This window comes from Salvia hispanica, chromosome 4, assembly GCF_023119035.1.
Source record: "Salvia hispanica cultivar TCC Black 2014 chromosome 4, UniMelb_Shisp_WGS_1.0, whole genome shotgun sequence".
Lineage (NCBI taxonomy): Eukaryota > Viridiplantae > Streptophyta > Magnoliopsida > Lamiales > Lamiaceae > Salvia > Salvia hispanica.
The window spans coordinates 4239292-4370225 of NC_062968.1; the positions used below are offsets into that span (position 1 = coordinate 4239292).

A 130934-nucleotide genomic window follows, 5' to 3' on the forward strand; every position below is an offset into this window, starting at 1 on the left:
AAGCAGTGTGGATTTGTAGTATCCACATTATTAGTAGAGTTTAGTTTTGTCCAAAAGTTTTCTTATTTAGAATTACTCTAATTTCATTGTATACTACCAAAGTGTCATTGGTCGCCGAGTAGGGGCGTTCGCCCCCTCTTGCCCCATGGATCCACCAGTGCTCCCAACCCAATAATCATCTTTTGTTAGCCATTCATCAACACTATGTTCCTCATCTGCAAATGTCTCAGTATACATGGTCAACTTATCATTGAAAATTTTTCAAGTTTTCATTGCAAATGTTGGTGACCTAAAAAAATATCAGATGTTAGCATGTGGTTGCTATGAAATACAAATCATGCAGTGCAAGAGAAGTATACCACTTCGTGGAATGTCTATTTGTACATGCCCAGTGTCACGATCGCACTTTGCTAAGGATAGCGAAAGCGGGTAAATTGCGACTAATGAGAGGGATTAAAGAAACGGGGAAAGAAAAGGGAAAAGAACTTGTGAATATGCCCAAAGGCCAAGTCGATCATATCATAGAATAGAAGTCAAATGTACCATTACATGGTCTTAGAACTAGAATAAACATTACATCAATAAATCAGAGTTCGAAGGTGAGATTCTAAGATGTCTCACTTCACAAAAGAGCAGCGGAATAAGTCCATACTAGACGACTTCGTGTATGAAGACACGAATCGTGAAAAGATCCACTGGATTATTTAGTAGCATCGACTCCGATCATTTCTCCATCCTCTTGACGTTCAACCTGCACATTTATAAATACATGCAGGGCTGAGTACAGGAGTACTCAGTGGACACATGCCGAAAACAAAACATACAATATATAGTTGTCATCCATCCACAGTATCGCACGAGAGTTTTTCTTAAAAGGCCCGAGCATACTAAATTCTTTTGTGAGCTAAAAGTTCGATTGATCAATCTAAGTTCTTTGGATCCTCGCCTTATCTGAGAATCGTGTACCGTGAAGGTGGCCACCTTCAGCGGACACATCGCCGGCCAACCGCTGATGGCTCACGGCTCTCGTGCACGTTATTCCGAACAGGATTTGCGGTTCTATTGGGAACCGAATTCGTTAAACTCGGGCTGGCATCGCCAAAACCCGCGGGTTACAACCCCAATAGATAGGCCTCAAAACAAACATTTTATGGCATGACAACAACTTTAAAATAAATCACTGCTCCATTTTGAGAAAAGATGATTTTTCATAATTTCACAAGTATTTGCTTTATATCCATACTATAGTGCTGGATATTAAAAGAAAGCCCACTTGATATGCTTATGTCTCAACTCAATTACTCGCTTTGGCCTCACTCGCTTGATCCAACTTCTCATAATTAAATCTTGGTCCAAACAATAAATCTCTTGGCCCTCTAATTAAATGGAAATATCTCATCACCTCATTTAACTCATATGGCCCAAGCTAAAATAGCCCATCACAAAATATACTCTTTAATTAATTCCTATGGGGCTCGGCCCAATTCCCTCTCAATTCATTAGGCCCAACAGTTAATTAAATTGGGAGTCAATCCAATTATATTCTCCCCTTCCAATTATATTCTCCCCTTCCACCGTGACTTCTCCCTTCTCACATTCCCAAAAGTCGATTCCCAACTTAGAACATGCAGCAGCGGTTTTCTACTCCCTTCCTTGGCAAAATCGCCGTCTCTCCGGCGAATCGAGGCCTCTCTGCGTCGCCGGAGCGTCGCCGGCTCCGTCTCTTCTCCCAATTTTGCACATTTACCCCAATTTAGTCCAAAACTAAAAAATCCCTAAATTAGAAGAACAGAGAAGCAGCGACGGTTCCTCTCCTCAGCTCGTCGCCGCCTCTGTAGAGCTCTCTCTCTCCTTCAATTTGCCACCGCCGTTCTTTCCTCCGGCGAGCTCTCTCTCTCCTTCAAGTTCTCTCTCTTCATCGAGCCCTCACTGTCGGGCTCTCTCTCTTTCTCCGAAGATCGCAGCGCCGCCGCCGCCGAGCAAGTGTCGGGGAGCTCCTAGCGCTGCGCGTACTCTCCCCGGCTCGCGTGTTGGAGCTCCGAGGTCCGCCGTCGCACCTACGCCTCCAGCTCCGTGGAGCAGGGCCGCTGCCTTCGTCGCCTTCTCGGCGAATCCAGCGGCGGAGAGGAGGGCCTTGTCTCCCTCTTCCTCTCTCAGCTGCCTCTGTAGCCGTTCCGCGGAAATTTTCGGACTCCGTCGACGCTCGCTCGTTGCCCGGCAGCCCCTCCGCCTAAGCTAAGTCACCTCCCATTTTCTCCTTTACTCAATTTCTTTAAATTCTAGTAGATTGGAGATTGATGGTATTTCGTATGATCTTGTTGGAGTATTTAAATTCCATGATCCAATCTTTTGAGTGCTTACTGGAATGATCTTTGGCTATGGTATTAAAGTTCTAATTTTTCATTTGGGGCCTTTAGCTCATTGTGTAAAGACTTGATTGTGACATCCCTAACTTGAAACATGCATCATTTTGCATATTGACATATTTTTATTTATCTTTGCATATGTATATTATTTTTATTATAGAGATATTTAAGTATGCCATCAAATATATATTTGATTTTACGATCTGACTTCTAATATATAAATAGTCTTGATTCACTAGAGTTTTTAAAATAAATTCATTCATACAGTATAAATTATATTATATTATATATATGTCAATTTTATTTTATATATGTGTGATTGTGTACCATATAGTACTAGTTATGTACTCCCACATTATTATGTGTACAAATATAATACTTATGCGTGTATTGGGATAAATTAAAGTTACATGCAATGTAGGGGAAGAATTGATATATGTGCGTGACTTATCAAGTAAGCATTTATATATGTATTATTTTGCAGCTCAAGTTTTTTTTATAAAACTACACGTTTTCAGTTTTACTAATTACGTGTTTTCCTTTTAAAATGGGTAAAGTGACTCAACAAAGTTTTAGCCGACATATATATAATTTGAGATACGGAGTACATTTTGGGCATTGGAAAAATTATAGAGAAAAGGAAAAACAGAGCTTGAGACGTGTATGTTGAAGAATAAAATTTTACATCGAACACTGAAATAAAATCACTCTTTCGGACACAAGTAGAAGCGAAAGTGGCAGATTAGAAGACAAAATTGGGAGTTTGGCTAGATTATCTATCATATCGTATTCAGGTGTGTATAAATCACACTTTTAATTTTACATATTTTATATGATTGATTGCTACGTGTTAAATTAGAGTGAATATTTGAATTATATGATGTGAGCTTGAAATGGTTATGTGTAATTGATATTGATGTTGTAAATTATGTAAATATGTGATTTGTGCAATGAATATGTTTATCTATAGTATTGGAGTTAATTGATGGAATATATGGGTATGTAATTGGTGCAATAGATATGATTGATGCATGGTATTAGAATTACTTGAACCATGGAATTAAAGAGGATATGTGACAGTCGGACAAATTTTTCATTGGGCACGCATTTATTTTTATTTATATTTATCAACCGTCTTCGTTTGAGTTTCGGAGTTGAAGAAACAAAAAAGAGTTTTCGAGAAATGTATTCAATGTTTTACCTTGAAGAGCCCAATTTTTTTTGAAGAAGAAAGAATACCGCGACATTATATATACTATTGGAAGTAATCGAGTGACAATGAAGAATAAATATCTAACCCAGAATAGAAGACTTTGATCAATTTCAAGGATGCAACTGTTTTGAAACGATTTTGATCAAAATATCATCCTTGAAGATAGCTAAAGAGAATATTGCGAGACACCATTTTGAACTCGGGGGACCATTTGAGTTTTGGTTATGCCTTTCAATAAACTATTGCACCTACTTTTTTATGGATTGATGAACAAATTCTCTAAATATTCCTGATCCGTTAGTGATTATTTCTATTGATTTACTATTATATTCATGAGGTGCGATGGGCATTTAACATTTGGCAATATTACAAGTTATGCGAGATAAAGGTTATTGCAAAGGGTTTAGTAACGGAGTTTTTTCTAGAACATGTGGTTTTTTGGGACACGTGGGTCGGGGCATGGAATTGTGGATCTACAAAAAATGAGCGGAGCCGGAAAAGTTTTATTATTATTCAATTGATAATGAAGTTAGTACCCCTTTAAAAATTTTCTCTTAATGAGTGAAGCATGTCAAAACAGTTTTTATTAGGAATCATCTTGACTATATCACCATATTGACGATTTCCACGGGGACATAAGTTATATTATCTTTGTGAGCTTTTCTGAATTTGGATCTTTGGATCAAATGGAATTTTACTATTTAGCGTAGACAACAATACGAAGTTTCTTATTATGTTCATGATTTGAAATTAGTAGCATTATTTTTTTGAAGATTTGACATCCATTCCAAAAGGAGAGACTTTTTTTAACTTCCCGATCATGAGAGATTGAAATATTTGATCAAATTGATGGAGCAAAGATTATGATTTTGTGACATCCCTAACTTGAAACATGCATCATTTTGCATATTGACATATTTTTATTTATCTTTGCATATGTATATTATTTTTATTATAGAGATATTTAAGTATGCCATCAAATATATATTTGATTTTACGATCTGACTTCTAATATATAAATAGTCTTGATTCACTAGAGTTTTTAAAATAAATTCATTCATACAGTATAAATTATATTATATTATATATATGTCAATTTTATTTTATATATGTGTGATTGTGTACCATATAGTACTAGTTATGTACTCCCACATTATTATGTGTACAAATATAATACTTATGCGTGTATTGGGATAAATTAAAGTTACATGCAATGTAGGGGAAGAATTGATATATGTGCGTGACTTATCAAGTAAGCATTTATATATGTATTATTTTGCAGCTCAAGTTTTTTTTATAAAACTACACGTTTTCAGTTTTACTAATTACGTGTTTTCCTTTTAAAATGGGTAAAGTGACTCAACAAAGTTTTAGCCGACATATATATAATTTGAGATACGGAGTACATTTTGGGCATTGGAAAAATTATAGAGAAAAGGAAAAACAGAGCTTGAGACGTGTATGTTGAAGAATAAAATTTTACATCGAACACTGAAATAAAATCACTCTTTCGGACACAAGTAGAAGCGAAAGTGGCAGATTAGAAGACAAAATTGGGAGTTTGGCTAGATTATCTATCATATCGTATTCAGGTGTGTATAAATCACACTTTTAATTTTACATATTTTATATGATTGATTGCTACGTGTTAAATTAGAGTGAATATTTGAATTATATGATGTGAGCTTGAAATGGTTATGTGTAATTGATATTGATGTTGTAAATTATGTAAATATGTGATTTGTGCAATGAATATGTTTATCTATAGTATTGGAGTTAATTGATGGAATATATGGGTATGTAATTGGTGCAATAGATATGATTGATGCATGGTATTAGAATTACTTGAACCATGGAATTAAAGAGGATATGTGACAGTCTTGCTCTAGATCTGATATACAATGGAAAAAGACCTATGGGTCATATTCAATGATAATGGACCTACGGGTCAAAGAATATATGCAAAGAGGGACCTTCGTGGAAAGGTCAAATCAAAGAGGGGCCTTCGTGGAAAGGTCAATATGCAAAGAGGGGCCTTCGTGGAAAGGTCAAATAATGAAAAGGGACCTACAGGTCGTATACAATGGAAATCCCGGGCAGATATCAGGCTTGATGTGTCACAGAATAATAAAAAGAATGTAGAGACATATGCATATGAATATTAAATTGTTTATGATATTTATTACTTCCGGTGATATATGTTGGTAAATGAATGTATTTGATATTTGTATGTGGAATTAAAGGTAAGGTTTATATGCACTGAGTTGTGGCTCATATAAACCACTAATATTTTTCAGGAATAAGATATGAGTGAAGTTTTTGGTTGAGATGAGTCGTGGGAATTGCACATGTTATCAGGGTCGGCGGCTGACACGTTTTGACAACCTTCTCCTCTCATCATTTTTGCATGTTGATAAATGTATAGTATATAGAGTGGTGAGAGGGTCCCACTACTGTTAGAATGTTTTGAAATATGTACTTGATAGCTGTTGATTTCTAAAATTATATATAATATGTGTGCTTTTGAAAAATTTGAATTTATTTGTAGTAAGTGCATAAGTCATAAGGGTTGAGGTGTGACAGTTTAGGTGGTATCAGAGCGGGGATAGAATCCCGCTGGGACATAGCATTCGTACATATCGTATGATACATTTTGGTCATAAGTTTCATTTGTATTTTTATTATCATGAACATGTGTCACCGAGGAGAGAAGGGTCAGCCGCCCTGCATCATCAATTAATTATAGAGTGCATTTCATATATATGTTGCATCATATGGGGATTACCCAGGCTTTTAGAACAAAGAGTGCATGGACTAGTGATGAGGTAAAGAGGTAGAAAATTTAAAGAGCTCGAGTAGAAGTTGTTGATTTTATGAGACTAATCTGACTGAGACTGGGATATAGTTAAAAGTGATAGAACCGGTGTTCAATCAAATGAGTTGTATGTCAGAAGAAGGTTTTGATTATAGGGTATCTCTTATTTGAAGCAATACTTACTCTTGGTGGGAAACAGTCCCACAAGCTATGATACAACCTCTGGTATTCTGGTATTCAGTTAAGACGATTTTTCTAGGGAACTCAATGCTAAATATATGCGAAGAAGTGTATTGTGATAAGAAGCAGAGAAGGTTTTATGTTTGTTGATTATGAGCTGACATTATTTCAATATACACGGTTTTCTAAAGAGTGTATTGCGAGTTAATTCGATTGATCTGTCGGTGGATATTGATTCTCTTATTCATAAACAAGTTTTGACATTATTATGTGTATAGATTGGTTTTCACTTCATCGAACCAAGGTAGCTTGTCAAGCAAAAGAAATGGTAATATAATCATCGAGACGGGATCAAGTGATATATTGTTCCAGGTTTTCTTATATTATCTAGATCGGCTTTTTGATTTATTGGAAGTGCAGATTTATCTGGATTTTCACCTTATCAGGAGACATATTTCTCTATTGGGCACTGCATTTATTTTTATTTATATTTATCAACCGTCTTCGTTAGAGTTTCGAGAGTTGAAGAAACAGTTACAAGAGTTTTCAGAGAAATGTATTACTTAATGTTTTACCTTGAAGAGCACCAATATTATTTTTGAAGAAGAAAGATGATACACTGCGACATTATATATACTATTGGAAGTCGAATCGAGTGACAATGAAGAATAAATATCTATTACCGAGAATAGAAGACTTATTTGATCAATTTCAAGGTATGCAACTGTTTTCGAGTACTGATTTTCGATCAAGATATCATCAGTTGAAGATAGCTAAAGAGAATATTGCAGAGACACCATTTTGAACTCAGTACGACCATTATGAGTTTTGGTTATGCCTTTCGAATAAACTATTGCACCTACAATTATTTATGGCATTGATGAACAAATTCTCTAAACTATTCCTAGATCCGTTAGTGATTATTTCTATTGATTTACTATTATATTCATGAGGTGCAGATGGGCATGTTAATCACTTGCAGTCAATATTACAAGTTATGCGAGATAAACAGATTATTGCAAGGTTGAGTAACTGTGAGTTTTTGCTAGAACATGTGGTATTGTTGGGACACGTGGTGTCAGGTCATGGAATATAAGTGGATCTACAAAAGATTGAGCTGGTTTTCAGCCGGAAATGTTTCTCGATTATTATTCAATTGATAATGAAGTTAGTACGACAGAATTATTCTCTTATATGGAGTGAAGCATGTCAAAACAGTTTTGATTAGTTGAATCATCGGTTGACTATATCACCTATATTGACGATTTCCACGGGTACATAATGTTATATTATCTATAGTGATGCTTTGCAACAGGAATTTGGTTATCTTTGGATGCAAAATGGAATTTTACTATTTATGCGTCATGACAATCACGAGTACATGAAGTTTCTTATTATGTTCATGATTTGAAATTAGTAGCATTATTTTGCTTTGAAGATTTGACATCCTATCTGCATGGAGAGACTTTTTGAACTTCAGCCGATCATGAGAGATTGAAATATTTGATCAGTTACATTGGATGGAGTTTCTTAAAGATTATGATTACACTATCGAAATACCATCTTAAGAAGGCTAATGTTGTTACAGATGCTTTGAGTTACAAGTCAGGCATAGTGATTATAGGGCCATCGATCACACAAAAGAGGAAATGATATTATTCGGATGATTGTAGACATAACTGACCAAGTTAGCACATTTCTTACCTATACGTTGGATTTCTTTGTTATATCACTTAGCTGAAAAGTACGCGAAAGATGCAGCACGATTTTATGGTATTCTATCTTTTATGTCTAGCAGAAGTCCGCAATTTACTATCTATGGAGACATGATTATATTTTAGTAATGTTTTTCACCATCAGAAAGATGGTAAGTCAGAGACAGATGTTAGGAAGAAATGAATTTTGCGGACAAAATTCTTAAAGAGGAGAAGATTTGTGACATCCCTAACTTGAAACATGCATCATTTTGCATATTGACATATTTTTATTTATCTTTGCATATGTATATTGTTATTTTTATTATAGAGATATTTAAGTATGCCATCAAATATATATTTGATTTTACGATCTGACTTCTAATATATAAATAGTCTTGATTCACTAGAGTTTTTAAAATAAATTCATTCATACAGTATAAATTATATTATATTATATATATGTGCAATTTTATTTTATATATGTGTGATTGTGTACCATATAGTACTAGTTATGTACTCCCACATTATTATGTGTACAAATATAATACTTATGCGTGTATTGGGATAAATTAAAGTTACATGCAATGTAGTGGAAGAAGCGTGACTTATCAAGTAAGCATTTATATATGTATTATTTTGCAGCTCAAGTTTTTTTTATAAAACTACACGTTTTCAGTTTTACTAATTACGTGTTTTCCTTTTAAAATGGGTAAAGTGACTCAACAAAGTTTTAGCCGACATATATATAATTTGAGATACGGAGTACATTTTGGGCATTGGAAAAATTATAGAGAAAAGGAAAAACAGAGCTTGAGACGTGTATGTTGAAGAATAAAATTTTACATCGAACACTGAAATAAAATCACTCTTTCGGACACAAGTAGAAGCGTAAGTGGCAGATTAGAAGACAAAATTGGGAGTTTGGCTAGATTATCTATCATATCGTATTCAGGTGTGTATAAATCACACTTTTAATTTTACATATTTTATATGATTGATTGCTACATGTTAAATTAGAGTGAATATTTGAATTATATGATGTGAGCTTGAAATGGTTATGTGTAATTGATATTGATGTTGTAAATTATGTGGATATGTGATTTGTGCAATGGATATGTTTATCTATAGTATTGGAGTTAATTGATGGAATATATGGGTATGTAATTGGTGCAATAGATATGATTGATGCATGGTATTAGAATTACTTGAACCATGGAATTAAAGAGGATATGTGACAGTCTTGCTCTAGATCTGATATACAATGGAAAAAGACCTATGGGTCATATTCAATGATAATGGACCTACGGGTCAAAGAATATATGCAAAGAGGGACCTTCGTGGAAAGGTCAAATCAAAGAGGGGCCTTCGTGGAAAGGTCAATATGCAAAGAGAGGCCTTCGTGGAAAGGTCAAATAATGAAAAGGGACCTACAGGTCGTATACAATGGAAATCCCGGGCAGATATCAGGCTTGATGTGTCACAGAATAATAAAAAGAATGTAGAGACATATGCATATGAATATTAAATTGTTTATGATATTTATTACTTCCGGTGATATATGTTGGTAAATGAATGTATTTGATATTTGTATGTGGAATTAAAGGTAAGGTTTATATGCACTAAGTTGTGGCTCATATAAACCACTAATATTTTTCAGGAATAAGATATGAGTGAAGTTTTTGGTTGAGATGAGTCGTGGGAATTGCACATGTTATCAGGGTCGGCGGCTGACACGTTTTGACAACCTTCTCCTCTCATCATTTTTGCATGTTGATAAATGTATAGAATATAGAGTGGTGAGAGGGTCCCACTACTGTTAGAATGTTTTGAAATATGTACTTGATAGCTGTTGATTTCTAAAATTATATATAATATGTGTGCTTTTGAAAAATTTGAATTTATTTGTAGTAAGTGCATAAGTCATAAGGGTTGAGGTGTGACATTGATGGCTCTTGCTACTGATCCATACTTGATTGTGAGGGTCCTATGGAAGTTCTAAGTTCTTGTGCTATCTATTTGTTGTTCTACAAGATGCAAAGTTTTTGGTTGTGGTCTTACCTAAGTTTGATGAATCCTCTTGGGTGGGACTGATGTCCTGCCTCAAACTCTCTTCCTTGCTCCTCCTCCCTTCCTTGCTATATTCCTTGACTTATTTGGTGAAATTATAGTGTTGAGAATGAGGGGAGGAGAAGGATATTGGGGCTGCTTATATAGGCTTCCATTTTGGCAGTTTGTGCTTGAGACTTGGAGGCAAAGGCTCCTATTTTGGGGCTGCCAGCTCTACCTCTTTTGAGCTTCATGTTCATGTTATTCTTACTACTTTGGTGTATGTGTGGCTGTCTCTCTCTTGGCTGTTTCCTCAGCCTTGATCGCTGGGAAAACTAGAATCTTGCTCATGTCTATATTGGGCTTGTGTAGAGCCTTATTCTACTAAGCTCTCTTGTCTTGGTTCCTCTTTGATGCTAGTCGAGAATGTGCCAAAAATGGCTAACCTCAGGCTCTATACTGCAGCCTCTACCTTGCCTACTACTTCCCTTTCTTAATTAAGCTTGTGTCTCCCTTCTTTTTTTATTTGTGAGTCATCTTCTAACCCCATTTTTTGTGCGAATTTGCAGGTACAAGGCTGGAACCTTGGAGTCTTATGGGCTGAAGAAATCGAGAAGGATGGGGGAAAGAAGAAGAGAGAATCTTATCCCCACTATGTTTGCATTCTCATTCTTACTCCTAGCTTGGAGCCAAAGTCTTAGGTCTTGAGACCATTAGGATAGTAGTAGCTGTCACTATTCATTCTTGTACCAAATAAAGATGTATGTACTTAAATACTTTATTCTCAATTACATCCCATGCATTTCTATTTCTCCAAGCATTTTCACATTTATCTAATAAAAGTATTTTCTCCACTTTTATTCTTGAAACTAAATTTTCTTGCACTTTATTTTATCCAACGAGAATACTTAAATTACCCCAAAGTCGAATTACAACGAGGAAATGTACGATTACACATCTTCTAAACGAAATTAATTAAGCTAATAAATCCGATTTATCTCGAAAGAAGGGAACGAAATTCTGGGGCGTCACACCCAGCCTTGGAGGGAAGGTCTATATGTACGTGCTCGTGCTCGTGCTCGGGTGAAGTATACCACACTCATCTACTTCCTCAATTGCCTCAACTACCTCTTTTGCCTCAATTGCCTATTTTTCCTCAACTGCCTCTCTTAGCATTCTCTTTCCCTCAGCTCTCTCTGCAACCTTTCTCCATGTTTGTAAGCTTCAACATTGTATTGAAAAACTTGAATCAAAGGTGTAACACCATCTAAATAACAATTATAGATTAGAATTTTTTTTTTAAAGTAAAAAACACCCTCTAAATAACAATTATAGATTAGAAGCTTTTTTTTTAAAGTCAAAAACACCCTCTAAATAACAATTATAGATTAGAAGCTTTTTTTTAAGTCAAAAACACAATTTATATATATGAAACACTCACCTCAAGACATGTTAAAGACACTTTTACGTTTTCTTTTTGAGAAAAGGATATTAGAGTATAAGCCATAAAGTGGACAATATTTTTTTTCTCCTTAAATCAAAGAAAAGGGTATCAATGTATAAGCACCAAACTCAATTTGAATGGAACAAATAGACCATGGTAGGTGACCTTAAAGGCATCCGCAACCAAATAATATTGTATAAGCACACTCAATTTTAATAAACCAAATAGACCATAAAATCAATGGAAGTTGTAGGCGATGATAGTTGCAGTTGAAGGATGCCTCAAACACACAACACAGAGAAGCAGTAGAAAAGGCTACACGTTGTATATTGGTGATTCACACCAACCTTTTAATAACACAATCGAACAAATAATCTTTTATGGGATAACATCTTGCACACAAAAAGGAAGTTATAGTTTAAGTACAGAGACATAAATAGCTACTAGCTCCTTTAAGTGGCTTGGTCCGACCTCTTGGCAGCACTAAAAGACAAGTGGTCTCCAGCAGTTAGCAGTACATAATTCATATAGACGTGATTTTACCGATACATTTTGAGTAAGATTGTAACAGGATCAGAAGTAGAACTTTATAGTCTCACAATATCCGTAATCCAAGTATTGGTGTATAAGCACCAAAATAACTTTAATAGACCAAATAGACAATAAAACCAGTGAAGGTTGTATAAGCACCAAACTCAAATTTAATGGAACAAATAGACCATAAAACCGGTGGAAGATGTAGGTGACCTTAAAAGGCATCCACAATCCAAATATTAGTGTATAAGCACCAAACTCAATTTTAATAGTCCACATAGACCATAAAACCGGTGAAAGCTGTAGGTGACGTAAAATGCATTCGTAATCCAAACATTAGTTTATAAGCATTAAACTTAATTTTAATAGACCATAAAATTGGTGAAAGTTGTAGGTAACTTAAAAGTCTTCCGCAATCCAAAGTCTTCATAATTTTTAGCCAAAATTTTTGTTCCCCTCAAGTAGAGAGGAAATTTTCGAAAATTCAGGGTTCATGTCTTCAATTCTTGTCTAGGCTTTGAGGTTTTGACGTGTTTTGCCACACTAAGGTCAATTCTGAATTAAGGGAATAAATCAGAAGATCCGTGGTTGAAATCAAAGTTGAAAAAGTGATTGAATTCAATTGCTTGAATTCGTATAGTACAATTTATCGTTTAATTGCATATATTCAGCATGACTGTAATTATATGTTTACAAACGTGATTTCTAGCATGCACTCTAATACAAAGTAAGCTTAGGTGTAATTTTTTCAATCAAATTAAATAGAGCTTGTTTAAGTTTAATCAAAACTGCATAACCTATACTATTATTTTATTATACGAGATTTGATATGCTGCGCGTGTAGAGTGAGCGTCACATGTGAGCGCCTATTTCCACATCATCAATATCTTTTTTTTTTATTTTCTTTCTTTCCTTTTTATTCTCTAATTTTCTTTCTCTTCGTCTTCTTCCCAAGCGTTTTCTCTATAATCCTTTCTCCTTCCACAAGTTTTTGGAATTTCTCTTCCATTGAAGCAAGAATTGAATGCATAACTGCAACTTGAAACTTTCCCCTTGAGCAATTGCAATAAAAAGGGATTGTCCTCCTTCTCCTAAAGCAATTTAGATAACATCAATGCTGGAAATAGATCTAAGTCGTCTTCTCCCCAATTCCCAAACATATCTTGTTTCCAAAACAATCGCAGAATAACTGCAACAAAATTCCCTGTAAAATTTATAATTTGTTAGAACTTAGAAGCGGCAAATGGATGCAATTAACAACTATCCCTTGCCCAATTACAAAAAATAGGGGTTGCTCCTTCTTGAACTAAAGCGATTCAGATATCTATAATGCCGGAAATCTATCTAATTGCGTCGGGGTCGTGTGTGTTACGGTCACAAATTAAGAGGGAAAAAGAAGCTCAGCTCAATTGACTTAATTGATATGTCAGTTGGAGGGCCACCTCAGCCAAAACAGAAAATGAGAGAAAAGGAAAGTTGAGAGGTCTAAATGCAAAGTAGAGAAGGAAACAAAGTGGGTATAAATGCATATACTCTCTTCTTCAACAGAGTCATGAAAATGGTGTGAATATGGGTGTGAGCACCTAGGGCGGAGGATCGTGGATCCGAAGCATTCTATCAGTTCTTGTTATTGTGTTGTTCTTGTTATCGTTCCATTATTACCTTGCTGTTGTGATTCTCTTATTAATCTACGATCGGTGGTTATCCTGTTCATTGTGGTGTTTAATTGTTGATTGATTTACTGTGTTGATTGGTTGCGGATTGTGTTTGTATTACGATCTTAGCTGAGTTGAGCTTGAATCGCAACAAATGTATCTAGAGCCAATGTTCCTCGAAAAATGACGTCGGCGACGCGATTGACGGAGGCGGAGAAGATAGAGTTGGAGTGGGAGAGTGTATGGGAGAGGATTGGGGCATCTTTCTGCAAAATCCAGCAAGAACAAGAGGCGAAATTAGATAAGATACTGAGGTGATTGCAAGCCTGCGCTCGACGATGGAGACAAAGGATGTGAGTTCCGGCAGCGATAAGTCACAATTGGAGCTTCCTAAATTCTCCGACGATCTGGATTTTCATAAATCAATTGATGTTGATCGAGCAATTGCTGATGAAGATCCAATGGAGCACCATAGCAGTGGGACATATGAAGAAATGGATATAGATTTGAAGATCAGAGTGGAGGATTGTGCAAGAGTGTCGAAGGAAATTGAGGATATGGAAATTTCGGAGGTAGCGCTGACTCCATGGCACAACTGTAATTTGGAGAAGGTGAACGATATTGATTCAGAGCCTTATGTTTTGAGCTCATCGCTAGAATTAAAGGACTACCTAAGGGTGGAAAACTCTAGGAAGGAATCGGTGGAATTTGGAGCACAGAATCAAGGAATCCTCATTCTACCACCTGCTCGAGAAAATGCTCAACTGGAATAGCTTGTTGTAAGTTTGCCTACACCAGTTTATTGTAATGTTGCTTCGAAGTGGCTGTTGGAATGTGATGATAAGCCCAAGGTGAAGATGAAGTGTAGCGTTGATTGTGTTGAGTTCTACTCTAAATTCAGTCACCATTGTAATAGTGTCAGCCTGGGATTGTTGTGGAGATGTGCAAGCAAGTTGGAAGTAATTATTTCATTGGTGACATCAATTTTCAGTCAGGATTATTTCTCTGAGATATGTGATACTGGTTCTTCTAGACATGGAATGGATTCCATAGGTGGTGTAGTTGAGCAACTTAGTGGTGTTGTGGAGGGAGAATCGATGATGTTAAGGAAGTATGCTATTAGTAATTTTGAAGAGTTCGGGAAATATAGCAATTTTTCATTGTAATTTTGTTTTGATGCAAAGGCTGGTGGAAAAATTGACCATGGACAGGTGAAGAAGGGCATGGAATTAGAGCAGAATCAACTCCAAATAATTGAACGCCTATCTCATGCTCGAAAAAATGCCCCAGTGAGGGAGCTACTGTGGTTTTACCTATCTCAGCCAGTTATAGTTTGTCACTATCGTGGCTGCTCAATTGGTTTCCGAGGCCTAAGGTGAAGATGAAAACGAAGGAAGTGGAACTAGGAGACCTAATTTCTACCCTTACACAAGAGTTGGGAGAAGGGATACAGTTTGTAGATGATGCATCAAGATTATGAGTGACAAGATCACTAGAGCAATAGTAAAAGTTCCCGACTCTCGAAAGACTTCCACAGAGGATGTTAGTTCATTGTCCTATGGTTTTGAAAGAAAAACTTTTACACCGAAGGATGTGCAGGTGCCGGAGCAAGATGGGAAAGATAATAAGGATATTTTCATCTTAGAAATTGGAATTTTAGTAGGCAAGAAACATGGTGGTAAAAGAGAGGAAGATCCATTACATGGAGATATGTCATTTGATAGATGTTTCTATATTGATGAAGGTATAGAACAGTTGGAGCAATTGTGATCATTGTGCAATCACTATGTGTGTCAAGGGAGATTTTATATTGATGAAGGACTTGAACGAGTGGAGAAATTGGAGACACTATTTGTTGAAGTTGATCACTTGTTTTGTTACAATTTTCAGCTCAAGCCCTTGTGGATTTTGGTCCGTATCAGATTCTGGACGAAGACGGGACCATGGCTTGAGAGCTCCCTTATTCGTACCTTCCATTTAAGATGCTTACATTTCACTTTATTCTTGTTGACAATGACTTGTTTCCTTCCTTCCTTGAGGACAAGGAAGCTCACTGGGGGGAGTGTTGATACGATCACAATTGCATGGCTTATGGGGGAAGATGAAGCTTACAGAGAATGTTGGCAAAGCTTGGCTAAAGAGCTGGAGACGGGTGAATCTCCATGGAGACTGACACACCAATGCTTGCTGATAATAACATTTGATGTATTGATGATAGTGTTAAGATGGATATGAGAGAGATCAGTGGCTCATTTGCTGGAGGCTTCAGTTAGGAGCAATGGGCTGATATGAGAGCGAGGCAGCTGGTGAGAGGGGACGAGTCTTGTGCTTGAAGAGGTTGTTGGTTGTGCAAGGTCATTACCTTTTGTGGGAGTGGTTGTTCGCTTGGTTCCCTAGACCAATAGTAAAGAAGGTCAAGAGGCTTGTCTCCGTGATTCCTTGCGGACAAGGAATCTTTAGGGGGGTGGATTGTTACGGTCACAAATTAAGAGGGGAAAAGAAGCTAAGCTCAATTAAGTATATGCCAGCTGGAGGGCCACCCCAGCCAAAATAGAAAATGAGAGAGAATGAAAGTTGAGGAGTCTAAATGCAAAGTAGAGAATGAAACAAAGTGGGTATCAATGCAGAGACTCTCTTCTTCAACAGAGTCATGAAAATGGTGTGAATATGGGTGTGAGCACCTAGGGCGGAGGATCGTGGATCCGAAGCATTCTATCAGTTCTTATTATCGTGTTATCGTTCCATTATTACCTTGTTATTGTGATTCTCTTATTAATCTATGATCGGTGGTTATCTTGTTCACTGTGGTGTTTAATTGTTGCTTGATTTACTGTGTTGATTGGTTGTGGATTGTGTTTGTGTTGCGATCTTAGCTGAGTTGAGCTTGAATCGCAACAGTGTGATTGAGCTATAACCGAGCCGATTTGAACAATTCGATGAAAATCACGACCCAGCAGTTGGCAAAAACGATCAGGGAGACGCGGCAAACTCCCGACTCGAAAAATGAGCATTTAAATAGAGGAGGTTGATTGAGGAACTGATATTCCCCTCTTTCGCAAAAACTCTGGCAGCGGACTAGTCATGATCGGAGAGGAGCCTAATCAATTAAGTGAGAGAAATTAAATTGGAATTCAAGGCCAACAATTAGGAGCTTGTTGAAGAGGTCGCAGACAACAAAGACACAAGTAAAGAACTCGTGAAGAGACGCAGAGAAGAAGAGAGAATTGACGAAGAATTGCAAGATGAAATTTATTACTCTGTGAAAATAGGCGCTCATTGGGCGCTCATTTTGAGCGCTCAGCATATCAAATATCTTTATTATACTCCATCTGTCCTATTAAAAATGAAACGTTTTCCTTTTTGGATTGTCCCATTAAAAATGAAACATTTTTTAAAATGGAAACCACATTTCTATTTTTTCCTCTCTCTTCATTAACTCACAAATATTACTGTATAAAATCTCGTGCCGGAAACTAAATGTTTCATATTTATTGGGACATAAGGAGTATTTTAATTTTCAAATGGATATAATAAATAAATTAAATTCCAAAATATCGAATCGTATCTTTTCTGATTACTTTATATAAAACAAAATTTTCTAATTTAAGAATGTGCAATACAACCAATACGTTTAATACTACTTCCGTCCTATAATAATTGTCACATTTTGCCATTTTTGGTTCGTCCCATAATAAGAGTCACACTTCACTTTTACCATAAATGGTAAGTAGACCCCACATTTCACCAACCAATTAATTATACTCACATTTTAATATAACACTAATATATATAAGCGGAACTCATAATCCACTATCTTATTCAACCCACTTTTCTTTGCATTTTTTAAACTTAACGTGGGACGTAGGTAGTATTAAAAACTTAAGCAAACTTTCCTTTACGTTAGAAACGCTTTTATAATGAGTTATTCTTTATTTTTAGAAAAAAAAAATCAACTTTCCTTTACGTTAGAAACACTTTTATAATGAGTTATTCTTTATTTTTAGAAAAAAAATCAATATGTGGTGACTATAAGGTGATAGAGTTCTTAATTAGTTATTCTTTATTAAAAAAAAAAAAAAATCAATATGTGGTGACTATAAGGTGCTAGAGTTCTAAATCTCTGCAACTGTATGCATCTCATGGTTTACCCTTATCTGTACAATGTTTGTGTGATTCTTCGATGCATTATAGTTTGACTGGGGTACTATTTTTAATTAATTATATTTTGTGGACTACACTTTTATAATTTTTCAAAAATTGTTGATCGTGGAACATGTACTCCCTCCGTCCCATTAAAAATGCAACGTTTACTTTTACGCACTTGTTTTGGAAAAATTATAATAAATAACTAAAGTGGTGAAAAAATAAAGTAAGAGATGGAATAATGTAGAAGAGAGTCCCCTTTATATTATTCTCTTTTTTACTTTATTTTTTCTCCACTTTAACTATTTATTATTATTTTTTTAAAACATGTCTGAAAAAACAAACGTTTCATTTCTAATGGGATAGAGGGAGTATAAATCAATCTTTTTCTCAAATTAATATCAATCTCCCCTACTTGGCTTATACAGTACATCCTTAATCAAAGGTGAATGGATAGATTCTTGATTTAAGTACTAGCAAATTTAAATTATTAGACCACTTATCTTTATTTTAAATGTTTTAGTTAGTTGTCCTAGTACTCCTGAGATTTCTAAAAAAAAAATTAATTAGTCGCTGAAATGGCCGGTGAATATGCGGATTGTAAAAAGAATTACATGCACTATTAGACGTTATAGATATTAATTAAGTACTATCTTTATAGCTATACAAGAAGTCAAATTAAAATAAGATATTGTCTCTTTCTTAGAAAAATAAAGGAGAATGACTAATATGTTGAGTTTGGTTTAATCTTACAAGTAACCATTTTCTAATAGTGATTTTGTTCGATTTAATGTAGTTGGCACTATTGTTTTTTTATCCTTAGTATCATTGTGGAGTGGATCTCCTATTCTATTTTTCCTACTTCATTCCTAATTCACATTCACAACTTAATAAAATAATCACACTATCACTTAATCATCACTTACATGTATAAGATTATTTTATTAAGTTGTGAGTGAATAAAGTAGAAAAAATGGATTAGGAGATCCGCTCCGGTATCATTGTATCCTCTCTTTTTTTTTGTATGATTACTACTTTAGTAGGATTTAAATTATTTTGAAAATTCCAAATCTAAATTTTATAGTAGTTGATTTTTCCCTACCTACATATCCGTATAAACCGATGATGACTGGGCTGAGATAATCATTTCTCCACAGTCTTCGTTCGCCTTTTTCCCATTACAATATCACAAATTCACGCGTTTCTATCTCCCTCTGCCTCTCTCACACTCGCAATCGCTCTCAATGATTCTCTCTATACCTATAGTGAAGCTCTACGCCTGCTCAACTGCACCTAGGGTTTCTGCTTCCCATTCCTCTTCCAGGATCTCATACTTCGTTAAATCTCTCGGCTGCGGCGAACCTCGCAGGCCGACTCGCTCTTCATGTCTTCTCTTCTGTGCGCCGAATCCCCGGGAAACGGCGGAGATGCTCTACGAGAGGAACAGCTCCTCGAATGTTGCGGCGGTCGCTTCCAGCCCCGCTGTCGATCACCATCACGTATCTCCGCCTCCTCGATCATTCCTTGACGCGCGTAGTGAACAAGGTTCCTCTTAATTTAATTTACTAATTGAAGTAGCACTCGTTCTGTATTTTTCATGTTTTCATGTGATATCTTGTTGAAATTTGGATGTTTTATCCTTTTTAGCGAGTTAAACTAAATGCGTCTAAAGTTTGACCTCAGTTCCAATTGCGTGATTGGATATAGAATTATAACTTTTATGCGTGTTATCTATTAGAATGTCAATTGATTAGTTTTTTTGTTTTTGTTTTATGTCAAGTGCGTGTATCAGCAGCCATGAGTTAATTTTCTATATCCTGTTTGAGCATGGGAAGAAACACATAATCACTTCTTATGGCAACGCATGCATAAGTTTTTCTACTCCTAGCATGTGTGGCATATTTAGGGCTCGAACTTATTCCATTCAACACATTGTCGCCTTTTTCTTTAGCTTGTTATAAACCATTCATATGTGCACGAACAGTGATCCAGTACTTCTATGTTATAAGATGCTTGACTGATTTACTGTCAAAGTAGTGACCATAATATCAGTCAGCTTCATGTACCAATTGTTGCTGAAATCATAACCAATTAAGCTTGTCTAAAACAAATAATTTGACGACACCATGTCTTTTTTAAGACTATCTGTTTAGATTTAACCAATTGGAAGACTAAAACAGAGTCATTTCTGAACCTCAATACTATGCTTTCATGTGCCATTGGCCTGCTGAAAGCCTGAAGCATATCTTGAAGTTAGCACAGACGGTCCACCAATAAGTTTATTCCAAGCGTTGGACTTTAGTCTTAGTATGAGTCACAATATTAGTTACGAAATATGGAATTGGGAGAACCAAGGAATTGTAGAAAGGAACATAGAGGAGAGGTAGAATATGGAAGTATTTAACATTAATTATGTAGCCACCTCAACCTCCCTATTACAAGTGGAACCTGCTCAAGTAAGTTACATTCTGTTCCATCAATGGACATCTGAAAGGACCATGATTAAATTCACTAATTCAGAAGTTTTGCTATATTATGAGAAAAAGTCCGTAGATAACTTTTCCGTATAACAATTAAATGAAATATGCATAATGTTGGGTTTGTTGTCATGAAAGGTCTTCTTTTGTTCAAGCTACTTTTATCTACTGATGATGGTATGCTTGGGAAGTTTTATATGGAGTTGGAGGATTCAAATGAAAATCATTTTAAACAAGTTTCGGCTAACTGTGGTCTTCCTATAATTCTAAGCTTCCTTAGTTAGGATGATATTTGTATGAGGTGATTTACACATTATCTATTGTAACCATCAACTTGTTACAGCTTCCTTACATTAGGGTAATGTAGCCTGACACAATGTTCCTCTTTGCCTCAGGACCCTGTCATGTAACGCTTCATGTATACAGCCAGTTTAATAAGCATAAATTTTAAGATTTCAGTTGATCTGGCATTCTTATATGAATTTTATATTTCAGACCTACTTATGATGATCCAAAAAGAAGCTGAAGCTGGAAGATTGCCAATTAATATAGCTCAGGGGATGACAGAATTGTATCACAATTACCGAGATGCAGTAAAATAATCTTATCCTGTTCATGGTGAAAATATGTAGTTATCAATTACTGGGAATTTGCGATGAAAAGTTATTGATTATGTCATTCTTGACATCCTCATGATTTTGTAATAACGTGTGGTTGAAAACTATGGTATCATACTGCAGTGTGTGTGTGTGTATGACATTTTGCTTGTAATTTGGTGTCAGAGCTTTATGATAAAGATTGATTATCTTATCCATAATCAAGCTTTATCACTTTAAATTGTAGATATGCTGAAAACCTCACTCTAGTATCAACAAATTTGTGTATTTTCCTTTTTTAAGGCTGAGATATTTAATGCTGCTACTCTCTGTGTAAACTGGAGTTGATTTGTTGTAACTGTTTGTTCTCAAAGTGAGTAATTGATTTGAACAAAATGTTCAAAAGGATATAAAACTATAGAGATGTTGTGTTTACCAAAGTTTTCCATGACTGTATTTGGGAAGAGAGATTCTTTCCTTTTCGATCATTTTGACATTTGTCAGTGACCAAACATTTGAAAAGATCCCCTGAGGACATGTGAGAATGTGTTTGCATGATTGAGATGTGAAGGGTTTGAATTACCGATATAGCTGATAGGTTGTTTTTCAAATTTAACTTCTGTTAAACATTTTTATTATTTTTTCTTTTCTGAAAACACGATCCAGGAATACATGTCTATGAATTTGGATTTGGATTAATGACACGTCCTGCCTATTAAGCTGACAGGCTGGTTTCACTTTCTTTAGTTTCGGTAAACATTTATTTTGGTGACTGTTTCTGACTAAAGAATTAAACAGTGTTCCTTTTCTTTGGGAGAGTAGACCCCTAAAGAATAAATTTAGGCTTTTCAAACAGGATCACAATTTACAGTGAACAAAGATGAGATTAGTTTCTAAATATTTTCATTACCATTTCATAAACAAAATGATATTTTCATTCACTGTGTTATTCTATAACCTATGAATGTTGAAAATGTGAAACTGATTTCAATTACTTTAGCACTTCAGATTCTGTGAATACCATATGGATATAAAGTATCTCCAATTGCATTTCTTTTGAGCATCTATAAATTCACGTGGTCCCTGAATTTTGAGTCCTGGCTGTCTTCATACACATTTGTTCACATTTGTTTTTGGAAAGTTCCTTTAAGTTATCAGTGATATGTTTTAAGAATCTTAGCATGATAGTTACATGAAAACACTCGGTACCTTTTGCTCTATATTTTCAGATGGATTGCTCTACATGATGGAAACGAAACATAACTTATTTTTTTAATGCTATTCTCAATTCTCTGCGACTTCATACATGCTCTAGCTATTTCCACTTTTGTTATTGTTTGTGTTAAGATGCAATGCGTAACATGTTTATGGAGTCCCACTTTTTCCTCACTCTTTGGGTTCATGGGTTGCACTTAGAATGACTATTTTTTAGTTGAGTGGCAAGATAGGCCATTAAGTTCTCTTGTTTTTTTTTTTTTTAATGTCTTCTAAGATCCAGATCCCTGAGCTGTGTATATCTTTTTAAATCCTTTGTTGGATTCTCAAAATTCAGGTATCGAGAAGTGGACATCCCAAAGCTGATGAGATTGTAATGTCTAATATGGCTATTGTCTTGGACCGTGTTTTCTCTGATGTGCAGGTAGTTATCTGCTATCTTTTATCATCTAGATTTTACACATGAGACTTCTCTAACCTCTGCTTTGTTATTGAATCGGAAACCAATTTCATAGGATCCATTTCAGTTCTCACCATATCACACTGCCATTCGGGAGCCATTTGATTATTACACGTTAGGTCAGAAATATATCCGACCTTTGGTTGATTTCAGGTCAGTCAACTTGACGTTTGATTTTTATTATAATATACACTCATTGTATGGTTTACAATTTACATGAATACTGTTCTTGCTAAACCCTGGCAAATGCCAATCTCAAATCAGTGTATGATAAATTTTCAATCAACTTGCCTTCTGGGGAATGAATTTATAAGAATTGTATAAATCTACTCTAGTTTTCCTGCTGCATACTGAACAATATTAATGTGGTAAACATAAGTAGAGTATTGTTACTGTAAGTGAAAGATGGCCAGAAAAGTTTGGTAGATAGAGCTCTTTAATGGAAAAATTAGTCCAAGTTTCTAGTTTGATTTACTAAGAGGTCCATTTGTGGTTATTGTATGCTTTTTAAAAAAAATAATTTTACTTATATATAGAACTGCATGCTCTTATTTGTGCAGTAATAACCAGTGACTGAGTAATATTCAAAATTTCAAATGCGATGAATTAGTTCCTAGTCATTCTGCAGTTCTGCTGTTATATATTTCGAATAACACAAACGAATATTAGGGGACTTGCTTACTACACGAAGCATAATTATGTGTTTTCAGAGGGTATTTTAGGACTTCTATAAAATTTTGTTAGGATTGAGGTGATGCTGAAAGACTGAACTTGAATTAGACAGAAAATCACTTAAAAAATACGAGGCTCACAGGCGATGTCTGCCTCAGCCAAATCACTGATCCAAATTTGAAGACTAAATTTTCTGCTCCTTGCATGACTAAACTCTACTACTTAATAACAGTAGGAACTAGGGCTCCAGAAACAAAAGTTCGGTCCATCCCTTTATTCTAAAACCCTAACTAGCTGAATAGATTAAGGAAAGAAAAGATTACCATGAAAATAAGATAAATAGAGATAGTATCATATTAGGAACCATACCAAATTGTGGATTTTCGACATTAATTTGGGTGTAGCCCCAAATAAATTTTCTTTACCCTTCTGTTTTACAGTTTACTGTCTATAAATGTATCTTGTGCTTTGGAGACTTTCTAGCTGCATCTAACAGTAATTTACTACAAATTTTCAGAAATTCATTTCTTGGGAACAGCTCCATATTCTATGAAATTGAAAAGAAGCTTGAGCAGGTGCATTCTTTTCGTGCTTCATTTTTAAAATGTCTTCATATTTGGCTCCAGTGTTCGCTGAATCAATGCTGTACATCAACAGAAATCCAATTACCCTAAGCCTAACGTATCTTGCCTCTGTGTTGCGTAGTACTTGCCTCTTTGTTGTGTAGTGGGCATGGGATAAGAAAATGAGGTTTATAGAGTTAAGTGGAGAGAATAAAGTAGAGACGTGAAGAGAGAATAAAGTAGGAGAGAATAAAGTAAGAGAGAGTAACGGTACAGTTAGGTTGGACACCCCAAAAAGGAATACTACAAATCACTTATGGTGGGACGGAGGGAGTACTAGTTCTATGTATCAGCATCTAACTGTGTTCTTGCTACTAATGTTTGGAATACTTTGAGTGGAGCTGCTCTCTTTCCTTTTACTGAGTTGATGTCAATCAATGTAATAATGGATCTTTATGCCATTATTGATATGCTTGTAATACTTATACTGGCAGCAATGTTATGGATGGCATATGGTGTCTTACGGCGGTAAGGCAAAAAACCACCACAGGCATATGGCATAGCAGTATGGCGGGATATGGTGTTGATAAATTAATTAATAAAATATTAGTAATATATGTATAGATAAATTCAAAAAATTAAAAAATAATAAAAAATGTAAATATCAACTACTAAAACATTTAATAAAGCATAAAGTCATAAGCAATTATATATTATGCCTATAATAATAAGTCTTAGTTCAACTATTAAAATATAAAGTCATCATCATAATATATACTCCCTCCGTCCCCCGAATGTTGACACGGGTTTTAAGAAATGTAATGGAAATTGAGTTGAAAAAGTTGGTGGGATATGGGTCCTACTTTTAAAGTATTAGTTTTATAATAAAATGTGAGTATGAATGAGTTATTGGGTTTAGGGTTTTTTGGAGGTCGGCGCAACTAGGGTTTATTTGGGAGAGAATCTGATTCTAAGAACAAAAACACTAGTTTTTTATTAATTGGGTCGGGTTTGAGGGTAAAATAAATTTGGGCCGTCTTATTTGCTAATTGGGCTGAGGATTGGGGGCAGCCCAATCAAAACTGACGCCATACCTGCCATGGCACCGCCATGGCGCCTCATTCGTGGCGGCAAATGGCAGTCGCCATTAAAAAGTTTCATGGCAGCGCATTGCTATGACGTTTTTCTTGAAACCCGCCGTGCAATGGCGCCACGGCGGCGCCATAGCCGATATTTAGTAACAGGGTTACAAGAAAAATGCCATAGCGATGCGCTGCCATGAAACTCTTTAATGGCGACCGCCATTTGCCGCCACGAATGAGGTGCCATGGCAGGTATGGCGTCAGTTTTTATTGGGCTGCCCCCAATCCTCAGCCCAATTAGCAAATAAGACTGCCCAAATTTATTTTACCCTCAAACCTGACCAAATTAATAAAAAACTAGGGTTTTGTTCTTAGAATCAGATTCTCTCCCAAATAAACCCTAGCTGCGAACCTCCAAAAAAATCCTAGCTACACCAAACGACGCCACCCCCTCGTCGCGGGGATGACGACTTTATATTTTAATGGTTGAACTAAGACTCATTATTATAGGCATAATATATAATTGCTTATGGCTTTATGCTTTATTAACTGTTTTAGTAGTTCATATTTACATTTTTTGAATTTATCTATTCATATATAACTAATATTTTATTAATTAATTTATCGACCGCTACGCCATATCCCTGTGGCGGTGTTTTGGCTTACCGCCGTAAGCCGCCATAAGCCATCCATAACATTGTTTTGTTGCCACCTTCTGTTTCTACTGTGTAAATGTCCATATACATAGTTGTTGCCAACCCAATTATTAGAAACTTTCTTAAGCAGCTTCTGATTAGCATATATGTCAAAATACACCCAGCTAAAACTTCCCTGTTGATATTTGCCATTTCGCCTTTTCTTTGTTTGGTTGATTGCTCTATATTAGAATTTGGCTTCTATTTGATAAGCACTTCATTACAATAAATTTCAGGGTGAGAATATTATTTTAATGTCCAACCACCAGACTGAAGCAGATCCAGCTGTTATAGCTTTGTTGCTTGAATCCACTAGCTCATTCATTGCTGAGAATCTGGTAACTATTATAATAAAGAACACTATAATTACTATAATGCCATACTGATAAATATTCGGAATAGTAATTTTGTCTTATGTATTTTAACTGTAATACAGATATATGTGGCTGGAGACAGGGTTATTACAGATCCTTTAAGTAAACCCTTTAGTATGGGCAGGTGATAGATATACTGCTCACAACTATATTGTTTGACGTAAGCCTTGCATTGCTAAGTTATTAATTTTGCTGAACTTCTAATTAGTCAGGAATCTTCTATGTGTGTATTCCAAAAAACACATGAACGATGATCCTAAGCTCATTGATATGAAGAGAAGAGCAAACACAAAAAGCTTAAAAGAAATGGCGCTGCTTCTGAGGTACATTTGATCCTTCCTATAGTTTAAAAAGACATTGCGTAGTTCATTTTTGTATCTGTTCTGGGTTATTCTTTATCTTATTATTGTACTTATTGGTATTATTTAAAGATATGTAGGAAACATGTGCTTAGCTCATCAAGCGTATGATCAAAAGAGTCCTTGGCGTGACTACCTTAACCATACTATGAATATATAGTTATACATGTTAGCTTAATCCAACAGCAAAGGGGGCTTTTTCAATGAAACGTCTCCTCATGATATAGGAGGTTTCAGGCACATTGTGAGCCCTTGAGGAGTCTATTTGCATATCTGAGTACTTTTTTTTAATGCATATCTGAGTACTTTTTTTAATGCATATCTGAGTACTTGATTATTGATGAGTAAAGCTGTTTGGGGCAAATACAACTGATCGGTCTGTTTTTAAACTAGCAGCAGTTTTTGATATGATGAACAACAATTACTGTGAGGAACTAATGAAACCATTGCACAGTGCACACCCATATGGTCATGTTTATGGCATATTATTACATGTATGGGTTGACTATAGTAGTAGCAATAGTTATGGTCAGTTGCTTCTGAACACCAGATAATCAATGTTTTATCATGAGAATGAGACTCTTATGAGCTACATTACTTACATGTGTTCTCCAATTATCTTATGCATCGGTCTGTCCCATTGTTAGTGATACTTTCGGAAAAGGAAATTTGATGACTTGTTCCAACTCAGCTATTTGTCAACTTCGCTTAATAACGAAATGATGAAAGCTTCCTTAACACTCATAAAATCAATTTTCCCAACAGTAGAATGAAAATAGTGTGGATTCTTAGTTATAATATCAATATTGTGGGAACATATTTATCTTTAGCTTCAAACTACCAATTTTTAAAGGATTCATTCTTTTGCTGTCTATGCTCTAGGACGGGAGCGAAAATAATATGGATAGCCCCAAGTGGTGGAAGGGACCGCCCAGATCCTGTTACAAAAGAATGGCATCCAGTACGTTTCCTTTCCATATTCACATAGTATGCCTCATTTGTTAAAATTGGTGCGGGATCCAAATATGATAATGATGGATTAAAAAAGGTGTTGCATTGGTTTTACCCTGTCAAAATTTGGATATCTTACTTCCCTTATTGCTAATATGCTGCTATTATCATAATATTGCTCTTTTGCAGCATCATGAACTCAATTTCTTTAGCTTCTCCTTTCTATGTATTTTTTTAAATTAATTTTTTTTATTTGAGTTTAATAGGTTTGGACACTCTTGAAAACTTCCTTTTATTCTTAATGCACCTGTGATCATTGATTACTAAACAATCATGATATGTATGTGGTTCTAGAGCGCCATCGTCTGCTGCCACTCACCATTTATACCACTAGGAAGTAAATTTTGCTTGATGGTTGTGAAAGATGTTCATAATTCTCATCTTTCCCTGTCCACTATTCTTAGTATGCTAGTTTGACTACTCATGCTGGCCCAGGCACCTTTTGATTCATCCTCGGTGGACAACATGAGAAGGCTTGTCGAACATGCTGGAGTTCCTGGTCATATATACCCCTTGGCGATAATGTGCCATGAAATTATGCCCCCTCCGTTGGAGGTACATTTTTAGTAGTTGTTCTTGTCATCTATCCATAATGGTAAATTCATCTGTAATAACTCGGATTCCTTTTAGGTGGAGAAAGAGATTGGTGAGCGACGAGAAATATCATTTCATGGAGTTGGGGTATCAGTTGGACCAGCAAGTGATTATCACAAAATTTATTCTGCTTTGGATGATCCGGATGAGGTTACTTCTTTACATATTTTGGCTATATTTACATTTTGGCCATATTATATAAAGCTTTGGATTTCGGGCTCCCCAAAAGTTCTCTTTTTGAGTTTGGGCTTCTTTGCAGGCAAAGTCCATGTACTCGGAGTTGCTGTATTCATCTATTTGCCAGCAGTACGATGTCCTCAAATCTGCAATATATGGCAAACAAGGTCTGAAGGCATCAAGCTCTTCTGTCTCTCTTACGCAACCATGGCTGTAGTTCACTTTTGAGCCGTTTTTGCTTTTCCAAAGGTATTATTCTTGAGAAATAATGAAATCTATTCTATGATACACACACTCATTGCCGATAAAGTTCCATGATGCATTGCAGGTGAGAGATGTTTTGACTCGGCCACTGACACCATAAGCCGAAGCATGGTCTTAGTTGAATGTAAGAACGCCTTGGCCCCGAGTTGAGCTGGAAGAGAACAATCGTATCTCCACTCTCGTTGACGCGGTAAGAAATAAGATTGAGATTAGATATGTAAACAAATGCCTCACAACTTGAGCTTTGTATAGTCTGTGGAATACGTGTATACGCTGCATTTTTCATATGATCCATTTTTCCGTGCGCTTACTAAAAGTTAGGATTATGTAGGTTACGGGCCTAAGGTTTTTTTTTTTTTTAATTATAAGGGAGATTAGCCACGCTCTTACTAATTACAATTATCATGTCTTCAAACTTATTTATTTATATTTTAATTTTGTATTGAAATGAGCTCATTACCTTATTATAAGGACATATGCCTGCCAGTTTGGGAATACTTCTTTATCCCATAAGATTGTTGATGATGAAGATAGAACAATCTTGAGAAGGTAAGGCCTTTTGTTAATTATACATGGCACTGCATAATCTATATTTTCTCTAAAGACAAATATTTACAAATTAATTAGACCCACAAAATCAATTTTGTTAGAAAAGGTAAACGCACACGCAGCCTATTCTAGCCTAAGTTAAAGTCAGCGAGCAGATTGATGCTTGGGGACCTTGCTCCGCCGCTCACCACCCTTCCCACGGCGGCCGTTAACCTTTCCGTCAGCCCGCCTGCCACCATTGCTAAGCATCTCCCTCTCCAAGGGTACATCCACGCACTCAGGTGGGGGCACTGGGTACCGTACATTATCATAGCAATAGGAATAGTACATATACTTCCGCCGAAACCACTGCATGGATTTGCGACGGTTGGCGGTGATGGTGGAGTAGTCCAACGCCGTCAAGGCTGCAATCTCGGCGGTGCAATTGCTGGATGGTAATTGGTCGATGGGGTCGACCACACAACCTTGGAGGACTAGGTCACGAAACTCGGCAATGAAAGGTTCGTGCCTGTAGTCCACTTTCCTCTTGCCGCCGTTCGTCGCCCATGACGACGCGTCCCATATGGTCGCGTACACGGACATTGGCTTCGACGGGTAGTCCCCCCGCATGCCTGCGTGTCGCCCCACTTGGCGTATTGGGATCTCATCCACATAGAATCTGTATTCATATAATATGACAAGTTCATTTTTATCGATAAAATAAATTACGAGCTCTAACTTCTACTGATAAGAATCACCGGCTCATTTTATACATGGAGGAAACAATTGAGAATATAAATTGAAACTTTATAAATCAATTTTTAGTTTCAGACTTATAAAAATTTGACCAAATTTTGTGATATAAATGGCACTATCATACGTAAAATAAACATAGTTTTAGAATGTGTAGGGAATCACATGATATTAAGAGGGGTCCAGAGAATGCTGTAGCGATGGAAAACCTTGCTGGGGTCGAACCACAAGCGGTATCTCTCCTCTCTACCCCTCGAAACGCTGCCGTTTCCATAGACATTGGTCTGAAATCTCCATGCATGGCCTTGCACATTTCCTAGAAACTCGATGTCTAATTCGTCGTGGTTCTTTTCAAAAGTATCCACATTCGACGTCTGCATAATTACAAACATAGATAAAAAAAAATTCACAATTCATGCATAAAAAAATCACATTAATTGATATCGAAACCTACGTAGAATGCAACGACAATGCCGGCCGTGTATTTGGAGGGCATCTTAATGCTGGCGCTGAAGAATCCATAGTTGTAATAATCAGACGAAATAATTCCGGATCCTGCAATTAATTAATTAGATTTATAAAATGGAAAATGAAAGGACGAATAATATTTATTATTACCGGAGAGGCGGTTGAGAAGGAGGCTGACGGCTTTGTCGTCGGCGGATGTCTTGATGTTGAAATCGCTGAAGAGGGGAGAGTAGGATTGGGAGAAGGTGAGGGTGGTGAGGTTGAACGCCGTTGATGAGAGGAAGCCAGGGATGAATATGAGGAAAAGGAAAAGGAAGAGGAGACAACTAGGCATGTTTGTAGAGGACTAAGTGTTGGATATTCCATTTCATTTCTTTTCCTTATTTTCTCTTCCATTTATCTCGCTCCATAGTAATAATTAATATGCCTATATTTATCTTTTTTATTGGGAAAATGGATTTCTATAAAGCTTAGTAGGTCCCATAATTTGGTAGGTATGCACGCAATATTGTATGACAAGAGAATCAGTGTATTATAGTTTAATTAGCATCCAACTTAATACCTACAAATTATGCACTGGATCAAATTCTTATTTAAATAAACTAGATTAGGTACTCAAATTTTATTTTATAAATGTAAATGGTGGTATAAAAACAAAACGTTGGTATTCACTAGCCATACATTATTGTACATTTTCTGATTGTTTGCAAAATACTTTAATAATCTATGTGTGTGTGGCTTGTAGCAATTATACAAAAATAGAATGTTGGTTGGGAAATACCTGGCAGAGCTGTTAAGGATTCATGAGAGGAAATTAAGATGCTTTATAGCACAGTTAAGAGATTAGGTGAGCATATGAGTCATGACAAATTAAAATGATTCTGCTGAAAGCAAAGTAGACATATTTTTGCTGCATCCAGCATTTTATTTCTTATCAATATCTCTGAATCAAGATATATATAGTTTAGTGACTAAGCCAGGATTTTAAAGTTGGGGACTCAAATCACTCTTAAAAATTGTGGAATATTTTCTGGCATCAATATTGTCAAAAGCAATTGAGTAAGTAAGTAACAAGAAACAAATAATAATGTACTCCCTCCGTCCCACAAAAGATGACACACTTTCCTTTTTAGTTTGTCCCACAAAAGATATCACATTTTCCTTTTTGGAAAAAGTTCTCTCTCACATGAATATAAAAACTATATTTTCTCTCTCCATGTAACATACAAAACAAAACCTCCTAAAATCCCGTGCCATTTTCAAAGTATGTCAACTTCTTTGGGACGGAGGGAGTAATCAATATTTTCTGGTATGAGTAATAGATGAATGCAAGAGAATAAAAGAGTATCAAGAAACAAATAATAATGTAATCACAGATGAAAATAATATGATGGTTATCATTAAAATTGCACGTTTAAAAGTTTTAATCAAAGTGTGTAAAAAGTGTGCGTGAAACAGAAAATAAAAAATAAAAAGATTAAAAATCACGTATATAAATAAAAATGGAACTAAAATAGATAAATAAAAGAGAAATTTGTGTGTCTAATTAAAATTAAAGTGAGTGTAAGTAAGTAAAGATAAATCGAGAGTAAATTACATAGTAATAGTAAAAACTATGTGAATTTAAATAAAATTAAAGAGGAGAGTGATCAATTGCTAACTTTCTTAAGTTGCTAACTCATCAATGCAGTGTATTAAAAATGTCAACACGATGATATTAAAATGTCAACACATAATTTTGTTGAACTTCAATATAATGTGTTGATATTTTGATATCACCGAATTGACATTTTTAATACGTTGTATTGATGAGTTAGCAGAGTTAGCAACTTAAATAGTTAGCAATATAACGCACCCCAATTAAAGAAGATGTGCAAGTAAATTTGAAAAAGACTGAAGTCCAATTTTGGTTCCTTACATTTGCCCTAAAATTCTTTTTGGTCCCATACATTAATTTTGTGACCTTTTGGTCCCTAATATATTATTTTGATACATTTTGGTCCCAAACAAGGTCACAAACTTAATGTATAGGACCTGAAAAGAATTTTATGGAAAATTTATGAGACCAAAATTGGACTTTAGTCCTATATTATAATTAAGTTATTAAATTGAACAAACATTTTAACTGTTAATTTTAACAGAAAATGGTTATTTTGGACCAAAACAATATGTTTGGAACCAAAAAATCACAAACTTAATGTATGAGACTAAAAAGAATTTTAGGGAAAATGTAAGGGACCAAAATTGAACTTTAGTCACTAACGCTAACCATCTCTGCCACTAATTAACTTAGTCAATTTTTATTGGATATATTCTCTCCATCCTTAAAAAATAGACAAACTTGTAAATGACATGATTTTAATACACAATTAGTAAAATAATAGCGAGATGAGAAAAAGTAAGATAAAGAAGGGTAAAAGGTAGTGGAATGAGATTGTGGGGTCTGCGTCCCTAAAACATTTGTTTTTCTGTACAAGATTTTATGTAGTGTTGTTTTATTCCAAAAATAAGTAAAATAATCTAAATTAAAAAAGAGAGTAAAGTAAGATAGATGAAAAAGTAGAGATAAAATTATTTCTATTCCAAAAATTGTTTTATTTTTAAAGGGACAATTTAAAAAGGAAAATGTTTCAATTTTAAATGGTAAAGGCTTCTCTATTGCTACAGCTTATAACATACCCACATGTCCAACAGTAAATTCTCCCCTTTCATTTTCAACTCAGACATTTTTGTAACATGTTCATTACAAATAAGTAAAGTAACCGTTGTAACATGAAAACATAAAAAAAAATCCATTTAAATGCTATCTATAGAATGGAGTTTCATAAATAAAAGACGTGATGGAGATGGATTCCCTAATCAATCTTGAACTACTTAATTATTTACACTAACTACCTAGTTTCAGTAGTGATGACAAATATATAGCATATGATTATATCCAAACTTAAATCTAACTCTTGAAATCCATTATTCATTTCTGAACCGTGGGGCTATTTATTTTGTACTTTTCACATGATTATTTGTTTTGCAGTAGTAAAATTTAAGCTTTCCATCCTGAAATTTCTTGCAAGCCCACAACCTGTCTATCTCACTCTCACTCTTTGTGCAGTTATAATCATTCGTTTTCTCTCTCTATCATTCAAATACAAATACATGTGACCCATTTATCCATCTTTAATGGATATGATTTGATGATATTAATTAAGTTGTTGAGGCCAACTAAACTGCTTTTCTCTCACACGTACTTATTTATTAGTGTGATAAATTTACATCTTATAACTTGTTTTTGGTTCAAAACTCTTTCCAACTTTGTCTACTTATTGTTTTCCTACATGTTTTTTGTTTAGGTAGCTTTACACAACCATTCCTAATTGGCCTTAGTGCCTGCAAACTGTTAGAGAGAGAGGAATGGATTCAATCAGTGCCCCTCAGAAGGCTTCCAACTATGATGAAATTTTTATGCAGAGTAGTTTGCAATTTGCAGAAAGCTTGAAGGTTTTTCCTATTTATATATGTTTCTGTAATAGCAAATACTACCATTTTGAGGCGTTTTGTTTAGTCATTCTGATTTCTTATTGGGAAATTTCAGGATCTGAGAACTTTAAAGAAACAGTTGTATTCAGCAGCAGAGTATTTTGAGTCTTCTTATGATAAAGATGATCGCCAAATACTGTATGCTATTCTCTGGTTTGCATAAGTTTGTAACATTTTATTGGTTTCTAAATTTATACTAGTATATGTAGTGAGAAACAGAATTATGTGTCACATGTGTGTGTGCAGTGTGATGGAATCGTCGAAAGATTATGTTACGAAAGCTGTGGTGAGCACTGTCGACCATTTGGGGTCGGTAGCTGATAAGCTCAGTAAATTCTTGGATGAAAAGGCTAATGAGTTCTCCGCAACAGATATTAGAATTTCTTGCATTCAACAGGTGCTATTGTTATAACTACTTTGATTAGATTATTCAATCCTATATAAGAATGAAAGGTTCTTATATTTTTGGGTGTGGATGTGTTGTAGAAACTAAGCAAATTTCAAGGATTCATCGACTTGAGAGGCGTATCACGACACACGTTAATGGTAGAAGCTCCCAAGCACCATAAGCAGTACATTGTTGCAGGTATTTATGTTATTCTGTTTTCTGATTTCTAATTGGCAGTAAACTGACTTGGATGTATCCAGATAATCCATCTGCTAAAGCCTTTCAAGCAGCACGACTAAAGCCTCAACCACCGTTATCAAGGTACAAGCTGACACGAAGAACACATTGCATTTCTCACCTCTGATTCATCATGCCAATTTAACTTGTGCAGAAAAGGACACCCGATGGTTCCTTCAGATGAACCATCTCAAAATCATTCCCACTTTCCCTTCACGCGAGCCATGTCTAAGAAAGATACAGGTTAGTGTTACGTGGCTAAACAGCAACTCATCCCTGATGTTAGTGCATTACTATACTAGAAGTGGTAAGAGGATGAGACTAAGATCTTAACAATTCTGAGAATTGACCTAACCATTTTGCATATTGGCATCCCCCTATTTCTGGTCTCTTTCTTTGATTAGTTCAAGATTTCAATATTGGTAGTTCGTTTGAATTGCACAACACAAGCATTTTAACAATGGAGGCGAGTCTTATGAGGTTCGTCCTTTTCATGTAAATCAGGGAAGCGTTCAGTTTCACCACTTAGTTTTCCGCTCAAGAGGTCTGGATCGTCTGCATACAGATCAGTCTCTCCTACCCCTTTGTACAGTAATCAACAGGTAAGCCACTAATAACTGGAGTAGTATCACAACATTATGTATTTTCTGGTTAGTAACGTAAGGGAGCTTTGGTAGATGCAATGGCAGAGTCCATCAGAGCCACGAAGAGCTATGTCAGTGTGCAGAATAGGGGGCGTGAAGAGGGAAGGACAGATTGTAGAGTCATATACCAAAAGAAGTAAGAATCTGTTCCGAGCTTTGCTTAATGCTCACCGGGCAAGAAAGGAGAATCATAAGCTGCAAATGATGTATAGATAGATAGAATTCCCTTTGGCTGCTGTACATTTCTTTTCAAGTAATAAAGGGTTCCTAGCTTGTGCTATACTTGCAGCTGTTGCTAGTTGATAGCATGCCACTTGAGGCCTAAAAACTCATGAGTGAATAGGTTTAGCATTGAAACAGAAGAGTGGAGTTTTTCCTTCAATGTTTGAACAAGTGAATTTCTTAGCATAGCATACATACACGACTTTTGGCAAAATAGCTAATTTGCAGCTTCAAGGCCAAATATCAGTATGCTTCATCAGTAACGATTGTATAGAGGATTATGATGATAAGATATCAAGCTCTATGGAACACAATTCTGTCAAGGTTCCTCTCAAAATCCAAGATCAAAACTTGGGATCTCATCCATATCCTTTGTCTCGAGACTTGTCTCTTTGAGATCATTATTGCATCTAGAACTGCTTCCCTTCTTGTCTTCCTGCAACTAGGCAACCAGAAACATCTTTATTAACCATAAAGGAAAGAAGAATTACATATTCAAGTTAATTAAGCCAGCCATTTCATATGATTAAAAAAACTAGTTAGCAGGTTAGTAATTTAACCACCAAAGAATTGAAGTTTTAGTCAATTAAACTTAAAATCAATATGTTTCAAAATTTCACCTCAGGTGATTTACTGGAGCTCGAACCATTTTCTTGTGCAGCATTTGATCCAGTTACAACCTCTGCAAGATAAAAATGCAATCACTCATCAGGAATAGTTACTCCAATGATGGGGAATGTATAGCAGTAACTCACCTTCACATGGAAATATGATTTCCAGTTCTTGATTATTATATGTTCTGGTGAGAGATTCATATTCGACTTCCTTTTGGCTAGCAGTATTCACTGCAGCAGCTTCTTCCGCATGAGACTCCATAGATGAAGAATGTACATCATGGATAGGAGATTTAAAGTTTTCTGTTCGTGGTCTGTAATAAAGAATGCTTCTTTAGTAAAGTGTAACGGGTATGCTGAGGTCAAGAGGAAACATGTTTGCATCATCTGAGAAAAAGAAGTCTTGGGTGTTTTCAGCCATCAGAGATTCAGTATTTACTTGGATATAACAAACAAAAAGCATCTCCAGAATTATTTCATATGTATATCAATACTAATTTGATATCTGAACTCTTCACCTTAGAGAAAGCTACATGAATTACTTTATTTTGAGAAGAAAGTGAATTTACTTTGGAGTTAGTGTAGATGAGACTCGTCTACATATTACATAAACATCTTAAAACTAGTATGCAGGAACTCTTCATATGTCCATGAAATTTTGTTCTTGGTTCCTAGAAAGTAGTGCCCGAGTTAAAGATGCTACGGAAACCAGAAGCAAAATGCATTTTGTTCAACCAATAAGACTATTCCTCTTTTTACCAGATAAACAGCAGAATGAATGCATATTCATACCTGAGATGAAAGTTAGAAGATCTAGCTTGAGGTACTATTCCATCTTCTGGAATTTCACACTCTTCATTTTTTATTACTTCAACAGCTTCAGATTTTATAACCTTATTAATCATGCTATCATGCTCTGATCCTTTTTGTCTCAATTCCTCTCTTTCCGTTCCACTATGATTATTGGTACAGACAGAAACTCCGGAGAATCTGACACAGTTCTCCTCAGTGAAAGGCTTATTCACAGAGACAGCCGTCTGCTTACTTGGTTGTCTGAGACTGGACAATATATCATGGACTGTCATAGAAAAAAAAATATTACTAATACTTTTCAGTCTCCAATTATAGGATAGCAGAAAGATAAACAAGATGAAATGAAAATGGTGTAAAATGGAATTAATAAAATCCGAGTATTTCTTTGTTGTAAATCTGATATCAAGACTAATAAGAACTTTTCATAATTTCATGTCTGTCGACGGAGAAGTAAACAAAAGGAGAAACCAATATCCATGACATGGGTTATTAGACATATTTTCTGCAATCAGAACCTAGAATGAATGGTTCATCTAGAAGGTAGATTAGCTATGGTTTCCAGCACACTATTATAACATCTGGGAGCATGTTTATGTCATGTCAGTCCCATTCAAGATGGCCACATTCTTGAATGGCATGGGAATTTAGGTTGAGTAATTGAGTGTGATAAAAGGAGAGTGGAAAAAAGTGATTGAATATTTTAATGAGGAAAAAGGAGAGAAACTTATTTCCAATTCCAAATATAGAAAGTGGACATCTTGGGTGGGACAAACCAAAAAGGAAAGGTGACCATCTTTAATGTGATGGAGGGAATATTTAATTTATTGCCTTCGCTTGAAATCCTTGGCACCAATCTCATTATCTCAGTGACTCGGAAAGGATTGCTAAAAGACTTATCAAACTACTATATTATTGGCTTATGGCACTTAATGATTAAATGCAAATGTTCTTTCCCAAAAAGCACTATTATTGCTATGCTGAATGCAACAAATATTGATTTCTTTGGAGTGGCATTGCCCTCAGCTGAAAGAACAACAATCACAATCAAGGAGAAATATAAAATATACTAGCATGTAGGTAAGTCTTCAGTTCAAGATGAATAGCAAAACAGTAAAATTGTGGCATGCGGAGTTAGAAAACAGAGCTTAGTTTTGCTTTTTACGAATCAAGTTTCTATGATCTAAGAAAGGTTTGTGAGAAATTAATAGCTCTTAACATATCAAAATCAGAAATTAGCTTATTGCTCAACATGTACACAAAGGCATACTACTATTTGCAATCGGCTTAGATAAATTGCTGAAAGCAAACTCAATCTCACATAGCACCTTTAGCATCTACCGTCTAGTATCAATAACCAAATTCATATAAAACAAAAAGGCAGACTAAATGTTAGTATAATGTTAATCTCATTACTTTTCTCAATTACTGGACTTAACACGAGTAAGCTCAAATCTGGAAACAACAACAGTATCTTCAGATGGAATGTACACTTTCAGGAAAGAGTATGAGCTCCTATGGTTGTGCTTTCAAATAAATAGACCTCTTACCAGAACGTTTAGGTTCAGCTTCTCCCCCACTTAATTTGGCATTTTCAGACTTGTAGCTTGGATCACTTAATTTAGTAAGTTCCCCTTGAGAGTTACCACCTGCTTTTTTAACTTAATACGCAAGAAAATGAGTTGAAATAAAAGCTACAATAAATCGGATTAGATTTGGAGAATGAAGACAGCAAATTTCCAAGTGACACTGATTATACAGGATGAGTGGGCTGTAATTAAGTGTTATATCAGTTGTAAAATGCATTTGAACTGCTTGCACAAAATAAATAAAAAGATAATGATTCAGCATGCCGCAGTTAATGACAAGAAAATCTTTAGAACACTGTTTGAGATTTGCGTAGTAGACCCTTATAAGTTCGGCAAAGATATCCAACTTAAAAGCCAATGTGGTATATGGTAGACAAGACGAAATTCAGCTAAGGACACCTTGTAGTGACTGGTTCTATTTGTTCATCCTCGACTAAAGTACCTAGTTTTGGCATGTAAACAGTGTAGGGATTTTACTAAATTGAAATGAGCCAAGATCCAATGCCAACAACTATTGAATAACAATGAAGATTGAAAAAGAAGGGATACCACTTTCTACTTCACCCAAAAGCAGGGCTATAACATGGAATTGTGGGAAGAGGGAAAATACCAGCATGAAATTTCGTAATAGTTGGGATTTTGGTTCGGCAATCAACGACATCCCTTTTTCCAGCTACTCCGCAGCTTTTTCCTAGGATGTTTAAGTCAGTTGGAGGCTTTTGATCTTCTTCCTGCTCTCCTATCTCTACTAAATGACCATCCAAAACTAGTGATTCACCAGAACAAATTTTTTCATCCTTTTTCAGAAATCTGCCATCTAAGTGTCTTCTGTTTGTATCATACAACTTAACCTGAAGTAATTACTTTAGAATCACAATACGGTTGGTTTAAATAGAAGTTGGTGACAATAAACTGCAAGAAAGATACAAGAGAAATCAAAAATGCAACTAAGTTATATTTCATCAAGATAAAAGCTCAACTCATTGGTGACTTCATAATATCCTGGATAACTAATTTGGTCTATACTGGATAACAGTCTCAATCAGAAGCATAGGCTAAAGAAATATCTTTTGATTTCATGTGATGTAGTTGTGTTGTTCCGTATGGTATTACCTTGCCAAAGATCATTTTATTGTTGGTGTAGTCTTATTAAAACGTAGAGTACTTATAAGGTGTAAAGTTGTAAACTAAACAAATGTCCTATTTCTTTGTGCACAAAGCATATGAAGAACTAATTTTTTCCAAAGAATAAACACTGGAAGCTAAGAGAAACAAGAAAATACATAAAATCACTGAAAGGAATCGTGGAACAATTGATTTATAGTTGCATAATATATGTATTGATTATCTGATGCAATCTACCATTCACAGAAGTGTGTGCCTGATCACAGATGAGGTTATGTACAAAAGAAAGGAACATTAGCTAGTTATATTAGTTTGTACCTGCCTCCCTTGTGATCCACGAATTATAAGTTGAAGAAAGCCATCATGAAATTTCTTTGCCTTTTGTGTTATTTGTGTTGTGTACAAGACCTGCCAGTCTTAGCAGGAGAAATGAAACCATTAATTTTCTTTCATTTTAAGGGCACCAGAAACTCACGGACTTCTCAACGAATTAAAAGAAAAACTATATAACTCCAAATGAATAAATGGACCATATAGTACTAGTGCATGGTAAGCTACCAACCCACCTTTTGTACTCAGTTTTGTCATATCTGTACAATTTGGCGACGAACCAAACTTATTCACTTCACTTTTCTTGAAATCTGAAATAAAACCAGTTTTAAGTCCGATTAGTAATCGAGAAAAGACCGGGATGGAATCATATATAAGCCCAAATGCACTATAAGTAAGGACAGCATTTATTCATCAAAGGCATTACAAACCTTAGCTCCTCCCACTACCACCAAGCTATACTGATTTTTAACTTGATATATTCAATGCGAAAATGGGTGGATAAATTTAAGATAGTAGCTAAATTTGGAAATGAAATGATGGAGATATATAAGCTAACCTCTAATCATTTTCTGTGATGGGCTTATGTTAACTACTGGTCCTTTTCTTTTCCCCGCCATAGGCTTCCTATCTTTTCCAGAAGCAAAAAAGTCAGCAATTATTTGGCATACAGCAAATGGAGTGCAAAATATAGATTTTTTTTTTTATTTCGACAAAGTCATGGAAAACCAACAATTATAAAAAAAAAAGAAGACGAACCAAAACATTAAGGTATAAAGTCTATATATTACTTTGGGAATTGTAGCTGTAATATGAATTAGATGTTTCTGCAACTTTCTCATCCTGATCTTGATGGTTCAAAATAGATGTAGGTCGATGGCCTTGACATAGCTCACCAAGGTCGACAAGGTAAGAACCAAATGTGATAGTTTCACCAGATGTGATGAGATCATCTTTCTTCACAAACTTAGTTTCCAATAGCTTGTCCCATTCATCATACAGCATGAACTGATCATGATGTCATAAAACATAGAATTCCTTATTGTGAACTAAACAGAGATGAAACTAATGGCTGAAACAGTTCACTGAAAAGCCTGGAACTGAGATTATAATTTGATAAAAATATCTTCAGTAATCTCACATCTGTCATCTAGAAAAGGCAAATAACTAGCTAACTCAAAAGACAACCCTAGTTGAAAATGTTACATCTGGAGGAAATCTGGTTCTCGTCGTCTTTCAATTGTTGAGATGAATTAAACAAGTTAACACCAGGACTTCAATTACAAGTGGCTACTAAAATGTCTGCAATAACATTAACAATTCAACTTGAATACTCAAAGATTGCATTTAAATTTTCCATATTGCTAATGCCTAATAGGCTATTTCCCTGTCCTCTTTGACAAATACTATGAGAGGAGAGTAATTATGAAGATAATAACTGATCGAATTTTGTGGATAACCCTCCCCTTATGAGGCCTTTGAAGAGGTGAGTGGCCCTTTTCTAATACTTAAATCACGAAATAATACGTGAACTTAGACGAAATCATACATAGACTAAAGAAATAGAAAAATGCGGCAAAACCTTTTTGTGCGATAATTGAAGCACTAGAAAACCGTCGCGATAAAGTTTCCGCTTCTGCTTAACGTGGTTGGTGTACGTTACGGTCCAGCGCTGAGCTTCCTCCATTGCAACACTGATTTAGTGATTGCTCCAATCGATTAGCAGAAACTTAGAACACGGAATTAGGGGAATGAATGTTTGTTTTGGAAAAGGCGTCACAACACATAAACTTGTTGGTAGTGGCGGGAACTCATATATTTAGATTAGGTCTGGGGAATTATACCGAAATACCGAAATACCGGACTTACCGTACCGAAAAAATACCGAAAATACCGTTTTTTCGGTATACCGTAGTTTTCGGTACGGTATGATACCGTACCAATAGAGATCGGTACGATAACGGTATTAGATTTCTCATACCGCGGTATACCGAAGTTTCGGTATGCCGGTATATACCGGTATACCGAAGTTTCGGTATATACCGATGTTTCGGTATACCGTGGTATACCGGTATACCGATTGATATATATATATATATATAAATATATATTTATATATTTATATTTAAACTTAAATTTAAAAAATTAAGAATTTTAAATATACAAAAATAAAAGAAATAAAATTGGGAACCCTATTTTCTGAAATCTCAAAAGTCTCTCTGTCTCAAACCTCAATCCCGCCCGCGCCGCTCAAAGTCTCAACTCTCAACTCTCAAACCCTCACGAGGTCACCGTCTTGCTCCGCCGATTCAGCCGGCCCAACCTCTGCTCCGCAGCGCCACCACGAGGTCGCTGTCTTGCTCGCCATTTCAGCCGGTGTCCACAAGCTCGCCGCTCAGTTCCACCATAAGCTCGTCGCTCACCTCAAAGCTGCTTCATCAGGTAATCTTAATTTATTCATTACTTCATTTATAGTCATTATTAGATACTACATACTCAAATGGAAAGGGATTTGTTACTTTCTTTGGTGTTGCTATTTTGGAGATTATGAATTTAAAATTCTAGTATTAAGTATTAACTACCATATTAGTCAATTTACCTTGAAAATGCCTCTCAATTCGATCACCAGCTGGCCCTTTAATTGAATGTGCTCTTGAGCAGCTCACAGATTTTGCTAAGTATCAATTAATTAATTAATGGAAGAGCTTAATTTTTAAACAGAGTTTATACGTGCTAGTGACTACTGAGTGCTCCTATTGTATCAAGAAGTTTTTGTTTACCGGCAGTGATATCATATCCGACAGTATTACAGTAATCTGAAAATTCTCAAGACACAGTAGTGAGGTGAATTTTTGAGACTAGATCTAACTGTTAGTGCAAACTGAATTAAGTAAAATGGGGCATAAATAGACTAGAAATAATAATTTGTGTGATGAAATGATAGAATGGTGAAGAGGGCAATGAGCAGAGTGGAACAGTGCAACAATGCAGCTTCAGATTGCTTGACTGTTGGCAGTAGATGGGATCATGGGAGTCATGGGACAGAGAGTCTGAGAGCCAAAATGATTCATGCTCATGAAGCTTATTGCAAAAGATATGTGTAATGCATGTATTTGATTAAAATATATAACTGTAATGGCAGTAACTGGAATTTAAGGTGTTGCACTACTAGTTAATAATCTGAAATAGCAATTCTTGTATTCTACTTGATTCTCAAGTATTCATTTATCCTATGGTAGTTGTTTTCTAGATATTCATAGGTACACGTATTATACTAATCATCTACTAGTATAAATTGTGTTGTATAATAATCAAATACTCCATTTATTACGGATATGTATCAAATTATGTTTATGGTCCCTCCTCAACCCAAAACCATTTATTTCAGTATTTAATTAACTATATGAAAACACCATTTCATACTTGTTAATGAGTTCTTTTCCGTATTTTGATTATGTGACATAATTAATCTCTATTTCTTGTTTCTAAATAGCAGGTTGGATCCATTTTCAGTCCTGTCTACAAGTGATGTCTTTTGACAAACTCACCAACGAGGTTGCAAGAAATGAAGATGATGTTGCTCTTGATTTTATAATTTGTTAGAATGATGTATGAACAAGATTTGATTGTGATGAGTTTGATTATTTTGGACTTTTTGAAGTAGTTGAAAACTAGATTATTTATTTTGGATATAATAGATTTTTTCACGGTATAACGGTATGCCGTACCGCAAAACACGGTATAACGGTATATCGGAATACCATATCGCAGTTCGGTATACCGCAAAAGTACGGTATACCGAAATGCGGTACGGTATACCGATAACACGGTATGGTAACGGTATGGAAAACTGCCATACCGAATTTCCGGTATACCGAACTCCGGTATACCGAAACTTACGGTACGGTATCGGTATGGTTTTTGTCATACCGTTACTTTCGGTACGGTATACGGTATGGCACTCCGGGTACGGTATACCGTACCGAACCACCCCTAATTTAGATCGTATAATAATTATTCAATCCAATATTATTTCTCTTTTTACTACTAGTACTATTTTTTCCATTTTATTTTAATATTTTGGTGAAAAGATTCAAAAAAAATAATAAACAAAAGATTAATTGTATTCTCTCCGTCCCACTTATGGTCACATTCTTAAGTGACACGTGATTTTAGGAAGTGTTGTCAGGTGGAATAAAGTAGAGAGAAAAAAAGTAGTTGAATATTTTAATGAGGAGAGAAGAGAGGGGAGGTTATTTTCAAAATATAAAAGTAATTATTTTGATTGAGACAAATAAAAAAGAAAAAATGACCATTTTAAATGGGACGGAGGGAGTATTCTGTATCAAAAATTTTGAGCTTAACAAAGTAGTGTAATTTTAGAGAGCAGAAATTCTTGCAAGATAGATGCACAAGCCCACTTACAAATTAAAGGCCCATTTGCGCAGTAGCTGCAGATTAATGCTTCCAAATCATCCAATTAATAGATTGGGGATTTTTTTTTTTCCCACTGTAAAATGAGTCATTTAATTAATAGATTAGGAATTGACTTTTAACATGCAATTGGGTGAAAATAGAACTGAGAGTGGAGGGGGAGGAGTATCTCATTCAAAGAGTGGAATTAGAGAAATCCAAGTAATGAGGATAAAATTTTCAATCCAATTTTATGAGAAATAAACGGCATAGACAAGATTTATTAATGTGAAACATCTCACAAGTTGGTTAAAAAGCCTAGTCATCTAAATTGGTCATTAATTTATTGTTCACTCACTTTGACAATTCTAATAGTTTTATTACAGACCTGAAATTGAATTTCCAATTGAGTTTGGCAAACAATATGTCAAACTTGAAGTTAAATGCGAAATAATAAACAGGTCAATATCAATTCATTTTAATTAAGTATAAACGATATACATACAAAATCTGTTGACCTTGATTGTTTAATGGATCATATTACAAGTAGTAAATATTGTATTGTTATTTATGTGGGCAAGCACAAGTGGATGCTGGCATTTGAATCAACTGACTTTAGTTACTTTGTTTCTCTACTACTATATAAATAAATCTTTCTAAGATGTAGAATTCACCCCTCAGCAATTTCAAACAACCATGCGCAATATACTTATTTTAATTATTTTCTCACCGCATAGGGCACATTAGCGTAAAGTAGTAATGAGAATGAATATTTTCATGAGGACTAATGAAGTGAATATCAAATTTATGTATTTTATAAATATAAACATTAATCGAAAGATAAATAATACCAGTACTAAAGCAAAGCAAAGAGGACTACTGTATTGACTATCAAAGTTATCTGTATCAATTTTTTTTAGCATTCATCAAACGATAAATATAATTACTTATGATTTTATTTAATTAAGACAATATATAAATAAATAAAGCAAGCAATTAAAGAAGACAATAGAAATTTTAAAGTTAATTTTCTTAATAGGAATAACATAGGATTCGTGAATTCACCATAAAAATCCCTACCTGATTTGTTCAAACTTCAATATATGTCATCGAATATTAGTTTGATCCTCTAGTGATATTCGCATCAAAAGTCGAAAAAATAAGGATCAAAGATGAACCTTTTAAATTGGTTGGTAACCCTGATTTTGCAACATTTTATGTGGTCTATGATCACTAGATCTCTGCATATGATCATTTGGAAAATTTTCTTGCTGATCTTTGCGCAATATATTCTATAAATATTTAGACTGGTTTCAATTATTTAATTAGTTAGAGGATTGAGTTCTAGAGTTTTGAGTTATTATTTTCACTGTTATTGTTTCCTGTATCTTTTCATCATTTGTTTTGATGATTTTGTGAGGTATTTCCGGTAGATTTTTAAGTTATCTACTTGTCAATGCAAAAAGGTTCCTAAAAATCAAATCTTATAATGATTCTATCTTTTCATATAGCCAAGAAATATGCATACATAACATACTCGATAATGATTTGAAATATGGGATATCGATATAATATAAAAGTATAATAGGCAAATCAAATTGTTAGATTTTGAGAGCACTAAGTTAGTGTACGGCACATAAAGTATTTCCATTAGCAAAGTGAGTAGGAAAACAATTTTGATCACCTTTTTGCATGACATTTGATTTCATACAATAGATTTGCGAAATTACGTTCTTGTCCCTAAAAGACTTGCTATTTATGATCAAAATTTCTCCACGATTTCTATAATATTTATTGGTTAAGAGACAGTCGAATGCTGGTCCTGTTCCACCTCATTGCTTATATTCCTGGAAGATTTTAGAGCACAATGTCCTTTTGTTTCGTATTTTTATTCGATTTATCATAGGTTGGAACATTATTTATTCAATGAGGACCAACTTGTGTTTAATTTGTGAATAGCCCCCACCCATCAACAACCAGCTGACACGTGTTCATATGTATACTAAATTTGTACTATGAAATTAATACTATCAATATTAATAAATTAATAAATTAGTAAGATATGAGAAAAAAGACGAATAGGAGTAATATAATAATTGATTGGTTGATAAATTAGATAAGTCCAATCCCAACCATGGAATCTCCAAAACAAGAGGGCAAGTTGATGTGTAGAAGAGGTGTGAGACGAGTGGAACGTTTATTCAGTCACTATCATTACATGGACCATAATATCTTAAAAAATATTTCCATTTGATTCTATCTATCTATGTTTATACATAACTTAATTACGGTTTATAGCGACATAAATACGCATGGTTAACTAATTAATCTCTTATTTAGTTTCAAACGTCAATCCTCTAGATATTTCTTATTGATGATTTGGCCATTTGGGCACCTCATTAATCTTAATAGTTATCCCGAGAAAGGGTTTTATTCTTTTATTACCTCTTTGAAACATTCTCTTATTTAGGAGAAAATCATATGACGTTAGTGGGAACCTCGTATCTTCCTTTAGAAGTTTAGTACGTAGGTCTAAATTTTATATCGAGCTAAATCAATTTCATTTTTACTACTGTATATTATTTCTTGCTAAATTATCTCTGTTTGTATTTTCAAATAAATCACTAACATCAGTTTTATTTGAAAATTTAGGATAAATTACACATGATTTCCAGTTTAATTTTCGTACAACTAATAATTAGGATGAATGCTAAAGTAGAACCACAGACAAAGAAACATCTTTATCCCATAAGGTATGAATTCGGGACATCGAAAGGAAAGGTTGTCTTACTATTTAAAGAATTTTTTCGAACTCTTTTTTATCAATATTGTCAAATTGGGACATCGAAAACGAGATATCGATGCAGTGAATTTTTATTGGATCACTGAATCACTCATTCAATCGACTCATAATATAATAGTAGTATTAAAAGTTTTATATATGATGTCTATATATACCAAAACATACAAATATTCGAATTAACTACCAGCACACAAATTAAATCAAAATTGAGAAAGTTTATAAATTCATTCAACCAAAAGTACGCGAAATTTTCACCGATATTTGTTTGTGTACGCTAGAAATTATTCAAGTATATATGCCTACATGAAAAAAAAAAAAGTTTTAAAATAACATATAAAACTGATTAAATATTTATTAATCAATAACATCTCGTCTTATTTTATATCATAATCTTTATATAATAAAATCTTAATTGCAAGTAAAAATAATTATGATTATTTTATATTAATCTATCGAAGCATCAAAAGTAAACTCATTTGGTATTGATGGGTATAGCTTAGCGATAGTCTACCCTCTACCGCATTAAAACATTGTTTCTTATATCACAAGATAAGGTTCATTTTTTAAGATAAGATAATACTTCCTTCATTCTTGAAAATTTGTAACCTATTTTTTTTTTCGTCCATCACTAAAAATTTATCACTTTTCACTTTTATCATTCTTGGCAGTGGACCTCATATTCCACTAACTCATTCTCACTCATATTTTATTATAAAACTAATATAAAAAAGTAGGATCCACGTACCACAAACTTTTTCAACCCACTTCTATTACATTTCTTAAAACTCGTGTCGGGTTAAATGGTGACAAATAAGTTAGTTTTAGCGGTAAAGATTAAATAAATAATCATAAAACAATATAGTCTTGACATTGTAGAAACTGGTCAAGATACATTATATATCACGTATCAAAGTTGTATAAAAAACGTAACCAAACAAAAAATAAGCTAAGACATGACCTATACACGCATTGATGCATCAATGAAAACTTAGCTAAACCAAACTCAACTAAGAGCAAGTTGAATACACACCCCTCTCCTTCGCTATGAAGGTGCGGGCACGTGGCGAGCTGACTCGCTGCACGACGAGACCCATTGCTGATGTCACGTAGCCAGCTCCTCCCAAAATAAAAAAATTTATGAACTATATGACCTATACCTCCGTCAAATTCCACTGAGTAGTGGTTGGAATTGGAAGTTTGAAAGCTGCCCAAATGCTTTATCATTTTATTTATTTACTATTTTAATTTTTTTGAAAGCGGCCGACGTTGGATTCGTTTCGTCGCTTCACAGTTAAACAATAAAATTCCAAATAATATCTCATATATTTAATGGTAAATGCAGTTTCTCTTGTATAGCAATATTATTTTAATACTACTATTTGCGTTGGCAATACACAATTTGCAGTGATAATTGTGAGCACCAGGTTGCCACAGGGTTATCAATGTCTTTTGAAGGGGTCCATGTGTATTTATTAGCGCACAAATCACCATCAATTTGTGTAAATTAATGGGCATGATTAAAGTAGGTTTAAGCTTTAATTTATTTAATAATTTTGTCAAGCACACGAAGTTTCCTATACACATTAACAAAAAACTAACATAATAAAGCTCTTATAATTTTTCGCTTTATCAAGCCACTTGCTATAGTATATGTAAATGTACAGTGGATTTAATTATTACTCAGATAAAAACAAGGAAGCAAAGCACAGACTCACCTACGCAGCCTCCCACTAAGAATAATACCACGGTCATTTATTTTTTAGTAAATGAAGTAATCCATTTTCCGAATAAAATAGTCTCTTTGATTCACATTTGAATCTTGACATTCTATATTTTTCAGAGCATACAACTTGCGACAATTTTAGAAATATTAAATGTCAAATTTATTTATAGAATACATCGTATGCTTTATCACTATAACCTCACAAGAAAAAAGTAATTATAAAAAGACCAAATTATAAGATAGAATACGAATATTTTGAAAAGTTAGATATACTTTTTGTTCTTTATTGCTCGTCATTCATTGCTTTGTTTCTGAAGCAACTGTGCCTTGATTGATTTTTTAAGTTACAATTTACGTATGCTTTCACACATTGGAGAGATCTGTTGAGAGAGAAATATTTATAAAGGTAGGGGATTTAATAATAATAATAATGGAAAAACTGTTTTTGCAAAATGTAAAATGCAATACAAATCATTAATTTATATATATTTATGTTATGGTTATATTGAAATGACGCATTAGTATTGAGTCATTATTATATATGGCTCGAACTATAAATGACTTTAAACCCGAATTAAAAAACGTGATTCGAGATTTTGACAAACTTTGATCCATGCCATTTTAGGTGGTCAAAATATTTGACACTAATTACTGAGCAAACAATATACTCCTATTGCATGCTATACAAGATGTACAGTGAATTTTAAAATTGGTCCCTAAAAAATTGAGGTTCACACGTTCTAAGTTTCCTGAATAGGAGAAAATATCATTATCGATTTCTGCAAAATTATTAATCACATTTAAAAAAAATAAATTCCACTTATTTTCTATTTTGCCCCTGAACTCATCTAGTTTTCATATCATTAGTAAATGTTCTATCTCATTACTCATCTCCCAGCAACTTTATAATGTCATAATTTTCAGTAACACTAGTAAAAAAACACCATAGAATTGGACCCCCGGCGTCAAAATAATGTGTCCACCATTGTTTTTTTAGGATTGATTATATAATTTCTATACACACTTTTTGTGCCCTATTAAAAATTATCAAACCTTTCAAAAGTATTAAAAAGATAGGAAGTGGTGAAAAGTACTCTTGTATATAAAAAAAATACTATACTAGTTCTTTTGGTTTCACAATTACAAGTGTGAAGGGGACACGAAAATAACTTAATTTTGCTGTATTACCCACGTAATTTTACAAAATCATACGAATAGACAAGCCAGATTTCGTGTCATTGGAATTTTTCTATATGTTCATGTCATATTTACGAGGGTTTTTGGCTTTAAAAAACAATTTTTTTTTCCGAATTTTGGTTTTTCCCACGAAATAAGAGATTTGTTTTTAAAATCACAAACTTTCAATTCGTCTGCTATTTCCCCCGGCGGGTCAACGGCCAAATCCGGTTGTCTAAGTGTCAATTTTAATCCTATTTGTCATTAAAGTTATTACATAGATGATGGATCCTATTTGGTAATATACTACATACAGTCACAATTACAATTTATATACGGTCACAATTACAATTTATATATTACGCAAAATACAACAACTTAAATAAAATACAATATTTGGGGCTTTTCTACATGTACAATATTAGGCAAAATACAACAATAATTAAATAAAAGAGCACAAAAAACATCGTAAAGTTAGGGCTTTTCACTCATCGTTCTTCTTCATTTCTCTCTCGCATATTTGGAGATTTTCAACTGCCAAAGCTTCGATTCTGCGCCTTCCAAGACGGACAACGATAAAATCGTCTTCTCGGATTATTATTAGTCCTCGACGTTCCAATCTCAGCCAGAACTCCATGGTTACAGATTACGAATTCACCTTCAGGCCAACCGAGGTTGAAGCTTGAGGATGAAATTCAACCTGCACGCAAGAAAATCAATTAAAATCTGCACGACATTTGAGAACGAACGATTTGTGCGGATGATTTTTGACGACGATTTGTGAGGATGATTTTGAAGATGTGAGGATGATTCTGAAGATGGAACCCTAACACACAAAATTGATTCGCCTACCTGAGGCACGACTGAATTCGAAATGAAATGGAACAAAATCTGGCTGAACTCGAACTGAATTCGAATCTGAAGATTTCATTTAGGGTTTACGAGATTTTGATTGATTTTGATCATTTAAGTATTTTAATTGTGATTGAGGGTAAAACGACGTCATTTAAGGGTCATAAACCGGCGTCCACGTCATTTTTGCGGCTGTCCACGCTGGACAACTTCTGCACTGGAAATGTGTTATTCGGGCCGAGTTGGGAAATAGCAGACGAATTGAAAGTTTGTGATTTTAAAAACAAATCTCATAGTTCATGGGAAAAACTAAAATTCGGAGAAAATTTTTGATTTTTAAAGCCAAAAACCCTATTTATAAATTTTTAAAGATTATAGCAGTAATTGTTTTATGCATATTTCACAGAACAAGCTATATTTACAACTAGGTCCAAATATGAAATATCTAATTATAAAGGTTAATTATATTTTATGACTTGACCTTGACCTTCAATATTCACAAAATATAAAAATCTTACAAAAGAAGTACTCCGCGATAGTGTAGGCATTTCTTTTTGACACATTATTTAAGGAAAAATTATGTTAAGTAAGTTAAGTAAATGAAGAATAAAGTAGAGAGATGAATAGAGAATTAAGTAAAAGAGAGTAAAGTAAGTGAGAAAAAATGTGTTGACTTTTACTAAAAAGGAAAATGACTCTACTATCAAAATACTCCATTTGTCCCATTAAAAATGAAACTTTTTTCCTTTTTAGATTGTCCCATTAAAAATGAAACGTTTCCTAAAATGGAAACAACATAATCTCTACTTTTTCCTCTTTCTTACTCTACACTACATAAAATCTCATGCCGAAAACAAAATAGTATTTCATATTTATTGGGACAAAGGGAATAACAAAATAACCCTACTATTATGGAAGGGAAAGAGTAAATAGTTACAAAAGTGGGATTAGATTTCAAGATGAAAGTGAATGGTTGAAATCGCGTGCACCTAAGAGCATCCATAATGGATGCCCTAGTGAGAGCTCTAGTGGTTACCACATCGGCATGCCCTATTTTTCTGCAATGGTGGAGCCCTAGTGGATGGATGCCCTATCTCTTATCAATTTTTCATTTCAATTTTAATGTTATTTTTTTTTATATTTTCACATATTATAAGCAGAAAAGTTAAATACTAAATTAAACGAAAATCATGCATTACTTAATTTTTAAAAAAGAATTTATAAATTTCATATTTAATTTTAATCAAATAAAAAATAGCAAAATATAAATACACTATGAGATAAGTATAATAAAGGTCAAAATAAAAAAATATGTTGAGTTTGGGCTTGAACACACAATCTCTATAATTTTCCAAGATACATTTACCATTAGGCTAAATATAAATTATGTATTGAAATCAAACAAATTTTTACATAAAGCAACAAAAAACTCTCTTTTAAGTGTAAATTAATAGTCTCACATCGAAATCACAAAGAAATTTGGAGTTGAAAACCTATCTATAAAAGCTCATTTAGTGTAAAGGATTATATTCTACAAAATATATTCTTTCACTAATTCATGGATCCGTCTTTTAGTATGGATCGTTGTGAAATTATAGTTTTTTATTTCAAGTTAAAAAATAATTTAATTTAAAAATCAACTTTTTTTTTAATAAATTTTTTTCGAGATCGGGCTCGGGTGTTATGTCACAATGGGCGTCCGATCTCATGCCCGATGGATCGGGCGAGAGATCGGTCGCGACCGAACATTTGGTCGTTCTCGGGCGCGCCCAACGTCTACAATGAATGCCTGACGATGCCCGTACCCGATTGGATGCCTGACGATGCTCGTGCCCGATCTCGGGCAAATCCATTGTGGATGCTCTAAGCGGCTGAGCCTGAGTGTATCTTCTGATTTGAATTGTAACTTAGATCATTAAATACTTAATCTAGAAAAATATAAGGAAATGTACAATGAAAAGCACTAAAAATGACAATTAAGGGAAAAAGACAAAAGGAAGAGTGGGGGCGTGGAACAGAGGAACAATTCCCTATTGTTTATCCTTGAATTCATCACCAAGTAGACAAACTGTATTTACTACTACTATTAGATTCCACCAATTCTTGTAAAATGGAGCTGGAAATCACCATTTCACCATCATCCCCTTCTTTCTCTCTCCTCCACTCATCTCTCCCACCCACGAAATGCCCGAAGACGACACCCCCCGCCGCCCCCCGGACCTCCTCATGGACTTGGATCTCGATCTCGACTCCTCCTGGCCCTTGGATCAGATCTTCGCTGCTGCCGCCAACTCCGACCAGCCCTGCTCCCCGCTTTGGGCCTTTCCTGATGATAATCTCGTCGCCGGCGCCGGTTTCCGCTTCTCCGACTCCTCCAAGATCTTCTCCTGTACGAATTTCGATCCGCCTCTTTCGTTTTTCTCATAATTCTCTATTGGAGGAAGTTTTTGTTTCAATTCAACTCCACGTTGCTGAATCCTTTCTTCTTCTATTTTTTCAATAATTTTGTAATTTCTCAGGGTTGTTTATTTATGTAGTAGTAGTTGAATTGAATCTATGCTGTGTTGCACCGAAAATTCCTTTTTCTTCTTGGATTTGACTTGCTGTGACATGTGATGTAGATGATTAAGTTCTAGTCATAGGTTTATGAATGGAGAAAGTGAGTTCAAATTGGATTCTAAAGTTTTGTTTTTGACATCTTTTCTGCTTGGAGCTTCACTCTAACTTATTCCAACTTTTTGGGAAGCCAATAATAGTTCAAAAACTGATGCAGAGGCTGTTTCATTTCATATATAGAGAAATATTAAATGATTACTGTATCAGTCTGCAGTCTCAATTTCCGTCTCTGTATATTTTGAGTTAGAGTAGTATTGCTTGACTTACCAGGTGTTTTATGTTGGGAAATGCTTGATTTATTGAGTTTCTTTGTATATGCGAGTGACTGGGGCGTTACTGTGCAGATTCTGGTAATCCTGTGGCAGCAACTGAAGGTGCACTTGATAATCATGACAAGAAAAAGCTGACTACTCCATTGGTGGGGTTGATGCCTATTGACAATCAGGATGGATCTTGCATAATAAAGCAAAGAATGACTCAGGCTCTTCGGTATTTCAAAGATTTGACTGAGCAGCATGTTTTGGCTCAGGTATGGGCGCCGGTGAAGAATGGTAGCCGATATGTTCTAACTACTTCAGGGCAGCCTTTTGTACTTGACCCCAATAGTAATGGACTCCATCAGTATAGGTTGGTTTCTCTGTCGTATATGTTCTCTGTGGATGGAGATACTGATGGAGACCTCGGACTTCCCGGACGTGTGTTTCGGCAGAAGTTGCCGGAATGGACACCGAATGTTCAGTATTACACTAGCAAAGAATTTCCCCGCCTTAGCCATGCTTTAAATTACAATGTCCGAGGAACTTTAGCTTTACCTGTATTTGAGCCTTCTGGGCAGTCTTGTGTTGGTGTTCTTGAACTTATAATGACATCTCAGAAGATCAACTATGCTCCAGAGGTTGATAAAGTCTGCAAGGCACTTGAGGTTAGTCTGCGTCCCCTCCCTTAGTGAATGTACTTTTCGAAGCTCCCTTTGTTGTCACCATGATTATCATTTTGATCCCTGAGATTTGGCATATTTTTGCTCTTTTGGTTGATATTGCTTGCTGTAAGTTGCTTCCATTTCATTGTTGTTATTTATGGTAGGGGCTCCCATCCGGTGCAATCATGTGAGTGCTATACTAAATCTGCAAGAGACCAGAACAGAACCTCTTTAGCGCTTCTATATGAACACTGGAGATGATTCCTGTGGTTTCTCCCCCCCTCCACCCCCCCTCCCCTCTGCATAATACATGACCCTCTTATATGTTTTGAAAAATCTAGTGATCCAGATCTACCAATTCTACATGTATGATGACCATTCTATTAACTATTCAAATAGAAGATCCACCTGCTCTTGAATATGATAACATGTTCCAACAGTCATGGGCCGTAAGAGTGACAGTCGGTAGTTCATCTTTCAAGTTTGTTAACTGTTTATTAGGCTATTAGCTAACCTAGGCTCTTTTGTGATTCATGATGTAAACTGTTGTTAAGGCAATGCATGTTGAAGATCTTAGACATCATTTCTGCGACAAGATTCTGGAAGTTATTTTGCTTCTTGGTTTCGTTAATCTTCAGTGTGTTACCCTATGTTTCCTGAGTTAATGGATTCCTTCATAACGCAAAATAAGTTCTTCTGCAGGCAGTAAATTTAAAAAGCTCGGAGATATTGGATCATCAAAGTACACAGGTAAATCAGGCTATTGTTTTGATGATTACATGTAATTCCTTATCTTAACACCTGTGTTCTTGTGTAGCAGATATGTAATGAAGGTCGGCAGAATGCATTAGCAGAAATACTGGAGATAATTACAGTTGTATGTGAAACCCACACACTACCACTAGCTCAAACTTGGGTTCCATGCAGACATCGTAGCATACTAGCAAATGGTGGTGGGTTTAAGAAAAGTTGCAGTAGCTTTGATGGGAGCTGCATGGGACAGGTTTGCATGTCAACAACGGATGTAGCATTCTATGTGGTGGATGCTAATATGTGGGGTTTCCGTGACGCTTGTGCTGAGCATCACTTGCAAAAGGGGCAGGGTGTTGCTGGGAGGGCATTTGAATCCCTTAACTCATGTTTTTGTCATGATATTACAGAGTTTTGCAAGACAGAGTACCCGCTAGTTCATTATGCACGCATGTTTGGCTTGAAAAGCAGCTTTGCAATTTGTCTACGCAGCAACCATACTGGAAATGACGACTATGTTCTAGAATTTTTCCTCCCCCCTAATGTTGAAAGCTATGAGGATCAACAGTCCTTGTTGAATTCCCTTTTAGTGACAGTGAAACAGCATTTTGGGAGCCTGAGGGTTGCCTCTGGAAAAGACCTTGACCATGAGTGGAGGTCCATTGAGATCATCAAGGCTTCCATGGATGAAAAGCTTAATATGAGGCCTGATTTTGCTGCCACATCACCACCTAGGCCTCCTGTACAGAACGGGGAAAGCAGACATCTTGATGCTTTCAAAGGGCAGTTATTGATGGGTGAATTCTGTGGCGTAAATGGTAAAGGAAATATCAGTAGTCCTACTGGACTTCAGAATGGTGCATCTGGTGCTGAAGCAAAAGTTGTAGGCAAGAAGCCCGAGAGAAAGCGGGGGAAGGCAGAGAAATCAATTAGCTTAGAAGTTCTGCAGCAATATTTTGCTGGTAGTCTTAAGGATGCTGCAAAGAGTCTCGGTGGTATGCACATTCTCTCTAAAACACATTTCTTTGAGCTTTTCTATCTTTGATACATATTGTGTACCTTGTATGTTTGTAATTGTACTGATCGAAATTCAACAAACCTTATGATTTACACATTGTTTCTCTACAGTTTGCCCTACTACAATGAAGCGTATCTGTAGGCAGCATGGAATCTCTCGCTGGCCTTCCCGCAAGATAAATAAGGTTAATCGTTCTCTTTCAAAGCTAAAGCGTGTAATTGAATCCGTTCAAGGTGGTGAAGGAACATTCAGTTTGACTTCTTTGGCTACAAGTTCTAGTCCTGTTACGGCTGGTCCAATTTCTTGGGCACCTAATATGAATGGAACCAACCAGCAAAGCTCACCTGGCTCTGGACCATGTGAATTTCAGGAAGAGAAGAAAGAGGTTGCTACTAAGTCCCATGGAGCTGATGAACAGGCAGAGGCCTCAAATCATTTTGTCGGAGATAGGAGCACAAAATACGAGAAACTCACTCCTAATGGAGGTGGGTTTGTGGCAGAAGGCTCACACCGATCAAGAGATGGGAGTGGATCGAGAGAAGAGAGCACAGGAACACCTACTTCCCAAGGTTCATGTCAAGGTAGCCCTTCTCTCAGAAATGAGACCTCCCCCCAAAATGATCCAGTTGTTTCACCTATGGATGAACACCGCATGAAACTGGGAGGCTCACAGGGTGGGGTGTGTCAACAAACAAGAGAAATCAATCTATCTTCTGGATTTTCAATTCCAGGCAATTTTATACCACCACCCGATGGGACATTTGGAGGAATGCTGGTTGAGGATGCAGGAAGTTCACACGACCTGAGGAATTTGTGCCCAGCTGGAGAACCGCTGTTTGAAGAGCACGTCACAGAGTACAGTTGGACAAGACCAACTCCTCCTGATCCCATGCCCGAGGACTGCATAGCGGCTCCAGCTGAAGACCATATGCCAAGGTTTTCCGCCAGGCCAGAAGTGAAAACAATTACCATAAAAGCCACGTACCGAGAAGACATCATCAGATTCCGCCTTCCAATAGATTCCGGTATCGTCAAGTTAAAAGAAGAAGTGGCAAAGCGGTTCAAGTTAGAGCTGGGCACATTTGATATAAAATATCTTGATGACGATCATGAGTGGGTCCTAATCGCCTGCGACGCTGATTTGCTGGAATGCTTCGATGTATCAGGATCATCTGGTGGCAATATAATCAGGCTTTTGGTACATGACATCATGGCCAATCTGGGGAGCTCTTGCGAAAGCTCAGGCGAATGACAAGAAAATTAGGCTTATTGATCAGGTATGGTTAAGTTATGATAGAAATTCTTGTTGTGTTAGGAGAATTCATGTGTAATTGTAAATTTTGTTTATTTTGAGCAGCCTTTTCCGTTTGTCAGAATTTTTTGTAGTACATCTTGTGGGGTTTGGGAGAATAACTCTTTCTGCTCACATCCTTTGATAAAAGATTGTGAATATTTATGTCACACCTTTCTAGTTGTACAAGTAAAAAATGTGCAGAATCAGCAAAATGCCCTTTATGTTTCAATTGTTAATTCATCATTTAATTGCTAACTACAATTAATTTAAGACCATAGGATTTTAGAAAATGTGTGGTCTATAATTTGCCACGTGTAATTTTCGTTTTTACTAATTAAATAAAAAAGATAAAAAAAAAAACTCCAAATTAGGGTTTTGGATGAAAATGTCAATATAGTGTTCCCAAAATATCAACACAATGCTTTGAGAATGTCAACACTATGTTTTAAGAATGTTAACCCATTGCTTATATTGACATTCTACATTTATTATGTTGACATAATTATATAGTATGTTGACATTTCTGCTTGTACGAAAAAATAAAAAAATTTCAATTTTTTTTTTAAATTTTGACGTCGGAACATATGGACGTATGATATCCTTGGAATCCTTATGAAATTATCTTTAATTTGATATATGTTATATGAATTTAAAGTTTTGAGATTTCTTTTAAAAGTTAATTATAACTAAACATATAGTTAATTGACATTAATACCCCTATTGATATTTTTTGGAATTAATCCTATGGTCTTATAGACGTTTTTCGTTGATCGTATTGACATTTAGGGATTAATGACCTAAGCCCTTAATTTGAATATCTAATGACTATTATTTACTTGTAGTTAACAATTAAGTTATGAGTTAGCAATATAACACTCCTCTATGTTATTATATTGCTCATTCACATATAATGCTTTTAGCAGCTTTATCCTACTCCTTCTGTCCCATTAGAAATGAAACGTTTTTCATTTTAGATTGTCTAAATAAAAATGAAACGTTTTCTAAAAGAGAAATATCTTTATCTCTACTTTTTCATCTCTCTTATTTTACTCTCTCTTCATTAATTCACAAAACAACATTACATAAAAACTTGTGTTAATTTCCAAATATTGCATATTTAATGAGACGGAGGGAGTATTAAACTGTCGTTTTATTAGACGTATTTATTTAGCAAGGAGATACGTAGTTAGTTGGAGTGGTTGTTGAATTATGAATTGATTCTAGTTAGTTGGAGTGGTTGTTGAATTATGAATTGATTCTAGTGGAGTACTAAGTTTCGACTGTTTGTTTATCAAGTACTAAGTTTCGACTGATTGTTTATCATTTTGGAAATACCGTTGCACTATTTATTAGCACTAAAAATACTTGCAAGTTTATACGATAGATCTAATATAGCTTATTGAGATATCGAACATAGAAAATAAGATTGCATCTGGAAGCGTCATATACAGAGTATTTTTGGTTTTGGTTTTATAAACTAGACATAAATATAAACAAATAAAAGAAAGTATAAACAAAACAGGCGAATGAATGTAGAATTTTAGGATACAAAACCTTTATCTTTATGTGTCTCTAGTATTATTAGGAAAATCGCGATTCTAGAATAAGCCATCTCTCGAGTGCACCTATCTAGTAGATTAGACTCTAACTATCAAAGTCTCATTCCAATAGATTAGATTCTAACTTCTTAAGTTCTGAAGACTCAAGTCCCCTCTATCGAGTACAGATAAACCTATTTGTTATATTCGATCCTTTACCATGTAAAACTAGCTATCTCTCAATTAATCTAGTTAGACGGGCATAGTTCTAAAGTTGGTCAGACAAAATAACAATAAAAGCACAAGAACAAGCAACACAATCTCAAGAGCTAGGAAAAAGTTCAATTCAACAAATCAAAACATGTTCATAATAGACATCATCAAAAAAACTACAAATGGTGTTTAACCACTCATAGGCAAGCAGTAAAAACAATAAAAGTACGAGACATGAAAGAAATTGATAAAATCCAAGATTGAATCTTCAATCTTAAGTTATTTGTGGAAGATGGATTGGAAGAATGTGTAGATGGGGAGAAGGATTGGAGACTCTGAGATGAAGATTTATAAATTAGGTTAAGAGGTATTTATAGGTTGAAAAAAAAGTTCATTTTTGATAATTTTCGTGCTCTACAAGAAATGAGAGAGATTTGGGCAACAATTTATTTTCTTCCATGGATTTCCGCCTAAATTTCTGTCAGCTTAGACTGCACTGTGCAATATTCGTAGAATGGTCATAACTTTCTCCACAGAACTCCGATTGAGACGTGCAAGGTATCCATACGAAGCTCCTTCGAAGACGAAGAGAATAGTACTTATGAAATAATCACCGATTGGACTTCAACAATTCTGGGAAAATCGGCTTGAACTAAGGCGGTTGTACCTTGACCTTTTTGCAACTTTTTCTATCTTTTTCAATCATTTATCAACAAACACGTCAAAAATACCAAATGTATAACATATGCAATTAAAGAACATAATTTGCATGATTAACATTTAAAACGTACCAAATCTAGGTCTTAAAAACATGCAAAATCTGTGGACCCTCTCGTGCATCTGCATCAGGAACTATCAATCAGCGCCATTCGGCTTGCACAAATATGTGGCGCTGAAGGCGTCAACCACGCCCTCACAAAATTTTGCTAGACACTCCTGCCCAGTTGTATCCCCGACGTGAAGATACTCGTTGAACATGTCCGTCGTAGTGTCGTAGGCCAACTGACGAAGCGCATCCATGCACTTTGTAAGCGGGGATAGACCGATTCTATGGCCGTATCTTGCCGCTACTGGAAGTACTCATCGTGCGCCTTCATCGTCTGAACAATACGGAGAAACAGTTCTCGTCGCATCATAAACCGTCGGCGAAAAACCGTCGGTCCCCACCGTGGTTCATCAGTGAAGTAGTCTTCGAACAGACGTTGATGAGCTAGGTCATGCTCTCGGCGGATGGATGTCCGGTGGCAGATGGGCCTCGAGACTTGCTATTCGGCCTAATCTTGCTTTTGTATTACACGAATACCTGCGAGAATCTGGTCCCCTAAAGCAAATATTATGCGTTCCATAGCCCGATTTGGATCCTCAACGGGAAACACTTTGGAAGAGTGAGTGAGTGAGAGATATTTGAGAGATGTTGTGTGCGAAATGTGTGAGAATGAGGTATATTTATAGATTGAAAAATAAAAAAAAAATAGAAAACACGTTGCTCGTCCTCATCCGTGTCCCGAAAGTTCGGTCGGCCCACTCGTCCGGACAATCGTCCGTCCGCCTGCAATGGGCGGACGATCGTTGGATGAGGACGATCTCCCGAGATGTCCGGATGATCGGGAGCCATTGTGGATGCTCTTATAGTATGTAAATTGTTACTCTCTCTGTCCATCATTAAGAGTCCTATTTCTTGGCGGCACGAGTTTTAAGAATTGTTAAGAAAAGTGAGTGGAAAAAAGTTAGTGGAATATGAATCTCACTTATATATATTAGTTTTAAATGAAATGTGAGTGAAATGAGTAAGTGGAATATGAGACCCTATTACTATTTATGATAAAAGTAAACCAGGACTCCTATTCGCGGACGGACTAAAATGGAAAAACGGGACACCTATTCACGGACGGAGGGAGTAGAATCTTGAACGAGTCCCAACTTTTTTTTTTTGCATAGTAAGCTTGGTGAGAAAAATTGTTTTAGAATTGTGATATTTTTCGTGGCGAGTAAATTTGAAATGAAAATATAGTCCTTCGTAAAAAAAAAGGACATTTGGGCCGGCACGTAAATTAATGCATGATTGGTAAAGTAAGAAAGATGAGGAGAAGGGTAGTTAAAATATTGTTAGTAGATAGTGAGACATTATGTAAGGACACGAACCCAATAAGGTCGGACCCAAACCCATTAATTTCGTGTTGGTTCGTGTCGTGTCAAATTGCCAGGCCTAGACGGAGGGAGTAATAATACGTAAAACACTTACCTTATCCATAGATATAACTGGGGTAGGCATTATGCTCCTCGAATGCTTGCTAATCTGTATTTGCGTCGGGTACATCTAGCTCGAAATGTATCCCGATCCCCCTTTTTTTTTTTTCCTTTCCTCTTCTTTAAGTCGGTAATGAAGCAATAGAATCTATTTGCAGACTCACTCATCTAAAGGGTTCGCACATCTTCTCACACTCGACATGCTAGAACATTGATTATGTAGAAGAAATGAAAATTTGGAATACTAGCTTTATCAAAATAAACTTTTATGTAAGTAATACTTACTCGAAATTCCTCAGAGTAGTCATTTTCTTATTTTCTTCGGTGCCAATGGCCGGTCAAAATTAGTTACATAATTCGAACGGACTTGAATGTCATAGTAATCGGTCTCTCTTGACATTGAAGAATAAAATGCACCGATAATTTCCTATACCATTCAAATATTAGTGAATAATTAATATACTAAGCTTATTTAACAATCAATACTAATAACAAATCCGGTATAAGGATCACTCTTTAATTGTTTATCACATCAGGCAAACCGAGTCCAATTCCATCATCACTCATACGATCCACATCCTCAGAAGACCATTTCGCAAGCCCAAATATCATAGGTAGAAGATTGATTTTTTACAAATCTTTTCAACCTCTAAGTAAACCTGTGATGATTATAACTAGTATTTCATGAATTGGAATCTAATAGCCATAGATTTGCTTATAAGTAGCATTTTGTCCTCAAACAATTTTTTTTAAAAATGAAAGAATTCTACAAATTAGATGCATATGAGTAATATGTATTGAAATGTAAATATTTGAGTAAAATGTATAATTGCGCAACATTTTAATTTTTGTAATATTTTCCTATTAAAAGTGTAATGAGAAAATTTTGTAATTTAGACAAAAAAAGACACTGTAATACCACCATATATATATACATTTTATTTACGCAAAATGAGCACACAACTTGGAAATCGATACAATAGCAGATCACGATTGCTTAGCAACCGCGACATTGAGCAAAAACAGAAATGAAAGAAATATAAATAGAAAATGGATAATCAAATAAAATCAAACTCCATTCAAAACGTCGCCGTTGGGGTTCCGCTCAGCATCAATTTTTGCCAAGTTCACATCCCCTCCCTGCGCTTTTCTCTGCGCCAAAATCCTCTGCGTCGATTTGTAGAAGCTCGCGTATAACACCAGCTGCACAAACCCCAGCGCCGATCCTATCGAATTCGGCACCTTCAATTCCAATTCCAATTCCAATTCCATTGTTAGAAAGAACAAAACACAAAATTAACATTTTGAATGTAGAGAAATAGTATACATACAAGAATGAAAGCATCGAATTTCAAAAGCGCGTAAGTCGTCCAGCACAAGCCGTTGATGAAGGAGAAGAACGAGATGAAGAAAGGCATGAACTCCACGCTCTTAGTCGCGATCACAAGTTTCTGCCAAAAAAAAAGAAGAAAATTACTGTTAATATATATAAGTGAAACCCATACTCCATCAGTATAACAGTCTGTTGCGGTAAAAGTCATTTACCATTACGGATAAAGGGGCGGCATACATCATGATGTTGCCGGCCATGCAGATGCTGCCGATGATGTCAGAGCGGGTCTTCGGTTTTTTAAGGAGAAGGAGGGCGCAGAGGGCGAGCGCTGCCAAGAAGAAGCACTCCGCCACCACCACCGCCACCAAGCGAAGACGCTTCATGGGGACGGAGTAGATTAGGAAGAGAGACAAGTAGACGATCTCGATTGCAAAACCGGCGCCGTTAATGGTCAGAACCAGCGTGCTGTTGGGTTTGACCATAGGCAGCCCGTATAGTACCCAAAGCCCGCAGTTAAAGAAGGTCGCTAGGTATGGTAATGCTGAGTATTGCTCCACCGCCTTTTTCTTCCATATTGCGTAAAATGTTGGCCTATTCACGTCAAAATAATCCGTCGGTCATTAAATGTTTCATTTTTCATTTTTAGTCCGTCTGTTAGTAAATATTCCATTTCACTTTTACCAATTTTAACAAATGTATCCCACATTCTACACACTTAATTCAGTCACATTTTATTATAAAATTAATATATATATATATATATATACTACTATTAGGATCCACCGTAAGTTAAACAATTTCTTAAAATCTGAGCCGGTAAAAAATTGACGGATTGAATATTAAAAATGGGAAAATGTTCAAAACTTACAAAGGGGAGAGAAATAGTGAGCCAGCTATGATATTCCCTGAAAATAAGCAAATAGATATCAGTAAATGAGCTAACATTTGAAACTTCTAATTAATTTATCTTTTATTGGTAGAGAATTGTCACCATCTTACCTAGAATGCCAACGATAGTACGAGCATCGTCTTTAGAAATCATGGCTGAAACAAGAAGAAAGAAATTAATGAAGAAAAAACCCTAAAATTTGATTGAGAGGAGATGATGAAGTTTGGGGATGGAAGGGAGAGGGAGATAAATGCATGTTGAATTAGAGATAGGGATTGTGTATATATAGATAGGAAAAGATGAAGAGGTTGAGTTTGGTGTTTGTTTGAGTATTATTACACAACCAAATTTTGTTCTGTCACCTGCATGACATGTATTGGCTGCGGCACTTGGAATAAAACATGGAATTTTCGTTTTCTTGAAAAATAAATATGAAAATAAAAAACAGAATTAATGTGGCACAATATTCTAAGCTCTCAGACCAGTGCCATAATATTAATTATTTTCTGGAAAATGCATTGTTACTAAATTCTGGACTGAGATTTCAATTTTTAGCGGCTTTTTACATAAATAAAAATAAAAGTTTATTACATACACTGAGTTCGAGCTAAACTTTATCCTTATCCATTAAGGTTGCTGAGTTGGCAATGAGTAAAATGCAGGTTGACCTTTTTTCACAATTTAGGATAATAAATGTAAATTGGATATATGTCTGCCAATATGTTTTTGATAATAAATGCATGTAGATTTCTGTTGCACTTAATTGAAAATTTTGGAGTATCCTTACAAGAACAAATATGAAAATGAACATACAAATACATAATCCTTTCAATTTGTTAAAAGATATAGTATAACCCTAGGAAAAATCAAATTAATTTAACCGGTTAGCTAAATACATTGGCTAGCATGCATAACAAACTTTCTTTGATGTTACCATATTATACGTAAACTAACACGAGAACGACAAGTTTCGCATCAGGTATCGCGTTTTTCTATATATCTGTCACGATATATATGCAATGCAGGATAACGATCGATGCTGTAAAGCTTAATGCGTAAGCATAATGAGCAAAATGCGGCCGAATCTTCGGCCTTGAATGAGACGTACCTCCGGTTCCTTATTTGTTAGCTTTTCTTGGCGGACAACGACGAAATTATTTTCCTAAATCGAAATAGAAACGAGAAAGTTTGTCGAGGTCTAGGACAAATAGAGGTCGGTGTGTACATGAGAGGCGCAATGGGATGCTTCTCTTGTATGTTCTTCATAAACAAGTGTTCCGTTTTCTCTTTTCAACAATCTATGTTAGATAGTTGATAAAATTCTTGCCGTCTCTTTATCAAATTGGAAGAATTAAATTTTTGCTGAGAATACTATGTCTGTATTTATATGAATTGTATTATGGCTTGATTTAAAATGGACACTAATAAAAAATAGGTAGTTAATTAACTATTGGTTCCTAAGAGTTTAAGACTAGTGTATTGAATTTGAGGAGGTTGTACATCATTAATTATGTGGATTGGGAAGTACCGGTTGGTAACTAATGGTATTTAGTAAATTAAGGGAATGATTTTGAATATTGTGGATATTATTCAATGTGACATGTATGTAATAGTAAGTTAAAGAAGGGTAGGGAGAAAATCGTGTTTAGTGGAAGGTTTCTCATGGTAACAACGTGAAAATGTGAAGGTGGCATGCATTTTCTGTTGCCTTACTATACACCTATCCGTTTACCCAATGATTTTAAAAATATTTTGGTAGTTACTAGTAGTTTAAATCCTTATCTAAAAAAGAAGGGGGCTTGTTGAATTATGATTCGTACTAGGAAAGAGGAAATGGAATGAATAAAATATGAGAAGGAAGAGTGCACAACAATTAAAATATTTAATTTGGTACTATAATGTTATTTTGTTGTCTGTAATGTGATATCTTTTTAAATTAAATCTAATACCGATAGGCCTCGGGGTCTATCGAATGAATCTCGGCACCTGTTTGCACGTTAATGTTGGACGAAAGAAAGCAAAAACATGAAGCTAGGGTTTTCAGAGATTAGGGTTTTGAGGAAAAGAATTTTAATCCCCCCGTCTCTTAAAATTTGGCACCATTTGACTCGACACGAGTTTTAAGAAATGTAATAGAAAGTGAGTTGGAAAAGTTAGTGGCATGTAGGTCCTACTTTTATATATTAGTTTTAAAATAAAATGTGAGTGTAAAAGAGTTAGTGGAATGTAGGGACCACTACCAAAAATGGTGAAAGTGAAATGTGACAAATTTTTAGGGACAGGCGAAAAAGGAAATAAGTGACAAATTTTCAGGGACGGATGGAGTATTTCTTATTTCTTCATAGACTCTCTAATGAACTCTTATACATAGAGTTCAGACCCTCCTTGATTCGACTTACGATTCGGAAAAGAATCAAGCAGAAAACCCTAAAAGATTTAATAAACTAAACTAGGCAATTGTTCCAAAAATTAAGAAAAACAATTAAATAAAATAAGATAAAAATCTAATTCTAATATATCTTGTGTTGGCAATTGAAATATAAAATGAATGTAACAATATCCCACATCGGTGTACACAAAGAGCTTAATCCACTATATAAGTCTCATAGGCCCCTCCTCCTATCACCAATTGGTTTTAGGATGGAACCCATGAATTTCTATCATGGTATCAGAGCAGGTTTGGTACTCAGAACAAATTCATCACCGTCCCGGGCATACCTTTCTCGACCTTTTCTAAAAATACCTGCAAAACCACCAAAAATGTCAGAATCTGACGAAGAAAAATCCCAACTAACCAAAATGAATTCCTCTACAGAACTCGCTGCACAGTTTGCAGAGTTTCTGAAATGGCAAAGCAGCTAACAGTCGAAGCCAACAAACCAACAACCAAGCCAAATCTCTCCCAAACCAGAATCGTTTGAGGAAGTTCACCTTCAAACCAAGCTAAATGGTGATAATTACTTCTTCTGGTCGAATCTGATGGAGCGGGCTATCGGAGGAAAGGACTTAGCATCTCACATCGATAGAGTTCCCGGCCCTCCTTCAACCAACAGCCCAGATTACCAGAAATGGAAGCAGTGGACCACTGCTGCTTCAATTGGATCATAAACAATATTGAAATCAACTTGGTGAACGAGGTTTCTCAATATGCAACAACCCGAGATCTATGGGAGGGGCTAGCGATTACATGCGGAAGTGGTGTCGATCCATTCCAAGTCGGTGACTTACACAGACAGGCGTATGGTATGAAGCAAGAGAATCTGACACTGGAGGCGCTCTGGATAAAATTCCAGGACCTCTGGATCTCAATTGATGCAAGGGATCCGAATCCCATGGACACCCCTAGAACAATAGAGAAATACAACAAAACACACAAAGACATAGGTTGTATTAATTTTTGTGGGCATTAGATGAAAAATACGATACAATCAAGAGAGAATTACTGAACAAAGATCCGTTACTCACCGTGAGGGAAGCGTATGGAATTGTGAGACAAGAGTCAGCCAACTCAAAGGTCATGAAGACGACCAATGGCTCCAAGGATTCTGGAGTGGGAATCGGTCTTGGAGCATTCGATTGAGGGCGTTCAACAACCAATCCACCGCCCCGCTTTCCGACCAACCGAAGGATAGAGGAAGACAAGAGCAAGCTCTCATGTATCTCTGTGGCGGAAAGAAGCATACCCGAGAAACATGCTTCCATATCCATGGATACCCAGAATGGTGGGAGGAGATGAAGAAAGCGCGTTGAGCTAGAGAAAATCACGGAGGAGGAAGGGCTTCGGCATCAGCAGTAGTGGCGGTCGGACACCGAGCTGCCTATACCGAAAATTCGGCGGGTAACTTCGGTGCTCCAGTTGCCGGAAACCATGGCGCTGAAAGAAGTAAGGATTAAGAGAAGGCGGTCGTCACAGTCACGACGACGAGGGTTTGGTGTGAAGGTAAAGGGGGGTTCTTGAATTTGAACCCCTCAATTTTCCCTAAATCACTCTATTTACCCCTTTCCACTAATATTACTACTTGCACCCCAAAAGTTTTGAGAAATTACTTTTTGACCCCAAAACTGATGATGATTTCACTAATAAGCCCCCAAAATGTGGAAACTTTCAAATACACCCCAATGTGACTTGTTATAATTCATTCCATACCTTAGCAAATTCATCTACAACAGAATTAGGTGAAAAAAAGTAGTCATTGGATTTTTTACTGTGGGGCAACTTATACGATGTCCTACGATGCATACGATTTTCTACAAATTTCAAACTCTAGTAAAACTTTTGTCCAAACATCTAGTGGGGATTTAGCAACAGTTCATGGGGCGGGCACCATTAATATATCTCGGACCTTGAAACTCTCAAATTGCCTTTTCGTTCCTTCCCTATCCCACAAATTATTATCTGTGAGTCACGCAACCAAGGAACTTAACTGCAAGTTACTAATGCAACCTGATTTCTGTCTATTACTGGATACCCAGACGGGGGCGATAGTTGGGTGTGGAACTGAACGACACGGACTGTACTATGTGGATGAGGTGGCCTAACAGAGTACTGCGTTGCTATCTCACGGACTAACTGAAAAACAAGCTTGGTGTTAGGATTGATTATCAAGAACAAGATTGAAGGAACAGATGAGGTTTGGGAGAAATCGAGAGAGAGCTTTTATTTCTTCCAGCTGAAAACAATTTGGGGTAATTACAATTTGAAATCCCTAATTTCTCGGCTATATAGGGAAAGACAACTCATCAACTTAAGAATTGATCCAATGGCTATAAAAGCATCTATCTTATCTAAACAAATCAATGGCTAAGATTTAAACACTCATTTAAACACAAGCCACATATTACTAAGTGTTTGAGCTATTTGAGCATATATCTACAAATCTCCACCTTGCTCAAGTAGCTCCATCAATGTGTTGCAGCAGGATCAGCTTCCTACACAACTCAAGCTTCTCCCTTGGCAACGCCTTTGTTAACATGTCTGCCGGATTGACTGCAGTAGCCACTTTAAACACTTCCACTTCACCCTCTTCTATCTTCTCTCTGATAAAGTGTAGTCGCACATCAATGTGTTTGCTTCGCTCATGAAATACTTGGTGCGTAGCAAGAGACGACGCACTGCTACTGTCACAACCAATCGAAACAGACTTCTGTCCAAGCCCAAACTCTGCAGCCAAACCTTTGAGCCAAAAGCTTTCCTTGAATGCTTCTGTTAGTGCAAGATACTCAGCCTCTGTGGTTGACAAGGCTACAACATGCTGGAGACTTGATTTCCAGCTAACTGCAGAGCCAAACATGGTGAATACATAGCCGGATTGAGACCTTCTGTTATCCTCATTACCAGCAAAATCAGAGTCACAAAATCCAACAATCGGATCACCAGACCAGGAACTTGCTCCTCCATACCAGATGCCCAACTTTGATGCCCCTTTTAAGTATCTTAGCAACCACTTTAATGCTGACCAATGCTCCTTTCCATGTTCAGACATAAACCTGCTTGTTAGGCTAACAGCTTGAGCAATATCCGGCCTAGTGCATATCATGGCATACATCACACTTCCTATGATATTCGCATATGGAATGAGCTTCATCTCCTGCCTCTCCTTCTCAGTTTTTGGCCTCTGCTCCACTGACAACTTGAAATGTTGAGCAATTGGTGTGCTAACTTCTTTCAAGATGTCAATCCTGAATTTCTTTAGAAATTTCTGAACATAATCAGTCTGCCCAAGCCATATGCTTCCATTTTTCCTGTCTCTGACTATGCTCATCCCAAGTATTTTCTTTGTCGGCCCAAGATCCTTCATATCAAATCTTGATCTGAGGTCCTCCTTTACTTGCTGAACCTCCTTCAAACTAGAACCAACAATTAACATATCATCTACATACAACAACAAATATGCTACAGCCTCTCCACCTTTCTTCTTAAGATACACACAAGAGTCATACTTAGATCTGATGAAACCACAACTCACCATGTGGCTGTTGAACTTCTTATGCCACTGCCTGCTAGCTTGCTTGAGGCCATAAAGACTTTTGTTGAGTTTGCAGACCTTCAACTCTTGCCCTGGGCTAACAAATCCCTCAGGCTGCACCATATATATAGTTTCTTCTAGATCACCAATTAAGTAGGCAGTCTTCACATCTAGCTGCTCTAGCTCCCAATTCTTTCTTGTTACTATAGACATCAACATCCTTATAGAGTTGTGCTTCATCACAGGGGAAAAAACCTCATTATAATCTATCCCATATTCTTGGCTAAAGACTCTTGCAACAAGTCTAGCCTTATATCTGATTGAATCATCAGCCTCCAATTTCTTCTTGAAGATCCATTTACAAGTGACTAGCTTCCTGCCCTCCACCTTATCCACCAAAGCCCATGTTTTATTCTTCATCAAGGACTCCATCTCCTCATTCATAGCTTACACCCACTTATTCTTCTCTTTACTCTGCATAGCTTTTGTATAAGTCAATGGCTCATCTAGCTCCACCTCTTCTGCTGCCATTAGTGCATAGAAAACCATCTCATAATCAGAAAACTTGGAGGAAGGTTTAGGCACTCTTCTGACTCTATCTCTGGCCATCTTGTAATTTTGCAGGTCTTCTACCTCAGTGTGTGGCTGATTAATCCCATCAACAGAGCTGCTGGAGCTTTCATGTACTGGTTCATTAACATCATCAGTTGCCTCATGTGTGTGTTGAGCTCGGCCCTGATCTCTTTCCTCATCTGGCTCCACCTCAAAGTCATTATCACTATCAGAAATAACTCTGACCCCATCAGAACCAGCCACCTTATTCAAATAAGGCATATCATTTTCAAGAAAGATTACATCCCTGCTGATCAGAACATTTTGTTGCCCAGGTTCTATACACCACAACCTGTACCCCTTCACCCCTTTCTGGTATCCCAACATCACACACATCAATGCTCTGGGGTCTAATTTCCCTTGCTTCATATGGGCAAACACCTTACAACCAAATGGTTTCAGATCAGCATAGCTTGAATGTTTACCATACCATCTGAAGTCTGGAGTGTCTTCATCTATACTTGATGAAGGACACTTGTTCAACAGATACACAGCTGTTGAAGCAGCCTCTCCCCAGAATTTTTTGCCCATCCCTGAGGAGAACAACATACATTTAACTCTCTCAACAATGGTCTTGTTGGCTCTCTCAGCCACACCATTCTGTTGAGGATTCTTGGGGACAGTCTTGTGCCTCTTAATCCCCCTTTCTTTACAAAAATTATCAAACTCTTTAGACACATACTCAAGCCCATTGTCTGTACTGAGGCACTTCAACTTACAACCCTTTTCTAACTCCACTTTAGTACACCAATTCTTAAAAGTGTTGAAAGCCTCTGACTTCTCCTTAAGAATATAAATCCATATCTTCTTAGAATAATCATCAATCAGTGACATATAATATCTACCTCCACCAATAGTATTAACAGTCGCTGGCCCCCATAAGTCACTATGTATGTAATCTAAAGGAGAAGTGGAGATGTGTTTAACAGTGGGATGTGGCTGCTTCTTTGGCCTTGCCTCTGATGCAATCTTGACATGGATCTGGTTCTTGTGTGTCATCAGCAGAGATAACTTGCTTCTTTATCAGCTCCTTGATGCTTCCCATGGCTGGATGGCCCAGCCTTTCATGCCACAATTTTAGGCTTGTGTGCTTCACCAAATTCACTTCATCTTTCTGAACCTTAACCACTGAAGCATAATGGTAATACAAACTGCCTCTTCTCTCTGCTGTCATGACCACATCATTCCCTCTCTTCACCAACATCTTTCCACCAGAAGATAAGAAGGAATACCCTTTCACCTCTAGTGATCCTAGAGATACCAAATTTCTTTTCACTTCTGGAATATATCTAACATCTGTCAGCAACTTTAGAGTCTGATCTTGCATTTTTAATCTGATGGATCCTATTCCTTTCACACTGCATATTTGATTGTTCCCCAAGGTTACAGTGCCAGAGGCCTCATCAATCCGCTCAAACCAACTCAAATTCGGGCAGATATGGAAGCAACATCCACTATCCATTATCCAAGAAGCCCCATCTATTGTTCCATAACATTTAATGCTTCAGCTTCTTGTATAAGCTCCACACAATCAGAGGAACCTGCACCTTGATTACCAGATGTTGCTTGTTTCTTTTTCCACCCGAAACAATCCTTCTTCAAATGACCGGGTTTCTTGCACCAGAAGCACACCCTAGTTTCCTTCTGATCACTCCCAGAGGGCTTAGGATTATCATACTTCTTCTTAAATCCTTTCTTTCCCTTGAATTCTTTAATATTCAAACTTTCAGAAGAGGGATCAACATTCTTGGTACCTGCTGATTGCAATTCATTCGCCCTTAGAGCCGTTTGAACCTCCAGGAGAGTAATAGTACCTTCCCTCCCGTACATAATTGCGTCGCGGAGTTGGTCATACGCCTTTGGCACAACATTCAGGAGGAGTATGGCCTTATCTTCATCTGCAATCGTCACATCGATGGCTTTGTCAAAGTCCTCCAATTGCTCCATCACCCCTCTATCCTCCATGAACCTGTACGAATAGAGCCGTTGCTTCAGCAGCCGGTTGGCGAGTGACTTCGTCATATACAGAGTCTCCAGCTTCGCAAGAATCCCAGCCGCGGTCGTTTCTTTGGTGACCTCCCTTAGCACTTTATCGCCGAGACACAGAACCACGATACTATGAGCCTTCGCCATGATTTCAGCTCGTTTAGCGATGGCCTTCTCATCAGGATCAATCGGTGCCTTATCTTTCTCCTTCTCCTTATCTGCTTCAAGCGCCACCGAAAGCTCTTGTTGAATGAGCATCGCGCGCATCTTCATTCGCCACAGACCGAAGTCATTTTTTCCGGTAAACTTTTCCGCTTCGAACCTTGAAGCCATCTTGTCTCGTGAATTCGCTTCCGATCAAATCACAATTCGCCTGCTTCACTTCCCACAGACGGCGCCAATTTGTTAGGATTGATTATCAAGAACAAGATTGAAGGAACATATGAGGTTTGGGAGAAATCGAGAGAGAGCTTTTATTTCTTCCAGTTGAAAACAATTTGGGGGAATTACAATTTGAAATCCCTAATTTCTCGGCTATATAGGGAAAGACAACTCATCAACTTAAGAGTTGATCCAATGACTATAAAAGCATCTATCTTATCTAAACAAATCAATGGCTAAGATTTAAACACTCATTTAAACACAAGCCACATATTGCTAAGTGTTTGAGCTATTTGAGCATATATCTACACTTGGCTTTGGTACCGCCGGTTAGGGCATCCTTCCATAGGATATCTTCATTTACTTTTCCCTAAGTTCATTGATTCATCTTTTTCCTTAAATTGTGAGACATGTTTTTTGGCCAAAAGCCACAAACATTCATTTAAGTTAACCAATACTCGTATGAAAACTCCTTTTGCTTTGATTCATTCTGATGTTTGGGGTCCTGCACCGGTTAATGGGGGCCAAGGGTTTCGTTATTTCTTACTGTTTGTGGGTGATTATTCGCGCATGACTTGTGTTTATTTTTTAAAGACAAAATCTGAAGTTTTTTAAAAATTTACTCAATTTTATACTCTTGTGCAAACTCAATACAAACAGTCCATCCAAATCCTTAGGTCCGACAACGGGGGGAATTTGTTAACTCCAAAATGCAGGATTTTTGTGTCAAAAGGGGTTTAGTACAACAAACAACATGCTCACACACTCCAGAACAAAATGGTGTTGCAGAAAGGAAAAATAGATATATCCAAGAGATAACTAGAGTCTTCCTCATTGAATCAAAACTCCCCAAATCTTTTTGGTCTGAAGCAATTGCTACTGCAGTTTACCTCATCAATCGTCTCCCCACACATATCCTAAACTTCAAGACACCCTTGGATATTTTTTCCCAACAACTCCCTATTCCTTCACCCCTCAGCCTGGAACCCAAAGTTTTTGGATGCACCGTATTTGTTCATATACCCAAAATCGAACGATCAAAATTCTCACCTTGTGCAATTAAATGTGTTTTTCTTGGATATGGTTAAACTCAAAAGGGGTATAGGTGCTATAACCCAAAAACACGAACACTATATACCACAATGAACTGCGATTTCGTAGAAGGGGAATACTTTTATGACCAATCTAGTGGTCAGAGGGATAACCAACCAGAGAATACTCCAACTAGTGAGCCACTGGATTTTTCTCGGTGCTCGGTATGATGGATCTGGGTAGTAACCAATCTAGTGGCTCACTAGTTGGATTAATCTCTAGTTGGTTCTCCCTCTGACCACTAGATTAGTCATAAAAGTATTCTCCTTCTACGAAATCGCTCTAATACCATCTTAACGATGGTAATCGAGAGAGGTAGGGCAAGATTGGTTGCTAGACATTGTAGAGAATGTGCATAGAGAAATATACTTTGTTCTATTATTTTTGGTGTGTTGTAATGTGTACAATTCCTCCCTCTTATATAGGAGAGGAGGATCACTAATTACAAGAGGAAATCAATCACCAATCATTCTATTCTAGATAGTATATTACATAATATATTCTGCATTAATCAAGTAAAACCACTCCAATAAAATGTTGTTCTGCACTCTACATTTCTTAAAACGCATGCTCACACCAAATGTTACTCATGTTGTATGACGGAGAGAGTATTTTTCTTTCATATTTCTTTATTTTCTTATTTCTCTTCTTATTAATATAGTTTCATATTTTACAAGACAATAAACATACTAAGTAGATGGATAAAAAGAACAGCTACATTACTTTCTTATTTCTCTTCTTATTAATATGGTTTCATATTTTACAATATAATAAACATACAAAGTAGCTAGACAAAAAGAACAGCTACATTACTAAGTGATATTTTGGATCTAAAGAGGACAAAAATCCAGGTTGCCTGAACATCTTCAAGATAACAACTGACATTTCTTTCCCACAATTCCAACTTAACAAATGGACAACAATAAAACAATAGAGAAAAAAGAAGAAAAAAGAAATAAACACAATGGCAAATCAAAAGCCATGGAAAACAAAGGAGCCTCACCAAATTACAACTTAACACCATTCACAATCTTCTACCTTATAAAACAATAAGAAATTATTATAACCTGTGAGAAAATAAAATCCACACTCAACTTCTAAACCCGAATGCAGACCATTTCTTGGATGTCTCCTTCTTAGTCCTTTTGGAATTAGGATCAATAAGGTTTTCAAGGGATTTCGCCTTCTTGTTTCTAGACCTCCCGGCTTCTTTCAACAGCTCTGCTAATCTTTTCTTTTCATCGTCAAAATCTGGATTGGCTGTTCCAAGTTTCTCTTCTCGCAGTTTAAGAACATACTCCAGAATCTCTATCGCATCTTCAATTCTGTACATGTAAACCAAGATTTGTTAAAGAAGCGGCAGTCTTCAAAAGTGTAACTAGGCATACCATCATTTTGAAACAACTAATATAACTGCATAAAAGCGTCTCTCGATACCAACATTAGCAAATTCAATTTTGCTATACAATCAATGACTCGGAATGCAGATATCAAATTTGGCCATACCACAGCATAAGAAAACTGGAACAACTTGTTTAGAACTATGAAAATCAATGGCTTTATAATTGGGAAAATTGAAGTGAATGCCTGCACATTTTATGCTGTTAAATTATCTTTGATGAGCTATTTGATAACAACGACAGATAATTTGGACCTCTTATGTATTATATCTTCAAGTGGACATTCTTTCTCAAAAAATATACATTAAGTGGAGATCTAAATCCAGGCAGCTCACAGTTGATCAGTAAGCTTATTTAATCCACAGCAGAAATGAAAAAAACACTGAAGTTCAAGAAGAATAAAGAGGATAGTCAATGAGATTATGTTACCTTCCCATAGCATCATAAGTTGCTGCGAGATTGCTATATACACCGAGAGTATCCTGATGACATGGGCCACACTCCTGTTCCAGTATTTCTCTAGCTTCCTCAAATAATTCTGCAGCCTCATCGATCTTAAACAACTGAACGCAAGCCAAACCCATTTGGTTTAGCACAACACCAAAGAAAGCTGATTTCCTCTCACCACTGGCTCTAAGTTTTGCTACAGCACTTTCAAAGGAGCTGCGCGATACCTCATACCTTCCAACCATGTAATACATAACCCCCATTCGTGCTTCAATCCCAGCTACTGTACTATGTTGTCCTGGTTTATCCTCCAATAGTTTCATGGCCTTCTGTAGGAGTTTCAAAGCTTCCTCAGGTTCATTGAACAACTCATAAATAGCTGAAATTTCTGTCATCCCACTAGCAATCTCTTCTGAAGTTGTTCCGGGAACAGGTTTTGCATATATCCTTAGAGCATTTTCACAATATGATCGCGACTCTCTTAATTTTCCTGTCTTGTAGTACAGGTCAGCAAGCCGGGCAAAGACCGAGGCCACCGAAGGGTGGTTATCACCTTTTGAAGATTTGAAGACAGTGAGTGCCTTCTGGTAGGAGAAAACTGCCTCATCAAAGCGGGAAAGAGATGAATAGATATTGCCAATGCTAACATCGATAGCAGCAACTTCATTTTCTTGTCCATTGGCTATCATAGCCATGCTGGCAAGTACAAGGTGTTCCAAGGCTGCTTCATAGTCTCCTTTAGCCTCGCATATGAGAGCCATCAATCGGCGGTCCGCTGCTTCCTCTAGAGATGCTGGTGCGCTGTGCACTCTATGAATTTCAAGAGTTTTTTTGCATAAATTATCAGCTTCATCAAATTGCATGGCTTGAACATGGGCCTCCGCCAAGTATCTGCAAGATTCAGTAATCACAATTGGTAACAGAAACAATCAAAATTTGGCAGTGAAATAGTACTCCCTCCGTCCCAAGATAAGTGACTCATATTCCTTTTTGAGACGTCCCAAGATAAGTGACTCATTTCCTTTTTTGGTACTCTCTCTCTTACTTTTTCTCTCTACTTTATTCACTTTCCACTTTACTAACAAAACCCCATTTCCTTAAATCCCGTGCCGAAAAATTTGTGGTCACTTATCTTGGGACGGAGGGAGTATAATTTATGCATTTACTGTATACTCCCTCCGTCCCCAAAGAATATGCACTTTAGGTTCAGTACGAGTCTTAATACAAAATTGGTAAAGTAAGAGAGAGGTAGAGAGAAAAAGTAATTAAAGTATTGTTAGTGGGGAATGGGTCCCACCTCATTAGAGAGAAAAGAGTTTCTAAAATTGGAAAGTGCATATTCTTGTGGGATGGATTTAAAAGGAAAGAGTGCATATTCTTGTGGGACGAAGGGAGTATCATTTATTTACTTCATGATTTCCCTAATAATTTCAATACTCCCATTTTTAAGGTCTTTCCCTATTTTGCTTTTACTTCCTATCCTTTAATCTTCTCATAATTTCTTCTATAAATTTTTTCATATTTTTTCTATTCTTCTTGAAATTTCTCTTATTTCTATTTCTTACATTATCCTCCCTGCTTGGATAATCTACAACTTATTCCGGCATGGAAAACTCGTCACCTGACAGTGAGGAATCAGGAATGTGCTGGCCATGATAAACTCATGAATTATGAAAAATAAAGTCAAATAGGGGTTTGGTTGAGGCTGCAAGTGTTACTTAGGTGCTGAACAAGTCTTGTACATTAAAATGAAAACTTTGATGAGAAAATAAGATAATAGGAATCCATCTCACTGAGTGACGTTTATCAAACAAAGAACCAGACGAACTCCACTGAACCAAGATTAATTGAGAGGGGGAAAAAGGGGGAAAAGGGCAAAAAAGGTAGTACTCCTAATGAATAGATAAAGGAGAAAGAAAGCATAAAGCTGTAAAGAAAGGAGAAGAACAATAAAAAGCATGAAAAAAAAGAGGCCGGGAGATTTAGGAAGGTGGACGTTGGAAGAAGAAACGAGAGAGGAGAAAAAGGCAAAAAGGGGAAAGTGAAGGTGGGGGAAAAAGTTGTTAAGAAAAAAAGCAAGGAACACAAAAAATTGAGAAAAACGGAAATAGATGAAGAAATTTGCACTTTATCAACAATCCTTTAATTATCTTACTTAATCAATTTTAGTCACGATTTGTGAGTAAATATAAGGGCATCAAAACAATTAGGTTTCAACTTGGATCAAACCCATCAAATTTAAGGGTAGACCATATAAGACTTTCCGGCTACTCGAGTTGAGTTAATTTTTCAAACAAAATTGATATGGGAAATCTTTACCCCTAACACTAAACCTTCAGTTTTGAGTTAGCCTGGAGGGCTGATAGGTTCACTAAAGAAATCCGGCATGTTGCATAAGTGCCTATTGATGACCCCACGAAAAAAACAGTACTACTATTAACTAAGGACTAAAGGCCACAACATCTTGACGGAGCAGCCAGGCCCAAAAGCTGAAGATGAGATAATGCACTCACAAGTTGCACTACATTTTCTCTCCAACCATCAAATTTCAGTTCAAAGGAACAGGGAAATAAAAGAGCTCTAAGTAAGAGGAAATCTAAAGAGCTGAGGAAAGTGTGGGTGGTGAGTCTAGGCGTGTATGTAGTTTAAACTTGAATCCTCTTCATAGAATGAACAAAATAAGCCATATGACATACTGTATTTGCGATAAAACAAGCTATTATAACTGAATTCAGATAACTAACCAACTATTCCCCTCAAATTTGAATATAATACAGTCCCAGCGTTAGCTCCAAACAAATTCAAAGAGTTGAAAAAGAAAAAAGAAAGTAGTTACCTGCAGGTCTCTGCAACTCTGGGATCATTATCACCCAAGGCCTCCATCTGAATTTTGAGGCCTTCCTTATAGCACTCAATCGACCGATCCAGCTGTCCGAGCATGGAATGCGTATCCCCCAGCTGCATATACCCTGAAAACGCCGCCAGCGCGTGATCCGCACCCTTCGCCACCTCCGGCACCTTAATTGCCCGCTCCAACACCGGCACCGCCTCCTCGAATTTCCCCAAACTGCAGTAGATCGCCGCCACCACGTGCAGGCTCATGGCCAAATCCAGGCTCGGCTCGCCGTCGACGGCGCATTTCTCGAAGCTCTTCGACGCCCGCAGCGCGTAGTCCAGGGCCTTGCTGGGGCCCTCGCCCGACGCGATCGTGTCCCTGGCCAATTTGAGCAGGAAGGGGCCGAGATCCGGGTTGTCGAGGGAGGATTCATTGAGGAGATTCTTCTCCGGCGGGGATTTCTTCCTGGCGGAGCCCCGATCCAGCGAGGGTTTGGCGCGTGAGGTGGAGGGGGAAGGGGAGGGAGGGCGGCGCGTGGCTGGGGAGTTGGATTTGGGCTCGGATCTGATGGTTTGAGCTCGGATCGGAGTGTGGGGAGCCTCGTCGGGGACGGTGATTCGTAGCGGCGGTGCGTCCGGCGGCGTCTTGACGGAGACTAAACCAGGCATAACTGAAAGGTGAATTGAAGCGTGGAAATTGGGGGTGAGGTCAGCGAGAGTGGGAATGGAGGGAAGTAGTAGTAATTTAATAGGGAGGTTTAATTAAGAGAGTTAATTAGGGATTAATACAGGCCACCATTTCCATGACTTGCTCGCTTGCTGGTGAGACTGTGGAAGAAAGAGAGAAAAAGAGAGATGGCCGTTGAGGGTTCATAGAGAGATGGTGGGATGAGAAACATCTGATTATACCTGGTTCTACTCTGTCCAGAAAAATACTTATTGTAGAATAAATATGCTAATGAAAACGATAATTTATAATATTAAAGTCATACACGAATTTCATTCCTAATGGTAAAGCAGGGGTATTTGTTTTCTTAACAACTGCAATATTATAAGTTACAATTCTATCTTCTGCTGAACGATTAATTGACTACGGAAAATGATTGTGATTAATGGTATAAGATGGATAGTGCTGTCTTTATTTATTGTACTAATAATTATGCTTTCCATTTATGCTTAACTAATAATTACTATAAATTAGTCATTATTATGCATTTAACTATGAAAAAGAATTGTGATTCAGAAATGAATGTAGGCTAATAAGGAAATGGATAGCTTGATACAGTTCCTTTTTTCGGTTTAATTTTTTATGAATTTGCTTTTGATGTTCTAGCATGGTTGGTTAAGCCAAAAAAATTTGAATTAGTTGATACGTTAAGTTATTTTCTATAGTGTAACTGAGAGTAGATCGATTTGAGATGATTTCAATTTTTATCACTAATTAATGGTGTGAGGTTCGAATCATTTAAGATGGTGTATATTATAACTTACAAAAATCTCCAAATTTATTACTACAAATCAAGTTACATAAAATAATGAAATCATGGATAAATGTGATATTGTTATTTATAAATAACAATATCACATTTATCCATGACTCTACATAATGTATGGTAGTATAAGTATTTCATTAGGATAATGGTTAAATGGGGAGTATTTTTTCATGATTTTACATGTTGTTTGATTTGTAAGATTAGTCAATAATAGGGCCGTGTTTTTTCTTCAGTCCAGATAGATCCATGATCTCTCCATTTAAGAATTGATGGTTTTGGAGATTAATTTAATTATAAGAAATAAAAGTATTTAGTTTACATTACTTTATTGTTTTTCATTAGGTCCATATATTTTAATAGTAATATGTAGTACTACTAAAATATTAGGTTCATCATGTACATTGACGTTTTCAGTTTTATTTAAGTACGAATATCTAATTATACACTTTTCCAATTTAATGACAAAATATCTGGAAGAATAATAGCTGGTACATCAACAGATCAACTGAATCCGTTTAGTACTTGACTCATAACGCATTAAATAAGTTAAGATTAAAATAATTAATTATTTAATTTGAAGAATCCTAACTATAGTATTATTCCAGCAAAATTGAAAATACAAGTAAATCAATCCAACAACAAAGTTCATCTGTACTCTGATAGTTTTATTCCTGTTAGTTCAATACACACATGTGGTATTGCTCAGAGGGGGACCATATTATCAACAAAATGGAATCCATCCAAATAATAGAATTCGGTTGCGGAAATATTTTGATGATGTTAAATCAATATTACTCTCTTTGTCTACCAATAAACTTCTTATTTAGCCATTTGCATCGGTCTATCAATAAACTTTTTATTTACATTTTAGCCACTTTAACTCACTAACATTTCATTATACAATTAATATATAAAAATAAGACTCACCTTTCACTAACTTTTTTAACCAACTTTTTACTACTCCCTCCTCCCAAGAAAGATAACTAATTCCTTGGACGGCACGAGATTTTATACAACTTTATTTTGTGTGTTAAGTAGAGAGAGTAAAATAAGAGAGAAAGAATAAAATAGAGATGAATGTGTTTTCATTTTTAGTAATGTATCATCTTAGTTGAGACAAACCAAAAAGAAAAGGAGGTCATCTTCAGTGGAACAGAGGGAGTACATTTTTTAAAACTCATGCCGGATCAAAACCTCCCTTGTATTGGTGAACAGAAGAAGTAGAATTGTTTAGGTATAATCGTCTTAATATTCATGTCAGCCAAGAGGAAAACAAAGTTAATGCGCAAGAAGGTGAGAAAGTGACAATTGATTTAAAGAGATTATATGATCATTTCTCATTGCACAAAATACCAAAAAGAAAAGTAGGTCATCTTCTATGGAACAGAGGGAGTACATTTTTTAAAATCCATGCCGGGTCAAAACCTCCCTTGTATTGGTGAACAAAAGAAGTAGAATTGTTTAGGTATATCGTCTTAATATTCATGTCAGCCAAGAGGAAAACAAAGTTAATGCGCAAGAAAGTGAGAAAGTGACAATTGATTTAAAGAGATTATATGATCATTGCTCATTGCACAAAATAACGAGCAAGAGAAAGATATAAAAACAAATTGTTTTACAAATAGTGATCAGCTCAATGTGTGAAATGCAACATGTGTACAATGTACCAAACATTGCTTCTCCCTAGCATTCAAGAATAGCTCCAACGAAAGCAGCAAACGACGATGTGGCAATGTTGCCTCGAGCAATGTCTAAGTTGCCACGAAACATATTCATACACGAAATCTACCTCACAAAACTTGCAAAACTAGCCCAGTTGTTTGACTCAAACAAATGCTTGTCCAGTCGAACTAAATTGAAGGAAAACAACAGTGTCTCATATCCATCAAAGTAGAGTTGTGTCATTCTAAGCATCTGTTGGAACGATTCTTCTTTTAATTTGGTGGAACAATTCTGACTCTCGAAAGGGACATCATCGATCTTTGCGGCCATGAGAAGCCAGCTCAAGGGATTAACCTCCTCCTCTACGACATCTTGCATCTTTGAAACCATATTTTCCAAACATTTGGGCAATTGGTACGAGTCCATCTCTAATATGAGTGTTGTAGTATCCACAAGTTAACTCTGAGGGGTGAGACTGTGTGCCATAGTGCCAGTGAACCTCGACCACTTTTCCTGACATATTGATTTCCCTAGCTCGGAAAATCACCTCTGCTTCTTTACAGATCCTTTTATGTGCAAAAACAACATGCTTGAGTACCATTCTATTAAGAACTCTCCATACGGCATCTTCCAAGTACCGTTTGCTTTAAAAAAATCGGTTCTTTCTAGATTTTGCATCAAACTACTGATACGCTCGGATTTTGCACTGTTTTAAGGCCTCTATTTGGTCCTTTTTAATGTCAAAGTCGCATTACACTTCCATCATTTGCATATTTATACATTTTGGTATTTTGATGTGTTTTGTGAGAAATGTGCATATTTGAGCTGAAAAAGGGAGTCAAAACGCAAAGTTTGGAAATCTGGAGTTTCAGGCGGCGCCCGACGACCTACATTCTGCAGCGGTCCGCCTCGGAAATTCTGTGCTAAAAAAGAAGTCTCGTCCGGCGACCGTCGGAGAACGCGTGGCGGCACGCCATCAATGAGTCAGAGACTCTGGACTGCTGCGTGGCGACCGCCCGCCGACGTGCGGCGGCCCGCCGTGAAAAGCGACGAATCAGATTTGACCTAGATTTCTCTCCAAGATTTACCATATTTTGAAGATCTTTTCCTTTTAGAATGAGGAACGACTTTTCCCTATAAATAAGACCTCAAGCTTCATCAAAACAAATCCTCTTTTTGCAACATATTTCCCAGAGATTAAAAGCTAGAGTACTTCATTTTGCAAGGAGTTGAAGACGGATTCAAGAGCATCAAAACGACAAGGATTCAACATACGAGTTTTATTAGCTTTAGTTTTATGTTCCAATTATTTTCCCTTCAATCTACGTGTTTAGATTATTACATCATGTGTAACTAAATTCATAGGATTCTAGGGATGTGTTAGTAACGACTTTAGTTATACAATTTCTTTTTCTATTTAATATTCGTTTTGTTTTTACTTTGTTTCTTCCCTAAGTTAATCTTGACGCTTCACGTTTGAGTGACACATTCTGTGCTGATCTAATATAACTTGCTTCATAATTGTGAGAAAATTCTAGCGAGTTAGGTCCACTTAGTATACACTACAATTAGCTTCCCTTAAAACAACACTGTTAATTGAGAGTGAGGACAAGGGTCTTAGGAGCTTTTGGGAATTACAGATTTAGGATTGACAACCCTAATGTTAGTAACCAACGTTTGCATCGCATGAGCATAAGCTAGGTGACTCGTCCTATCAAAGTACTCCATCCGTTCCTTCATAGTTGAGTCATTTCTCCATTTTGGGTAGTTCCCTCATAGTTGAGTCATTTCCATATATAGTAATTTTTTCATCTCTCTTACTTTACTCTCTCTTACTTTATTCATTTTTTACTTTATTCTCTCTACCTTTTTTCTCTTTCTTACTTTTTTATCTATTTATTTAACACACTCAACATTCATTTCTTAAACTCCGTGCCGAAAAGTTCCGCCTCAACTATGAGGCAACGGAGGGAGTATAAACTGTGTTAGGGTATTGTAGTTGGAATTTGTATAACCATAACTGTGAACGGCTGAACGCGCATCCCTGGAATTCCCTTATCTCTATACTTTTATCTCCGTTATTTATTTGCAATCAATTGTTTACTGCTTTCAATTGCTTTCAGTTTTCAAAATTCTCAAAAATCTTTCGGTTCTCCAAATAGTAATTGAGTTTTAGTAGAAGATAGACATTCATGTGTTTGTTTTCCTCGTTTTTGATATCCGGTACTGACCTTTAGTTATACTGTTCCTACTCTGTATACTTGCAGGTATTAATAGTACTAAAAAATAGTGCATCAACTACCTGTTCCAAAATAGCATGCATCTCCCTATTCACACTTTTCTATGTTGTATGCACATGTATTTAGAGACGCAAGCATATACTGGCAAGTGGAATTAGGAAAAAGATATGTTCAGAATCACTATCTGGAAAAAGGAGCAATGACCGCCCGAGACAGAGATGGATGACTTTTTTCATGCCTTTATCATAACATTGAAATTCTCCCAGTACGAGCATACCAACCCCAATTCAACATATGAGTGGGACATGAAGGATATCTTAGTTCGCCATTAGGACCTAGTCAAACTTGGACCCCTTGAAACGAAAAAATTGCAACGAGAATCATATTTCATTTAGGAAGCAGCATCACGATATAAAAGAAACAAAATGACATCATATAACAAAGAAAACCATGACATGGTCGGTGTTACAGTAATCACACCACCAAAAAATGGTCTGAATGTGTCCCATGAAATCACCATATGCTTGGATTGGCGATCGTCCACATAGAACAAAAAGAATGTCATATCCTAGAGAAATGTATTCCATACTCCTCTTCCCAAATCTATCTAAAAATGATACATATGGGTCTCTTCATAGCTTCAAGCACCCATGAAGGAAGTGGAATCCTGGTTCCATCAGAAGGGTGAAAATGAGATCCAATACCAAGAGGACAAAGTAAGAGCAAATAGAGGGAAAAACGGAAACAAGAAATAAATAATGTGCACAAAGTAAGAGCAAATAGAGGGAAAAACGAAAACAAGAAATAAACAATGTGCACTGAAGAGTCAGCATCCAAGTCAAAACTTGAAACCTGCAGAGTGGACATGCTCAACCAATCTCATTTCTGTCAGGATATGTAAAGCTTCACTATCAATGCCCCTTGTAGAGTTGGGGTTACTTGTATATTGGCCAGAAGAAGAACCATATCGCTTTGAAGAGCTTGTAATTCTTGAAAAATTGGTACTCTCAAGGCAAGCCTCCCAATTTGTCCTTCATTCTGGATCCGATAATTTAATAGCTTCCTGATCAAGATGCAGAACAAGAATTAGAAACTAGCACGAGGGTCATAACTTAAAAATTAAGAACTTACCAAATCTGAACGTCACCTCTCTTCATGCAATATATTTTGGTTCTAACTTGATTATCCTCGTAATCTGTTTTGCAGCCTCCCAATTTCTCGAGTTTTGTGTTGAATGTTATCGTCATTTTCTTCCACTCTTTAGCCTCAAATCTTATTTTATACATATACCATGCTTCTCTTTTTTTTGTGATCATATCATGGAACAAATCTATCAGCAATTTTACTGCTTGGATATCGAAGAGCAGACACATTTCTCCTAAATCTGCATTCACCATATCATTTCCCATTTCAATACAAATTCATACAAATCAATAAAACTTAACCAAACTCTATTGGGCAGATGCAATGTGTAATGAGAAGAGGCAGAGCTATTCTTAATATGTACTCCCTCCGTCCCATAAAAGATGTCACACCTGTGGGACGACACGAGATTTTAGGAGGTTTTGTTTTGTGTGTTAAATGGAGAGAGAAAATATAATTTTTATATTCATGTGAGAAGAAACTTTTTCCAAAAAGAGAAATGTGACATCTTTTGTGGGACAAACTAAAAAGGAAAGTGTGACATCTTTTGTGGGACGGAGGGAGTACTTATTTCCTCCTTATAATTTGGTATAAAAATTATAACTGCCCCTCCTAAGAAGCAGAGTTCTACATAATATATAAGTCAAGAACAGAAAAGTCACTGCTAAATTTCATTGCTTCCATGTTGAATAAACTCTACAAATTCCTGACTTATTTTAAGTATTCCAGAAAGTAGCATAACATAGAACATAGCATACACACCATCTGTTGAAGAATGGAACTAGAAAATTTGAAAATGAATTTGGCAGGCCCCCTCTGTCACAAATTATGACGTATGCTCGACCACTTAGGCCGACCTTAGGCAGGCATTTGTATTAACTTCATATGTGTAGTATCTTACAAATGAAACAGATTAAATATGATCCAAAATTTTCAAAGCATAATAACTTTGTAAATACATTTGTCAAGTATAGCATGTACACTACTTTACAGCATGACCAAATCTATATATACATGGGAAAGAAAAACAATAGAAATAAGCAAGGACCTCGATGAGAAATTTGAGAAACAAGAAGTAGTAGAAGCAAAATACTTACCTTTAGGTTCCTCTGCTCTTCTTCTCTTTTTCCTCTCCACTCTCCTCTCCACTCTATCCTCTCTCCTTCTCTTTTTATTTATGTGAACTTCATTGGATGACGAAATGGAAGAAGTCATTTCAATAGGATACGTAAAATCTTTCGAATGCTACAAATGTTATCAGAAGTAGGTGGAAGAAGAATTAATATTCCTCTGTTAATGAATGAATGCAATTAGTATTGTTGATATACAAAGTTGGCTGCGAAATAGGGTTATCCGACCCGAAATTCCAAACTCAAACCCGAAAGTTGGCTACATGCACCGATTTGAAAAGGATTGGATGGTGGTCAGAAAAGGATTTGATTGTTGCAGCTGATATAAGAGGCGGTGATATAAGAGGGAAGAGTGAGAAGCGATTTAAGAGTAGGTGTCAAATTCTTTTCGGCACGGAATTTAAGACAATAATATTTATTGAGTCAAGTGTATATAATAAAGTATGAGAGAGAAAAAAATAGGAGAAATAAAGAGAGAATAAAATAAGAGACATAAGAAGTGTTGCTTTTTGAAAAAAAATGTAATCAATCACTTGCGGTAACAATTGATCATTTACGGTAGTCGGTAGGACAAACCCAAATCATATTTAATTTGTAAGAATCGTCAAATAGCTGGTACAAACTAGGGCGGCTGGGGTCTGAACAGCCACCGAAGAAGGTACCGGTGCCTGGCCGGTGAAGCTCACCGGCGGTTACAGCATATTGAGAGAGATAGAGAGATAACAAAGAAGGATAGATTTCATTTCATTAAGCATAAAATCTCAATTGTGATTGCAGACCCTATTTATTGGGGATAAACTGCCAGCTCAGCTAACTAATCAGCTAACTAATTGACAACTCAATTAACTCATTATTCACTAATCTTCTTAACCATTTAACCTCTCTTCTTCTTCACTCCTTTTCACGTATCAAATCATCCCACCCGAAATCAACCTTGTCCTCAAGGTTGAAAATTTGAATATTTTCCGCAGCAAATCGTTGAAACCTTCCTTTGAAAACCCGAAAGACGTGCTCCGTACGATGCTTCGGTTCTTCAATCTTATGCCGAGCCGATTCAATTTCCCCATTCCTACGATTCCCAAGTTTGAGAATGGCCTCCAAGAGCTGGAAGAACAATCTTCTTTGGCCCAACTTCGAACAACCAACCTCGAAAACTTCAAATGATTATTGTAGCATTGACATCTCTTCATGAAGCTTGCCAACATAGAGCCTCAACTCTTCCTCAAATGAAGCATCCAAACACATTATTCTCTTCCCAAGGCATGAAACATGCTAAGAATCTGCAGTGAAGATGAACCTAGCTTCTGGCAACTTGCACCAGTAAATGCTGAGGAGATGTCTAGCTTCTTCCACTGGCCAAGTAAAAGTCGAACCACTTCCATCTATATGAACAATTGTCATTCCGATTTTTCCATCCCCGCCAAAAATCCAAACTTCATATCTGTCTGAGGGGGAAGAATATTTTGAATATAAGTCCATACCAATGATCGATGCTTCCTCATTGATATGAGCAAGTTCAGTCCACTCGACAGTTCTGCTGTCCATGAGCCTACCATAACCCGATGATCTTGGTCTCGAAATAGCAAATGTTTCAAATATATCACTGAAGTTATCTGCAACAAATGTTCTCTCTAATCTTTGAGAAGAAATATGAAGGTGGTGCAGCTTAATTGCTGAATTGAACCCCAGAATAACCAGAAGCAAAGAGACATAATTATATAAACATCTCCATGCTTCCCTCCCACTATGCTCCTTGATCTCGTTAAGTTCTCTACCATGCTGGTCCCTAACATGGCATGTGCAGTCTTCACCAACCGTGATGATTAAAGATTCACATATATAGAAGTCCCAAATTCTTGGATTATGCCCAAATAAAATCAAGCCCTCAGAATGCTTGATCTGTTTCTCAGTGGCAATGAATGAAATTCTTTTCTCCGTCTGCTTCTCCCAAATACAATCACTGCAGTCATTAAAAATGGAAACAAGTTTAGTCTCTTTCGAGAACCATGCCCAACAAAAAGGTGAATCTCCATGCCTTACAAGACTACTTATAAGATCATCTCTGTATGTGGACCTATGATAAGAGAAGCCCTCATCACCATTCAGCTGCAAATGGTCTTCAACATGACTTCTACTATGTATGTCCCCATTCTGACAATTGAATTCCCAACCAACTACCTCATTGAAGATAGTACCAAAAGCAATACGGAAAGATTCAATATCATTCCTAAACATTCTCATCGAATACAACAGACACCTCTCTGTTTCGTAGAAGTGTCCCTTTGCAACTTGAAGTAGTCACTCTGTACGATGTCTTGGTTCCTCAACTAACACCCGATGGTGTGAATATGGACTCTTCCCCATTAGAAGCACACATAACATAAATCCAAAGCTAGAAGCATCCACTATGTGATGTGGTGGAAGAAAAAATCTGTTACTCTCCTCCGGGGGTAAAGAACCAAACAAGCTTAGATTCAGCGAGCAACCTTTTCTTATGGAGAGTGACAGGTGCGATGGAGAAATACAAACAACTTCATCTCCTTTCATTCGAATCAAGAATGACACCCAATATTTATGGTGACCCAGCTTGAAAAATTCCCTCTGGCTCATAGCCTTTGTTATTGTCAAAGCACCAAGGTTTTGCTCTCTCTCTTAGATTCATGTGTTTTACTCATCAACTCATAGCTGCCTTCAGGTGGGAATTCCTTCTCCCCCTCGGTCACTACTAAAAGCATTTTGGCTCCTTTCACCTCTGCACATGTAAGGCTTCCTGTCAATGCAAGGTGTTCTATCACAACAGTAGCAGCTGCATCTTCTTTCCCTTGTTCCGTCTCAGCAATCTCCTTCTCATTGCACATGACTTCATTTGATCCTGTAGTGATTTTATAAGCCAACTCATGAGATAGCTCATGTTTAGTTGACGGTCTCCTGAAGCCCTCTTCCCCCTATGAACCTTCAAAGTCAATGATGCAACACCGAAGCATGTCTTCAAGCACTTGAATTACTCTCTCGGACTGTCCATCAATTTGCGGATGAAAAGCAGTGCTAAGCTTCAACTTGGTTCCTAAAGTTTCTTGAAAACTTTTCCAGAATCTAGAAGTGAACCTTGGGTCACGTTCGGAAATTATTGATTCAGGCACTCCATGCAATCTAACAATCTCAGCCATGTAAAGTTCTGCTAGTTTATTCAGAGAGAAATCCATTCTTACAGGTAAGAAATGGGCAGACTTAGTGAACCGATCTACTATAACCCATATAGCATTATTCTTTTTTTGTGTTTGAGGTAACCCCACTACAAAAACCATAGTCACCATCTCCCACTTCCACTGTGGAATTTGAATAGACTGAAGAAGGCCGGAAGGAACTTGATGTTCGGCTTTCACTTGCTGACACACAAAACATTTTTGTACAAATTCAGAAATTTCTCTTTCCATTCCCGGCCACCAATAATTCTCTCGAAGATCTCGATACATTTTATTTCCCCCTGGATGCATTACAAACCTACTACTATGAGCTTCCCGGAGAATATCCGACTTCAATTCCGAGTCATTAGGTACATATAATCTTCCTCGAAAACAAAGAGACCCTTTTTCATCAATACTGAAGTCACTACGAGTATTAGATTCGCAGATTTTTTTCTTAGCCATCAATTTATCATCAAATCTCTGGTTGTCTCGAATTTGCTGAGCTAGCGTCGGTTTGATTCTCATTTCAGCTAGTAACCCACCAACTGTATCAATCTGAAATTCAACCCTCATAGCACTTAACGCACATAAGGATTTGCGACTGAGAGCATCTGCTACGACATTTGCCTTCCCAGGGTGATACTCAATAACTAAATCATAATCCTTGAGTAGTTCAACCCATCTTCTTTATCTCAAGTTCAAATCCTTCTGAGATAAGATATATTTTAAGCTCTTGTGATCAGTGTATATTACACATTTTTCTCCATATAAATAATGTCTCCAGGTTCTCAATGCGAATACAACAGCGGCCAACTCAAGGTCGTGAGTTGGATAATTTTTTTCATGCACTTTGAGTTGCCGCGAGGCATAAGCCACCACTTTTCCTTCCTGCATCAGAACACAACCCAACCCTATTATCGAAGCATCACTGTAAATTACATATTCCTTACCTGATACTGGTTGGGTCAGAATAGGAGCTTGAGTTAGCAGCCCCTTTAATTTTTCAAAACTAGACTGTTGTTGGTCAGTCAAAACAAAAGGAATATTCTTTTGTAGCAGTTTAGTCATCGGAGCGGCAATGGTTGAAAAGTTCTCGACGAACCTCCTATAATAACCTGCTAACCCTAGAAAACTTCGAATTTCAGATATATTTTTTGGTGGAATCTTCCAATTTAGCACAGCTTCAATTTTCTGGTGATCCACCTGAATGCCCGCAGCCGAAATGATGTGACCTAAGAAGCCCACTTTTGATAGCCAGAACTCACACTTGCTCAACTTCGCATACATCTTTTTTTCTCTCAAAATTTGAAGAACGATCCGAAGATGGTTATCATGTTCTTCTTCGTTCTCGGAGTAGATAAGAATGTCATCGATGAAAATAATTACAAACTGATCAAGATATTGCCTAAAGATGTGATTCATCCAATCCATAAAGATTGCAGGTGCATTGGTAAGACTAAAAGGCATGACTAAAAATTCATAATGGCCATAACGAGTTCGAAATGCAGTTTTATACACATCTGCCTCCTTTACTTTCATCTGATAATATCCAGACCTTAGATCAATCTTCAAAAATACTTTCGCTCCCTTCAATTGATCGAAGAGGTCTTCTATCCGAGGTAATGGATACCGATTCTTAATAGTAAGCTTATTAAGTTGACGATAGTCCACACGTAGCCTCATCGAACCATCTTTCTTTTTCACGAAGAGAACAGGGGCTCCCCACGGTGAGATGCTTGGGCGAATGAAGCCTTTATCTAGTAATTCTTGTAATTGAGATTTCAATTCTTTAAGTTCTACTGGGGCCATGCGGTATGGTGCAATGGATACCGGGGCTGAAGTTGGTTCAATCTCTATCCCAAATTCTAATTCTCGATCGGGGGGCAAGCCAGGTAAATCTTCTGGAAATACATCCGGATACTCATTCACTGTCTTCAATTTCTTCAAGTCTAGGCCATTCGGTCTTGTGTCCAGTATGACAGCCAAGAAAGCTACACACCCTTTTCTGGTCATATCCAAAGCTTTGAGTGCTGAAATCAAGCCGCATAAACTATTTGCCCCGTTCCTGGTCACTATTATCTCACTACCCTCGTTGTGCTTCAACCGAACTTTCCTAGTTTTGCAGTCAACCACGGCACTAAACCTTGACAACCAATCCATGCCCAGTATCAAATCATAATCTTCAAACGGTAGTTCTAATAGATTGGCGGGAAAAAAGAAGTCTTGTATTTTAAGCGGGCACTCTCTACATATTCTCCCAACATACACTCTCTGACCTAGCGGGTTAGAAACTTCTACAAGATAGCTAGTTGGCTCGGCACATAGTCTTAGTTCATGGATGAGAGATTTACGAATGTAGGAGTGTGTAGAGCCTGGGTCAAATAATGCATAAACAGGAACATAATAAAGCTCAAAAGTACCTGATACTACATTGGCAGACTCAGTCTCTTCACCTGCCTTGATGGCATATGTGCGAGCTGCAACTCTCGCATCAGAACGGCCAGAAGGTGTAGTAGTGGCTTTCTGTCCACGACCGCCAGAATACCCTCGTCCATTGCCCCTACCCCTGCCACTTGTTGGTGCTGACCTCTGATTAGAAGCCGTAATAGTATGAGATTCATCGACTTGAGGGCAATTTCTTATCAAATGGTCTTTAGACCCACATCTGAAGCAAGCCCCCAATCTTCTCCAACAGGATGATAATGGTGACATGTGTTACATTATGGAACTGGGGTTCCACTGTTAACCCTACTGCTTCCCACGGATATAGGTTGGGACTGTGACTGTCCCGCCGATTTCTCACCTTGGAACCGATATGGTGTGGAGTGTAGACCTGTTTTGGCACTCTTGGAGAATGTCTTAGAAGGCGGGGCAATTCTCTTACCCTCAGACTTGGTTTCAGACGGTTTATGCATATATTCCTCGGCATAACGGGCTCGTGTTACCATGTCAGCAAATACATTATCTCTGTGGGGAGCGATTTATCTCGAATGGCAGGGTTAAGGCCTCTGAGAAAGCGGCTACACTTATTCCTTTCTGTTGACACAAATTCAGGAGCATATCTGCTTAATCTCATATATTCAATATAATAATCTTTAACCCTCGAGGCCCCTTGTTCAAGATTCAAAAACTGAATCTGCATACTCTCCATAAAAAGCTCCCCTACATATTCTCGCTTGAATGCATCAAGAAAGAACTTCCAAGTAACTTCACCCTCCGATATTGATCTTCGTTCCATTTCCCACCAGTGATGTGCTTCTCCCTGAAGGAGAGATTCAAAACATTTTAGTTTTTGTTCGGGAGAACATTCAAGATTCTTAAGTACTCGCTCGGTACTTTCTAGCCATGCTTCGGCCTCAGAAGGTTCGATTCCAGAAGTGCCATAGAACTTCTCAGCCCCCATCTTCTTAAGGTGCATAATAGGGTTACTAGGGGTCGTATGCGCCGTTGAAGTGGCAGGTGGTGGAAAGACTTGCGTAGCTTGACCAAGAAGCCCCATCAAATTATGCATGAACACTGCAGGATCAATGTGGGCTCCCTGAGCCGCGCCTCCGGACATAGAGTGTGTAGCACTTTCATTGACTTCCTCTTCGGAGCCATTTACGGGATTGACTTCAGGAGTAGACGACAGCAAAGATTCTGGATGATTTTCATCATCCGTATTACCAATAACAGAATTATCAGACATTCTGCTAAAACACAAGGGAAAAAAAATAGTGAGATTAGGCCTGTCGATAGCACAATTTAAACTTGTTTCTACAAACCCGACTCAGAAAAAATATGGTTAACATAATTAAAATACTTCACAAAAGAGAAAAAAAAAAAAGACAAACTTACTTTAACATAATTATTAGAACTTTAAAACACACAAACGAGAAATTACAGAAATAAAAATACTTAGGAGCGACAATTAAAACAGCTCTCGGACTTTTCCCTCAAAGTAAAGTATCATAAAATATCATGTTTTTTTTTTTCTTTTTAAACGAAGCAACGTTAGTCACCAGCTACAGCTCTATACACGCACGATGACTAGTGTTGTTACGCTACCCAACAAAAAGATTTCTCCTTCAAAAAGTTTAAGTATATGCCACTAGAGTTTTAGTTCAAAATAAGTATGTACAGGCCAGTCAGATGTGCTATCATGCCATAATCTCTCGGTCTCCTTTTTCCTTGCTGAAACTACAAAAGAAAGTAAACAAAAGAATAAGCCACATGTACTTAATTAGTGACAATATAAGTTATATAAATGCCAACATACTAATAAACCCAAACACATCTCCATAGGTAAACTGAAAGCATAACTGAATGCTTATATATAAGAAAGTTTATCTAATGATTTAGGCTTTTATGCTAAAAGTCCTTTAATCAAGGCTCGCGAAGTGTTTAGATTTCATAACGGAAGTTCCAGAATTGGAACTAAGCCCTCCATAGAGGATACAGAACGGAGGCTTCTTTAACCATTGGGATAAATTCGGAATGAAAGTTGGACCATCCATATGTTTTTCTTTTACAGAATGGAGGCCAAGTCTTCCATAAAATAGGTACAGCCTATTCCAAAGAATTCCTGATACAATACGATATTGTACCGGCCACAGAATCCCAATATTTATAATATTTCATCAATACATTATCTAAACAAAGAAGTGTGATGAAAACATTATGAAAACACATATTTTCCATTCAACCCTCATAACCTTACTGAAACTTTCATCCACTAATTGTAAAATAGCAACACAAATAATTTTATCAATATACTCTATCATTCACAACTTACCATGATCACAAAATAAACAAGAACTTCTTAGGTATTCATAATTTGCATTATTTAAAGATACCATCAATAGCAATGTATACAATATGACGAGATTTTCCACATGGGTGAAATTGTGCTTAGTGCAATATACATATCACTAACCGATTACGAAGACTCGAGAATTCCTTAGCCCTTGATGGAATGAGAAGCTCTTCCGCTGCAATTAACTTCTTGAGCTTCAAAAGCATACCACAGTAATAACACAATTAAATTAGTAGCAATAACTCAAAGAAAATCAATTTCCTCCAGTATGTAGAGTAATTTAAAATGAAAGCCACAATTGATTATAAAAATTAGAGAAATTTAATAATCATTTAAGTCATTCAAAACTATTCACTATATGGAATAAAATTCTTCACGCCATTGAGGCTATGAAATTCCTCCAATTTCAATTAATTAAAAGAGAATCTAGGTCAATTGAAGAACAATTCAGCTCAAAACTCAATTAAATTTGCAGGGAAGGTCGAGCTCCTCCTAAATTTTGCAACAACTCACCTTAGATGTGCTTCAAGCCTTAGGCCTTAACTTTTCTGGGAAAGATGAATAAGGGAGAAAGGAGATAGGAGATAGACGAGTATATACGTCCTGATCGGAGCCGGAGAGTGGATTGGAGCTGGACCGAAGAGGACAGAGAAAGATATGCTATTCTATAAGGGATAACTATGTGTTTGTGTGTGAAAAGGTGTGTTTCACGACACCTAAGTTTTGAGGGAGAGAAAGATTTATATTCTTTCCCAAATTAACACCCTTAAGCCCACCTAGCAAGTTTCCCATTATTTAACTATTTTTTTATTTATTTTAGAAGCAACAAAGTAAACAAAAAAAAAAAGATCTTCTCTAATTTAGGAAAAACTTATAGCTCCAAATTCTCATGAACTCTAGGCCCAAAATTTTGGGTCATTACAGAGATTGGATCGACATTGATAGGGATCGAACAAGGTAACTGATACCACTTGGTACAGACTAGGGCGGCTGGGGTTTGAACAACCACTGAAGAAGGTACCGGAGCCTGGCCGGTGAAGCTCACCGGCGGTTACAGCATATTGAGAGAGATAGAGAGATAACAGAGAAGGATATATTTCATTTCATTAAGCATAAAATCTCAATTGTGATTACAGACCCTATTTATTGGGGATAAGCTGCCAGCTCAGCTAACTAATCAGCTAACTAATTGACAGCTCAATTAACTCATTATTCACTAATCTTCTTAACCATTTAACCTCTCTTCTTCTTCACTCCTTTTCACGTATCAATAGCATGCACCATTAAATCAACCATTTCTCCTCGCTCTCCTCTATTATGGGTCATTCCTTAACTTCAAACATCTCAATCAATTCCAAAGCTCTACTTAATCAAATAAAACAATATGGGTGGTGTGGCTTGATAAGGAGTTACGGGACACCTAAAAATACAAACATCTAGTATTATGCAACCACTTAATCATACCTATATGTTATGTATCTTTGTTCTAAAAGCTCAAACATCAAAGTATCAAACAAATAGTTTAGACCTCAACACTTCACAGTGAAACTTTTAATATCAAAATCTAAGTAACATGAACACATGGATCAAATGCAGGCACATATTAGACGAAGAACATTCCAAATTTCCATTTCATTCATGCATGTCACTAGCGGCGAGATTAATAAGAGAAATCAAGAATTAAGAATACTTACGCTAAGACCTAACAATTCAAACACTTAACCATTCTAAACAGATTTGAACAGACACAAATAACCTAACAATTGAGGATATTGTTGATTTCGGAGATAGAATACCGATCAGAAAGGGTTGAGAGGGCCCATACCATGCTGATAGAAGGCAATCATAGCCCGAACTCTGAGCTCGTAATGCCTCTCCAATTCCACAATCTCCAAATAGCCGCACCAACAAAATAGAACTATAAATGGTGACGAAGGGAGTAAAATGTTACGTGAGATTTTTAAACCAATGTAGACCACCAGTTCCAGAGAGTCTACTTAATTGCCTAAAAAACATTGCTTCAATTATGTTAACTTATGTATAAAAAAAGTACAAGTAATATGTTACTTGTAAAACAAGAGAATTTTGGGATGGGATCCTAATAACATTCAAAAGAAGCAAAAATATAGAGAAAACGAGGTTAACGAAAAGCATCATTATGAAAATTGAAAAGAAAGAAAGAAAAGCAAAAGGGTGAGAACCATAAATAGAGTATAGATCGTTTGACAGATTAGAATTCAGAAGTGGTGGTGGGCTTTACTTATATTTGAACTCTTTAGCATGAGAAATGAAGCATAAAAACAGTTTTAACTGATTTTTGCATTTGAATGAATTGTGCAATTGGTAAGATTGTAATTCGCTTGATTTTTATTATTAATAAAATCATATCGTGTAATGTTATATGTGTTACTCATTTACAACATTTCATTTGCTAATATGTATGTACATGTTACCCAATAAATTGAGAGATCTCTCAAGTGACTAAATATGGTGAATGATAGAGCTTTGACACACACATCTTCAGCATCGACCTAAACACCAATCGTCAGCCCACCGAGCTCGTTGACCGCATTGAGCCAAAGAGCCCTCATAACTAACAATTATAATTTTCAATGTATTAAAACAAACTAAATATATAAAATAAAATAAACACTGCTAGATATGCATTAACTAGCATGGTGATCACATAAGCATTATTTTTATATGTGTAGATGCATTGCGATTTGATGCGATATATACTTATAATTGGTTCCACAACATAAGAAATAATATCATATATTATTTGTATATATATTTTACTTTGGAGTACTATATTCCTATATTCTAGTGTTAACAATATAAGAAAATATCCATATTCCGTGGGATATGCCTTAAGCCCGCTAGAATGCATTGGGCTCAAACAATAGAAGCGATTGGGCCTGTAGAATTTTGACGTGGTCTAAGTCTATACTTAATCCCATTATTTTATACTGTCATTTTGTGTTTTGTACACTGTTATTAATAAAATATGGGGTATTCTTTACCAAAAATAAATAAAATAAAATAAGATATGGAGTATTAAGTATTAACCTTATCGAATGCTAAATTATTTTTAATGACCTCAATATTTTACTGTAAAATTTTAAATGACCTCTTCATATTAATTTAATTCATGATGTCGGAATTGTATATGGTAATTTAGTAGTATTAGGTTTTAATTAGCATTTTTAGTTCGGTTGGAAGTGTCATGACTCGTATTACTCCCTCCGTCTCATAAAAGATAACACAATTTCCTTCTTAGTTTGTCTAACAAAAGATGTCACATTTCTATTTTTAGAAAAAATTCTCTCTCATATGAATATAAAAATAATATTTTTTCTCTTCATTTAACATACAAAATAAAATCCCGTGCCGTCCCACAAGTATGACATCTTTTGTGGGACGGAGGGAGTAGTATATATATAGATATTTAAGTGCATTATGATTTATGAGTGACAAATATTCAGAAAATTACTCGCACAAAGATACGGTAACAGCTGGTCCCAGTTCGGTCAACACCGTCCAGGATATGGAGGTCCGACAAGCTTACGCTGGTAAGAGCACTCCCAATGGTTAGGTGATACACTCGGCGATTTTTCGCCGAAAATCGCCGAGTTATCGCCGGCCGTTGGGATGGTTTCGGCGATAATTCGGCGTTAATTCTACCGAATTAACGCCAACTCCCGATTCATCGCCGATTTATCGCCGAATCATCGACGCCCACTGTAGGCGCGATTCGGTGATTTTTCGGCGAACTTTTTTTTTTTTTTTTGCAACGGCTATAATTCCTACATTATATGTAATTCCTCCTCCTCCTCCATTCATCACACACAATCTTCATTCTCTCAATTTTTCAATCTCATTATCTCAATCTTCAATCTTCAAAATTATGAGTTCAAGTAGGAAAAATTCCCGAAAAGGTAAGGGCAAAGAGCCGAGTAAGCAAATTCCCAACCCCACTGATGAAGCAAATCAGCAGTGGATGAACTCGTTGTTGTCGATGGGTTCTCCTCCCGACCAATATCCATATGCGGGTACGTCCCCATTGGAGACTCCTCCGGTGCGCAGACTTTCTCCGTACTTCCAGTCTGCCCTCGGCATGCCCTCTCCAGCCGACGATGTGTATCGCCCCCAGATAGTCACATCGTTGTTCGACACCCCCGGATCAACCCCGGACAACGAAGGATCTCAGGACGCGACGTACACAACGGATCCGACACTCAGCACGGACGACTACGAGGTGGAAGAAACGCCCGCCGAGCCGCCTTCCGGGAGCAGGAAGGGGAAGGCGCCGGCGTCGACGGCTGCGACTGATACGGCTTCCGATGAGAAGCCAAAGCGGGTAAGGACTACTTACACTATGGAAGAGTCCGAGCCGATAGCCAACCTGTTGGGCGGACACGACGCGAACGCGGAGCGCAACAACTACCGTGACCGAGCTCATGTTCTGGGAGCGGGTTGCGGAGAAGTACACGAGCAACAAGATCGCCTCGATGAAGGACCATGGCAGCGAGGCGATCCGCCGGCATTGGGAGCGCCTCATGAGGGACTGCGGCCACTTCAACGGTATATACTCTAACTTGATGACGAACATGACGAGTGGCCAGAACGAGCACATGGTCCGAGATGAGGCCATGCAGAGGTATAATGGCCAGTTCTTGTCGAAGGGCTTCAAGTATTGGAACATCTATGATAGGCTGAAGGATCTCCCCAAATTCCGGACAGGGATGCACACCGCGCTGCACGGGAAATCGGTGCGCTCGAACTTAGCGGTGCAGAGAGTGAGGGAAGCGCGACCCCCATCGACTTGACTGGGGATGGTCCGCACGAGCGCCCTGTGGGAGCGAAGAAGGCGAATGGGAGGCGGAAGGAGAAGGGCGCATCGTCGGATGCCATACAACAAGCCACGCTCTCTACCAATGTCGCCAATCTGACGCAGCTGTACACGTTGTACTTCACCGGCGGCGGAACCCCAGAAGAGAAGCAGTCCCTCTGGTCGACCATCCAAAATATGAAGATCCCGATGGGCCTCCCGCCGGACGCCCCTCCCTCTTAGTTTTTAAAATCTTTGTTTTTTATGGTTTTTTATTTGTAGTTTTTTTTTTCTCGTTGTATTATATTTTCCAATGATTAATACAACGATGAATTGTTCATTATAAATCTATTTATTAAACACATTTGTAGGGAAAATTAAACAATATTAAAAATGATGATGCAAAAATGAAATGTTGAGTTAGGGAAAAATAAGGGAGAAATAAGGGAGAAACCATTGGAGCAGTTGGCTAAAAGTTGGCTAAAAACTGAGGATAAATTTTGGTGCTGATGTGGCGCTGATGTGGCAGGAGTTAGGGAGAAATAAGAGAATTTTTAGCCGGACCATTGGGAGTGCTCTAAAACTCACTTCCTTGTCCTTTTATAGTAGGAGTAGTTTTTATATTTTAAGGATCAATACACAGTTTGACATAACGTCACAAAAGTGTATATAGTTAATGGCGTAAAAATAAATTTACATTAATTAAAAATATAATATGTATATTTAAAATATATGGACAAAAATAATGTCAATATTTAAAAAATGCGCATCCAGGGAATCGAACCCTGGTCAGTACCGTGGGAGGGTACTATGATACCACTACACCAGATGCGCTTGATGTTACGCTTGGATTTAATATTATTATATAATATAACTAAAGCTTAGGTTTTGCTATTTGATTTTGGCTTTGTGCAGCTTGCTCGCTTAGTGTAAACTTCGACCGTGAGGTTCTGCACTGTTTGTTCGCGTTGAACTTTATAATTATCTTTGTTGATTCCGTTTATTTATTGAATTATTCACCAATGTTTGTATCATTATCAGCCACATTTAACAATTGATCTCCATCAACTACTCTAATTTTGAAATACCTTGATTCTGCTCAGATGTTCTGGTTTTCATTCCTCAATTGTTTCCAATCTTTCAATTGAATGAAAAGAAAACTAGTGCTGCAATTTCTTTGCTCGCATTGTCTATAAGCATCATGAATCAATCATTAGACTATTCGGTTCTTCTTTTTATCGGAATATCCAGTGTAATTCATTTAATTTTAGGTATTTTTTTTTGAGAGAGTGAATTTCAATGTTACTAATGTCAATGAATTGCAACGGATAACTGATTGGATGTATGCCTCGGGAATTGGCTGGCGGATGTTAATGGAGATTAGTTTGAAGAAGCATTTGATTCATGCCTTATTTGTGCAGTAATAGTTGTTGTGACCTTTTCTTAAATGCTGATTTTGGTATGTAGCTGATGTTTCCCAGATGAATGTGTTTGTACATCTGCTCCTATGTAAACTGCTGATAAGTTCGAATTGAACTCCACTTTTGAAGCTCTTTTCCTATAATTGAGCAGAGATTGAGCTTAACGTTTTGCACAGCACCGAGACAGCTCAAGATTTGTTGCATTGTCGAGGGAGGAATGTTCGTCTTCACATTATTTGGAATAACTAACTATGATTACTTATCTGCACTGAACTTTTTCTTTTGTGCATAATTGAGTAATGTGAAGGAAAATATAGCTTTGTGATTATGCTATAATTTACTCTGTGTGAAAAACACGAATGGATCGGGTTGCTTGAGTTACCTGATCATTTTATATGCTATTTAGGAGAATAAACTGATTGAGATTTATTAATCACTATCACAATTATACATTCTAGGGATATTTACAGACACAATGGTACTCAATTGATGCCCTACTACTTGTAGCTTCACATAAGTTTACATGCTTTGCTAAATGCCAAACTAAAACAATAGGATTAATCATAATCTATAGATGTTTACCTATAAAACTTATATGAATCTAATAACCTTAATAGCCACTTGCTTGGATATGCTTGCCTAGTCATCGTTTTCCCTCCAACAGATTAGCATGTAGAGGCAGCGGCGTATAATGTAGAGCCTCGCCCTTTGCTCCTTGAGAGCCTCGCATCTTGGGACGTAGATTCTGCTGCTGTTCTTTTGCCTGTATGGGACTGGCTTCCCCATTGATATATCTGCTTTCATAGTAAAGTTTACCTGTGGAGAAGTTGAGTTGTTATTATGGTGGAATTTACTTACACTTATCTTGGAAAATTGGTTTTTATTGTGTTGAAAGTTCAAAGACTGTTAGAAGCCTCACTTTTGTGCAGTGAATTAGGGGCCTTGTTTCCTGCTTTCAAGAGGGGGTTTTTGCAATGTGTCGAATGAGCCTGCTTTCGTGGTGTGCTGCCTCCTTGCCTTTTTCGTTTTGGATCGCTTCTATTTATTAGGCTTGTGTATACTCCTTGACCAAAACAATTCTCTTACACAGTTAACACCTCGCCGACTACTTGAGGTGATTGGATTGGCTCCTCTATCAGGACGGCATCATTCAAGGTAAATGCTCAGCAACATAGTCTTTGAAATATTTGTCTTTGTGTTGGTCAATGTCAAACTTAGTTAGCACATTTTACGCATAATTATGGAGGCTTTTATTAAAATACTCACTCGAGAATCATGAACCCCTCTCGTCGAGTCTTAGCAGAGTATTCCCTGTTTTAGCATTGTGTTCGTTATGTTCTTTTTTTTTCCGTGGTTGCTGAATGCTGCTCCGATGATGAAGTCTAGAGTTGTACCATATCGTTCCAATTGCTGAACTGCTCTTGCATGTTAGTGGTAATGTAGAGATGAAGGGACAACTGAGGAGCTTGTCTTGTCTTGCACAAAATAGTATGCATCAATTCTTGAGGGTCACCTTCCAAATCTCTTTGCCTTTTTTAGTTCTTCTATACCAAGGTTTTTTTCTGCCACTTTTTGATGGGTTTTTTGGTCTTTCTTCATGCCAAGGAATGTGTTTCTTATTTCTTTGAATACAGATTTATCCATGGATTGTTAGAGATAATTCTGCATACATTAATGAACCTTTTGTTATTATAAGTATGTTTTCGTATGTATGCAATGACATTCATACTAAAAATAATACTTTATTCACAATGAATATAATAAAATTGGTTTTTACTATAAATAAATTTTCTATATATGAGGAGAAGAATGAATTTATAACTTTTCTTACGTAGGAGTTTGTTAGAATGCAATTTGACCAATAAATTTCAAACGATATACAGCGTCATAAAAATTTATAATCTAAATACTAATACTAACCATTTACATCAAACTCAAACCCATTATTGAATATACGTCACACAAAAAAATAGTTTTACTCCAACTATTTAAACCAAATTCAATATTTACACCATTTTTGAGTTTTTGTCTTACAAAATTTTTGCAGTAACACTATATTTGGTATTGTTTCACAAAAAATACCAAAAATGGATTTGAGTTTAGTGTATGGATGGAGAAGATTTCTACACCAAAACTCATTTTTGGAGTATGGTTGGAGATGGTCTAAATACTCCCTCTGTCTATGAATAAATGTCTCATTTTTATCAGTTCGGGTTTTAAGAAATTATCTGACTTTATAAAAGAAAGTGATAGAAAAAGTTAGTAGATGTAATAGTAAAGGGAAATGAGACATTTATTAGTAGACGGACCATAAATGAAAAAATGATTTATTTAACTGCAGAAAAAGGGATTAATCCATTTATAAAGCTGAAAATGAAAGCGGTGAGAAAGAAGAATATGCAACGTGCGGTTTCACGATGCATGGACCGAAATGAAGAGAGAAAAGTGATGGGAATTGTAGACTTAAAAGGTTGTAGTGTCTGTCACCATAATTGAATAGAAGTTTACTAGCAATGCATTGCATAATAATATGACCGCATTTACAATCACGTCTCATAAATGCTTATCATAAGAAATCACACGTGTGTAACCATTATGAAACTTGTTACATATACCAATATTTTATAAATTATAAATGAGTGTTTTTTAATTATAAGATTATGAAAAAATAGGATGGATTTGATTTTTTTGAAATTTATAAATTAACGATTTCAATAGTACATGGCTATTTAATCTTAATAAGAATGAATGATATATAATCATATGAAAATTTAAGTAATGGTGGTGGGCTTGAAGTTAAAGACCCATTTGATGACCAGCTTAAAACCACCAAGTATATATTGTCCTCACTTTCATTTTCTTTTCTAGAGATTGACACCCCTTTTATATAATTAACACGATATAATGGAAATCTCTGTTAGTATAATAGTAGTTATATTAATATTTTATACCATGTCTTATTCTAATGAATTCGAAGCCAATGTCATCAAAATTAATGTTATATTATCACATTCAGCAAAGTATATAGTATTAGACTATCTACTTCAATAGATTTTCGATTGTTTTGTGATTTGATGTCCCTCACTGTGTTTTGAATATCGATTATGCATTTATTAGATGATAATATTTCCCCTCTTATTGAGAATCATTTACAGACTAAAGAATCTCAACTAATTTAATCCAACATATGCATTGAAATACAAATAATGCATATTTGATAGCTGGCTAGACCAGTTCCAAGCCTCACTCGCATAAAATTTTTAACATTTTAGTATGCAGAGAGAGATTTTTGTGGTGCCAAATCTTGAAGCGGTGGTGCCAGTCCAAATGATCATGCGACAGCTCAAGCCACATTTTTGAGACAATTATCAAAGTTATCAACACCAAAAAAAAATTGAGATACCCTTCTAATGGATTGTATAATGTTCATATACAACCTAAATAAGATAGTTAAAATAAAAACACCTGGCTTTGTTAGAGGTCAATGAACAATAATTGAGGCAACAAATCAATTATATTATTTATGATTTCTGAAAAGAAAAAAAAAGGTTATAGATACAAGATGCCCAAGTGATTGCCAAATAAGAAACCTATATGACAACATACATTAATAATATTTAGTTACCACACTCAACTATGTTAGTGTGTGTGTGTGTGTGTGGAGACAATAGATAATGTTTGAAGAAGAAGACACAAATTATGGACTTGCTCAAGATTGAGTGAGAGAAGTGAAGACTACTAAAGTGAACACCTAATTATGCTCCAAAGGGAGTGGAGTTAGTTGTCCTTTTAGTTTAAGTCATAAGTCCACATCAACCTAATGAAATGACAAAACTTTTATTAATTTTTTGCACCCTAAAATCAGCCATTCAAAAAATTAACTCTTGTATATGCTATAGGTTTGTGGATTCATGACATCAAACTAGAGATCCCCCCATTTAATAAGTATGAGAGTTTGATTCAAATCTACCATCTTTCTTAAGTTGGGTGTGTTTGGTGGTGGGTCATTTCATTAGTGGAAGTCATGCACCTTTAATAACACACAAAAAAGCCTAAAGTTTTGGAGATCAGTAGAATTTTAAACTAACTATTTTGGTGTATATGAAATGAATTAATTATCATATGCAAGTTTAGCAATATAATTATGCTAATTGTATCATAATTATATCTTTCTTGCAAGTTGCAACATACATAGGACAATCATCACCCCCATTATTGAAGAGTTGGTCTTTCTGGTATTAGAGGATGCTTGTAATGATAGGAAAAAGACAAATTATTATCGAAGTATTACTATAAATATTACTTACTTAAAAAATGGGTGGTTTTTAAATAAATTACCTCTTTGTTATTTTGCTCTTACTTTTCTAACCTATGCAAATGAAATACTCTCTCCGTCCCAAGGTATTAAACCAACTTTCCTTTTTGGGATGTCCCAACATATTAGACTCATTTCCTTTTTTAGCAAAAAAGTATCTATCTTATTTTATTCTCCATCTACTTTTTTCTCTCTTCTCTCCCCTACTTTTTCCCTCTCTCATACTTTACTCTCTCCACTTTAACTATTTAAATATCAATTCCTTAAATCATGTGCCCAAAAGAAGTGAGTCTAATACTCCGGGACGGAGGGAGTAGTATAACTTATAATTTTTGCAATTGGGTTCCAATTATATCTACTGGTTTGAAAATCAAATTGAAATTGTAAAAAGAATGTAAGTTGGTTATATACTTTGCAATTACCTCCCACAAAAAGTAAGTTAAATAATCCATTGCTATATAGTACTTACTTACTAATAAACTTTTCTTTCATATTAGATTCTAAATAATTTATACAGATCTCTCTTTATAAAGTTTGGCGTGTTTTACGTTTTGATTATGTGATAGATTGATCTTTCCTTGTTTTAAGTGGATCCTGATCTTATTTCACTAATGTCTTTTGTGGAAATCATTATATGGTTGTAGATTGAGAAAGATATAAAGTAATGGAGGTGGAAGCTAGTCCAATCAAACAAAGATTTATTTTGGAAAAGGGGATTAATTAATTAACATGCACAATTAACTATTAATATTAAGGTGGGGAAGCTTCAAGATTCTGGGTTCCCACAGAAAGAGTGGCAATCATTGAAATTTGGAGTATTCAATACACACCTCTATATTTTAATTTTATTTGTGAAAAGAGAAAAAAGTTTTCATTTAGAGAGAAGATGGAGTTAGTGGGAAGTCAATACAAACTCCACAAAAGTGTATAACCTAATGCCTTTATTATTGTGAAATTTCAGAGCATTGGTCAATAAGAGTTGGCTACAAATCGTCGGTTTAGAACGAAATTGTATTTAATTGATACTAAACTAAATTATTTCACGATTCCGCGTATCAAAATTTGCAATGAACACAATATATCTTTCGGTGGGAAAAACGTGAAAAATACTAATATAACTTGTTTTTTTTATTACTATAGAATAATTTACTTAATAATAATTTATTGTATATAAATTTTAATTCAAATTAAGGGCACTATGCACGTCAGCACGTGTACATTTATGTTAATTTATATTCACTATAACTTATTTTCTCAAGACTAATCTTACGCTGTCAATGTATTAAACTTTAAAATGCATTTATTATACTTAAAAGAGAGATCAATATAGATCCGTTTTTATTAACAAAATGGAGTATGATATAGACTCGCACCGCTTCTTACGCGGTATGGCTTAATTCATTGAGCAATATATCTATTTTTACGTAAGATATTAATATTATATTTTGTTAAACATGAGATCGAATCGCACGACTCAATCCTAGATGGATAATCATGAGATAATTAGTCAAGATTTTCCCCCTTCAACTTAAATAATCTCAAAGCTTAATCCTAGATCGTATATTGGTACTATTATATTTAAAGAAATCGAAGACCATCTATATATAATCAATATTTATATTGCATATCCGACCTAGAAGGTGGTATACAAAATACAAAAGGCCAACACAACGTAGCAAGGAGATTGCAGTGCCGCACGGCCGGGGAGTCCCGGAATGAGGCACTGTGCGTGCGACACGAATTTCAATTTGACAACTAAAATAGTGAATACTGTAAATTAATATGAAAGGCGTGAGGAGAGGCACCACACTAGTGCGAGTAATGGCCTGGTACAGAAGAGAATAATGACGTGACAGAGAGTTGGGACGCGATTAATTGATGCTATAATAGCTCGACCTCTAATTTGCTATTTGTGCTTTTAAAGATTTTTTTTAGGATTTTCTTTTTTCTTAGATAAAGTTTTACTGTAGTATTTTTAATCCATTTGGAACTTACCCATATGACTTGTACCTGGATGTGACAAGTGTTTGCTTACATTAGTCGTACACGCACCACAAACAAAATGGAGTACTATATCAAAGTGTAAATGTACACGCATGGCATGTACTTGGATGTGACTTGTGTTTTGTGCGTATGCTTTAATCGTATGTGCGGGTCAGTGGTGTATATAAGAGCGTCTCCAATGGCGGACGTCGCGGTAGGACGTTGCCGACGTCCGCCGTAGTGAATGGGAAGGGCGCCCATGCCCGTCCCATGTCCTCGCCCCTCAGCCCCACATCCGACCAGAGGTCCGACACTGCGGCGAAGGTCGGACGTCCGCGTTTTTAAATTTTTTTTTTTTTTTTTTTTTGTTGAAACTCTATAAATAGGTCTCGTTGAACTTCATTTCATTCACACCACTTGTGTTGACAAGTTTCTCTCTCTAACCTATTTTTTCAAGTATATCTAGAATGACGAGTAGTCGTGCGGGTGGTAGTGGCGGAGGCGCTAGTGATAGTTATAATGAATTGGATCTCACTGTGCAAGAGGCGATTGATCGATTGCTCCGGCAGAGACGGCAGCGGCAGCAGGCGGCGGCGGCGGTACCTCGGCCGATCCATCGCCGACGTCATGTACCCCGGGACCACATTGCTGCACATATTCGGTTGTATGAGGACTACTTTGCTCCGCAGCCGCGTTTTGGGGATGCCTTATTCCGGCAACGTTTTAGGATGCATCGTCCTCTGTTTATGCATATCGTGGGTGCTTTAGAGAGAAGATACGAGTTTTTCGGGATCAAGGAGGATGCGGCTGACAAACCCGGACACACGGCAATACAGAAGTGCACTGCCGCAATCAGGCAACTAGTGTACGGAGGCCCGGCCGACATGTTTGACGAGTACCTCCACATTGGCGAGTCTTCAGCCGTCGAGTGTCTGTTGAATTTTTGCGCGGGCGTTAGATCGATATTCGGGGATCAGTATCTTCGGCGTCCGAGCCCCGAAGACTGCCAGCGGCTGATAAATATGCACGGGTCGGTGCACGGGTTCCATGGGATGTTGGGCAGCATAGATTGTATGCATTGGGAGTGGAGGAACTGCCCCGTCGCCTGGAAGGGGATACACACTTCCGGTTTCAAAGCCAAGCATCCCACGATGATCCTTGAAGTTGTAGCTGACTACCGGCTGTGGATATGGCATGCTTATTTTGGAGTTGCCGGATCGAACAACGACCTCGGCGTCTTCCAGTCGTCGCCCCTGTTCAACGATCGGTGCAATGGTGTTGGTCCCGCCATTAGTTTCGTCGCCAACGGTAACCAGCACAATATGGGATACTATTTGGCGGATGTGATATACCCAAACTGGTTCGTCTTTGTGAAGACGATCAAGCATGAGGTCGGACCAAAGAAGTCCTACTTTGCGAGCCGTCAGGAGGCAGCGCGCAAGGATGTTGAGCGCGCATTTGGTGTGCTCCGAGTCGATGGGGGATGGTGAGGGGTCCGGCACGGCAGTGGAATATTCCCAACATCGGCGACATCATGTACGCATGTATCATTTTGCACAACATGATTGTCGAAAGTGAAGGGGACGAACTGACTCAGTGGACCAACGAAGATGATACGGTTGCCGGTCCAAGCCATGGCGTGGCCAGTGCGAATGTGAACATGAGGGTACCTCATGGAGAGGTTGAGCGGTTGTGCGCATTTGCCGACATGCGGCAAAGAGATGCTCATATTCGACTTCGGAGGATATCATCGAAGAGGTTTGGACGCGGAGGGGTGGACGTTGATGTGGTTGCTTTTTTTTCTATCTACTATGTAATTTTTTTTCCCGTATGATGTATGTTTTATTTTTAATGAAATATTCGCATTTCCCCGTTCGTATTCGTGTCGAATTTTTATTCCGTAAATTTTAATTTTAATTGTGAATTTAATTTTACTGCGGGAAGTCCTAGTGGGAAGTCCTAGTGCAGTGGGAAGTCCTAGTGATGTGCCAGTAGAATAGGAAGAGCTAGTGATGACGTGGCAGGCAGTTTTGTGGGAAGTCCTAGTAGGAGGGGCGTCACCGGAGACGCTCTAAGCTCTATCATCAAAGAAATCATAATATAAAAAGTATTGTTATACAAATTACAAAGTACATTCATTTATATAGAGAAATTACAACTCTAATCTTTGGACTTGCAATCACCCAAACTCATTGATCATTTGATACATAAGAAACTTGGCTTGTGCCAACTTTAAATTTCAAACACCTTAAAAATTGATATGATTCTATAGACGAGACTAGAGTTATAAATATAATACTGATTCATTCTTGCGTTACAAGTAGTTTAAGGTGGCGTTCGGTTGACATGACTAATTATCATGAGATTATCCATCTAGGATTAAATTGTGGGATTATTTTAGTTAAAGGGGGGAGGCTATGACTAATAATCATGAGACTATCTATCTAGAATTAAGTTGTGGGGATCAATCGTATGAACCAAACATAATATTATATATTTAATCATGAGATTTAGTCTTGCCAACCGAACACCCCCTGAGTGTATGAAACTCTGTCTAATGTTAGATTTGTGCAAGTCAATAAGTTGGTCATCAAATTGATATAGACTTTGGAAAAATTAGTAATAAGTCCACATTGTTAAGTTAAAAGGTAATCCTATCTATAATACTCCCTCCGTCCCATTAAATATACAATATTTGAGAAACGACACATATTTTTATGTAGTATTGTTTTGTGAGTTAATGAAGAGAGGGTAAAGTAAGAGAGATGAAAAAGTAGAGATAGAGATGTTTCCATTTTAGGAAACATTTTATTTTTAATGGGACAAACTAACAAGGAAAACGTTTTATTTCTAATGGGACAGAAGGAGTTTGCATGGTTCAACTCATCCAATCAGAAACTAGTATATATAATTATTACACTAACCTAATGTGCAAAGGGAGTAAGACCTATATGGTAAAAGAAAAAGATGAAGCATGATTCGTGAAGGATGATGATAAGAATTGCAGGAAAAAACACCTTTGGCCCCTTTTCTTTTTAATGGAAGACTACAACACTATGGAAGAACACTGAAGGCCCTCGAAAATTGTACCTTTTTTTTCTTTTTTTTCTTTTGATTTTTGACAATCATTTTCGCACGCCCATCTTTAAATTGCTTATCGTCGCTCTATAAATTAAAAATTGAATCTCTTGGTTCATATTCAACGGTCTATACCTCGAAAACTCTAATAGCGCCTTGATAAAGTCAAACAACTTATTCAAATTGAGTGAATTGAATCCTCTCAAAAAAGAGAAAAATATTCTGAATCGGGAATTATTTAAAGTGCAAAGTAGTTAGGTTCGAAGAACTAAAAATCAATATCATTACTATATATGATGAGAACGGATTATTGTAGATCTTGTTTTGTTTATTGTACATTGTTTAATTTTATCACACAAATTTCATTTGACTATGTACATAATTTAAGGTTAAGACGAAAGCCTCTTCTTAAATGAAAAGGAGTAGCTATCTTATACCGTATGGTTTGTGTATTTGCATTTGTATCAACATATGGTTTGTATTTCTATTTGGATGTACTCTAGCTTTAATGTCTGCTCTATACTATATATTTTTTTTGTTAATTCTATATAATATACGAATGTATATGTAAATTTCATGACGTTACACTCTCTCTTCTCGCTCTAAGTAGAACATTTCTAATTCAGCACGATATTTTATGTAGTTTTGTGTTGTAAGTAAATAGATAAAATTATGTTTTTATATTTAGAAATGTGTTATTTATAGTGAGGCAACTTAAAAAGGAAAACGTATCACTTTAGAGTGCACGGAGCGAATAATTAATTTGAGCAAAACTAATTTTCAGTTACAAGTTACAACTGATGATATGCCCTCACTCCGTATTCAAAATAATTCAAGTCCTTGATCTATCAATTAAATAAAATGTGTTTGTATTTCAATTAAGTTGCATTCTATCGTTAGATTTTCAACTATTATTAGTAAATTTTTTATTATAAAAATCTTGGTTAACAAGTGCGGTTACCTTCATTGTGTTTTTACCATCTTACTAAAATACAACAAGAGTGATTGCTCTCCAAAACAAATAATATAAGTAGATAAATAAATAAATAAAATATTGCTAGAGAAAAATAATAAGTACTGAATTTCCTTTAGAAAAAGTATTAGTTGGCTCAGTGCAATAATTATGGAAAGTTGATATTAGTATATGAATAAGGGCAAGGTGCCATGATATGTGTCGATCATTTCGCTAGTAGGAAAAGAGTTTAAAAAATCTAGTTATTTCCATGTGCTCTGCCTAGTTCAAAATCTACAATATCATAGGATTACCAACCTCAAACAAAAATAATAGGTAAATATATGTAGTGTAGTTTTAATTCGTTTCATGCTCATACTAGCTATATATAGATCTCACATCTTATTCTAACTTTAATTTGATTTTAAGAAGTTGATTCTTGATATTTTGAATGAATTTTAAAAGGTACTGATCATCGAATTCATGATATCAACAATTAGCTAATTCATGAAAATCAAATGAGTATTTAATTAAGTTAAATAATTTTATTAATAATGGATGTTTGACTAAGCTTATTTTAGAGAATTTTGTAAACTCTTGGAGCTTATAAGATGTAACGTTTTAAGAGCTTATAAGTTGCACAAGTATTTAGATGATTGAGCTTTTAAGATAATTTTAAATTACAAAGAAGAAATGATAGTTAGAGAGAAAATTAACATATGAGATAGATGAAATTAAAAACGTTATTTTGTTAAAAATATTGCATAAAAATAATAAAATCGTTTTTATAATTTATATGTGTGGTTTAAAATTATAATTTGGCAAACATTATTGAAAAAGTTATAAGCTAGCTCTTAAACAATTTTGAACTCAGTCTAACACCTTTCAAATCTTTTCACTTATATCTAACACAAAATTGAATATGAATGAAACTAAGCTCTAACTCGACGAGACGACGATCATATATGGCGTCAATGCTACTCAATATTCGCTATTGTGTTTGTTAATTTAAATACACTAATCATTTCATAATCATTGGATGTTGCACACTTTAATTTATTTTCTTTATTCTCAATTTACCATAAATCAAGGATAGCAATCTATCATGACATAGATTGTCTTGGAAATATCGATAAGTTAATAGGGTTGTCCTAATCTTATCCTTAAAGATTTTGAATTATTAAATTTAATTTATGAGATAACCCGAACTTTATGACGTGGTCCGAAAATATAATCCTCGAGTTTTATTCTCTAAAATTGGACTTATAGAAATATTACTTAAAAAAGAAAATTGACAGTAAAGTCATGAACTTTCAACACAGTTTGGTTTTTCCCGTAAATTTTAAATGTTGCATAAAAAGTCATAAACTTTACTAAACTGTGAAAATTTCTCATTCGACTCGACCCGATAGATATGCGACAAAAATTTATCCTACGTGACGCACCGGAGGTTTGACTTGACAAATGACAAATTTAGGGTTCAATTCGAATCGTGGAATTAATGTTACTTTTATGCTGAATTCGATTTGTATTTTTATGTCGATTTGTATGTTTTCATTTATTATACTAGTATGTTTGTGATAACTCCTGAGTCAGATATTGCAAAAATAGAAAAGAAACAATAAGAATTAGTGGAGTTTTGCCAAGTCACACCTCTTGCACACCACGTTGGATAAGCAATTGTGTCAGAAATCTATCGGGTCGGATCCGATGGGAAATTTACCATTCCGGTAAAGTTCATGACTTTTCATGCAACATTTAAAGTTCACGGAAAAAACCAAACTATTGTGAAAGTTCATGACTATATGCAATTTGCCCAAATTAAAATATAATACTACTCCTAGCTACTTCCTTTGTCTCACCACGCAGTTTTAGGAGTTTCTTTGGTTAAAACTTTTTACGAGAAAATGAGTAATAAAAAGATTTTATGATTTCTATCGCTCTATATAAGAATTGATGTGGAGTAAACCGCAAGCGACACAGGATAGAAGAAGTGCTCTTTTTTCTTTATGCATGTTATAAGTTATAATGCCTTTTATTAAGCATCATGTTGTCAACTTTCCTTCCCTCGTCTCTTGTGACAGGACAACCACAAGCTTTACTTCTCTTGGTTCACATATTTTCTTTTTTCTTGATTGCCGGATTAATTATTATTTAATATCTTAGATTATCACTATATACTCACTCCATTGTTTATAAATAAATTTTATAAAACGATACGAGTTGTGAGTTGTAAGGCATGATTGATAAAGTAAAGATAGAGATAGAAAGAATAAAATGGATGAAATATTGTTAGTGCAAAATCAGTCTCGCCTCAATAGTGAGCGAAAAATTTTCTAAAATAAAAAGTTTATATTTTAAGGGACAGACCAAAATTAAAATAGTTTCAATTTTTAATGGACGTAGAGAATATATAATATCAGTGTGTGACTGCGTGTGAGTGTGAGTGTGGGTGTGACTGTGCGCGCTCGTGTTTTGTGTATATATATATATATTGTGTGTGTGTTGTGTTTGCAATGTGTGAGTTTGTGTGCGAGTTGTGTTGTGTACGTGCAATGTATGTATAATTATATGTGCGCACTATATGTACTTTGCATGTGTATGTGCAATATGCTTTATGTAGTGTATGTTACTATGTTATGTGTTGTATGTGTCTTATATATATGTGTGTGTGTGTGTGTTTGTGATGTCGCATTGCTATTATTGCATAATCTCTTAATAATTGAAATATATGAAGCATACAAGGTATTTGATTTTATGGATTTTTGGACCTTTTGATTTCTGGATATTAGTATTTGTTTTGGGTTTTTCGAGTTGGCTTGATTTTCGTTGTCTAGTTTTTGGTTTTATTCGGATTTCAATTTGGTTCAATTTCGTTTCATAAATCAGTTTTTCGATATGATCTTTGAAAAAAAATCAGATTGAAATATGAATGCTCAAGTCTAAGTTTATCCCCTTGGATAGGCTACACATAATTGACATGTTACCATGGCACGGAATTACAAAAATGAGTTAGTGTTTAGGGCTATTATCATACTATCGTTATCGTGTTGATACTATAAATACACATATTTTCTATTATATCGAATATAGACTCGTAAACACGATAAAAACTAATATGTTACTCCCTCTATCAATAATTAAATGTCTCAAGTTTCTTTTTTTGTCCGTCCACAATTAATTATCTCGTTTACTTTTACTATTGTTTTAATAAGTCTAGCATTCCACTAACTCAGTTCACTCATATTTTATTATAAAATTAATACTGTATATAAAAACAAGTAACACGTTGCACTAACTTTATCTATTCACTACCCACTTTTACTTTTTCCTCTCTCATTTAACTCATCCAACATAATTTCTTAATCTCCATATTCAAAAAGAGTGACCTAACTTAGCTGGAACAGAGGAAGTAGTATACTAGACTTAACACGACCTCAATTTTATTGTAACGGAAGTCCGTCACACATTTTTAATTTGAAATGTTGAGATCACTATTGAGAGGGCAGAGCAATAGAGCACAACTTCTAATTCATTCTACAAGAAAGTATGGATGAATTGGCTTTATTTTATTAGAAAAGAGGCTTTTATCTATAAAAGAAAAAGGACAACATATATACCTGGGGCATTAGCTTTTATTGTTGCTAGATTACGATTTAATTATTTATTTGAATTGAAGAACACATTCATCATTAAAAAGTTATGATTACTTTAATAATGAGTAAAGTCAGGGTATGGACTTTTTATCGCTGAAAATTTAATCATCATTTTTGGATCGACTACTCACTTTACAGTGTCTAAAATTCCCAATTTTATTGAAGTAACAATGCAATTAGGGGAATAATTGCTCAGCATATGACTGATCAATTTCTAATTGTTTTAGAGCGTGTTTGTTTGGCTCAGATTATGCTAATTGGTAAAACGGGCCTTAATAACAATTAACAATATGAAAGATTTTCATTAAAAAAAGTATACTACAGAAAATCAGCCACATACATTTAAGACCTTATATATTTACTAGGCACCGATGCTCACAATCAAAATCTATTCAGAACGATCGTAATATTCATAATTTATTGTGTTTCGTTACATATAATGCGAATGAATCTTAAGATAAAAAGATGTGGATTAATTCATTGTATAAGTTAAAAATGAGGGAAAATATAATGAAGCCAAATCAAATTATTTGTCACACCAAATTCTGCGGTTTCTACTCGTCTCAGGTTAGAAAAAGAAATACTCCCACCGTCCACCGTGTAAAGAGCTATTTTAATTTGACACGAGTTTTAAAAAATTGATTGACTTTATGAAAAAAAGTAATATGACAAAATAAGTAGAATATGAAATTCATTTTATATACTACTACTACTATGGAGTACTTATTAGTTTTATGATGAATTATAAGTGTAAAATTAGTGGAATGATTATTTAAATTGTGGGTATTTAAAATGACAAAATGTTTCTTTAAATGATGGAGAAAGAGTATATTAGTAGTACAACTTGCATTTTATATTTTAATTAGAAAACAAACATTAGAGGTAGAAATAAATAAATAAATACAATACATAAATACTCTCTATGTCCATAATATCAAAGTTCATTTTGACACGACATTGGTTTTAGAATAGTAGTTCATTTTGACACGACATTGGTTTTAGAATAGTAGTGAAAGAAAGTGAATGAAAAAAAATAGTTGAATATAAATCCCAATTTTATGTACAACATTCTATAATATAAACCAAATTTAAAATAACACGGGGTTTTATGTGTTACGTATTTGTAAATAAGAAAGATACAAAGAATAATGTGGTGACTTGTGAGTATTGATAGTGTATATTAAGTCATTCATTAAAAAGATTTCATTCATTAAAAGATTTTTACGGAAATTGCTATTTTGATGAGATAGATTAAAATAAAAAAAATATATTTTTATGAGATATAAAAAAAAGTGAGTTAAACATTTTAGTATTATGTGAGTATTATTTTTGTATATTAGTTTTATATAAAAAAAATAAGTTAGTGAAAATAGGGGTGGCAAAACGGGTTACCTGTGGGTATCCGCACCCAACAAGTCGGGTACCCGTACCCGATTTTAGCAAAATTTGTTGTCTCAATACCCGCCCCGCGACATACTGGAATTACCCGATATCCATGTCGGTTATCCCGTACCCGACATTGCGGGTATCCGTACCCGACCTGAAATCCTAATAAAAAATTTGAAAATCATAATAACCGTCAATGGTTCATAATTTACTTTATTAATATTGATGGTAAACGTTGAATAGATTGAGAATAAAAGTGAAGGGACACTCTATAGTTCCGGTGAGTTTTTAATTGTATGTTCGTTGGAATATGAAAATGTTTTAAAAGACTCTTAGATTATACTATAAAGTACTTCCACTACCCCGCCTTAATAAAGACATTTAATTTTCTTCACTCATTTTGAAAATATAATAATATAAATACTCCTCTCTATATTATTATTTATCTTACTTTATTTTTTCTCCCTTCTAAATATTTATTTTTAATTTTTCAAAATGAGTGCGTATATGGCTATTATTATTTAACTATTTGAAACACCTCTATTAATATGGAACGGATGTAATATTAAAAGATGGAATATGGCTAATACTAATAATAACGGGTATTATCAGGACTAACAGGTATACCCACGCGGGTAGCGGGTACACCTGCTACCCACAAAATTCTAAAACACACTACCCGATCCCGCCCCGTTTCCCGTTATCGTCTGGTAGCTGGTACCCAATATCCGGCGGGTAGCGGGTCGAGATGGGAATTACCTATTATCCGCTATCCATTTTGCCACCCCTAATGTAAGGTTCATTACCAAAAGTCGTAAAATTGAAACGAGACAGTAATAAAAGCGACTTACCAAAATAAAAATTGAGACACATAGTAAGAACGGATGGAGTATTAATTTTATAATATATATAAGTACAATATTTAGGGGAATATTATGATTGACTTGCCTGAAATATTTGTTAAAATAAGGCATAATTTTGCTGATGAAGCAAGTATCATCCATTAATTTGGCTGTGGTAAAAGTCTTTACTACGAGTAACTATCCTAGGCAAAAGTAGTTATGACAAATTGGTCAGATAAAAAGGTGAGTTATTAAATTAATGAGGCGAAATAAAAAAATAAGCATTCAATGATTAAGAAATTAAAATGAAAATCAATGAATGACAAAGATGTAATCCTATCTTAATTGATTCCCAAATCCCCACTAATCCTTGGTTATAAAAATGCCTCCACCACCACCACCACCACCACTACCACCACCCCCACATATACATACATACATACAACTTTTGAATCTATTCGCATCGCCTCTGCAAAACCTGCAGAAAAAGAAGCCTAGGCCACTGTTTCTCTCTCCTACTCTGCGATTATTGACTCTGTTCATCTGCAAATTTCATATTTCTACGTACTTTACTTTTCCATCTCACACACTACACACACCACTTTTTTTTTTCCTTCGACAAAATCATGCTCGAGACGATTGGCTACCTAATCGGCACCGCCGGCGCCAGCGGATTCAGCAGCAAGTCCACTGCCGAGCAAGTCACCGATCTCTGCCCCGATCTCCGCCCTATCACCGCCATAATCACTGGTAATTCACCGATTAATTAATGTGTTAATTTTTTTTTTAATTTGTGTGAAAAAAAAAAAATTAAATCTCTGCGGCGATCGATTCGCAGGAGCGACGTCGGGGATAGGAGCGGAGACGGCTCGGGTGCTGGCGAAGCGCGGCGCGCGGCTTGTGCTGCCGGCTCGGAGCTTCAAAGCCGCCGAGGAGACGAAGGGGCGCATTTTAGCCGAGTTCCCCGGCTCCGAAATCATAGTCATGGGGCTCGATCTCAGCAAACTCGACTCGGTGCGCCGATTCGTCGCCGAGTTTGAGTCGCTCAATTTGCCTCTTAATCTTCTCATGTAATTTTCTTTTTCCTTTTTTTTAGTGCGGTTTAAATATACTATTAATAATGAATATTTACATTTTAAAATATCTTTTTGTAGAAATAATGCGGGGAAGTTTTCGTACGATCACGGTGTTACCGAGGATGGGATTGAGATGACTTTTGCCACAAATTATTTAGGTATTTTACTATTTAATTTCGTTTTATAATTGGCTAATTGTAACTGTGTAATGATTAGATTTTAATTTTTTTTGTTAATATTTAATTAGGGCACTTCTTGTTAACGAAGCTACTGCTGAAGAAAATGATTGAGACGGCGAAGAGTAGCGGCGTGCAAGGAAGAATTGTGAACGTGTCTTCGAGTATTCATACCTGGTTTTCGGGTGATATGATCCATTATCTCGCCTTAATTACCAAGAATAAGAGGTCAGTTTTATTAATTACTCTTCTTTTATTATAATTTATAATCATAAATTATATTCTTTGTTGTTGGTATCAACTGTTTTTTCCTTTTATTTTCTCTCCAACTCAGATTTTGTCTCACACATGCGCTCTATGATTAACAAATTAGTTTTTTTATATTTCAATAGATACTAGTAGTACCAGATTTATGATTACAAATTGAACATTAAGAATTTTAAACTAATTGCACCTTCTTGCTTCAAATTTGAGATTAGGAGATAAATGTAGAAATTTCATTTCAAATTGGGTTGTTTAATTGAAGCTATTCGTGCAATGTCAGTGGTAAAGTAGTCAAACTTTTTAGTAATAAAATTAGAAGAATAAAAATAGTTTATAGTATTTGATGTTTGTTTAAAAGGAGATGACATTTATTAGCGTATGCATTTAAATCGGTGGTGCGAAGAATCCTAGGATCGAGGAGATACTGTGCTAGGTGATGAGTGATATAAATTGGAAAAATAGAGTTACCATTTATAATAGGTTTGACTTTATGCTGATATAATTCGTGTCGATCTTATTTTATTTAAGATATTGATTTTTGTGACAGTGAATACGATGGGACACGTGCATATGCACTCTCGAAGCTGGCTAACGTTTTGCATACCAAGGAACTTGCCCTCAGGCTCAGGGCAAGTTCTTTTTCTTCTTCTATTTATTTTCTTTACTATTTAATTGCTATAAAAGTCATTTTTGTTGTTTTCTCACAAAAATCATGCAACATGGATTTTCTCCTAAATTTATTAAACTCGAATTATTGAAATTGCAGGAAATGGAAGCCAACGTGACAGCGAATTGTGTTCACCCTGGCATCGTCAGGACCAGGCTCACCAGAGACCGTGAAGGCCTAATTACAGGTTTAACATATTATTTAATTTCAATATTTTAATTAATAGTAATATCTACATTGAATTTACAAAATTTCATTTTTTTATGTGTGTGCAGATTTGGTTTTCTTTTTGGCTTCCAAGCTTTTGAAGACTATACCTCAGGTAAATATTCAAAATTGTCACGGTATTTCATGTGCGAATATATTATATATGTACTGATGAAATGAAATACGTGATATTTTACAGGCAGCTGCGACATCTTGCTATGTAGCGACGGATCCAAGGTTGGAGAATGTGAATGGAAAGTATTTCTCGGATTGCAATGAGGCTTCAGCGTCTAAATTAGGATCGAGCTCTGCAGAAGCTGCGCGGTTATGGGCAGCCTCGGAAGCTATGGTCTCCACGCCGCGGTAGCTTACAAATTAATGTAGGAAATTAAATGAGAATGTGAAAATTATGAAGGTTATATAATAGGAGGGATATGTATAAGTAGCATGTGTGTATAAATAGTTTTGTTTATATATTTATTTACCCACCAAAAAGAAGAAAGTTATACGTATTGATTTGAGTAGGTCGGTCATGTTCGCAGCGTGTAAGCTTATTTTTGTAAAATAACGTTACTATTAGCCAAATTCAATGTCATGAGTGATGTAAGTGGTTAAATTCATTGAAATATCTTTTCCACGTATTTTATCGCATACATAAGTAACAATTAACGAATAACAATTCATGTTGCTACTCCAACAATTTCTTTGGACCAATCCTTTTTCATTTATATCAATATATATAGGAAAGTTGACTATTAAAAAATAACAGCTATATATCTTTCTGTACAGAGGGAAAAAGTAGTACAATAAATGAGATTTTTAATTAGGAAAATTTGAGATACCTGTAATATTTGGAATAATAAGTTAGGAAGTTATGACATACTTATAATAAGAGATATGCGTTGGAGAAAGAAGTTGAAAAACTAGTAAGCGTGCAAGTATTTAAAAAGATGACAGCCCAGGTCAAAATATTACCAATAATGCATATATTAATTAATGCAGCTATTACTATTATTCTCTCACATAAGATTCTCTAAGTATACAAGAATTAACAATAACTAATTATAATTTTAATTTCGAGAGGAAGGTTTGGGGAATCCATAACATGGTCTTTGTTGACCAGCATGTGGGTGTTCAAATTTTTATTTAGTATCTTTGGGCGTTGATATATATTAAAATGGGGCCTACTAACATGCATTATAAATTTATAATTAAATTTAATCAAATGTTGAATTCTAACATACTACATAAGTCATAACACTCTAGGCTACTATATAATCCTTGTGAACATAACATATAGTATACCCCTACTTATTCACCAACATCAATCCATTTATACATCGTCGAATTTTTCTCCTTTTTTGGTAATTCGAATTCGTATTTCTTTTTCTTATCTATTTTGATATTGTGCACATTACATTAACATTACTAGTGTTGGCTGATCGAAGAGTTCTTCCCTTTATTATACATTTTTATACCATAATAATTATGACAGGAACTTATGCAAAAGGACAACTGCATCCCTCTTCGTGAGGTTTCCATTATTGGATATAGGGTCGTATGATATTTTTGTATATAATCGTGAAATTTTTGGGAAAATAATCATGAAGTTTTTCCCTTTAATATGAATGCAAAGTTCTTTCATAAAAAAGTAAAAGGAACTAGGTTTGTACGTGTTATAATTAATATATCTATACAATGACGGGTGGAGTTGAAGGTTCACCAACTTCACTTTCGGCTTATGAAAGATGAAAATTTTCATTAAAGTCAGCCAATTTTACGGTGAGATAGGGAATTTCTGAAAAAAATCTCAAACCTTTTTAAGTTGTGGTTCATTTCCATAATGTTATTGATCATCCATCGCAACTGATGACCACCTATTCATCCTCTACATTTCAACCATAACGAGAACCTTCTTCATTGTATCCGACCCCACAAATTAAAATCGGTTAGTAAATTTATGAATCTTGCTTCACATAGTAGACATATTGATGTGTAGTTAGTAGTTACAACTTACAAACATCGATATGAGACAGTTAGATCATGTAGAATCATAATGTTAAAAGTTGAATTTGTAGCTATGAAGCATGAATCGTGGAATACTAATCCTAATAATAGCGATACGTGTAAAATAGTTGGGTAGTAATTTTGTCTAATATACTTGAAATTACTTTAGACGGTGTAATATATTGGTAAAAAATAATAAATTAAGTATTTCAAAAATATAATATCTAAATAAGCCCAACATTGAATTAATCAATTAACTGAAATAAGTTTAGGACAATTTTGAATTACTTTTATAAATACACCCTATCAGAAAAAGTAAATGCTCCCATAAGAGATGAATAATATAATTAATAAGACTTTAATTTTTACATAGTTTGTAAGTTTGATGACCCCAAAAAAAATTTCGATTCGAAATATTAGGATAAAAAATAATATTTGCATGAATAAAAGTATGCAAATAGCATTTAAAATTTGAGGCACTTTTGGAGGAATGGGAAATGGAAAATGGTGGGCCAAATAAGCTGAAATTGGGCCTGAAAGAAGATAGCGACTAATGCTTTAACACGGAAACAACTAATTTGTACAACACAAATCAATATGGCTCATCTTTATATTTATGGGTTTGCCTATTATTCCTTCACTTTATAGTTGTTCCACCACTATCTGCTTCCCACCTTTTATTTCAAATAAATAAATAAAATGATATGCTCAATTTGTATGTCATGTCAAAGTTTATATCTATATAAATAAATAAATTAGGAAAAAATATATGTCACTTGTCAACCTCGAGTTGAAATCTTCGTGTGCATTTCTTATTAGGGTGTCAATGTTTGGTGAGACGTGATATTCCATTTTCAACCTGTGTAAGATACAATATACTACTCCCTCCGTCCCGGCTAAGATGACACATTACTTAGCTGGCACGGAGTTTTAGGAGTTATTGGTTAAAGTGTTTAATTGGAGAGAGAGAAGATGGGTGTAAGTATTAAAGTAGAGAGATAAAGAAAGATGAATATTTTAATAGGAGTGAGAAAAAGTGGTTGAGTGTATTAATTGGAGAGATAAAGTTACCAAAAAAGGAAATGTGCCATCTTAGTTGGGACAAACAAAAAAGGAAAACGTGTCATTTTAAGAGGGACGGAGAGAGTAATAGACAAATTATTCAGTGAAGCTCAGTCATTTTTTAATATTTATTTTTTATTTTCTATTTTTCGCTTATACCGTTTGTATATGAAACAATGTACATGTTCCAAAATTATATCATAAGAATTCTAATAATTGTAAATTCGAGAAATCTAACAAAAAGATTGGTTGTGTGGGTTAATCTTCAAATCCCATATCAATTCAACACCATATATTAAAAATGGAAGAGGATTAGAGAAATTTAAAATTTCAAGGAGTGAATTTATGGTGTCAATATGCTCAAACAATGCTCCAAATTAGTGGCAAATCCATGAATTTCAGATTGAGGGTGCTATAAACAATTTAATTTTATTTTATCCATTAAATAACTTTATTGTATAAAATTTGGATGATTTTCTAATGTTATTACTTGGAAAATTTTCACTATTTGAAGTATAAAAAATTGGAGAACTTACTTTAGTTTATGCTTATTTTAATTAGGTAAATAGAAAAATATAAAAAAAATATATCATATTTTTAAAGTATAACATAATTATGAGTTATAAATAGAAGTTTAAGTTTGACCATGCTTTCTTGTGTAAAAGCATATGTCGAGAACCTTTGATAATGTACCACTACTAGTTAATAGTAATAATATTTTTTATATGAACTCAAATATGAGAACAATTAGAAACCGTAAATAATGTACTCCATCTGTCTTATTCAAGATGTCCATCATTTAAGATATTTATATTCTTGAGTGGCACTCAATTTTAGGTGTAGTTGTTAAGTGGAGTAAGCAGAGAAAATAATAGTTGAATATTTTAATAAGGAGAGAAGAGAGAGTGGTTATTTTTAAAATATAAAAGGTGGACATCTTGAATGAGACAAACTAAAAAAGGAAAAGTGGGCATCTTAACTGAGACGGAGAGAGTAATAATGATTAATACTGACATGCTACATGGTGTTAAAAAACAAAAAGACAACTTAATTACAACAAAATGCAAGAATAGCAACAAATGCATTAAAAAAAACAATAAACGATAAAAATTGAATCAATTACTCCATCCGTCCTGTCATAAAATACTTATGAGAGATGATAAAGTAGGAGGAGAGTAATTGTGTATTAACTTATCAACAAAAATATGACTCACTTTGAATAGGACGTCCTAAAAAAATAACACGATTCACTTATAATGGAATGGGGCAAGAGGGAGTACAAAAATTTAGGAATCACACTATACAGAATAAAACAATTTGCTTGTACTTTCTCTATTCCATAGTAGTAGTGTTAGGGATCGACCAGCCGAAGGCTAAGGTTGAATAACCTGAGTCTACACAAGATGTGAGGAGATCAACCCTCACTTATACAGATCAGTTACAACGACCTCAAGATCTAGTCTATTACTTGAATAGATCCTCCTGAAATACTTAACAAACCGATTAGTAACTTCAAGGGAATCCACGACTTAACAAGCAGATCAAAAGTATGAACAACAGAGACAAAGAATCAGAGAAAGATTTGGCTCAGGTTGCACTAGGTACAACCGCACAGGTCCTTTTAATACCGAGCCCACAATATCCCAAATCACAGATTGATCTGCCACAAGGATGAAGATGTGAACAAGTAGACCGCAATCTACCAAGTACTGTATCTCGGAAACCCTAGATCCAGTGACCATGCTGAAGAACAACACGCACACCACACTCCAGAATCCTTCACACAAGAACCCTCTACCACCACTGAAGCCTCACAATCCAGTCAAGAAGCACAGACCAGAAACCAGAGGTTTCTTCACCAATCCTCACTCTTCACACACCAGTGTTTACACACACAGAAGGAGAGAGGAAACGTTCTCAAGCTGGAGCACAGAGAACACACCCAAGAAAAATCCCTAGGAGAGAAAACAGAGAGAAGCTGCGCAGTGAATCAAAGTGAGGAAAAGGGATTAGGGTTGGGGTATATAAAAGACTCAACCCAATCCACCACCCAACAGCCAACACGTGGCACCAGACACAACACAAGGGCCAAGCACACAACAGCAATGGGCCATTGGATATTGGACCCGGTTACTAGCAGGCAAAATGGGCTTCTTCAATAAGGACCATAAATCCTCACAATCTCCACCTTGGGCCTTATCAGAAGCTGTGAGGGATTGACCTGTGCCATTCATCATTGCCAGATAAGGCTTACTGGTTTTTGGAAAGTTAGTAAGCCACAACTTCCAAAGGGAAGAAAACATTTACAGTTTATACAAACACAAAGCAAATAAACAGTAAACTCTTCTCATGGAAGTATACCTGACCAATTACCTATCCTAAGTCAATATGGAGTTTTCTGATACATGAGAGCATTTTCTCAACTGATAGACACTTAGTTCCCATATCTGCTGGATTACTGTCAGTGTGAATCTTTTCCAGCAGCATTTCACCTTTCTCCACAATATCCCTGATAAAATGGAATCTTACATCAATGTGTTTTGTCCTGTCATGAAAGACAGGGTTCTTACACATTTGGATAGCTGACTGACTATCTGAGTAAACAACAACAGGATTTTTGAGGAATTTTAATTCCCCTGCAACTCCCTTTAACCAGAGGGCCTCCTTCATTGCCTCAGTAATGGCAATATACTCAGATTCAGTTGTGGACAGAGCCACAAAATGCTGGAGCTGTGACTTCCAGCTGATGCAAGATCCACCTAGAGTAAACACATAAGAGGTGGTTGACTTCCTCTTATCCTGTCATTTGCATAATTTGAGTCTACAAAACCACACAAGTTAGTAGAATCTGTACACTTAGAATAATGAAGACCATAATGAGAAGTATGCTTCAAATATCTAAGTAACCATTTGAGTGCTTCCCAATGAGGTTGTCCAGGATTGGACATATACCTGGACAGACAAGACACTGAGTATGCAATGTCAGGTCTGGTACTCACCATAAGGTACATGACTGACCCAATTGCATTGGAGTAAGGAATACTATGCATTTTCTGAACTTCTTCCTCTGTCTTAGGACATTGATCCTTACTGAGGATGAAATGGGCAGCCAATGGGACTGTGGAAGGCTTAGCATTTACCATATTGAACTTAGTGAGGACCTTCTTTACATAGGACTGTTGGTGTAGAGTCAGCTCTGACTTATTCCTATCTCTGACAATGTCAATACCCAAAATTCTTTGAGCATCACCTAAATCCTTCATGTCAAAGTTAGTGCAAATCATATTTTGAACATATTTAACATCCTTTGGATTAGGACCCATTATCAACATGTCATCAACATATAAAAGAAGGAAAACAGGCACAGAATTCAGATTTTTGAAATATAAACAATGATCAAAAGCACTTCTGGAAAAACCAAGATATTGCATGCACTGATCAAATTTAATATTCCACCTCCTGGGAGACTATTTCAAGCCATACAAAGCCTTCTTTAATAAACATACATGGTTAGGAAACTTGGGATTTACAAACCCCTCAGGCTGCCTCATATAAATGGGCTTATCAAGGTCCCCATGTAAAAAGGCAGTTTTCACATCCATTTGCTTAAGTTCCCAGTTAAAATAAGCACATAAGGAAAGCATTATGCGAATAGTAGTAAATTTTACCACTGGGGAGAAGATTTCTGTATAATCAACTCCCTCCTGTTGAGTGAAGCCTTTGGCCACAAGCCTGGCCTTATATCTCAGGCCATCTACTTCTTGCTTCAGCTTGTAGAGCCACGTACACTCAACAATAGAACAATCTTAAGGTTCAGGGACTAGAATCCAAGTTTTGTTCAGAATTAAGGATTTCATTTCATCCTCCATGGCTAACAGCCACTTTGGATAAAACATAGACTTCAGGGCCTGTTTGTAGGACTGGGGCTCATTCTCATCAGATTCATGAATGTTGAAGGCCAGGGCCAACAAACTATTAACATCACCATATCTCTGGGTTTTGGTGATCTTTCTCCTTCCTCTATCCCTGGATAAGATGTAGTTCCTGAGATCATTGTTATCAGAGGTGTTATCCCCTGTAGTGTTGGTCGCATTATCAACAATAGGGTCAGTATTCACACCACTATCAGGACTAACATCAGGAATATCAGCAGGAGCAACAATATCAGAATCAGGCAAAGACTCTACAGGGACAGAGTCAGACATAACAGGACCCTCTACCTCACTTGAGGTGCCCTCCACCTTACTAGAGGTATCATCTGACCTGGGTTTAATAGTTTTAGCAAGACAAGGGAACTCAGACTCATTGAAAACAACATCCCTGCTGACAAAAACTTTAAAACCAGGTTCATCCCTTAACCACACTCTGTAACCTTTCACACCCTCAGGGTAACCTAAGAAAACACATTTTCTAGACCTAGGTTCAAGCTTATCAGTCTTTTAATGTATGAAGGCACTACAACCAAAAACTCTAAGGTGTGAAAGGTTCAAAGGTTTTCCAACAAAAACAGACTCGGGACATTTCCACTTCAAAGGAACAGAAGGGGATCTATTTATTAAATAGGCAGCAGTATGTAAAGCCTCCCCCCAAAAACTTTTTGACAGACCACTTAGGGAAAGAAGACACCTAACCCTTTCTAACAGAGTCCTGTTCATCCTCTCTGCAACACCATTTTGTTGTGGTGTATAGGGGACAGTCTTATGCCTCCTAATTCATGAATTCACACAGAGATCATTCAGTTGAGAGTTGCAGAACTCTAGGCCATTATCAGTTCTTAAGGTTTTAATCTTTTTACCAGTTTGATTCTGAACAAGGCACATCCAATCCTTAAATTTTCCAAAAACATCAGATTTGTGCTTCAACAGAAAAACCCAGACTTTCCTAGAAAAGTCATCTACCACAGAAAGGAAATAAGAGCACCCCCCATGAGAAGTAACAGAAGAGGGTCCCCACACATCAGCATGCAGGTACTCAAGCACATCTTTACTAACAGATACAGGCACATTAATAGGAAAAGAAACTTTGTGCTGCTTTCCTAACACACATGTATCACAGAAGGGAAGAGGCATGCTCACATCATTATCACACAAATAACCATTTTTATGCAGAATGTGCATGCCTTTCTCACTCATATGTCCTGGTCTATTATGCCACAGAACAGTGCTATTCTCCTTAACAACATGGGCACAGAAACATCATTCAAGGGCTTAGCAACACAAACATACAAGTTATGCATTTTAACAGCCTTAAACAAACATAAAGATCCCTTAAAAATCTTCATGATACCATTACCCCATTTGCCTTCCAGACCATCATGCTCCAAGGAGGCACATGATAGGAGGTTATAGCATAGGTTGGGCACATGCTTCACATTTTTCAGAGTGTACACTGCTCCAGAGTTGAATTTGAGGCATATTTTCTCCTATTCCTTCAATCCTGCACTTTTTTATTGTCAGCCATTGAGACAAAACTGTTAGTAACAGGAGTATAGGCAGTAAAAAGATCTTTGAAAGGAGAAATATGATAAGTACATCCAGAATCTACCAGCCATTCATTCTTACTGAACTCATTCTGCAGTGATGCATTAACTGACTGAATGTCAAAATGCATAAAGCAGATACCATTTTCATCATCAGATTTTGCCATATTGGCAACCAACTCAGTAGTTTCAACTGCATTACCACCATTTTTCTTATTCTTCTTTAGTGGGCACTCCTTTCTATAGTGCCCAAACTTATTGCATTTGAAACACCTTCTGGATTTTTTAAGGTCCTGTGAAGATGAGGACCTGGACTTACTCCTATGGTTCTTTTTGTACCCTTTGTCATTGGACTTCTTGTCCTTTTGCTTTGATGTTGATTGATAAGGCTAATTTCATGCATCGGTTATATAGTGAAAAACATTAGATTTTGCTGGGTCTAACACGGTTTTTAAGCCAGGTGTGTGACAGAATCGCTAGATCCAGGAGATGCTGAAGGAAACAGTCTAGCGAAGGAATGAAGTAGAAGTGAGCAGAATCTAAGGAAAAAGAAGGCTTGAAGAAGGGAGTGAATAGCTGAGGGCAACAAAGTCTATCTATACCTCGTTGGGCCCCACTTCAACGCCTATAAATAGAGGAGCATGCAACACATAAGATATCACTCTTTTTCGCTCACTCTTAGCTCACACACAACACACACTTGGGAAATGGGAGTTCTGGGGTAGTTTTCGGTTTCAAGGGGTAAATTCTTCAGGAAATTTCAGTCGTAACACCGTCCGCGTGAGGGCGAAGATACAATCTCTTTATTTTCAGTTTGTTTTGCACTCTTTCGTTCGAACTTCACTTTTGGAAGTCGATTTGGTTGTTGATGCTACTGATTATCTATGCACTTCTTTTAGTTTTCGTATTATTTGTGTTATTTCAAGTTGATTTACGTTGATCCTGCTGTTGAGAGTTTTTATTTCGGCAAGTTGTATGTTGATCTCTGTTTTTGTTACTTTGGTGCTCGATCTGGGAATTTGGCTGTAGATCTGCGGTGTTATTGTTGATCGGAGGTTGTTGGTTAAATCTGAAGTTATGAAATGTTTCTTTTGGCTGGAGTTTGTGTCGGACGCTTGGATCCGGAGTGGAATTAGCGCTCGAGGTTGGATCTGAACAGGGGAAGTCGAGTTATGCATGGATTTTGAGTTTTCTGCTTGCTTTCTGTTTTACTTCGTCTAGCATCCGTAGATCTGTTTAGTTCTTAATTGTTACTCATTAAAATTGTTTTAATCCAGCCTGCTCTGTTCCGATTCCGCTCATGCTGCTTTCTTCTGAGTTTTTTTTACGCAATTTGGTTGGAGAAGATGATGTCGTTGTTAGTTAGTACCTTAGTTAGTTGTTTTTCCAGCTTTTCGTCCGTACTCTGTTTTTTTTTTTCAGTCATGGTCCCCACCGTCAGTTTGTTTCCCAGATCTAGGTAATTAGAGTAGTTTCTTAGATCTAGTGATTGTTCGGTTTAGTTTCCGTGCATGCTTTTGTTGTTCCGCCTAAATCTAGATGTTAGCGTAGCAGTTTAAAATCCCAATCGAGGTTGGATCTGAACAGGGGAAGTCGAGTTATGCATGGATTTTGAGTTTTCTGCTTGCTTTCTGTTTTACTTCGTCTAGCATCCGTAGATCTGTTTAGTTCTTAATTGTTACTCATTAAAATTGTTTAAATCCAGTCTGCTCTGTTCCGATTCCGCTCATGCTGCTTTCTTCTGAGTTTTTTTTACGCAATTTGGTTGGAGAAGATGATGTCGTTGTTAGTTAGTACTCTTAGTTAGTTGTTTTTCCAGCTTTTCGTCCGTACTCTGCTTTTTCAGTTATGGTCCCCACCGTCAGTTTGTTTCCCAGATCTAGGTAATTAGAGTAGTTTCTTAGATCTAGTGATTGTTCGGTTTAGTTTCCGTGCATGCTTTTGTTGTTCCGCCTAAATCTAGATGTTAGCGTAGCAGTTTAAAATCCCAAGTTAAGTTTAATTTTCCTCAACCCAAAAAAATGCGTGGCAGCAACCAACCCAAAAACAATTCCCAAATCCTTGAGTATGATTATTACGCATCCATCTCTGTGGGATCGATCCCTACTTCCCTGTGCTAGGTTTTAGTAAAGTGGTTGAGGGTTTTTTTTGAAGGATTGCTCTGTGTGTCCGACGACCAGGATTTTCCGAAGACCAACAAGTTCCTAGACCGTGTGATCTAGCGGATTTCCTAGACCTAGGAAACCTGTTATTTTCTTTCTGTGCACACAGTGACTACCCCCACCTACTAGTGTGTACTAGTAGATCTTCAAATGGCGCCGTTGCCGGGGAAGGATGGCGTTTATTGTTATTGCGTTTAAGGATTTGGTGTAAATATTTTAATTTCTGTTATTTTCTTTCTCCTTGACAGTTTATGAACGCAGGCTTTGGAAGTTGGGCGAGCACTGGGCGGGGAGTGGCCAATACAAGTCGTCAAGGAATCTACGCTACCATTGAGAGGTCGGGGGTTTTGCACGCGTGTCCCTTCCTATTCAACAAGATTTATAAGTTCCCACTTTCCGAAATACTATTAATTAGTATATGGTAAGTTAGGGTGTCGAACCCACGAGGAACGGTAGCATCCGTTATGTATTTCCACACTTAGAAGGATTTGGCGATGCCGCCACACTTTAAATTGGGGGTGGGAACTGAACTACGAAATATAAATAACACTTAAGCTAAGATTGGGAACTAAACATGCAAATAAAATGCAATTAGAAGAAAACATATAAACTGGAACGCAGACTGGGCAAGTTGGTAAACTGGGCAACTTAGCAGTGGCGAAAATAAGAACATTTCGGAAATGAAAACAAAGCAGCATCTAGCAAGAATTTTACTAAGTTCAGAAGCAAAAGGAACTAAGTTAAAAGCTAAGGAAGAATAAAACTAAAAGGAACTCCTAAAGGAAAGCTAGAAAACTAGGAAAGTGACATGTTCAAAAGGTGAACTTTAAAGCCCTAACTAATGTGACTTAAAGCTTAAATGAAAAGCATGTGGAGTGCAGAAATTATCTAATCTAAATGGCTGCCAAAAGTGAAAAGAAAGCATGTACTTGTTGTCTCCCTAAACCCTATTACCCAAGGTGTAAAACCAATGGATAAAAGCCTACAACTAATGGTCCTTTCACTCAACTTCTAAAAGCTGATATCTCTCCTAAATCTACACTAAGGCCACGAAAATAAGGAGGAGAAAGAGAGTAGATGGCTGCTACATAATTAAAAAGGCAAGAGAAACACAAGATCATCAATTAAACTACCTAAACATGCATTGAAAACACCAAATGAGAAAGCTGAAACTTAACCACTCCATATAGAAGATAAAGAACACTAAGAACATTCTACAATAGTGATGAAACACATTAAAAACGAAATCAACAAGCAAAACACAAACAACAATTAACTAGGCAAGAAATGAAAGTTAAAACTTAAAAACAAGGATCTTCACCTAAAAAATACAAGAACACAAGTA

General features: G+C 36.2%; 10 protein-coding genes, 3 long non-coding RNA genes, 1 other non-coding gene and 1 pseudogene across 22 annotated transcripts; 8 read left to right on the forward strand and 7 right to left on the reverse strand.

Moving 5' to 3' along the window:
* Window positions 1-4587: 4587 nt before the first annotated feature.
* On the forward strand, window positions 4588-7148 carry LOC125222312. Its single transcript, XR_007176526.1, has 2 exons — window positions 4588-5171; window positions 5877-7148. It is a non-coding gene; the product is annotated as an uncharacterized LOC125222312 (long non-coding RNA).
* Window positions 7149-19238: 12090 nt separating this feature from the next.
* Window positions 19239-29080, forward strand: LOC125221688 (glycerol-3-phosphate acyltransferase, chloroplastic-like). 4 transcript variants are annotated; one of them, XM_048123894.1, is made up of 13 exons: window positions 19239-19638; window positions 21066-21163; window positions 22719-22805; window positions 22897-22994; window positions 24031-24088; window positions 26090-26191; window positions 26290-26351; window positions 26440-26550; window positions 27469-27547; window positions 28033-28152; window positions 28228-28341; window positions 28451-28617; window positions 28679-29080. In XM_048123894.1, the coding sequence occupies exons 1-12, from the start codon at window positions 19338-19340 to the stop codon at window positions 28583-28585; spliced, it is 1365 nt and encodes a 454-aa protein (XP_047979851.1). In that variant the 5' UTR covers window positions 19239-19337; the 3' UTR covers window positions 28586-28617; window positions 28679-29080. The 4 variants fall into 4 exon arrangements, with proteins under 4 accessions (XP_047979851.1, XP_047979850.1, XP_047979852.1 ...); XM_048123893.1 differs by having other exon boundaries at window positions 19240-19638; window positions 28697-29080; XM_048123896.1 differs by having other exon boundaries at window positions 19588-19638; window positions 21066-21188; window positions 28697-29080.
* Window positions 29081-29268: 188 nt separating this feature from the next.
* LOC125221689 (probable xyloglucan endotransglucosylase/hydrolase protein 30) lies at window positions 29269-30736 on the reverse strand. The gene is made up of 4 exons (XM_048123897.1): window positions 30532-30736; window positions 30368-30468; window positions 30079-30287; window positions 29269-29839 (listed from the first exon to the last, which is right to left on the reverse strand). The coding sequence occupies exons 1-4, from the start codon at window positions 30713-30715 to the stop codon at window positions 29326-29328; spliced, it is 1008 nt and encodes a 335-aa protein (XP_047979854.1). The 5' UTR covers window positions 30716-30736; the 3' UTR covers window positions 29269-29325.
* Window positions 30737-33684: 2948 nt separating this feature from the next.
* On the forward strand, window positions 33685-35466 carry LOC125218972 (protein ABIL2-like). Its single transcript, XM_048120802.1, has 8 exons — window positions 33685-33876; window positions 33971-34053; window positions 34162-34312; window positions 34402-34501; window positions 34564-34624; window positions 34695-34783; window positions 35045-35142; window positions 35218-35466. The coding sequence occupies exons 1-8, from the start codon at window positions 33790-33792 to the stop codon at window positions 35398-35400; spliced, it is 852 nt and encodes a 283-aa protein (XP_047976759.1). The 5' UTR covers window positions 33685-33789; the 3' UTR covers window positions 35401-35466.
* Window positions 35467-35641: 175 nt separating this feature from the next.
* LOC125218971 lies at window positions 35642-41649 on the reverse strand. Of its 2 annotated transcripts, none has more exons than XM_048120801.1 (11): window positions 41457-41649; window positions 40666-40882; window positions 40434-40505; window positions 40111-40185; window positions 39863-39960; window positions 39030-39270; window positions 38381-38479; window positions 36813-37098; window positions 36162-36334; window positions 36027-36088; window positions 35642-35848 (listed from the first exon to the last, which is right to left on the reverse strand). In XM_048120801.1, exons 1-11 carry the CDS (start codon window positions 41559-41561, stop codon window positions 35738-35740), a joined length of 1539 nt encoding a protein of 512 aa, XP_047976758.1. In that variant the 5' UTR covers window positions 41562-41649; the 3' UTR covers window positions 35642-35737. The 2 variants fall into 2 exon arrangements, with proteins under 2 accessions (XP_047976758.1, XP_047976756.1); XM_048120799.1 differs by having other exon boundaries at window positions 35642-35842; window positions 38381-38491.
* Window positions 41650-41877: 228 nt separating this feature from the next.
* On the forward strand, window positions 41878-43528 carry LOC125218455. The gene is made up of 3 exons (XM_048120125.1): window positions 41878-41893; window positions 42089-42316; window positions 43371-43528. Exons 1-3 carry the CDS (start codon window positions 41878-41880, stop codon window positions 43475-43477), a joined length of 351 nt encoding a protein of 116 aa, XP_047976082.1. The 3' UTR covers window positions 43478-43528.
* Window positions 43529-52937: 9409 nt separating this feature from the next.
* LOC125221614 (protein NLP6-like) lies at window positions 52938-57605 on the forward strand. 4 transcript variants are annotated; one of them, XM_048123777.1, is made up of 6 exons: window positions 52938-53230; window positions 53802-54379; window positions 55079-55126; window positions 55194-56121; window positions 56255-56725; window positions 56876-57605. In XM_048123777.1, the coding sequence occupies exons 1-6, from the start codon at window positions 53026-53028 to the stop codon at window positions 57394-57396; spliced, it is 2751 nt and encodes a 916-aa protein (XP_047979734.1). In that variant the 5' UTR covers window positions 52938-53025; the 3' UTR covers window positions 57397-57605. The 4 variants fall into 4 exon arrangements, with proteins under 4 accessions (XP_047979734.1, XP_047979735.1, XP_047979732.1 ...); XM_048123778.1 differs by having other exon boundaries at window positions 56255-56328; window positions 56515-57605; XM_048123775.1 differs by having other exon boundaries at window positions 52939-53230; window positions 56255-57605.
* Window positions 57606-62352: 4747 nt separating this feature from the next.
* Window positions 62353-64959, reverse strand: LOC125223855 (bidirectional sugar transporter SWEET4-like). 2 transcript variants are annotated; one of them, XM_048127158.1, is made up of 6 exons: window positions 64767-64959; window positions 63769-63813; window positions 63638-63674; window positions 62982-63360; window positions 62768-62887; window positions 62353-62678 (listed from the first exon to the last, which is right to left on the reverse strand). In XM_048127158.1, the coding sequence occupies exons 2-6, from the start codon at window positions 63809-63811 to the stop codon at window positions 62505-62507; spliced, it is 753 nt and encodes a 250-aa protein (XP_047983115.1). In that variant the 5' UTR covers window positions 63812-63813; window positions 64767-64959; the 3' UTR covers window positions 62353-62504. The 2 variants fall into 2 exon arrangements, with proteins under 2 accessions (XP_047983115.1, XP_047983114.1); XM_048127157.1 differs by lacking the exon at window positions 64767-64959 and having other exon boundaries at window positions 63769-63923.
* A 9588-nt stretch (window positions 64960-74547) lies between these two features.
* On the reverse strand, window positions 74548-79291 carry LOC125221993 (protein KINESIN LIGHT CHAIN-RELATED 1-like). The gene is made up of 3 exons (XM_048124363.1): window positions 78379-79291; window positions 75525-76433; window positions 74548-75020 (listed from the first exon to the last, which is right to left on the reverse strand). Exons 1-3 carry the CDS (start codon window positions 79044-79046, stop codon window positions 74786-74788), a joined length of 1812 nt encoding a protein of 603 aa, XP_047980320.1. The 5' UTR covers window positions 79047-79291; the 3' UTR covers window positions 74548-74785.
* A 2262-nt stretch (window positions 79292-81553) lies between these two features.
* On the reverse strand, window positions 81554-96616 carry LOC125220203 (annotated as a pseudogene).
* Window positions 96617-99619: 3003 nt separating this feature from the next.
* On the reverse strand, window positions 99620-99690 carry TRNAG-CCC. The gene has a single exon. It is a non-coding gene; the product is annotated as a tRNA-Gly (tRNA).
* A 988-nt stretch (window positions 99691-100678) lies between these two features.
* Window positions 100679-101409, reverse strand: LOC125185365. Its single transcript, XR_007170118.1, has 2 exons — window positions 101197-101409; window positions 100679-101093 (listed from the first exon to the last, which is right to left on the reverse strand). It is a non-coding gene; the product is annotated as an uncharacterized LOC125185365 (long non-coding RNA).
* Window positions 101087-101744, forward strand: LOC125185364. Its single transcript, XR_007170117.1, has 2 exons — window positions 101087-101277; window positions 101368-101744. It is a non-coding gene; the product is annotated as an uncharacterized LOC125185364 (long non-coding RNA).
* Window positions 101745-107042: 5298 nt separating this feature from the next.
* LOC125220204 lies at window positions 107043-108065 on the forward strand. Its single transcript, XM_048122368.1, has 2 exons — window positions 107043-107646; window positions 107785-108065. Exons 1-2 carry the CDS (start codon window positions 107043-107045, stop codon window positions 108063-108065), a joined length of 885 nt encoding a protein of 294 aa, XP_047978325.1.
* Window positions 108066-116887: 8822 nt separating this feature from the next.
* Window positions 116888-119499, forward strand: LOC125218672 (short-chain dehydrogenase TIC 32 B, chloroplastic-like). The gene is made up of 8 exons (XM_048120391.1): window positions 116888-117239; window positions 117328-117559; window positions 117644-117723; window positions 117813-117969; window positions 118553-118634; window positions 118772-118859; window positions 118948-118994; window positions 119079-119499. Exons 1-8 carry the CDS (start codon window positions 117116-117118, stop codon window positions 119244-119246), a joined length of 978 nt encoding a protein of 325 aa, XP_047976348.1. The 5' UTR covers window positions 116888-117115; the 3' UTR covers window positions 119247-119499.
* The last annotated feature ends 11435 nt before the right edge of the window (window positions 119500-130934 follow it).

Coding starts and splice junctions, on each gene's coding strand:
- LOC125221993 (XM_048124363.1), bottom strand. CDS start 79,046: ATGCCTGGTTTAGTCTCCGTCAAGACGCCGCCGGACGCACCGCCGCTA. Junction 76,434..78,378: donor AGAGTTGCAGAGACCTGCAG/GTAACTACTTTC, acceptor TGAATCTTGCAG/ATACTTGGCGGAGGCCCATG. Junction 75,021..75,524: donor ACTTATGATGCTATGGGAAG/GTAACATAATCT, acceptor TTACATGTACAG/AATTGAAGATGCGATAGAGA.
- LOC125221688 (XM_048123894.1), top strand. CDS start 19,338: ATGATTCTCTCTATACCTATAGTGAAGCTCTACGCCTGCTCAACTGCA. Junction 27,548..28,032: donor TTACAAAAGAATGGCATCCA/GTACGTTTCCTT, acceptor ATGCTGGCCCAG/GCACCTTTTGATTCATCCTC. Junction 28,153..28,227: donor TTATGCCCCCTCCGTTGGAG/GTACATTTTTAG, acceptor GATTCCTTTTAG/GTGGAGAAAGAGATTGGTGA.
- LOC125223855 (XM_048127158.1), bottom strand. CDS start 63,811: ATGATTTCTAAAGACGATGCTCGTACTATCGTTGGCATTCTAG. Junction 63,361..63,637: donor TCACTATTTCTCTCCCCTTT/GTAAGTTTTGAA, acceptor TGACGTGAATAG/GCCAACATTTTACGCAATAT. Junction 62,888..62,981: donor CCGCCCCTTTATCCGTAATG/GTAAATGACTTT, acceptor TTTTTTTGGCAG/AAACTTGTGATCGCGACTAA.
- LOC125218672 (XM_048120391.1), top strand. CDS start 117,116: ATGCTCGAGACGATTGGCTACCTAATCGGCACCGCCGGCGCCAGCGGA. Junction 118,860..118,947: donor CCGTGAAGGCCTAATTACAG/GTTTAACATATT, acceptor ATGTGTGTGCAG/ATTTGGTTTTCTTTTTGGCT. Junction 118,995..119,078: donor TTTTGAAGACTATACCTCAG/GTAAATATTCAA, acceptor GATATTTTACAG/GCAGCTGCGACATCTTGCTA.
- LOC125218971 (XM_048120799.1), bottom strand. CDS start 41,561: ATGGAGGAAGCTCAGCGCTGGACCGTAACGTACACCAACCACGTTAAG. Junction 38,492..39,029: donor TATTACGAAATTTCATGCTG/GTATTTTCCCTC, acceptor TTGCGTATTAAG/TTAAAAAAGCAGGTGGTAAC. Junction 35,843..36,026: donor GCTCCAGTAAATCACCTGAG/GTGAAATTTTGA, acceptor GCCTAGTTGCAG/GAAGACAAGAAGGGAAGCAG.
- LOC125220204 (XM_048122368.1), top strand. CDS start 107,043: ATGACGAGTAGTCGTGCGGGTGGTAGTGGCGGAGGCGCTAGTGATAGT. Junction 107,647..107,784: donor GATGTTGGGCAGCATAGATT/GTATGCATTGGG, acceptor CTTATTTTGGAG/TTGCCGGATCGAACAACGAC.
- LOC125221614 (XM_048123775.1), top strand. CDS start 53,026: ATGCCCGAAGACGACACCCCCCGCCGCCCCCCGGACCTCCTCATGGAC. Junction 53,231..53,801: donor CTCCTCCAAGATCTTCTCCT/GTACGAATTTCG, acceptor GTTACTGTGCAG/ATTCTGGTAATCCTGTGGCA. Junction 55,127..55,193: donor TGGATCATCAAAGTACACAG/GTAAATCAGGCT, acceptor GTTCTTGTGTAG/CAGATATGTAATGAAGGTCG.
- LOC125221689 (XM_048123897.1), bottom strand. CDS start 30,715: ATGCCTAGTTGTCTCCTCTTCCTTTTCCTTTTCCTCATATTCATCCCT. Junction 30,288..30,367: donor GCATTGTCGTTGCATTCTAC/GTAGGTTTCGAT, acceptor GTAATTATGCAG/ACGTCGAATGTGGATACTTT. Junction 29,840..30,078: donor TGGACCCCTCTTAATATCAT/GTGATTCCCTAC, acceptor ATATGAATACAG/ATTCTATGTGGATGAGATCC.
- LOC125218455 (XM_048120125.1), top strand. Junction 42,317..43,370: donor CCTCAAAGCTGCTTCATCAG/GTAATCTTAATT, acceptor TCTAAATAGCAG/GTTGGATCCATTTTCAGTCC.
- LOC125218972 (XM_048120802.1), top strand. CDS start 33,790: ATGGATTCAATCAGTGCCCCTCAGAAGGCTTCCAACTATGATGAAATT. Junction 34,054..34,161: donor AAAGATGATCGCCAAATACT/GTATGCTATTCT, acceptor GTGTGTGTGCAG/TGTGATGGAATCGTCGAAAG. Junction 34,625..34,694: donor CCTCAACCACCGTTATCAAG/GTACAAGCTGAC, acceptor TAACTTGTGCAG/AAAAGGACACCCGATGGTTC.